General features: G+C 33.3%; 1 pseudogene; it reads right to left on the bottom strand.

The window, feature by feature from the left end:
* Positions 1–66,659: 66,659 nt before the first annotated feature.
* On the bottom strand, positions 66,660–140,713 carry LOC149579913 (DNA replication licensing factor MCM3-like; annotated as a pseudogene).
* Positions 140,714–144,179: the final 3,466 nt, after the last annotated feature.

Here is a 144,179-nt window from a genome sequence, read left to right as displayed (position 1 = left end):
GGTATCTTAAGAATGTTCTTGTCTTTCCATAAATATAATGTTTGTCAAATTCTAAGTTTAGAAAGTAATGATTACTTATTTTCTAATGGAGTTATGTAAAAAGCATTAATTGACACACTAATTGAAAAAAAAAAAAACTATAACTTTCAAATGGTAAAACATTTTTTAAATCCAAAAGATTCATAACATTCTATAATTATTCTACTATAAGAGAAAAAAATAAAATTTAAATTTTGCAAGTTTTCAATTAGTTAAGGTGGTTAGACATGAGAGTTTTTTATTCTCAAAATACTATAGTATAAAATTCATAATTAATTATTTATCTAGAATAAAAATGCCCAAAAATTTGTGTCACATTTGGGCATGAGTCTACTTCTTATATATAGAAACTTATTAAAAAATATTATCATTTGATTTTGATTAAGGTAATCAAACATACAAATACTTCTTATTTTTGTCCTAAAATTTTTGTACTATTGCATTAAAAATATAAAATTTTGACCAATCAAATTCTATTTTATTTTCAGATAAGGCCTGGTAGTTTAGAAACTAAATTAAATTTCTTACATTTTATTTTCTCTCAAATTTTTTATAGAAAGTTCATAAAAAAAAAAAGTTTGCACGTCAAGTTGACATAACCCTAATTTGTTGATTTTTCATTGCCACTTAAGGATGTAGTTTGGTTGACTATGATCTTGCAAATATCCCGTAGTTGATTTTAGCTTCAATAAGGAAGGCTTAACTAGAGAAATGCATTTACAATGTTGTATCTTTGATATTTTGAGTTCTATACCAAATTCAAATTTTCCAAAGTAAATCAATAAATCTCTTAAGGACAATCCTACAAACACCTTGATCATTATACTCTAATAGATGAAACCTAAAAGAGGCTTCTATATTAATTTTCAAAATAGAAGTACAAATGAACCTTTAAAAAATTACATAACCTAATAATAACATATCAAAAATATAGTATATCACTATTATCTATTATGTATGTCACTTGTTATATTATATCATATTCTATCCTAAAGGCCTTGGTACCATTTATTATAGAAAATGAAAGTGTAAGAAAAAGCTTCAAGCCTTTTCATAATTATAACTAACTATACTAATTCAATTTTTCATCAAACATTTACAATAAAAAATTAACTAATGTAATACATTTTTTTTAAATCAATCTAATTTTTCATAGAAGATTCATAATTTGTCCATGCCATCATAGTTTCCACCTCCCAACACATTGGTCACCTCCTATAACTTGGCCTTTTCCTCCTCATTCTTCATTTATATGTAGTCATTATGGTATCTTGAATCGCTCTTACATATTTCATAATCCATAGCATATAGGTTGGCTTTTATGTTAAGCTAGTCTTCTTGCATGTTTATTAGGTCTAATTGTGCAATAAGGTTTGATTCTTCAATTGTTCAGTGATCCTAAATTGGAAACCCCATCTCATTGAATGTCTTGTGCTAATTGCAAATTTCTAATATTGTGCTTCAATGCATATGGTAATAATAATAATAATTTTGGGTTATTCCACTTTGATATCTAAAATGTGTCAATAACATTCCTTGCATGTAAGATCATGTTGTATTTTCATATTCTCACATCTATCTTGGCAATTGATTATTGCTTTATGCAATTTTAGACCAAACATTATATCATCATTTTGTACCCTTCAAAGTCTTCCATTTGTGAAGTAATGAAAGATTTTTCTTTCATATGCCATTTCTAAGCCTTTCTTCCAATTCACACTCTTTGTATTTTCTACTAATGATTTTGAAAAAAAAAACTATTTCATGAGCTTCCTTGATCTAGATTGTAAGATTATTATTTCGCAGTGTTATTGTTGAGTACCTACAATTTAGCAAAAAACCATTGTTTCAGTGCTTCTCAAATTGCTTCCTGTGAAGTAGAATTTTTCTACTCTTTGAGTTGTCAATTTTCTACCTGTGAAGTGGTAAAAAATATATTCATTTATGGGTTCTTGTCAATAATACTTTCAAGATATAAAATTTTCTGCCAAATACATTGAAGTATCTTACATTGAGTTTATAGCCATACCATAGTTCATAGGGAGTTTTGTTTGAGTCTTTCAACTGAACTCTATTCAAAGTATGAACTGTAGTGTTGATAGCTTCCTTCTAGTATTTGATAGCAACATTCTTCTCAATCATTAGTGTTCTTGCACAATCCATGATGGATCTATGTCTTCTTTTAGCTATTCCATTCTACTCAGGAGTACCAGGGGTTGATACTTGTCTTTTGATTCCTCTTTCAATGCAGAAATTGTTGAATTCATTTGAGCTGAATTCACCATCTCTATCTAATCTTAAGAATTTTAATCTTTTTCTAGTTTCTTTTTCTACTCTTTCCAAGTACCATTTGAATTTCTTAAAAGCTTCTAATTTTTCTTTCAGATACATAATAGTCATCATTCTAGAATTGTCATCAACAAAAAGAATGAAAATTTTTCTCCACTATAACTTTCTATTCTAATGGGTCCACATAAATCAGTATGCACAATTTCCAAGACATCGTCTGATTGATAGTTTTTTCTCTTAAAACTAGTCTTTCCCATTTTACCAATTTGGAAATTTTTGCATAATCCAACATCAAGTTTCTTCAAACTAGGGATAACTCTTACTCTTATGAGTTTTCTTATCTTGACCATATTATCAAAGTTTACGTGACATAGTCTTCTGTGCCATAACTAGATTTTTTCTACTTGAGAAATAAAACATGAGCAATCAATAATATCAAGATAAAATAGGTTACCTTTTGTTTGCTTGCCTAATCCAATCATATTTCCTTTATTATCTAGTAGTCTTGCCTTAACATTTATGAACTCTACCTTGAATCCAATATTGTTCAACCATGCCGCACTTAGTAAACTATGTTTTATTCCTTCAACCCAATAGGCATTGTCACATACAAGTTCATTGGTTAATGAGATATAGCCTTTTCATTTTATGCAACAAGGTCCATTGTTTTCAAACCTTACACTACCTCCATCATAGTGTTCAAAATGTTCAAACTTAGTTTTATCTCTAGTCATATGGTGAGAACATTCACTATCTATGATCCAAGTATCATTTTTACTAACACGAGAGACAAGTATCATTTGATCTCCTTCATCATCAAATTCATCTTTTACAAAAATATACACATCTTGACTATTATCAGAATCTTTAGCCATAAAACAAGTTTTCTTACCTTTGTCTTTCTAGGATTTGTGACTTGTGAATTCCTTCTTGCCTTTGTACTTGTGTCTTTTCTTCTCTTCCTTGCTTTCTTTGTTTGGATACCTAGCAGCAATATGACCAATTTCTTCACAAGAAAAATAGATTAGAGGAATTGTATCTTTGTACTTTCCTTTCCTCCTAGAATATTTCTTTGCAAGTAGGGCTTCAACAATTTCAAGATCACTATCAAAAATTTCTTTAGTTTCTTCCTCACTTCCTGATTGATTTTTTTTTTCTTTCCCTTTTCTTTGAGTGAGATTTTAGCTTCAAAAGTAGAGTCAATATTCTTGGAAGCAAGAACATAGTTGTCAAAGTTGTCTAGTTCAAAAGTCGTCAATTTTTCTACTAGGGAATCCAAGCCTATCTTGTTATTTGGATCACATCTCTTTTCTTGAATAGCAGACACTCTGAAAGCATAGATGGGAAGCAAAGTTCTTAGTATTTTTTTTACAACAGTTTCTTCTTTGATTTCTCCTCCAAATGCTCTAATTGCACTGACACTGGCCTTAATTCTTTCCACATATTTTACAATGTTTTCATATTCTCTCATTCTCATTTGATAAAATTTTCCTCCAAGGCTTTCTACTTTGGCTCTTCTTACATTATCATCTCCTCCATAGATTTCTTTCAGTTTGTTCCACATATCAAAGTAGTTTTACAATCTTTAACCTCATCAAATTCAACATAACTAAGAGTAGATGCAATATCAATCATCATGATTTTATGGTTCTTTTTCTCAACAATATCTTCAACTGATAATGTTCCATTGTATTCTTCATCAAGATATTTGCAACTTGAATCACTGATGGTAGCCAGATGAAGCCTCATAAGTCCTTTCCATGTTGTAAATTTGTCTCTGTTCATGTTTAAAATCTCTCTTTTGTAAGACATCCTAATATTTAGCTTAGGCCCTTGAAACCTTCTCTGCAAGCACCAAAAGCTTTGATACCAATTGTAGGAAATATAAGAGGAGTAACTAAGAGGGGAGGGGTGAATCAGTTACTCCTAAAATACATCCTAGATCCCTTGGATGTCAAATAAAATTTAGAATGATAAAACTGATTACTACTGATACTTGATAAGCATATAGAAATTATTGTGACTTGGTAAATGTAGAATGTATTTAACTTATAGATCTTAAGATATTGTGAGTAATTTACTTGCAAGCATGAAATAAATAACATGAACACATATGACACCAAGATTTAATGTGAAAACTCAATTTGAGAAAAAACACCAAATGTAACTAGTTTTTATTTTTCACTCTTATGAAGTAAGCCATATTAGGAGCCAACCCTATTAAAGGTTACAAAACACATTGTTAGGTGTGACCCTGTTAAAGGATTTGATCACTTTGTTAGGGCCTTTTAAGAGGTTTTGAAAAAATTCAATGGAATTGCCACCTTGTTAAAGGATTTATAAATGGTTGTTAAACCAACTCTATTAAGATATTTTAGATCACTGCTACAATGGTTAGAAAGTAACAATGAAATGACCCAATTGTGATGCAACTAAATTGTTGATTACAGAGCTTTGTTCTAGCTTACACTTGATCCTTCTGATTGAATAACACTTTTTTGCTCCACAAGGATATCTGCTTATCCTTTAAGTTCACATCATCTCTTCTTATCTCTTCCAATTCATTCAACTTGCATATTTTGAAATGAAAAATTGACCTTTTACTTATATCTTCTAGATTGTCAAGTTAGCTCAAATATAAATTAGAACAACCAATATTCATTATCTTAGTTGGCTAGAATCAATACGTAAAATAATTAAGCTTTACATGCCAAAATAAGAAAATCCTTTGGTAGTTGACCTACCTCGCTAGAAACTAATTTTGAAGTGATTTCCTGTGTTAACCAATAGGGGCTTGGTTAACACTCTGAACTTACAAAATTCCATTGGTAACCAAGTGAACTTGGTTAATACAAGTTCTAATCAATTTTCCTTTGTTAATCAAGTGAGCTCGATTAACACTCTTTTCTGCATAAATTTATTTGACACTGAAGTGAGCTCAGTAGATATTGCATTATGTACAGAGAAGACTCAAGAATGCTCAATAGACAAGGAAAATTGTCTTCACTAACCAAGTGAGCTTGGCATGCATTGATTGTCAACTGATATGACATGTGTGTAACATCAAAAACAACACACAAATAATCAATTGTATCCAACAATGTCTATCCATAGCAATGTCATGCTCCTGTAAGAAATTAAAATATTTTTTGAAACAATGTTGCACAAATTTGTGAGAGTGAGATCTATCATCACTAATGTAAAGATGGTACTCTCTAATAATATTTCAATTATCTTCTGCACTATTAGGGGCATGTCTATATATTATGTGGACAAAACTAGCGATCTAAATGGAGTTGTAATACTGAGATTGTGTCTCATTTTGAGGCTACAATATGTACTTCTCTACAAAGTCAACAACTAATATAATATTGCCAATGGGAAAAGTCTCCTTACACATTCTAAAGTGTTGATCCAACCACTAAGACCTATGACTATGCCTTGCATACTTGTAGAAATTTTGTTTCTTGAAATTTGAAATAAACTTAGCCACATTGATTTATTTTACAACCAATTCACATCTAGATCCCTCACCTCCACTCTTCAATGTGTATTTTTCCATTTCATATACCATTTTTTAAAACTATTTTCCTCCCAAGATCTTGTTCGCACCCCTCTAGGAAACATGTGTCAAACTTAGGAAAGCCACCACATTTTGAACACTTCTCATTTAAGAAAGCATTTCTATGAAAGATACAACCATCAACTCTAGGACATAAAAATTAATCTAGCAAGTCTCATGATAATTTTGGAAGTCCACTAGCACCACAATTCTCCAATATTTCTTTATTATGAAAAGTAAAATGGATGGAGTGTAATAGTTCATGGTGCATAGCAAATTCCACATGATATTTGAACCAACATTTATTTCAAATTTTAAGTGGCACATAATACAATGGCTTCAAGGACTCAAAAGCTCTTTGTAATATATGCAATCTTGGATTAATCTCTCTAAATTCTTTGAACATCATAGTTTGAGTTACCTCTGAATAATTTTTAGGGTGTGGTGTGCAGTCTCTAATGATAATTCTCAACTTCCACATGTCTTTAGCATTGGGTGATGCTTTTGAGCTAGAGTGCCAAAACTATGTAATGTCTTGCTTCACATCATTGGGTAGCTTCTTAACAAAATGTGGAAGTCTCCCACCAAAATCTCATGTTTCATTTTCAAGAGGATTGTCAATTCTCTCTCACCTACTAAGTGCCCTTTTCAAAGTATTATGATTTAGGTTCAAGTCAATACAAGTTTGTCTCATATATCTACCCTTTCTCAAATTAAGACTTACCAAATAGGTTGTAATAACCCTTCAAGTAACTCTCTTATCCTTCTCATTGCTATTTTTCCAATGCTATTGAGAGCACTGAAAAGATTCTTTACAATAATGGCATTTTTTTTCATTTTTTTACTGACACAAATATTCAATTTGGAAAGCATAGGTCTAATTTTTTGCATCTTTAATAAGTGCATAAAAAGTTGACATTTCTCCACTACTATCTTGTAGTTGTAAAACATCCTATATAGTCTTGAAGCCTATAATCAAATGGTTCTTTATGAATTTTTCCTTCCAAATTAGTGATAATTGTTTCATCAATTTCAATTATCCATTTTGGTGTTCTAGAACCTTCATGTAAATTATAATTGGGAGATATGCAACACATATGCATTTTCATTTTTGACACGGTCAATCATGACATTTATATTATGAACTGGTAAATTTTCATTCTCCAAATTTTCAATCCCAACATTATCATTATCAATTAATACATTTTCATTCCCCAACTGAACATATTCATTTTCTGATTCTATGATTTCACCTCTGATCAATACATCATCAACTTGAATCACATTTAACATACCTTGTCCCTTACACCTATCATTTACCTTTTTCCTTTTCCTATATGTTGCAATGTCTTCATTTGATACCTTCCGTTTGCATTTAGCCTTTCAACAACTACTACTCACAATTCAAATGATAATACTAAACACCTAATAAAATCTTGTAGGAACCTTTCCAATTGTATTGGCCCCAAATAATCCTTTTTCTCCAAACCTGTGAAAATGGCCCCAAAAAAATGTGATTGTTGGGTTTTTAGTGACAGAGAATATTTTGGGAAAAAGTATGCCATTATTTCGAGTACCTGATCCCATATCAAGAATCCAATATTATTAGGTATCTAATTCAACATCGATACTCGGTTAGATATTGGGTACTCAAAATGATCAGCCAAATTTTGGAGGGAAGTCAAAATTTAGCAAGTGTGGCAATCAACAACTAAATTGAATATTATTATATATTAGAATTTATTAGTATATTATTATTATATAATCTAGTAATACATTATTATTATATTAAAATATATAGTCATATATTATTATTATATAATATACTAATGTATTATAATTAAATATAAATAGTCAAATGGGTCAAAAGGGATCATAGGATAACCAATGACCCCTTTCGATGCATTTCATGACAACATATGTCCCTAGGTGTCATAGGACCCCCAGGGACCTATTTCATTCATTAGAATGGGTAAAAAGGTGTCATAGGATAACCTATGACCCCTTTGGATGCATTTCATGATAAACATGTGTCGCTATGGGTCGTAGGATGCCTAGGGACCTATTTCATTCATTGTAATGGGTTGAGAGGGCTCATAGGATCACCTATGACTCTTTTTGATGCATTTCATGACAAAATGTGTTGCTAGGGGTCCTAGGACCCCTAGGGACATATTTCATTCATTGGAATGGGTTGAAACGGGTCATAGGTAGCCCTATGACCCTTGAAAATGCATTTCAAGACACAATGTGTCCCTAGGGGCCCTTGGACCCCTAGGAACCTATTTCATTTATTTGAATGGGTCATAAGGGGTCATAGGATAACCTATGACCCATTTTGATTCATTTCATGACAATATGTCTCCCTAGGGGTCCTAAGACTCCTAAGGACCTATTTTATTCATTTGAATGGGTGAAAAGGGATCATAAGATAACCTATGACCCCTTTTGATGTATTTGATGACAACATGTGTCCCTAAGGGTCCCAAGACCCTTAGGGACCTATTTAATTCATTCCAATGGGTTGAAATGGTTCATAAGATAACCTATGACCCCTTTTGACACATTTCATGACAACATGTGTCCCTAGAGGTTTTGGGACCCCTAAGAATCTATTTCATTCATTCAAAAGGGTCAAAAGGGGTCATAGGATAACCTATGACCCCTTTCGATGTATTTCATGACAACATGTGTCCCTTAGGGTCCTAGGACCCCTAGGGACCTATTTCATTCGTTCGAATGGGTTGAAAAGGGTCATAGGATGACCTATGACCCTTTTTGATGCATTTAATGACAATATGTCTCCCTAGGAGTCATGGGACTCCTAAGGACCTATTTCATTTGTTTGAATGGGTCAAAAGGGCTCATAGGATAACCTATGATCCCTTTTGCCACATTTCATGACAACATGTTACCTTAGGGGTCCTATGACCCCTTAGGACCTATTTCATTCATTCAAATGGCTTAAAAGGAGTCATAGGATAACTTATGACCCCTTTCGATGCATTTCATGAAAACATGTGTCCCTAGGGGTCCTAGGACCCCTAAGGACCTATTTCATTCATTGGAATTGGTCTTTTAACGCATTTCATGACAACATGTATCCCTAGGGGTCCCCCTAGGGACCTATTTCACTCATTGGAATGGGTCAAAAGGGGTCATAGGATAACCTATCACCCCTTGCGATGCATTTCATGACAACATGTGACCCTAAGGGTCTTAGGACCCCTAGGTACCTATTTCATTTGTTCAAATGGGTCAAAATTGGTCATAAGATAACCTATGACCCATTTCGACACATTTTTTATGAAAACATGTGTCCCTACTAGTCTTAGAACCCCTAGGCACCTATTTTGTTCTTTTGAATGGGTTAAATGGTCACAGGATAACCGATGACACCATTGGACCCATACTATTGATTACCCTATGTCCCTAGGTGTCCCAAGACCCCTAGGGACACATGTTACAATGCAGTGGGACCAATAGGATAACCTAGAATCCCATTGGACCCATTGCATTGCAAGATGTCTCCCTAGGGGTCCTATGACCCCTAGCGAGATAGGGTAATTGATGCTATGGGTTGAAGGGGGTTGCAGGCTAGCCCACAATCCCATTGGACCCATAGCATTGATTACCCTAGTCTACGACCCCATTATTATATTATAATAATAATATATGACTATATATTAAATATAATAATTATTATTATATATATTACTATATTATATTTAGTAATAATAATCATATTTTACTATATTATAATAATAATACATTACTATATTATATAATAATATATTACTATATATTAAATATAATGATAATAATAATATTTTACTATATTATAGTTGATAATAATAATTATAATATACAAATATATAGTAATATACAATATTCTGGAACACTTCCCAAATTAATTTCCCTAAAAAATGTGCAATTAGTTTTTAAAATTTATATATTGCCACATAATTTCAAGGACCCGATTAGGCTTGGTATTTAGCAAACCTCATTGGTCAACCTAAAAAATATATTTGAGACATGTTTCACTGACATTTAGACTTCGAGTATGTTGTGATGTGGAGCCTAATCAAGCTCAAAGATTTATTTGATGCCCCTATGGGGATTTGTTGGGACAATGCCCCTAAAGCCAAAAATGACCTTATATTGTAAAAGGTGTCAGCTACTATTTTTCTATTATTCTAGCCCTAATTTTGTAAGCAGAAAAAAGCTAGTATAAAAAGGCTTAGGGTTAGGGATTTTCATAGTGTGTGATGCAAAAATTGGTTATTGTGGTTGTATTGAGTTGTAAGGGATTATAGTTTGTAATCAGGTTCTAATCACTGGATAATAATAATATTGGATTAGTTGTTGGTGGACATAGTCTAGGGATTGGGTGAGCCATGTTAAATCTTGGTATCTTGTGTTTTATTTTATGTGATCTACTATTTTTTGGTATTGGTTATATTTGCATGTAATTGTTATTTCTGTCTATAGTTAATCCTAATAAAGTAGCCATCCAACCATTTTTTTCATCAAAATTTAACAAAAGGAGAAGGGTTTTATGATAACACTCTGAAGATTCCATCAATTTAGTTTTTGTCAAATTTTAAATTTGATAAGTATTTATTAGTTAATTTTTAATGAAGGTGTCTCTAAACTGTTGATTGACATAGTGATTGAAAAATAGCTATAACTTTCAAACGGTATAACATTTTTGAAATCTAAAAGTTGTGTCACATTCTATGCTTTTCCTAGTATAAGAAACAAAAAATATTTTTAAAAAAAATTCAATTTGTTAAGGTGGTCAGACACGAGCGTGTTTTATATTATGAAAAAAGTTAAAGTAGAAAATTCATATTTAATTATTTATTTGGAATAAAAATACCCAAAAATATGCATCATATCTAAGCAAGAGTCTAGTTTTTATATCTATAATTATATTTAAAAATATTATAATTTGATTTTGATTAAGTTGTTCAGACATACAGCTACTTTTTATTTCAGCTTTGAAATTTTGGTAGTATAGCATTAAAATGCTAAATTTTGACAAATTAAATAATTTTTTCACCAAAGAAGGCCTAGTTGTTTAGAAACTAAATTCAATTTCCTATAGATTCTTTTCTTTAAAAAAATTTATATAAATCTCATAACTACTTTAAAATTATTTGTCAAGTGACCATAACCTTGATTTGTTAGTTTTTCACTACCACTTAAGGCTATAGTTTGGTTGACCATGATCCTAAAAATACCCTTTTTCCTTCCTTAGGACTTATCTCAATGCTTCCCACTAGTATTGGGCTTACACCACAACATCTTCTAACATATTCCAAGCTCTAGTTGAAGTATCACAAATGTTCAACCTCTCCAAATCCACTTGCTCTACACTGTGATCCCTAACCAAGTTACTAGGACTTGCCTAGGGCATCATTTAAAAAATAGCTCCTTAGAATTATAGGGTACCATCCTCACTATACAATATGTATATGGAATAATTTTCTAAATGCCAAAAGTCTGTATATAACCTATGGTCCAAAGTGGCCCTATCACCCTATTCTTGCAAACAACTTGATTTAGGAAAACAAGCTAGTGGAAAAAATAATAATTTAACCAAGCATCCAAAACCCTATGAAAAGAAAAATTAAGTTTGTAAAAGATCTCAAATTATCCTACTTTAACACTTCCAATCTAAAAATATCCAAATCTAATCCATGTACATGCCAAAAGAACTCAAAAGCAAAAAAATATTACTAAGAACTTGATGCATAGTCATTACAGTCCAATCACAAACTTCTCCAACCCCTTGAATAGTTTGAAAATGGCCTCATATAGGCTTACCATGCATGATCCTAAATTTTTTAGGCAATTACCTCCTCTTCTTTACAAATTTTCACAAAATGCAAGAAAAGTTGTCAATGTTGTCATTGACAACATTGACAACAATTAAGCAACTTTTGCATTTTGTTAAGTTAGACCATCAAACTTGGTCCAAAGGCCATAAAAAAATTTATAATGTCCAAATAGGAATTAAACCACCCAAAAATGATCTCAAAACCTCTATTTGACCATTCTACCCTTCTAGGCCCAAAAACACCTAGTTTGGCCTAATATGCAACTAAGAGGAACTTTGACCTATTTTGACTTATCAAACCTAACACTTACATTCTTAGGACTACATGAATCCCTTTATTCACCTAGTGGTTTAGCTAGCACTACTACAATCCAAAATACCAAAGGGATCCCTAGGTCTTCCTTAGTCCACCTAAGTGCCCCAACACCATACTCCCCCACAAAGAAAATCTATGTCACTCCTATGGACAATAGGTCTATGCTAATGCCCAAAAATTTGAAGTCTTCTATGAAAATCCATGTGGCTTCTAAGTTCGGTTTGTGTCTCCACTTGATAAGGTGTTCCATGTACACCTTATTCTTAGTGACTTTTTTGACTCTTGAGTCTAACACCTTTTTAGCTTACAACTTGTTGGTGGAAGGGACTACTATAGGTTCCAAGTCATTCTAAAGTCCTTCACTGTTGTGTGCATTAGTAGGCCATGGACCTTTGAACTAAACCAAGTCTTTCACATTAAAAATTGGATATATGCCCAAATCTAATGGTAAGTCAACCTTATATGCATTTGCCCCATATTTTTCTATGATCTTGCAAGGTCCTACTCATTTTATCTACAACTTAGTAGGTACACCTTTCTACAACCTTGTCTTATTTAAGTGCACCATGACATAATATCCAATGGAGAATTGAATCTCCTTTCTCCTTTCATCTAATTTTTATTTTATCCTTTTTGTATTATCTTGGATGGCCTTTCTCACTTGGTCTTGTATTTCTTTCATTGTTTGGGAAAAATCATTAGGACACCCACTCCTATATGCCATGCCTCCAAGACCTCTTGAATCACATACACCTCTAGGATGCATGCCATACACAATTTCAAAGGAGCTTTTACCTATGTTTCTATTCCTACTATCATTATATGCATACTATTCTTCGGAGATAACCATATCTCATGTTTTCCCATACTCCTTAGTTAGGCACCTCAAGAGGTTACCTAGCACCTTGTTAACTAGTTCGGTCTAACAATCTGTTTGGGGATGGTAGGCTGATCTAGATGAAAGATTTGTACCAAGTCTACTCCACAAGGTCTTCCAAAAGTGAATCATGAATTTCACATCCTTGTCTGAAACTATACTCAATGGAAGCCCATGAATCCTCACAACCACTTTGAGGAATAGGTGTGCAATGTGGCTTGCATCATTTGTAGTTTTACATGGAATAAAGTGTCCCATCTCACTGAACCTATCAAAAAATACATAAACACTATCATAGCCCTATTTTTTCTTGGGTAGAGCTATTATAAAATCCATTCTCATACATTCACATGGCCTATTTGGGATTGACAAGGGATGATAAAGACTTTCATTACTCATCCCATCTTTAGCTTTCATACACACCATGTATTCTTCCATATACATGGTCACATCTCTGACTAGTTTAGACTAGTAGTAGAATCTTTTGACTAGTTCTAAGGTCTTCCTTACTCCAAAGTACCCACTTAGACATCCATTTTTCTTCTCATTTATTAGGTTCTCCCTTATTGAACCTCTTGCTACACATAACTGATTACCCTTAAAGAGCAATCCATTTTGCAGTGTAAACTCAAAAAAAAATCTATGAAAATAATTTACAAAGTCAGAACATACCATGTATGCCTCTGTAAAATCTTCATCCTCCTTATAGAGACTCTTGAAGCTCTCTATTCTAATTCCATGTAACTATACCTCTTGAACTATAAACACCCTTCTACTTAATGCATCTGCCACTTTATTCATCTACCCTTTCTTATGCTTTATTATAAAGGTGAAATCTTGCAAGTACTCCATCCACTTCAAATATTTATTACTCAAATTTTCTTGAGTGTTGATGTAGCTTAGGGCCTAATTATTAGTAAATACAACAAACTCCTTGGTCAAGAGATAGTTCCTCCACTTCCTAAAGGACTGAACTAATGTATAGGGTTGAAGGTTATGGGAAGAATAAGCTTCATTGAACTTTTCACTGGATAAGGCTACTAGCCTACCTTCTTGAGTCAACATCCCCCCTATTACTAGGCCACTTGCATCACATTCTAGGGTGAAGAGTTTTTGAAAGATAGGTAGCTGCAAAATAGGTTGGGTGGCTACTTGCTTCTTGGGCATCTCAAATGACTTTTTAGCTTCTAGGGTCCATCTAAACTTGGACTTGACTCCACCCTTTTATGGTATCTAGAAAAGGTGTACATATGCCACTAAAGTTCCTAATGAATTTCCTATAGAATTGAGCTAGACCATGAAAAATTCTTACCTCAGTAGATGTAGTAGGTTGTGGCCAATTGAATATTGTAGCAACCTTCTCTTAATGTGTTTTCAAGGATCCCTTTAACACTAGAAAACACAAGTACACCCATTCTTTCTTGAATAAGTCACACTTCTCAAGATTAATGGCAAGCTTCTCTTCATGTAACCTTTGCAATACTACTTCTACATGCTTGATTTGCCCCTCCTTTGTCTTCTAGATAGACAACCATAGATCTCCCTATGAAGTCTTTAAGAACTTTATTCATTAGCCTCATGAATGAGCTAGGAGCATTTTAAAGACCAAATGGCATCACTAACCATTCATATATCCCATCTATGATCTTAAATGTTGTTTTCAATTCATCTCCCTCCTTAATACTTATCTGGTGGTACCCAATCTTCAAATCTAATCTGGTGAGGTATATAGCCCTTCCAAGACAACCCATGAGATCTTCAATTCTAGTTATGGGAAACCTATACCTAATTGTGATCTTATTTATAGCTCTTGAGTTTATACATAGTCTCCATTTTCCCCCTTTTTGGGATACTAGCACAATAGGGACTACACATGGGATTATGCTCTTCTAAATCAAACCTTGGTCCATTAATTCTTGCACTTGTCTCTCCATTTCCAATTTTTGGTATGGAGTAAGCTTGTATGCTACTTTTTTTGGTAAGGATGCACCAAGAGCAAGGTCTATTTGATGGCTTATGACATAGGGTAGCAGGAGTGCCATCACTCAAAATTTCTTTGTGTTTCTCAAGAAAAACTTGAACTTCTACAAGTAAAGGGTCCTTAACTATCTTGTCTTCTCCCCCTAATTTTAGCACTACTACATAACCTTGGCTCTCTTCATCTTTAAGTTCTTTAACAAATTCCTTCCCACTACAAAAATTTACACTAGGCATCTTAGACTGTGGCTCTTCTCCCTCCAATAAAGGTTGGATTTTAAATTTTCTACCTCCTTTTTTGAATGAGATAGAATTTTCCTTGCCATCATAGATCTACCCAATAGTAGATGTCAAGAATCCATGGGAAAAATATCACACAATAATCTATCCTTATATTTTTTTATGGAGAAGCCCACCCAAGTTAGTTCATTGACCAATATACTATGTCCTTTATTGAGCCAAGTTACTTCGTATGGGTTCACAAGTGGTACTTTAGTTTTTTTAAGATTTGCAAATACCTTCTCTAATTTTATATTATCGGTAGAGCCTAAATCCACAACAACTTTGCAAACTTGGGTTCATTAGGAGTAGGTTGTTTTATTAGCATCCTTCTAAACATAAGGTTCTCATGTTTCTCAGACTCTATTTGATCCACCTCATTTTCCTTTAAACTATCTACTTGTATGTATCCCACTCTCTTGTCAAGATTTAAAGAAGAGGGCTTCTTAGGGCATCTAAATGTTGGATGACCAAGTTGACCACAGTTGTAACACTTCATAATAGAAAAGTATGACTTTCTTCTTCCTAATCCTCTACCTCTATATGTACCTCCTTGGTTGCCTCTCCCTATACTATAACCTCCTTTAGGAGTTCTTTTAGTGGCTTTCTATGTGAGTTTATTGTCTCCTTGGTTCCTCTTCTCATTACCTTTCCCTTGGTAACCTCCTCTCTATCCTCTCTAATTTCTTCCCTTGCCTCTATCTTTGAAATTAGAATCTCCTTTATTCTTATGCTTTTCCTTCACCTTTAGTGATAGTTGATGGTACCTTTAAATGGTGGTAGGTTCCCACAAACTAAGCTCCTCTTAGATATTCAACTTCAAACCTCGTAAATATCTAGCCACCTTTATTGGTTCTTCTTCTTGCTTCTTTGATCTAAGACATGATCTCTAAACCTCCTCTATATAAGAGGCCACATCCAAATCTTTTTGTTTTAGTACTTGTCTTCTTTTGGGAAGTTCTATTTCAAAGTCCTCTGGTAGGAAGTTCCCTTTCAACTTGGTAACCATTGCAATCTAGTTAGCTATAGGATTATTTCCTATGCTCATCCTATCATCTTTTACATACTTCCACCATGTCAAATCTAGGCCTCTGAGTCTTGACTTAGCCACTTTGACCTGATATGCCTTCACACTCAAAATGGTTCTAAATACCATCCAACCAATCCATCACTACATCGATATCCATCTTTCCACTGAATAGTGGGACACCTTCCAAATGTTTCCCTCCTAGGTTTGTTATATCTTTCAAGAATGGATCTTTGTTCAAGACATCGTCTGGTTAAGGGACAACATCTTCTTATGTCACCTCCTTACCCTTATCATTGTCTTCTTCTTCCTTCCTTTTAGCTGCATCAACAACTTCATCCAAAATTTTCTTCACCTTTTCCAAGGATACTTCAAGGATTTTATTTTTCTCTTTTTTCTCATCAACTTCTTTTTCTAGCTTTGCATTAGTCACCATACTAGACTCACCAACTTACTCTCTAGTAGCTACAGGCATACACTTCATTCTCAAGTGTTTCATTTGCTTTGATACCACTCTGATGTGACAACTAGCCTTGCTTCCACCCTAGGTTTCTTTAGGGTCATGTTAGGTCTTACACTAGACCTAGTAGGGTTGCTTACTTCCCCCAATCTCCTTAGAAACATAACATGAGGTCCTAGGCTATTAAACTAGTGCACACCAATTAGTAATCTTTCCAATTCCACCATTCCACACTCAATTCCAAATGAAAAAATGAGACCCCAATGGCTAAATGGTCATATTGGAAGGTACTTTGACTTCTTCCAAGGTCCTTCATCACAATTAGACTTGAAAGCCTAATTGAGTTCCAACTACCAAGCAAAAAATGCACTCAAATGCTTGTAATAGGGCTACATGCAATTAGCCCTCCAAATGTAGTAAAACCAAGAATATCTTGAAAAATCCCTTAACAAGGGGTCAAAAAAACCACTAATCTAGATACCCTTTTCAAAAATATTAAGGATTTTGGTGGTCTATGGCTCCCAACTTGTTTGTATAGTATGTGCATAATTTTAGTGTTCAAATAAGGCTTTTAAGGTTTGGCGGGTAGCCTGATGAAAAGAAGGTTTTTCCATCATTAGGAATTTTCCCAATGCTTCCCACTAGGATTATGGTTACACCACAACATCTTCTAACATATTCCAAGCCCTAGTTGAAGTATCACAAATAGTTTACCTCTCCAAATCCACTTACTCTACATTGTGATCCCTAACCAAGTTACTAGGACTTGCCTAGGGCATCACTTCAAAAATATATCCTTACCATTCTAGGTTCCCATATTCACTATAAAATATGTACATGGATTCATGTTCAAAATCCAAAAATTTCATATAGAGCCTATGGTGGGAAGTGGCCCTATGACCCCATTCTTGCAAACAACCTGATTTAGGATAATAGGCTAGTGGAAAGATAATAATTTAACTAAGAAACCAAAACCTTATGAAAAGAAAAACTAAGTCTATACAAGATGTCAAATCAACCTAATTTAAAACTTCCAATATAAAAAGATCCAAATCTACTCCATGTACATGTCAAAAGAACTCAAAAGAAAAAAAATTGTTATTATGAACTTGTTGCACAGTCCATACACTCCAATCAAAAACTTCTCTAGCCCCTCAAACATGTTGAGAATGACCTCATATAGGCTTACCATGAGCACTCCTAACTATTTCAGATAACTACCTCCTCTTCTTGAAAAATTTCCACAAAATTAAAGAAAAGTTGTCAATGTTGTCATTGACAACAATTGAGCAACTTTTGCATCTTCTTGATTTAGACCCTCAAACTTGGTCCAAAGTCCATAAAAATTTGTATAATATCCAAATAAGACCTAAATCACCCAAATGTGACCTCAAAACTCCTATTTGACCATTCTAATTTCTAGACCCCAAAACACTTAGCTTGGCCTAATATGCAACTAAGAGCAACTTTGACCTATGTGGGCTTATCAGACCTAACATTTACATTCTTGGGACTGCATGAGTCCCTTTATTCACCTAGTAGTGTGGTTAGAACCACCACAAGCCAAAATCCTAAAGGGATCCCTAGGTCTTCCTTAGACCATATAGGTGCTCCTACACCAATGGTTTTTTAGAATTGGGTTACAATTCAAATGATTTAGGTTTTCTTCATGAAAATAGATTGTCAAATGATGATCCATAAAAAAATCCAAAGGAAATGTTGTTGAAAGGAGTTTTTTGAAGTGAAAAATATTAATGAAACCTATCATGGAAGAATCATTATTTTTTCATTAATGTCAAACCTATTACTTGTTGGAGAGACAATTACTTACTTTTCTCTAAATGCTATGAATTGATTGATTGATGAAGAGTATTTGAAAAGAAAGGATAACAAGAGAACCTCAAGAAAGTTTGAGATATATGGTGTGTAAAAGGTGCACTAAGACCAAGAAAGACATAAATAATATAGTGCATTGTTTATCTACTTAATGCTATAATGAAAGGATACTTGAGAAAAGACTAGAAGGAAGCTAAGTAAAAAAATGAGTCTGCCAAGCCTAATCAAGAAAACAATGCAAGCTAAGGCAAGTTAGTGCAGGCCATGTAGAAAATTAGTTGAAGCTAAGTAGTAAGTTAGTATGTGCCAAGCAAGAGAAATCTAGTTGGTTTTGAGTGAAGAAAGTTAGTATGTGCCAAGCACCAGTATGGACTTAGTGGATGTCAAGGAACTCAATGTTGTTCAAGCATTAGAAGACAATGTTTGCCAAGAAAATAGAGTGTTATTTTCGAGTGCCAATAAAATGAGTTAGATATAAGATTTAACAAATCTAAGCTGACAAAGTTGATTTCTTGAATTTTCTGAAGTGTGTGGAAGTTTACTTTGATGAGTTGGTGGCACATAATTTGAGATAAACTATTTTTAGGAAAATTCAAAGAGGATTATAGATGAAGTTTCTAGAAAAGGGATAAAATGAAAAGATGGGCAGATTCATTGAATCTTACCCAAACCTAGAATGTATGATTATGGTTAGGTAGAAAAAGACCTAAATTCTCTATTTATAGAGATAATAGGCTAGAAGCAATATCTTTCATGTGCGAGAACCTAAGAAAGATAAGAAGTCTAGGATGTTGCTTCATATGGTGGCCAAATAGAAGAGTCTATGGTTGGCATACAAAGAAAGAAGGCTTAAGGTGATGAAGGCTTGAAAGTTGAACAAGCTACCAGAGATGAAGAGCATGAATTCCAAGAAGAATGGAGGATTGAATGTGATATTTTTAATATGTAAGTGATTTTTTATTGTTATCAGATCAAGTCATAATGTTACTCTCTAACAATTGTATTAGACTAGATAAATCCTTAGGACTAATGTTGACCTAAAATTCACTAGAAAATCCTTTAATAGGGTGACATTCTAATGGAATGTTCTAAATTCCTCTAACAAGGCTCACTCCCAATAGGGTGATTGAAATATTTTAACCAAGTCACATTTAACAGTGTGCATTATCGCCTTTAATAGGGTTGGCCTCTCATAAAGCTCACTTCAAAAGAAGGAAAATTGGTAGCATGTTACTGGTGGTTTTTCCCAAATTGGGTTTCCACATATAATCCTTGTGTTAAAATGTGTGATTGATTTTGTGGTATTGCAAGTCTACATTTCTACAAGGTTATTTTGACATAGGACAACAATATGCATATGTTTGAGATATTGAATGGTTAGTGTATATGATAAGAATAAGTTGTAGTACTAAAAAAATTTATTTGTAAATTTGAACCTTGGATTACTGATTCCCCCCACCCCCTCAGTTATTCTAAAGTATTCCAACAATTGGGATTAGAGCACCAAGTGCTTGGGAGAAAATTTTAAAGGTGCTTAAAGCTAAAGGTCAAGATGTATTGAAAGGAGGTGTCCAAGTTAAACAAGGAAACCTTTCCTGTATGGAAAATTTTGATGAAGATACATCTAGGAGGTCTTGGAGATTTTAAATAGTCAACTATCACCACTAAGCATGTTGATCCAACTAGAGCCCCATTTGCTAAACAATTGAAATAGAAGAAGGAACACAAATAGGCAATGTTGAAGATTTCATCTACCCTAAGCTACTCAAAGTTTGATGACATCAAAGAATGTGATTCTTCTAAGATTTGGTATGCCCTATGGAAGATGGAGGAGACAAGAATGTGGTAAGAGCTAAAGCTAAAAGCCTAAGAGGAAAATTTGATGAAATGAGAATGCAAGATGGTGAGACTGTAGTCCACTATTGTGCAAGGATCAAAGATATTGTTAATAAAATTTGAGGATCTAATGGAAAGATTAAAGATGGGATTTTGATCAACAAAGAATTGAGAACCCTATTTCCTATCTATGTTATTAGATTCTTTTTTGTATAGGAAAAAGGGGTTCTAGGCTAGCAGATTCTATACGTAACATGCTACCAGCCATCTAGATTCTTGTTTACCTTTAGAATAGTAGGGGGTAGGGGGTCATATAAAATTGTAGGGGGGGCCTTAGGATTCAAGAAGATAGGCAAACTCAACTGTAGGAGGAGGATGTAATGTTGGGTACTAAAATAGATACTCACCCATGACTTCTCTTTGGCTAGTTTGATCATCTAGTATGATTCATCAGTTTTTGGTACTAGTTGCTAAGATCAACATAAAAGATAGGGATTAGCTCCAATGATAAAAAAAATTATTGGGATTTATCAACCAACCTTGATTTCTTTCACACAAAGAAAGGCATGCATATAATAGTAGGCTTCATATAAAATAGGAACAATGTAGAATCACCACATCATTGGCATGTTTTATTGTTCCTCTTTTAGTGTCATTAATAAATATAAAGCCACAGACTCCCCATATAATTTTTTCCACCCCATTTGTGCCCTAATATTCTCTGGGCCCCTAAAATTATATGGGTGGGTTCCATGGTGCATCTATAGAACTATTTTAGGGGGCAAATGTCAATGCCATGGTGGGATTTATGCTATAGAGAAGGGACCACTTGAAACTTTGAGAGCTTGGGGGATTCCCCACAATTTTATAGGGGAAGGTTATGGTGCAAAAGTTTCTATATATTGCCGGTGTAGATGGTGCCATATTGTTTTTGAGAATAAAGGCAAGGGAGGATTATTAATCCATATCAGGCATTCACACAAAGGATTAGAGGATCAATGGCCCCCACTTTAGATTATCATTGGATCAAATCTGAGTGTAATAATCTTGAGACTACCTACAATTCTATAGGGAAAGAAGTCTACATCTTTCATTAGTATTGCAGAGGTATACAGAAACAAATCAAAACTACCTTGTATTGCTCTATATTTCATTGGTGGTAGGCCCCATAGGAGATTGGGGCAATAGGGTGGCCCTCTATTCTATTATTGGTGGGCCTTCTATTCTATTGTTAATATATCCTTAAAATAGTAGGCCACCTATAATTCTATAGGGATTTGGAGATATGGTGATGCAAAGGTATATTATTGCTCTCTTGAATGATAGTGAAGCTTTCCCATGAACACCCACTCCTAGACCATAAAATTCTAGGCTAGGGAAAAATTCTGGGTGGGTCATGTTATAAGTTGTTGAGAATGATGGGGTTCTAGTGAAGATTGATAATTGGGAAAGTTGTCTCACCTGGATAAGCTATACTTTGATTTCCTGGGGGTTGGTGCTCCTTGTTGGGTTTGTGATCTTTGTGATAAGACTTAAATCTCTGGCACTTCAATCCCTACCTCCATTCCCTTATAGATAGTAGGTCTATTGACTAGCTAAATCTCTTATTTGTTGGCTGCTACTAGTGCTTTGGTCTAAAGTGTTAAATTGGATAATAAAAAATGACCCAAGCCAAGGAGGGGAGAGTCTAAAGTAGTTATATCCTACCTAATTCTAGGGCATCATCCTTATAATAGTAGGTCCTACAGGGAAAACTATAGAAGATTGGAGCAAGTCTCTAGTACTGAGTACAAATGTTGCTCCCCACACCCTTATGGTGACACCCCCAGTTCATATTTTTTAATAGATTTTTGCTCCCCACACCCCCCATCCCAAAGTTATGTTGTCCATCTTGGCCCAACTTTCTTTCCTCCTACCACAGTAGGGTGGGGGATACCCTACTATTCTATGGGCCCTTGGTTGCAGAGGGAGCCTATCTAGATAGCTGGACCTATTATTCTATGGGCTCTAGTCAGCCATCTGATCAGTTAAGCCTTCCAATTGTAAACTCATTTGGGTACTATCCCAATGAACGAAAAGGTGTAGGGTCTTTAGGTTTCCTAGTAGGGCTTTCAATATGAAAACTCCCAACCTAGCCATTCCCCTTACTCAGGGGGTGGGGGTAGGGCTTGAACTAACCTACTTTAGCCCATAAATAAAGTAGGGCTCACCAAAATTCCTACTATCTATCAGGCAATCCTACCACCATGTAGGGCCCTTATAGATAGTATCCCCCTACTTGAATTATTCTAGATAGTTCATGTAAGGGTTGGGAATGGGTAGGTTATAGTGCAAGAACTAGGGCATTGGGAATAATAGAATAGTAGGGCCACCACACCGTGTTGCCTACCCCCCCCCCCCCCCCCCCCCACTCGCTCCCCCCAAACAGATTATTGCTATGGGTAGATTTTGAATGTTATGTAGATAATCTTTCTCTAGAGGCCCACACTTTTCTATCCCTATCTAGCCTTCCTATCTGGATCCAGCTCCCTCCTACTATTTTATGGCCTTCTATGGCAATTCTATGTGTAACATTAGCCTCGGTAGTAATCTATCCCTTAAAGGACTAGTTGGTAGACTCGCTACTTTTGAACTTTCAAATTTTGATAATTTTAAATCTAAGAATGTTGAATCTTCTTTCAAAGCTAAGAGGACACTTATAGAGCCTAGTGATAAGAAAAAAGAAAAATAGTCAAACATACTTCTAGTGATAGTGATACATATGATGAAGAGCTCGAATAACTGGAAGCATTGTTGGCTAGGAAATTTCACAGAGGCAAAGGAAAATGCAATGTTAAGTTACCCATCATATGCTTTAATTATCATGAGGTTAGTCATATTGCACCATGATCTCCTGATAAGTCAAATAGCCATAATGAAGACAAATTTAGAGGTAGAAAATATGATAATATCAAAGGCTAAAAGGACAAAGGAAAGAAGGTTTGTTACATTGTTGAAGAAGAATTCAATGATGAATCTGAAGATCAGTGATGATGAAGTTGTCTATGTTGCTATGAAGGATGATTTTGATGAAGATGAGGTAACTACATTGATATCTTATGTGAAAAAAAGTGATAGATGGATCATTGACAATGGATGTTCACATCACATTTCTGGAGACAAAAGTAAGTTCATTACCCTTGAGTATTACAATATAAATAGTGTTATATTTGGAAATGATGCACCCTATATGATTAAAGGAAAAGGATCAATAATATTGAAAAATAAGATCATGTGTGACAATTCTTACTATATAAAAAGACTTAACTATAATCTATTGAGTGTGTCATAGTTGAATAGTTCAGGTTGTAAAGTTGAATTTGATAATAGAAATGCTAAGATCTAGGACAATCATGGAAAAGTAATTGGAAGTGGAGATCAAAATAGAGGTAATCTATTTTATCTTGATATAAATGATGCTACTTGTCTTGTTGTACAATTTGATGATGTGTGGCTATTGTACAAGAGGTCATGTCATGTAAATTTTGACAATTTGGTCAGTATCAATAAGATGATAAGAGTCTGAGGTTTGGTAAAACTAAAGAAACCTAATAATGTGATTTGCAAACAATGTCAGTCAAGAAAGATGACAAATTCTACTTTTAAAATTAAGACTCATGATTCAAAAGAAATTCTAGAATTAGTTCATATTGATTTATGTGGACTAATTGATGTGAAAAGATAGAAAGGTGACGAGTACATTATCCTATTTTTTGATGATTACTAAATAATTATAATAGTAATGTTTTTAAAAGAAAAATTTGATACTTTCCAAAAGTTTAAGTGGTATCTAGAAAGAGTTGAAAAGAAAATTGGTAAAAGATTGAAATGTCTGAGATCTAACAAAGGTGGAGAGTTTACATAAAATGAGCTTTTAAACTTCTACTATGATAGAGGAATAAAGAGTTTACATTTAACAATGTGTATTTTTGAATGGTATACTTGAAGATATAGTTCACATAAAACAACCTAAAGGATTTGTTGATCCAAACAACAAGAACATGGTGTATAGACTACACAAAACTTTATATGGTTAAAAAAAATCTCCTAGATCATTGTATGAAAGGCTTCACAACTACCTTGTGAAGATTGGTTTTGAGAAGACTAATGACAACTAGAATTTATAATTGAAGAACAAATGAAGGAAAGGAATTTTAATAGCTGAAATATTTGTTGATGATATCATATTTGAAGGGAAAATGCATTTTACAAGGCATTTGCAAATGAAATTTGAGATGTCTATGTTTGGAGAGATAAAATTATTTTTTGGACTCCAAGTATATTAGATAAAATATGATGTTGACATGACTCAGTCTAAGTATGTGAAGGAAATATTAAAAAAATTTGGTATGGAGGATTCAAAACTTGTTAGTAATCCTATGATGATAGGACACATACTATCCAAAATTGATGATTCTATTGAAGTAAATCAAACATTGTATAGGTCTATAATTGGAAAATTGCAATATGTAGTTCATAGTAGACCTAGCAAGGTTTTCTATAAATCCTAAGAAGAAACATTTAATGTTTGTTAAAAGGATCATGAGATACTTGAAAGGAACAGAAGACAATGGTCTATCCTACAAGAAAAATGACAACTTTGAATTGAGAGCCTATACAAATGTTGATTGTGTTGGAAACATTGATTACAAAAAGAGTACAAGTGGTGGAACATTTTTCTTAGGAAAAATATTGGTCACCTAGACCAACAAGAAACAAATTTTATATCATAGTCTATTATTGAAACTAAATATGGTGGTTGCTACAGTGAATTGCACAAATGTAGTATGGATCAAGTAGTTACTCAAAGGAATGAAAGAGCAAATTATTGAACTTGTGATACTCTACTATGACAATACAAGTGCTATATAAATATATCTAAGAACCATGTGATGCATACAAAGAGAAAACATATTACAATCAAGTATCATTACTTGAGAGAATTGGTTAAAGACAAACAAGTGATAATAAAATATGTGAATACAAATGAATAGATAGCTGATATATTCACAAAGGCTTTACCTCAGGATTCACATGAATATCTTAGAGGTAAACTAGGGGCGATAGTCCTATCCAAAGCTACTTAAGAATCAAGAGTAGTGCCCTACATCAACTAAGTGGAATGACATATTTTACAAATTGATACAATGGATCTTACTTTAGGATCTGCCTAATGTAAAGAAGGAGCTAAAAATATAAGATTTATAGTCGCATGCAAGGTGAAAAAGGGAGAACCTAAATTGAATATATCTACATGTATAGATGACAAGTCATTGGCATTGTTTTCAAAGAGGGAGATATAAGAGAAAGAAGGATATAAGATAAATAGGGAGAATATAATAGAGTTGTACCTAAAACCTAAAGAATATATTAGTTAAGATATCAGAGAGATTATATCTAAGAAGGAAGGGGGAGAAATCAAAGGAAGAGATCATGCTATATTGTGGAAGGAACACATATTTATAGAGGGAGAGATTTAAATAAAAGGTATAATGTTTCTTTTTGGTATTGTTCATGGTATTGGTTTGCCATCAATGCCAACGAGGGAGATTATTGAAGTGAAGAAGATTGATGAAACCTATCAAGGAACAATCATTATTTTGTAATTTATGTCAAACCTACTACTTTTGGTGAGACAATTGCTTACTTTGGTCTGAATGCTATCAATTTATTGATTGATGGAGAAGATTTGAAAAGAAAGGATAACAATAGAACCTATATAAAGGTTGAGTTATATGGTGTATAAAAGGTGCACTAAGACCAAGCAAGACATTAATGATATAATTTATTTTTCATCTACTTATGGCCATAATGAAAGGATACTTGAGAAAAGACTAGAAGGAGGCTAAGTAAAAATGTTTTAGTCAAGCCTAACTGATCAAATGGTGCAAGCCAAGAAAAGTTAGTGTAGGCTGACCAAAAAAATAGTTGAAGCCATGCAGTAAGTTAGTATGTGCCAAGCAAGAGAAATCTAGTTGGTGTTGACTAAAGAAAATTAGTATGCACTTAGCACTAGTATAGACTTAGTGGATGTTGAGAAACCTGGTGTTTGTGGAGAAAACAAAGTTTTATTTCCAAGTGCTAATAAAATGAGTTAGATCAAACATAACAAATCTAAGCCAACAAAGATGATTTCTTGAATTGTGTGAAGTGTGTGGAATTTTACTATGATGATTTGGTGGCATAGAATTCAAGACAAACCATTTTGAGGTGAATTCAAAGAGAATTGTAGAGGAAGTTTCTAGAAAGGGATGAAATGGAAATATGGGTAGATTCATTGAATCTTACCTAAGCCTAGAATGGAAAATTGTGGTTAAGAGGAAAAAGACCTAAATTCTAAGAGGAAAAAGACCTAAATTCTCTATTTATAGATATAACAAGCTAGAAGCAACAGTTGTCATGTGCGAGAACCTAAGGAAGAAAAGAAGTCTAGGGTGTTGCTTCATATGGTGGTCAAATATAAGACTCTATAGTTGGCATACAAAGAAAGAACACTCAATGTGATGAGATCTTGGAGGGTGAACAAGCTATCAGAGATGAAGAGGATGAATTCCAAGAATAATGAAGGACTAAATGTGAGATTTTTAAGATGCAAGTGAGTTTTTATTGTTATCATATGAATTCCTATTATTACTCTCTAACAATTGTATTGGTCTAGATAAATCCTTTGGACTAAGGATGACCTAACAATCATTAGTAAATCCTCTAATAGGGTGACATTCTAATCGAATGTTCTAAAGTCCTCTAAAAAGTCTTACTCCTAATAGGCTGATTGAAATCCTTTAACTAGGTCACATTGAATAGTGTGCATTGTAACCTTTAACAGGGTTGGCTCCTTACAGATCTCACTTTAGAAGAGTGAAAATTGGTAGCATGTTAATGGTGGTTTTTCCCAAACTAGGTTTCCACGTAAAATCTTTGTGTCAAAATGTATGATTGGTTTTTTGGTATTGCATGTTTACATTCCTACAAATTTATTTTGACATGGGACAACAATATGCATATGTTTAAGATATTGAATTGTCAATGCATGCATCACAATAAGTTGTAGTACTGAAAAGTTTTATTTTTACATTTTCACCTTTGATAAATGATTCACCCCCTCCCCCCCCTCCCCTCTTAGTTATTCTAAAGTATTCCAACAAATGTAAGCACCAAAAGAAATACCAAGAAAAAATGAAAATGAGATTCAAATTCCAAATCACATTGAAAATGAAATGCTAATAGAAAATAACAATTATATGAATGTAGACATAAAAACACCAAGTATTGAACAAACATGTCTGAATGATACTGAAGTGCATGAATATAATTTATATTTTTCTAATGATGTGTTAGATAAACTACATGGATTGATTTCCTAGACACATATTAGGACACATGCTAATAAATTATATATACATTTTTATTATAATAAGAAATATGGGTTACAATGTTAGTTGATGTTGCAACTAATTAAAATGTCTAAAATGTGAAAAGTAATGAAAAGGTTAGGGATGTATGTGAAATCCAAGAATAAAAATGAGATTTTAACACAAATTGTATCTACTTTTACTAGTGCCTTCAATGTTATCAGAAAGAGAAGTTGCTCTAAAGATTAGAATGGAACATGACGAGCAATAACAACAACATCAGTTAACAAATAAAATATTGACAAAAGATCGATTAGTAACATAAGTGGATATCTTAATGTGATTCATAAAACTTTAGAAAGAGTTGTAAAGAGAAGAGTTAGCTTTGAATGTGATTCAACAAATAGTTTGTGGACTTCTAGTGATACACTCCTGAGATCTGATGTGAAACTTAATTACTAGTGAAGTCAAAATTTTGGTTGAAATTCTTTTTACATGATAATACAAGAGTGTTGGATTTTTTATATTATTTTTATTGTCCCTTGAGATCTACATTCACCTACCTGATAGAATGATTAGAAGTATTTAACTCGATAGGTGAGTTCAAATTTTAAAAAGAGAGGGAAAATTTTGTGGAGACAAATAAAAGAGAGTGTCTTCCATTTCAATGTTGTTAGAAGTCAAAAAGAGTAGAAGAAGAAAGTTACAGAGTAGCAACAATAGAGGAATATCAAAGTGTCAAGTAGCACACTAAATTAGTTTCTGTGGTTTGTAAGTGATTTTTTTTCTTATTGAAGTACTGATTTCTCCAAGCTTATTGTAGGCAACATTTTATAGTTGCAAGTTTAATTTCATCATTAGGAGTAGAAGTAAGTTGTTTAAGTTTTCTGGATTTGTAGTTTACATTTTGATTTGTAATGTTTTGATTTAGTTTAATAGAAAGAAGAAAGCAAGAAAGTTTGTTTTTTTTTTTTGTGGTCTTCCCTCTTATCTACTCTAGTATGTATTTTTGGTAGTCGTGCAAAAATGAGTATCAAGTCTTTGTTCTTGTTTTCATGTTTTAATTATGGATAAGCTAGACTATTAATCAATTTTCATCTAGCTCAGTTCCCTTGTAAACTAAGCCTTTCCTCCTAGCTCACTTCTTATCTTCCACCAAGTTGTGTTGACTGAGTTCACTCGATCATTGTGTTACCAAGTTGCCTCATTCGTAACCTGACCAAGTTCTCCAAGCTCACTCATTTTCCTTTGTTAATTTTGTTAGGTTAGCTTAGGATCGACCCAATTGTCATTGTGTGTTGATTGAGTGTTATTTTTCAATGTCAATCAAGCATACTTGGTTTCTATTTTTGTTCAGAATGTTGCCCCTATTGGTTGGTCATCTCCTTGAGTTGAAATTTTTTTTAAAAAGTTTTCACATGGTATTAAAGCTATTAGTTCACACATCCTCGTGAGTTTGGACATTTTTTCTGGGTGTTTGACCTTGTTGTGTAGGAAACATGGTAGAAGATGCATGAAAAACATGGCATTATCCACCATTCTTTAATGGAAAAAATTATGACACTTCAGCAAGGAAAATAAGAACTATTATGGTTGCAAATGACCCATGAGGGTTTGTGGTGAATGGGTTCAATGATGTAACTGACCCAACATAATATACTTGTTGACATTCAAGTCATGTTTTTTATTAGTGACATACAGATATTGACATTGTAAGCTTATACCGAGCATATTGTATAGTTAATAGTGTTAACCAAGTATTTTAGCTACTACCAAGTTATACAGATGCTACTAAGTCCTTCGGAGAGATTTCAATTTGCATTGAGTAGTTACTACTATGGTGATGATCAGTAGTGTAAAATGTACATCTCAGTGTATTCCAAGTTTACTAGTGCAAGACAAGTTGTGTAGTACTTACCAAGTTTGCAATTGATGTGATGGAAGTCTAGTGTTAACAAAGATACTCGGTGTTAACCAAGTGACTCAATTTATACCAAGCTCATAGTGATAGCATTGACTGAGCTATGTAGTGTCAATCAAGTGATTCAGTTTATATGTTGAGTTTCATAGTATTCACCAAGTCACCAATGTAGATTAAGTTTAAGACTACTTGGAAGGGATCAATATGGACTAAGCTTCTATGTCTACCAAGTGCATGATGATTTTGGCCATTGATAGTGGATGCCAAGTATTAGAAACTCACCAAGTCAATCTTCAAAACATGAGTTTCTACACTTTGGTGACTTTATAATATTTGTTTAAACTTGTATTATGGGTGACTTTATAATTGTGTGATTGGATTGGTATATATGTAATGTATAGTATCACATCCAAAGAATTAAATAGAAGTAATGTAATCATCAAAGAAGAGCAAAAGAGAGAATTACAAAGGCTATGAAAATATAAGGAGTAGCAAAGATTTATCAATCACAACAAGGTGATTTGTACACTCAGAGTAATCTCATTCAACAAACCAAGTTGCAGATTAGAATTCAATAACTACTTCATCCTAATAGGTAGATCAATCAAATACTTTAACAAGGTACACCTAATAGCCTTATGTAAATTTTTTTATAGAGTACATACTTCATTTTATGTTTGTAAATCCTTTTTTAAGGTGGACCTAGTAGTCGTTATTGCTCCTAACAAGGCAGATCATCAGAAGTGATCATTATAAGCTTTAGCAGGCCAATTTTATACTATAGTACTAAAGCTTGTGGATATCATCCCCACCCCAATTTTAATTTCTTTTTGGAAGGTTTCTAGGTCACCAAATCTTGTGTGTTATAGTGTTGTGTATGCTTTCATGTTTTCAATTTCTCATGCATGCATTTTGATTAGAATTCACATAAAGGATTAATTGCTAATCAAGGATGAAGTTTTATAAGTTGTTGATTCACCCCTCCACTCTTAGTAACTTAGCCTATCATAATATTTTCAAAAATTGGTATCAAATCTTTGTGGTCCTTAGAGAAAAGTTTAACAACTTGAGAAAAGATCAAAGGCAATGGAGGTATTCAGACTTTACAAGGCTATTGACAATGAGAAGCTAGATTTGGAATTGGCTATTGGACAACTCAAGAAAGAAAAAGAGAAACTCTCTCAATCCCTAAAAAAAAGAAAAGATATTTCAATCCAAATGAATGATCCACTCTATATTGAAGCAAGAATCAAAGACATCCATTCAATAAATTCAAATGAAGTTGATGAAGCAATCAAAGAACTATTGGAAAATAATAGTACTCTTCAAGAAGAAGTGAGAAAACTAAGAAGAGAGCAAGAAATTTAGTCAGTAATATTGTGTGAAGTCATGGAAGAGAAAAAAAAGAGAAGAGAAGAGATAGAAGGAAAGAATAATGAAATTTAGCACCTATCCCTTCAACAAGCAAACATTATTGATTAGCTCACCAATGCAAATGAAGAAATCATGAATCTAAGATTAGATGATGAAAGATTGTAGAATGACCTAAAAACTAAAAGGTAAACCAATGAAAGGATGATGTAATCCCAAGCAGACATGAATCAATTGAATGAGCAAAGTCATTATAAACAAAAAGGAAAAGTAGGAATTGGACAAAAGAAGATGAGTCATCCAAGCAAGGAGCTCAAAGGACTCAAAAACCTACTTGCAATCACTATGGTAAGATAGGTCATACATTAAATAAAAGTTGGAGTAATGGGAGAGAAAAATTCAATGGAAAATGCTACAATTGTAATCAGCATGGTCATAGGGAAAATGAATGCAAAGAAAAACCAAGGTTTGAAGGAAAATGTCACAAATGTAAGAAGCATGGACACAAGTCATCAAAATGCAAAACTAAGATATTGAATCTAGTAGAAAAATTTGTAAAAGCTATATTTAGTTGGGACTATAACACTTGGTGCAGATGTCATTACTGTAGAGAATTTGGACACATTGGAATGAACTATGAAAAACATCACATGAGGAAAAGAGATACTACCCAAAGATGTTTCATCTGTACAGAACTTGGTCACCTTGCCAAGAACTATATGAATACTAGAAGAATTGAAGATGAAAAGAAGACAATAGCTGATAACATCATAAAGTAGATGAAACAACAATGCATTGTAAAGTCTATTGAGAATGCAAGTTCAAGAAATAATGATTGAGTCACTCAAGAATTGAGTGACTCCACTATTTCCACTTGATCTCTCAAAGAAGAACTAGAACTAGGCTACTAAAGAAGACATCTAATATCAATTCTAGTTTATAGGACAAAAGATCCATATCAACATTCAAGATGCAAAGGGATCACCAAGTAAGAGGTACCAGTTACTATCGAGTTACCTTCCTTACTAAATGAGGTTGAGTTGTAGACTCTATCAAACAAGGTTGGTAGCAACTAAAGTTTTGTATGGCTATCGAGTCACAAAAGAATCCATCGAGCATTCAATGCTAGTGAAGTGGATGACAATTTTCAGATTTGATCTAACATTCATACCAGGCATTTATGGAAAGTTTTGATAAAAAGAGTGAAATTGAAGTCATTTCTTACTATGAATTTTTGGGAGCTATTTGTGTAGACAAATTTTTGAACATTCAAGCAATCTGAGCAAATTGTTGAATGATTCTCAAACCCTACCAAGAAAAGATGGTAGCTACTAGCAACAAGGTGAAAAGAGGTTTAGAGATGTTGGTCCGAGGTGTGGAATGGAAGGCACAAGATTTCAAGCTTACTCCTACCATTGCAAAAACCCTAGATCCAAGAGGAGTGAAATCTCAAATCCCTCCAAAGGTACTCTTAATCAATAACATCCATTCTCATTTCAAATTTGTAATTTAGGATATTGGTACTTTGGAAATGGATGAAACCCTAGAGAAAATATGTGCTAATGGTGTATTGAAATTGGAATACCAACATCTAGAAGCTAAAGGTTTAACACATATTCCATATATGCCATGAGATTTTCAAATTAAGTTAATAAGATACATCCTCAATCATGTGCATAACAGTCAATTGTGGTTGAAGCAACCAATTTTGATCATAAAGAAGATGATCCATAGGATCACCAATCTCCCCATGTTGCCAAAAGCCAAAATGACCAAAACCCTAAGTCAAGTTGAACTGGAAAAGAAAACCCTTGCTGAGTGGGATGAAAGGGGAATGAAAATAAGTAGTGTGACCAAAATGAAATTGAAGTTTAGCATTCACATCATCACACACAAGATATACAACTCTAGCATGTTGAACAATGTGTCATGTGAACTATGGACTTGGCTTATAAGGTGGTCAAAAATAACTTGCCACTTAACCTTGCCAAGTTGATGATGAACCAGCTCAATAAAAACATGGAGAGCATCAAGATTTCAAAGAACAATCCATGTAAATTTGGCTCACTCTTCACATGTTTATTTTTCTATGTTTAGAAATTCTTTCCATCAAAAGGTATTGTTGTTTGGAGAAAAGATGTATCGGTCCTTTATCAGATTAATGAGTACATTGCTGAAATGGGAGAGAATTGTAAAAGTATTATGGACAACTATTATGATGCATTTAAGGATAAAATGAATAATAGATTTTGCATTCCAAGAAAATTAGTCAAGGATTATAAATATGATGTTTGCTTCATGGTAGATAGTGACAAGGTGTATATTCAGGAAATTAGGCTAAGAATTGCATGGGTAAAACCTCCAGGATATGAGGTGAATATTGATGAAACAAAAGACATAATTGAGGCATTGATAAATGAACTAGTTGATCCTAAGGCTACTTACTTTAGCACCTGTGATGAGGAAAAGGCCACAATAAAACTAGAAATTAAACTTCCTCAGGTAGTTAACAAGGACAAGAAGAGGATTGCCAAACTGAAAACTAGTTCTACTCTTTTGTTAACTAAAGGAAAAGGTGAGGCTGAACAAGTAGAGGATGAAGAAAAGTTAGAAGAGGAAGAGCCACTGAAGAAGGGTAAGGTAATCATTACCAAGCCTACCAAAACATCCATTGCTATGTTCATAAGGAGATCATCAAGGAAGAAAGTAGATAAAGGAGGAGACATAATTTTCAAGAGGTCTCCACCCACATTTGAGCAAAGAATGAAAGAGTTGGAATCATTTTTGTCATCAAAAAATTCAAGGCACTAAAATATGAGACTAGGACTATTGATGAGAAAAAAAAAGAAGAAGATATATTGATATCCAAGATGGGTAAGTGGAAATACTCACATGACTAGCTTACTCAGCAGATTCCTAATGCTTTAATGGATTAGATTAAGTCAAGATGGGAGCATGCCATGCAAACTACAAAAGATATACATGAGTAGACATTGAGGTAGCTTATGCTGAATTTGAATGACAAGGAGGTGAAAGAATCCTTGAAGAAAAATGAAGAAAAGTTAACTTTAAGATTCAACACTTGTCTTATACTATTGAAAGAAATTGAGTGTGTTGTGAAGAACATTGCAAACATATGGAAGAATGTCTATCTTTGTCACAAATTGAGTGATTTTGTAGTTAGTATAAGTGATAAGGATGATGATGATGATCAAGAGGAGAAATATGAAGAGAAAGATGATGAAGAGGTGACTCATTTTGATAATATAGATCATGAAGAGGAATAGGGGTAGGAAGCTAGCAAGGAAGATGTGGAAGATACTGAGGAGACTGGCCCAATAAAGATTGTTTTAGTGGTCATAGCCTCACTTCCTCATTCTCCCAACAAAACATTGATAACATGTGGCCTAGAGATAGGTTTAATTGGATTTATTGTGACCAGTACTACAAGCACAAGCACTCAATCAATCTTTGCACTAGTTCAACTCAGTACTTCACTAATAGTAGTGCCTAGCACTTCATCTACCAAGTAGCAAGTTCTACCCTCTACATCAATTTTGGCTACATCAGGTGTTCCTACTTCTAGTATTTCAATGAGTTTAGTATCCATTTTTTTAGTGAGTCCTACCATTTCAACAATTTTTTCCATTCCGAGTATGCAAGAAATAAGTACAAGGATAGTTGAGACCAAGCCTCAATCGAGCAAAATTTTTTTGGCTAAAGGCAAAGAAAAGGAGGAGGATATAGATCTTGATGAGGGGATTGTCATTCCAAAATGGGACATCTCAAATCTAAATTTAGATTAAATGCAAATTTTTGAAGATCTACTTCAAAAGAAAGCCGAGCAGCAAAGGCTTAGAGAGGAAAGAAAAAAAGAGTTCAAAATCATTGAGGATGCTAAGAATATTCTAGCAAAGGCTCTAGGCATAGAGGTTGCCACTTCTCAACCAATTTTGTATCAATTGGAAGAGGGAGTCTAGAAATATAATAAATATTTGGATGGACAAGAAAAATTATTGCAAAAAGCTAAGAAAAAGTTTTAGAACTTATTGCTCAACAAATTGCCATTCATAAAGTAGAGCTATCTACTATTTTGGGCTCTCTAGAGACCTCTTGAATTAATCCATCTTTACTTTTTGGTAAAATATGTGATAAATAAATTTTCACATAAGAAATAAGAGATAAAATATCAAAAATTGATGAGGATCTAAAGGAAAGTGCACAACAATTGCAGCTTGACCCAGGTTCTAGCTCTGCTCACTTCAATAAGATCAAATTCCTAACAGATATGTAGGCAAAATTTCTCAAAGAAGAAGCAAGAATTAGATCAACTTTAATAGATATTTAGAATATGATTATCCTAAACATGGAAGCACTATAGAAGAACATTACACATTAAAAAATGCCCATCCATGACAATAAATTCTCCATTGTAGAACACATGATTGAATTGGTAGAAAAAGTGTAGATTGCATTGCACACATGCAAGGTCTTGCAAGAGAATCGGGACAAGACTTTGACGCTTGTTTTGAAGGTACACTTATACTTCTTATCACATTTTTGCATTACTATGAAAATAAATATATAGCATAAATCTTTGGCATTAATGTTAAAAGGGGGGAGAATCTATAAGAAAATATAATGAGGAGAAGATGTGAGAAGATGTGAGAAGATATAAGGAGAAAGGGGGAGAAAATTGAAAGAAAATTGAAAATCGTACAAGAAATGTATATTGTATAGTATACTATAAATTATGTATGGGGGAGCATTACCATGCACAAAAAAATAAATCTCTTACAAAACCAATTTTAAAAAGTCTCAAAAACAGTATGCTCTACTGAGTTGGAGACATAAGGTGATGGATAAAGATGTTTTTGAACATTATTGAATTTAGTTTTGACTAATAAGTGTTTTTTTTAACTAATACCAAAGGGGGAGATTGTTGACAGTCCAGTCATGTTTTTTATTAGTGACATACACATATTTAGATTGTTATCTTATACTAAGCATATTGTATAGTTATCAATGTTAACCAAGCATTTCAATTACTACCAAGTTCTATAGTTGCTACCGAGTCCTTTGAATAGATTTTAGTTTTTACTGAGTAGATACTACTATGGTGATGATCAGTAATGTAAACCATGCATCTCAATGTATGTGAAGTCTACCAGTACAAACCAAGTTGTGTAGTGCTTATTGATTTCATAGTTGATGTGATGTGAGTCTAGTGTTAACCAAGCTACTCAATGTTAACCAAGTAACTTTGTTTATATCGAGCTCATAGTGATAGTATTGACTGAGCTATGTAGTGTGAATCAAGTGATTCAGTTTATATGCTAAGCTTCATAGTATTCACTCAGTCACTAGTGCAAACCAAGTTCAAGAATACGTGGAAGTGATCAGTATGGATTGAGCTTCTACATCTATTGAGTGCATGATGATGCCAAGCATTGACAGTGGATGCTAAGTATCAAAACCTCACCAAGTCAGTCTTCAAAACCTGAATTTCTACACTTTGATTGACTTTGTAATATTTTTGTAAACTTGTATTGTGGCCAACTTTTTAATTGTGTAATTGGATTGGTATATATGTAATGTATTGTATCACATCCAAAGAATCGAAGAGAAGTAATGTAATCATCAGAGAAGAGTAGAAGAGTTAATTACAAAGGCTACAACAATATAAGGAGAAAAAAATATTTATCTATAATAGCAAGGTGATTTGTACACTTAAAGGAATCTCATTCAGCAAACCAAGTTGAAGATCAAATATCAGCTACTGCTTCATCTTAAGAGGTGGATTAGTCAAATCCTTTAACAAGGTAGACCTAATAGTCTTATGTAAATCTCTTTATCAAGTGCATACTTCATTGTATGTTTGTAAGTCCTTTTGCAAGGTGGACCTAGCAGTCCGTATTGCTATGAACAAGGCAAATCATCAGAAGTGATCATTATAATCCTTAGCAAGGTAAATTTATATTGCAATACTAAATCTTGTGGGTATCATCCCCACCCTAGTTTTACTTTCTATTTGGAAGGTTTCTGGGTCACCAAATCTTGTGTTTTAAAGTGTTGTATATGCTTTCATATTTTTAGTTTCTCATACATGTAGTTAGATTAGAATTCACATAAAAGATTAATTTCTAATCAAGGATACAGTTTTATAAGTTATTGATTCACCCCTCCCCTCTTAGTAACTTAGCCTATCATAATATTTTCAGCAATACTACCCTCACTAACCATCAAAAGACTCAACTAAAGGAGTCAAGAAGAAGGGATGCCAAAGCTTTAAGCTTGATTGAGGTAACCATGACATAAACAATTTTTCCTTAGATAGAAATAGTTAACCATTCAAAGGAAGCATGGGATATCCTTCAAATGAATCTCAAAGGGACTGATAAATTCAATGTAGTGAAGCTATAGATGATTTGAAGGGATTTTGATAACCTTCAAATGAAGGATGATGAATCTATTTTAGATTTCAGCTCAAAAACCCCTGGTTTGATAAACTAGTTGAAATCAAATGGAGAAGATTATGAGGAGTAGAGAATAGTGGAGAAGATATTGAAAAATTTTCCTCCAAAGTATGATAACCTTGTGATGACCATTTAAGAGGAAAATGATCTCACTAATTTGACAATAAATGAGTTGATGGGTACTCTTCAAACCCATGACCACTAGATCAATATATCAACAACATCTTCCCAAGAGAAAGCTTTCAAAGCTCAACACAATTCAAGAGGCAAGGGGAGAGGAAGAAATGACTCCATGGGAGGCTTTGGAGGTAGATTTCATGATAAATCTAGACAAAGGAATGTTGGAGGAGAAATCTCAGGGAGAGAAGATAATCAAGAGGGAGCAAGAAGATCTCAAAACAACTCTAGAGGAGGTAAGAGGAACTCTAACTCTAACAAGAGTAATGTAGAATGCTAGTATTAACAAAAATTTTGGCATTATGCAAGTGAATGTTGGAAGAAGCAAGATGATCAATCAAGGCAGAATATAAATGTGGCTGATGTGAATGTGGGTGAACTAAACAATCCCACAATCTTCATCATGTGTACATTGGTGATGAAGGCAACCCTAAGGTATGGTATTTGGACAACATTTGCAACAACCACATGAGTGGTAATGAAAGTATTTTTTTCATTTATTGATAAGAATTTCAAATCATAAATTAGAATGGGCAATAATGGAACTATTCCTATTATGGGCAAAGGATCTATAATGGTTCACACCAAGCAAGGTGAGAAGTGATGCAGAGTGGCATGCAAAAGGTGATGGATTCCCACAAAACTGATTCAAACTCCCAAGGTTCCTATTAGGTTCTAAGACACCTTAAAGGGCAAATACCACAAATATGGAATAGACCCTCAACTATCTCTTTGAACCCCACAAAGTGTTTCAATAGACTCAAAATGACATTTATAAATAGGTTTTACAATCCCAAAACCAAGTTCATGCACAAACCCAAGTTACCCCTCTTGACTAGGCTACTCTCTTCTTCGGATCAGCAGACCCTGTTTTCTTGACTTTTCTTCCAAACTTTACAAAACACCAAGCAAAAAAATATGATTTTTAGATACCCTTTTCAGAGTTTTATAACATATTAAAAAATCAGATATCACTATTTTGGAAAGATTGTACGGAATAGGACAGTTTTGTCTCAAAATTAGGCCTTTTAAGCCACTTTTACAAAGCAAGTACCCTTCAAACTTGTCCCCTGACTCTCAAACTTTCTACAGTATGGTATTTTGATGTCAAACTAAGGATTCTTCAATCTTTCTTCCAAGTTGACCTTTCTAGGCACAATTTCCAACAAACCCTCTCATTAAATGGCATAAAACAAGGGCTTTATGGTTCTCCCACTTCCAATCACTTCTAGAATCTGTTCAAAGATGGAACACCATATTTATGGCATGCCCTAACTCCAGAAAATGTAAAAACCCTACCTCATTAAGGTAGATTATCTGCTGCTATACTTGTCCCTTTGGATTTTCCTCTTTTTTCACACCTTAATTGCTTTGGTGGCCACCAATCACTGGTTAAATGCTCAATAAAAGGTTAGTAATCATAATACATGTTAAATGGATGGTATTCCATGAAGAAACAGTAAACATTTCATGGAAATACCATGATTAATAAAAAAAAACTGTCAAAAATGCCTAAAATATGACTGTTACAGCCAACAGTACGGAATTTTGATGACCAAATCTTCAAATCTGAGTGCAAAACCCTATGAATCACCTCAATACATATCTAAAATGATATTACCATTCATTCCAATATCAAAAAATGCTTACAAAACAAAGGATTCTTCAAATTGCTCTTGAAATGAAGCACTTTTATTGCAAATTCTATAACAGTCTGTACTATCTTAAGGTACAGGCCGTACCAACACATATGTATATGTTCAGGAGATAGTTCTCAACCTCCTTAACTAAATCCAATTTGTTTCACTACCTATCCCTTTATAAAATTCAAATTAGAAGGTTTCCCTCCAAAAAGGCTTTTATGCAAAATTTGAATTTTTTAAAGCATGAAACTATGTCTAAAGGGACTTATTGACTATTTTAACGTATGCAACGACTTGGGGTTGTTATGACATACTACTAGACCCTAACTAATGACTTCTCTACCTTAAAAAACCACTAGATCCCATTCCAAGGATCAATTACAACTCTTCAACATTGGAATCAGCCCATACATCATAGAAAACTATAACCTTTTGTTCTTTCAAAAACCATGATGGGTTGTAAAATAGACCAATTGATATCATGAGATGCTCCAAGACCTCTATATGTCCTTGAATCTCCAATGTGCCCCGGATGAGTGTGGGATGCTCCTGCATCAAATTCACCACCTTGAAAGTTGTTCTTGTCCCAAGAACATTGTTTCACATGGATGGTTTCCTTTACTCCATATTGCTGCATATGCTGCTTAGGAATGAAATCTCCTAGTGTAAAATGCCCTCTCTTCTTATTACCTACATGCAAAACATTCAAACATTTATTAGAAATCTTAATTCCTTCCCTTGCGGCAGTCACCATTACTGTTTCAACTGTGTCTCTATTTGCTTGAACAGTCTTTATTCCAGTCCCCTTGAGACAGTACTCCTGTTGTCTTCCCACATGCTGCTGTACCCTCTTTTCATGGTACCTTTCATGTCCTCTGATAGGACAGTAGACTTCGCCAATCCACATTCCTTCACCACCTTGAAATTCTGCCTTCATCTTTATCACAGAATTCAGTATGTTCTGTCCTTTGTCTGTCATCAGTTGCTGTTGTCTCATCTTCATTCTACCCTCTGCCTGACCAGTATCAAGTTCTCTGATGCTTCCTATAAGAAGAGACTCATGTCCTTTGCAAGGTAATGGTGTCAAATCAATCCTCTTCCCATTACTCCATAGGGTATAAATATTGGTGTAGCAGTCATGTGTAACTCTCCTAGATACTTGCCAAGTTCTACCTAGGATGACATGTGCACAGTTCATATTTACAACATCACATAGTACTTGATCAGTGTACTCACCAATTGAAAAGCTTATCATGGCCTGATGATGCACTATGAAATTTTGATTGTCTTCCACCCATGTAGCATAGTATGGCTTAGGATGGTGTTGAATAGGTAACTTCAATGCATTGACAACATCCCATGAAATTAAATTGCTGCAAGTACCTGAATCTATGACCAATTTATAAACTTAGTCCTGAAAATACTTACTTGTGGTGTCCATTCCTTGCCTCTCCTAATCATGAAGGATTCTCCTGTCTCAGGGTCTGCCTTACCAGTTTTCCTTACTTCCTCTTCTTCTTTATTTTCCTCCTGAATTAGGTGTATCCTCCTCTCCTTTCCCTTTTCAGGGCATTGGTAGGATTGATGCCCCACTCCTCCACATGTGAAGCATGTACCTGTGAACATACCACTTCCTCTTCCTTGTCCACTCCTACTACCTCTCTGATTTTTTCCTCCTCTTGAATCAGAACTTGGACCTTTGTCCTTCTCCTCCCAAACCTGAGTTGGCCTTCCTCCTCTTCCTCTCATGGAAGATCCTCCCCTTGTGTTGTTGTGTCTTTCATTTTTCCTCTTTAACTTTTCCTCTATCCTCAAAGCCATCTGGTAACACTCTTTCACACTTCTAGGATTAGCAGCAACAAACTCATCTTGAATGGCAAATTTCAAACCTCCTAAGTACCTTGCAATTTTAACAACTTCCTCTTCTTCCAAACTTGATCTCATGCTAAGCTTGTAGAACTCATCCGTGTATGCCTTCACATCTAGGTCCTTTTGTTTCAAGCCCTGCATCTTCTTATGCATTTGAACCTCAAAATCTTTAGGAAGGAAATTATTCTTCATTTTTGAAACCATTCTATCCCAGGAAGCAATTTTAGACTTACCTCTTTTTCTCCTTTCAGCCTCCTCATGATCCCACCATAGGAGTGCATGTCCTTTTAATTTGCTCTTTGCCAACTTGACCCTTTGTCCCTTAGGTACATCTTCACTTTCAAAGTAAGCATCCATAGATGCAATCCAGTCTAGGAGTTCCTCCTCCTTCAGACTTCCATCATACATTGGAATGTCCTTCCTTACCTTATGGTTATCCCCTTTCATAGCCTTCAAGATCCTGAGTGTCCTCTGCTCTTCAGGATCAACCTGTTCTTCTTGCTCTTCCTCATTGTTCTCTTCTTCTTCTTCTTCAGTATCTTCATCATCATTTTTTTCCCTTCTCTGATTAGATTCTATTGCCTCTAGCCTTGCCAATAGTGCATTATAGGAGTCTTGCAACTTAGCATTCTTCTCCTTCAACTCTTGAACTTCCTTTACCAAACCTGCATTCTTGGGAGCCATTATGTCAAACAAATCAAATCAAACACAATATACTTCTTTACTCTTCTCTATTCCAAACCTTTTCCTCACCAAGAATTCTTTTGACACCTCAAGTAGACCTTTCAACTTTGGAACACACAAGGAGGAATTAAACACTCCAAGGTTTCAACAATGGAACCAGCATACAAAAGACACCAAAAGACTTCAAAGATAATGAAAACTTCAACTTCCAATTCCCAATGAGATCTTGCTGATGCTCTGATACCACTTGATGCAGAGTGGCATGCAAAAGGTGATGGATTCCCACAAAACTGATTCAAACTCCCAAGGTTCCTATTAGGTTCTAAGACACCTTAAAGGGCAAATACCACAAATATGGAATAGACCCTCAACTATCTCTTTGAACCCCACAAAGTGTTTCAACAGACTCAAAATGACATGTATAAATAGGTTTTACAATCCCAAAACCAAGTTCATGCACAAACCCAAGTTACCCCTCTTGACTAGGCTACTCTCTTCTTCGGATCAGCAGACCCTGTTTTCTTGACTTTTCTTCCAAACTTTACAAAACACCAAGCAAAAAAATATGATTTTTAGATACCCTTTTCAGAGTTTTATAACATATTAAAAAATCAGATATCACTATTTTGGAAAGATTGTACGGAATAGGACAGTTTTGTCTCAAAATTAGGCCTTTTAAGCCACTTTTATAAAGCAAGTACCCTTCAAACTTGTCCCCTGACTCTCAAACTTTCTACAATATGGTATTTTGATGTCAAACTAAGGATTCTTCAATCTTTCTTCCAAGTTGACCTTTCTAGGCACAATTTCCAACAAACCCTCTCATTAAATGGCATAAAACAAGGGCTTTACGGTTCTCCCACTTCCAATCACTTCTAGAATCTGTTCAAAGATGGAACACCATATTTATGGCATGCCCTAACTCCAGTAAATGTAAAAACCCTACCTCATTAAGGTAGATTCTCTGCTGCTATACTTGTCCCTTTGGATTTTCCTCTTTTTTCACACCTTAATTGCTTTGGTGGCCACCAATCACTGGTTAAATGCTCAATACAAGGTTAGTAATCATAATACATGTTAAATGGATGGTATTCCATGAAGAAACAGTAAACATTTCATGGAAATACCATGATTAATCAAAGAAAACTGTCAAAAATGCCTAAAATATGACTGTTACTGCCAACAGTACGGAATTTTGATGACCAAATCTTCAAATCTGAGTGCAAAACCCTGTGAATCACCTCAATACATATCTAAAATGATATTACCATTCATTCCAATATCAAAAAATTCTTGCAAAACAAAGGATTCTTCAAATTGCTCTTGAAATGAAGCACTTTTATTGTAAATTCTATAACAGTCCGTACTATCTTAAGGTACAGGCCGTACCAACACATATATATATATGTTCAGGAGATAGTTCTCAACCTCCTTAACTAACTCCAATTTGTTTCACTACCTATCCCTTTATAAAATTCAAATTAGAAGGTTTCCCTCCAAAAAGGCTTTTATGCAAAATTTGAATTTTTTAAAGCATGAAACTATGTCTAAAGGAACTTATTGACTATTTTAACGTATGCAACGACTTGGGGTTGTTATGACATACTACTAGACCCTAACTAATGACTTCTCTACCTTAAACAACCACTAGATCCCATTCCAAGGATCAATTACAACTCTTCAACATTGGAATCAGCCCATACATCATACAAAACTATAACCTTTTGTTCTTTCAAAAACTATGATGGGTTGTAAAATAGACCAATTGATATCATGAGATGCTCCAAGACCTCTATATGTCCTTGAATCTCCAATGTGCCCCGGATGAGTATGGGATGCTCCTGCATCAAGAAGAGAGAAATCCAAAATGTATATTTTTCCCCAAATATGAAGTACAACCTAATGAGTGTTGGAAATCTCATTCAAAATGGTTACAAGATGCTGAGGTAAAATCCATTTAATATGCCTTCCAAATGACAAAGAACCAAATGGTCCCCTTGAGGATAGAGACTTGTTTCTCTTCTCTTCCCAATGCATGATGAAAGAAAAGGAACTCAAAAGTGAATATTGGGGAGAGACTATAGAAATAATAGTATACTTGATAAATAGGTGTCCTATAATGATAGGATATGATAAGATTCCTCTTGAGACATGGGAAAGACATAGTTGGACTATTGAGCACTTGAGAGTATTTGGGTGTATGGCATATGCACACGTGCCAAAGGAACAAAGGAAAAGTTGGATGATAAAGGTGTGATGTGTATCTTCATAGGTTATACTTTAGAATTAATGGCCTATATATTGCATAATCTAATCACCAAGAAGATCATCATCTCAAGAGATGTGGAGTTTCTTGAAAATCAATCATTGGATGGCTCAGTGGATGAATCTTCAAGAAATTCAAGTAAAGTGACAACTATTGATGAAGAAGATAAAATTGGTGATCAACAAGATGAAGGAGTAGATATAGATAGCTATACATAGAAGAAAAAAGGAAAACAACCTCAAACACTCAAAGAATCAGTACCTAGTAGCTCTGAACAACCCCAAATTGGTGTACAAAATGGTAGTAGCAACAATACTAAAAATTTTACCAAGATGAAATTTATGATGAGAGTGTTAATTTTGCATTATTTTCTCATAGAGATCCAATCTATTTTGAGGAATCTATGAAAGAAAATAAATGGTGTAATTCCATGGATGAGGAAATAGATGCTATAGAGAGAAATGAAACATGGGACTTAACTAATTTTCCTCCCAAGAAACAAGTAATTGAAGTTAAATGGGTCTATAAGACCAAGTGCAATGCTAAAGGAGAAATAGATCAACATAAGGCATGACTAGTGGTCAAGGGGTACAAATAGTAGTATGGTAGAGATTATGATGAGACTTATACCCTAGTTGCAAGAATGGGAACTATGCATGTCACCATAGAAATTGTAGCCCAACACAAAGGGAAGGTATATCAAATGGATGTGTAGTGTGCCTTCTTGAATGGTGTGTTGAAAGAAGAGGTGTATGTGGAGCACCCACCTAGTTATAAAGTTGCAAGTGAGGAACACAAGGTTTAAAGGTTGAAAATGGCTATCTATGGGCTCAGGAAAGCTCCATGGGCATGGTATAGTAGAATTGACTCACACTTTATGAGAAATGGCTTTAGAAAAAGTGATGGTGAGCCCACTCTCTGTTAGGATTTAATAATGAACAGAAATAAAAATTAAATGCAAATATAAAAAATATCAGGAAATAATAGATCACACAGAAAAGAACACAAGATACCAAGATTTAATGTGGTTCACCCAATCCTTGGGCTACATCCACCAAACACCAAGTCCAATATTATTACAATCTAGTGATTACAACCTTATTACAATTTGTAATCTCTTATAGCTCAGTACCACCACAAGAACCAATTTTTGCATCACACAAAATAAAGCAATCCCTAAACCTAAGCCCTTTTATACAAGTATTTTTATGCCACTTTAGGGTTACAACATGTCAGTCATATGTCGACCATACATCTGCCATGGTCCAAAAAAAATTTTAGGCTAATGCCCAAAACCCTAAAGAATTTATGAAGTATGTATAGTACTTCCTTAATTAGTCACCACAAACTAACACTCTCTACATCAAGGCATCAAATGGTAAGGTTTTGAGTTTTTTCTTGTAAGTAGATGACTTAATTTTTACTAGAAATGATATTTTTCTAATTGGTGAATTCAAAGAGGCCATGAAGAGTGAATTTGAGATGATAGACTTAGGTCTCTTGAAGTACTTTCTAGGCATAGAAGTAAAACAAATACATCATGGCATCTTTATCTCTCAAGAAAAAATATGAAAATCAAATCTTAGAGAGATTCAAAATGAAAAATGGTAAGGTATCCCCCACACCAATATTAGTAGGTCTAAAGGTGAGAAAGGAAGGTTGCAATAGAAATATTAATCCAACATTAAACAAAAGCATGGCTAGAATTTTGATGTATTTGGCAACAACTTAGCCTGACATGATGCATGCAGTAAGTTTTATTTCTAAATTCATGAAAAATACTTAGGATTCCCAATTGGCAAGAAAGAAAGAGGATCCTAAGGTATGTGAATGGTAGTAAGGGATTTGGCATTTTGTATATTGTTGATAATGATTTTACACTGATTGGTTACACTAATAGTGATTGGGCTAGAAATTAGATGAAAGGAAGAGCACTTCAAGTTATATGTTTAATATGGCCTTGGGTGCAACTTTATGGGTATCCAAGAAGCAACTAATTGTTTCTCAATCTCTAGCAGAGATTGAATATATAGTAGTGAATGTAGTAGCATGCCAAGCTATTTGTCTAAGAAGAATCTTAGTATGTTTGAATGAAAAACAAGAGGATGAAACCACAACCTTTTGTGACAATATTTCCTCAATTGCATTAACAAATAATCTAGTCTTCCATGGGAGAAGCAAAAAAATTGAGATCAAATATCATTTCATTAAAGAGATAGTGAAAAATGGTGAAATCAAAGTGGAATATTGTAAGTCTAAGCAATAGCTAGTAGACATTTTCACCAAGCCATTAGGCATAGCAAGTTTTGTGCACCTAAGAGGAAGCCTTGGTGTAGTTGATTTGGATTAGTAATGATCCTAGTTTTGTTGGCTTAGGACAAAGGGGGATTTTAATATTATTTTTATTGTCCTTGGAGCCCTACATTCACCTACCTAGTAGAATAGTCAAAAAAAATTAACTCAGTAGGTGAGTTCAAATTTTGAAAAGAGAGGGAAAATTTTGTGGAGACAAATAGCAGGGATTGTCTTCCATTTTAATGTTGTTAGAAGTCAAAGAGAGTACAAGAAGAACATTGTAGTACAGCAACAATAGAGGAATATTAGAGTGTGTAGAAATACCTTGAGTCTCTTTATGTGGTTTGGAAGTGAATGTTTGTCTTGTTGAAGTAGTGATTGCTCTAGGCTTATTGTATCAAACCCTTTATAGCTACAAGTTTAGTTTCATCATCAGGAGTAGTAGTAGATTGTTTAAAGTTTTCTAGGTTTATATTTTAGAGTCTAATTTGTAATGTTTTGATTCAATTTAATAGAAAGGGGAAAGAAAGAAAGCTTCTTCTTTTTTTTGTGGTCTTCCTTCATATCTACTTTGGTGTGTATTATTGCTAGTTTTGCAAAACAAATTTGCAAGTCTTTGTTCTTGTTTCATTTTTTAATGGTGGATAAACCAAACTATTAGTCAATTTTCATCTAGATTGCTCCCCTTTGTAAACCAAGCCTTTCCTCCTAGCTTGGTCATTATCTTCCACTAAGCTATGTTAACCGAGTTCACTTGGTCATTGTGTTAACCAAGTTGTCTCAATCCTTACGTGATTGAGTTCTTTAAGCTCACTTGGTTTCCTTTATTAATCAAGTTAGTTTAGGATAGTGTTGATTGAGTTGTTCTCATATGTTGACTAAGTGTTAGTGTTCAGTGTCTACCAAGCATACTCAATTTTTGTTCTTATTGAGCTTGTTGTCCCTATTGGTCAATCATCTCCCTAAGTTGGAAGATTTTTTTTTAAAATTCTCACAAAGAGTATTTCCTAATTCAAGAGATGTTCCAAATTGAGAGTTGGTTGAAAAATACGTGATCCACATCCTAAATAGTTTTTGGACATGACTCAAACTAAATTTTTCAAAACAAAAAAAAGATGATAAGGGGTAAACTATAATAACAACTAGTCAAAGATCTTTTGAAAAGTGTAAACCATGGTATGTAAGGATTAACAAAGAAAGAATCACATGTTATTGTAAAACTCATGTTCAATTTTGTTACCATTATGATGTATTTTGATCTATGCATAGTATAATGCATAGTAAAGAAATGTTGGAGGAATGTGGTATAAAAATACCACCTCAAATTATAAAGGATTTTATACCAAGTTTTTTTTATAAGCCACCTAATGACCAATATTTTTTTTTCAATGCATGTCTTTCTAGTACATCTGATATGCGTGGCATTCTTTCTTTTTTAAATGAATAATTGCATGAAAATTATTTTACTACTTTTGGACAATAATTAGTTGATGTAAAAATATTCAAAAACTATTGAATATCGATTGAAGGATGGGATGATTGGAGGAAGGTGTGATCTAGTTACAGATAAAGTTAGTTGTCATGCATTTATGGATAATTTTAAGAGTGTGATCATACTAAAATATGTTAAACACTCTCAATATTCTAGATGGCTTGATGGATAATTTCACATATGTAATAATACATTTCCAATTGCTACTATACTTTCAATTGTTGACTTTGTAGAGAACTACACACTTGCACCCCAAGATGGAGTACAACCACACTATTACAACTCAATGCAAGTACCATTTTTTTTTAATGTAGTTTATAGAATAGCACTTGATAGTATAGAGGATTGAAAAATATTAAGAGAGTACCATTTCTATATGAATGATAATAATATTCATTCATCTAAGTTGGTCCAATATTGTTTCAAGGTTTTTTATGACAATTTAAGAGAGAGAGATGGAAAGACAAACTCAAATAACACAACATTGGATTGTTGGAAATATAGAATAAGTATCTAAGAGGGGGAGTGAATTAGTTACCACTAAAATAAATCCCATGTCCCTTAGATGACCAACCTTAAAAACTGATTGTTTTTGTTATTTGGTAAATACACAAAAGATGTTGTAACTTAGTAAATGCAGAGTGTGATTTACTTAAAATATTAATAGTGATTAATTTGGAAAGCATAAGAGAAATAACATGAACACATGAGACACCAAGAGTTAACGTGAAAATCTAATATGGAAAAAAACCACCAATGTAACTAGTTACTATTTTCACTTTTCTGAATTGAGCCCTATTAGGAGCCAACCTAGTTAAAGGTTACAAAACACAATGTTAGGTGTGACCTTGTTAAAGGATTTAATCACCCTATAAGGAGTGGCCTTGCAAGAGGTCTTGAAACAATTCAATGGAACTAGCACCTTGTTAGAGGATTTACAACTGGCTATTAAACCAACTCTGTTAAGAGATTTTAGATCACTGTTACAATGGTTAGAGAGTAACAATGAAATTACCTAATTGTGATGCAACTAAATTGCTAATTATAGATATCTATTCTACTTCATACTTTATCTTTCCTGATTGAATAACACTTTTCTACTCCACAAGGATATCTACTTATCCTTCAAGTTCACTCACAGTCTTTCTTCTCAACACACTTGCACACACACTAAAAATCTCAACTTGACCTTTCATTTATACCATCTAGATTGTCAAGTCAACTCAGATTCAAATTACAATAACCAATAATCATCACCATAGTTCACTAGAAATAATACTAAAAATAATTAAGCTTCTTATGCCAAAATAACAAAATCCTTCATTGGCCGACCCTGCTCAATAAACACTAGTTCTGAGACAATTTCCTATGTTAACCAACAAAAGCTTGGTTAATACTATGAGCTTGCAAAAATCCTTTGGCAACTAAGTGAACTCAGTGAAAACTGACTCTATCCAACTTTCCTTCGCTAACCATGTGAACTCAGTTAACACTGCTTCCTACCTGAATTCCTTTGACACCTGAGTGAGCTCGGTAGACACTATCTTCACAAAGTAAACTTTAGGAATACTTGGTAGACAAGGCAAACTATCTTGCTAATGAAGTGAGCTCTATAAGCATTGACTAACAAATGATATGAAATTTGTATAACATCAAATACAACACACAATTAGACAGTTGTATCCAACAATCTCCCTCTTTGGCATTGATGAAAATACAACATGTCATAGCACAATAAAATTTGAGAAAAAGACTTTCTCTGATAGAAATTTTCTCCCTCTTAGATTTTCACCAAAAAATTCTTCTTTTTCATTCAGTAGTCTCCCTCTATGAAGGAATTACATAACTTCTTTCATACTATACTTCTTTCTCAAAATTTGTAAACAAATTTTAGAAAGATATGACAGTAATCTTCTCCCTCTTTGACAACACATACCAAATTAGTATCAATGTACCTTGAGTACTAATTCATATGCAATATTCTCTTTGACTATGTTGCATCAACTAATTGATCTTCAACTTGGTTCCTATTGATGCATCACTAAAACTTTAATTAGTGAGCTTTAGATATGGGAATGACCCCTAACTTACCTCTTAGATACAGGAATGCATCCTTAGGTAATGGCTTGGTGAATATTTTTATAATCTGTTCTTTTGTATGAACATATTCCAATCTGATTTCTTTATTATGTACCAATTCTTTGACAAAATGATATCTTATAGCAATATGCTTAGTTTTTGAATGCATCACTGGGTTCTTTGATATGTTAATTATGTTGGTTTTATCAAAATACATGACAACTAGTTCTTTGATCTCAACCTTCATGCCTTCCAACAACTGTTTAAACCAAACAATGTTAGAACAATTCACTATTGTTGCAACATATTCTGCTTCTATTGTAAATTGGCATTTGTAGTTTTACTTCTTGCTTGTCCAAGACACACACCTTTTACCAAGAAATAATTCTTCACCACTTATATTCTTTCTATCATCAAGATTTCCTACTTAATCAGCATCAATGAATACATTAGGTCTAAGTTTCCTCCAAGTTTGTACCATAAACCATAGTCTTCAATACCTTTTAGATATCTCAAAATTCTTTTGATTGGTATCATATGATTTTCTTTGGGTTTAGTTGAGAATCTTGCCACTATCCCAACTACTAAAACAATATCAAGCCTTGTATGAACTACATGCTATAATTTTCCAATCATTGATCTATATAAGGTCTGATCTACCTCTTTTGAATCATCATCTTTGGTAAGCTTTATTCTAGTACACATGGGGGTTCCAACTAGTTTAGAATATTCCATTCCAAATTTCTTGAGTATCTCTTTTATATACTTAGATTAGGTAATGTAGATGCCATTCTTACTTTGTTTTATCTGAAGTCCAACAAAGAATTTTATCTCACCAAACATGGGCATTTCAAACTATTTGTTCATTTTTTTTAAAATTTTTTTACATGGATCATCATTCCCTGTAAATAGAGTGTCATCCACAAATATTTCTGCCAATACAATCTTGTTATCTGGTCCTTCCTTGGTATACAAACTATTGTTATCATTAGTTCTCTAAAAACCAATCTGTATAAGGTAGTTGTGCAACCTTTCATACCATGCTCTAGGAGCTTGTTTTAGACCATGTAGTGGTTTGTGTAATTTGTAGACCATGTCCCTTTTGTCTAAATCAACAAAACCTTCTAGTTTCTCAATGTAGACTTCTTCATCAACAACACCATTGAGAAATGTAGATTTAATATCCATCTAGTATACTTTAAATCTTTTGTGAGAAGCATATGCAAGTAGAGCCCTAATATCTTCTAATCTTGCAATAGGAGAAAAAGTCTCACCATAATCAATTCCTTCTTCTTGAGAGTAGCCTTTATACACTAGTCTTTCTTTCTTTTTTTTATTCTTTTCCATCTTCATTTAGCTAATTTCTAAATACCCATTTTGTTCCATTCATATTTTTATCTTTAGGCCTAGGAACAAGGGTCCAAGTTTTGTTCTTCTCTATTTGTTCTATTTCTTCATTCATAGCCTCAATCCAACTTTCATTTTCCAATACATCTTTAGCATTTCTAGGTTCAAAATCAGAAAGTAAACATGTACCTTTTAGCTTACTTTGTTTCATAGTACCTTCTAATTTATCTCCAATAATTTGATCAAGTGCATGATGCCTTCTAACATACTTGGCTAGTACAAGTTCTTTTCCTTTTGAATGAATTGCACTATCTTCACTTTGAATTTCAACTTTTGGATCTGGTTGCTTAGACTTAGTAGGCATTGGCTTGGTAGCTTTAGAATATAACTCATGTCCTTATGACTCAGTTTGAACTTCTTACAACTCAATAATTGAGGAAGACTTAGGAGTTGAAGTTTCCTCATTGATAGATATGTCTAGCAATGTATCAAGTTTGAAGTAAATAAATCTTTTGTAATCTTCTGGTTCCTTTTTGCTTTCATCTTCAGTCCTTTCTACAAACTCATCAATTCTCACATGTGCACTTTCTATGATTTTATGAGTAGACAAATTAAAAGGAATTGGCTTGGTAGCTTTAGAATATAACTCGGGTCCTTATGACTCAATTTGAACTTCTTACAACTCAGTAATTGAGGAAGACTCAGGAGTTGAAGTTTTCTCATTGATAGATATGTTTGGCAATGTATCAAGTTCGAAGTAAACAAATCTTCTGTAATCTTCTAGTTCCTTTTTTCTTTCTTCTTTAGTCCTTTCTACAAACTCATCAATTCTCACACGTGCACTTTCTATGATTTTATGAGTAGAAAAATTCAAACATCTATATGCCTTACTTCTGTAAGAATATCCTAAGAATATACCTTTATCACCTTTCACATAAAAACTTCCTTTTCTAGATTCTTTCAAGATATAAAGTTTACTCCCAAATACTTTTAGGTAACTTACATTAGGTTTATAGCCACACCATAATTCATGGGGAGTTTTATATGATTCCTTCTTCAACTATACATGGTTCAAAGTATGAATTTTAGTTTTGTTGGCTTTCTTCTATTATTTGATAGCAACGATCTTTTCAATCATTAGAGTCCTTGCACAATCCATGATAGATCTATTTCTTCTTTTAGCTATTCCATTATGCTTGGGATTACCAGGGGCTAATACCTATCTTTTAATTCCTCTTTCAATGCAAAAGTTATTGAATTCATTGGAGATGAATTTATCACCTCTATCTAATCTTAAGAATTTCAATCTTTTCCTTGTTTCCTTCTCTATTCTTGCTAGATACCATTTGAATTTCTCAAATGCTTCTAACTTTTCTCTAAGATACATAACAGTCATCATTTTGGAATAGTCATCAACAAAGAGAATAAATAATTTTTCTCAACTATAGCTTTCTATTCCAATGGGTTCACATAGATTAGTATGCACAATTTCTAGGACATCTTCAAACTGATAGTTTTTGCTCTTAAAACTAGTCTTTCCCATTTTGTCAATCTGACAATTTTTGCATAAACCAACATCTAGTATCTTCAAACTAAGAATGCCTCTTACTTTTCTAAATTTTCTTATCTTGACCATATTATCAAAGTTTACATGACATAATATTCTATGCCATAACCAACTTTCTTCCATTTGAGTAACAAAATATGAACAATCACCAAGATCAAGATAAAATAGGTTTCCTCTTGTTTGTTTGCCTGATCCAATCAAATTTCCTTTGTCATCCAGTAGTCTTGCCTTGTCATGCATGAATTCTACCTTGAATCCAATGATGATTAGTTGTGCCACACTTAGAACATTATTTTTTAATCCTTCAAACCAATAGGCATTGTCACATACAAGTTCTTTGGTTAATGAGATTCGACCTTTCCCTTTTATGCAACAAGGTTCATTGTTTCCAAACCTTACACTACCACCATCATAGTCTTCAAAGTGTTCAAATTTTGTTTTGTCTCCAATCATATGATGTAAACATCCATTGTCTATGATCCATGTGTCATTTTTATTGACATGAGAGATAAGTGCCATCTTATCTTCTTCTTCATCAAATTCATCTTTCATAGCAATGTATACTCTTTCATCTTCATTTTTATTAGAATCTTTAGCCATAAAAAAAGTCTTCTTATCTTTTTCCTTGAATGATTTGTGATTTTTGAAATCCTTCTTGCCATTGCACTTGTGACTTTTCTTTTCATCTTTGCTTTCCTTTTTTGGGCACCTAGCAGTAATATGACCAATTTCTTCACATGAAAAATAGATTAGGAAAACTTTACCTTTGTATTTTCCTCTGCCTCTAGAATATTTCCTTGCAAGTAAAGCTTCAAAAACTTCAAGATTGCTATCAAAACTTTCCTTTGATTCATTTTCACTTTCTAACTAAGTGTCATTTATTTTATTGCCTTTATCCTTAAGTGAAAGTTTGGCTTCAAATACAAATTCAATATTCTTGGAAGCTGGAACATAATTGTCATAGTTGTCTAGCTTAAAAGCTATCAATCTTCCTACTAAGGTATCCAAAGTTATCTTGTGATTTGGCCGACACCTCTTTTCTTGAATAGAAGATACTCTAATTGCATAGATAGGAAGCAATGTTCTAAGAACTTTACTTACAACAGTTTCATCCTTGATTTCTCCTCCAAAAACTTTGATTCCACTTGTTGGTGTTTTAAAACTATTGAATCAAAAAAATGCTCAATACCAAAATGATATCACTCACACAATCTAAGGATTAGCCAATTTCTATTACCAATTATATGTGCAAACCATTTGGACACAACTTCAACAAAACCAAGGGTAGTTTTCTACTCTATAGCCTCTGCAAAACTAGGGTGGGTATACCCAAGGATGATTCAAGACTAGGAAACACTGTATGAGAATTGTTTTAGTTTCATTCTAATTCTCATCTCAAATCCTCAAATACATGCATAATTCTTGACAATTTGATAAACACATCCCATATAACAAATTTGGCCAAAATTCTTCTATAGATCTACACGTGTTCTCAACAATAGTGGCTAATTGAAGCTAAAACATTCCATGCAAACAAGTACTAGAAAAATTTGAAGATCTTCAAGAAATAAAAGTAAAATTGATTATAATTCTGCATTTGAAAGCCATTTATGACATATTTCTCTTCCAGCTGAATCAGTTTGACCAGTGCCTAATCCATTAGGGTTCATAGTCTACTACAAATCCATAGATCTAATTGTTTTCCTTACAACAAATATTATCAACAATTCTTATCGAAATTTATCATTCAAAAAATCCTTCCTACTACTATAGCAACCTTATCAAATTCATCAAAGCTTTTACTTAATCCATTGAACTAATAGTAATGTTGAATAGATATACAACCTGATTGGATTGCATTCAATTGCACAAGCCGTTACTCATACAATATCAAGATGACCAAGTAACTAAAAGGAATAAAAATTCAGAAAGAACTGATATGGGGACAACTCATAGTTTGTATTCATTTTCTTTGAAAATTGTATACATTCGCTGTAAACTCACAATGACCTTAGGAAAAACACAAAGATCATTCTATATTAATGTATTCTCAGGAACTAAAAGAGATAATACATCATAAAACTTGCTCCAAACATTGGACCAAAAACAAAGTAAGTATATCACTTAAGCATTAAAAAATTGGACCATTCTCTAGCCCTGGAATCTCACTTATATAGTGTGAGATGCAACAAGCTTCAGGCTAAGAGAAATTGACAGGTGTCCTTTACAAGAGATATTTACATACACCTATCACAAAATGACAAAATGTGAGTAACAAAAAGACTTATACATCAAACATTCCTTTTGTGGGCCCCTTTCTATTACATCCCTTGGAATCGAAAAAGTACAATGATTTGATGCTTCTATCAATCTAATTCGTCAGAATAAGTGACCATGAGGCTTGAAAGTGATGTGTCCTCTTCAGTTACCTACAATTTTACTTTAACTTGGGGATTTTCTCTATCTTCATCATCAACTATTAAAGTAACAGTTACACTTGAATCATCTTCTACCTTGTTATCTTCTAACATATGCACTATAGACATGAATTTATCTTTCCACTCATTATAAGCAGTGTCATTTGGCTAATCAAAATTTAGAACCTCCCTTTGTATAGTTATTATAGAATTTGTAACTACCTCTATATTAGCAAGGTTTTTCCTAACATCTTTATATAAGAACTATACTTTTACCAGCTCCTCATTTTTTGGGCCCATAACAAATGACTAGTTTCATTAATGACTTTATTCATCCTTTCACAAAAGATCTCATCCAACTCTTTCTTCCATTCTTCCTTTTCCTTCACTTTATCAATGGTCTTTAAAGCACAAGTAAAGAAATCAAACCTTTCTGCAATATACTTGGAAAAACAAATAATTAATCTTTTTTTAAAAGAATCTTGTTTGTCATCAAAACTTTGCAATTTATTTAGCAAATCAAAGATTTGTTCTATTTGATGACATGGTAGTTGAATGACAGATATACACATAGTAGTGATATCTTTATTCCTTTCTATCCATTTCTTGAAAAATTGCAAACCTCTCATAGATACTTGGGCGTCTCTTACCCAGTTTTCCCTATCATAGAAACCCTCATCAAAAACTACCCTAGGGTTCTTAGGAATGAGCTCCCTATCTTTAGTTATTTCATTTACTGATAAGAATTTTTTTTTCAAAAAATCATCATGCACAGCCCTCTTTAAATAATCAGTTTTCCCAAAAAATTCCTTCCATGGAGGCATTTTTAAAATTTCACACTCTTACAATAGAAAATTCTAGATTTCTTATGGTCATAGGTTACTTAGCCACTAAATTTTCCCTTCTTTCTCTACAATTTTCTTTGCAAATTCACTGAAACCCTTGAGAAATTCTATGCCCTAGCTCTAGAAATCTTTTCGCTCTTAGAAAATCTGTGATCGTGTGCTTCAATATTGGCAATTTTTCATATTATACTAATGCATTGAGATCACATGAAGGAAACTTTATGTCATATTAATTCCTATAACTATTAGTTTCATGTTATATTTCAAATTTGAATTTGACCCATCAATCTCTCAAAGATTGGATGGCTTTATTTCAAAAATTAAAATGCCTTAAAAATTTCAGAGCCCCCAGCCATGTGACAAAAGGGCACTTGCCCACATTATTTAAAAACCTTGCATCTTCTTATTGTGGGCAAGTGCTCTCCATTGATCTTACTTAGATCGATGGTGAGTCTAAAACTTTTTATTTGACAGCCCACTCAACTAGCTTGACCAATAGAATATCATCTTTTAATCAACGTACTCTAACAAATTTGATTATGGCATTTAGAGTTTCAGCGCCTGTGACATCACCACTTCCAACTTGGCATATTTTTCACCTACCACCAACTTCATCTAACCTTTCAACCATGGCATGAATCAACATTCCTTCTAAGTCTTGGTCCCACTATGCCCACTTGCCTGCATTATTTAAATGTTGAGCAAGTCCATACTATGGCTAAGCGCTAACCCTAGATCTTATTCAAATCTATGGCGATCAATAATCTTCTATGACTGTATACTTAGTCAGCTAGATGGACCAATGACGTGCTTCCTTTGTATTCCAACTCACCTAAAATTTTCCATGGATGACAAGGTGTTATTACCCTCTGAGAAAGGCGGATCCATGATGTCACTTTGTGCCATGCATCATGAAGGGGCTTGCCTGCATTGCTTAAAACTCACACATTTTCATATTGCGGGAAAACGCCAATCCTTGATGCTTGCTAAATCAATGATCACAAAATATGAACTACAAAGTATTAATATAATTAAAAGACCAACCAATGACATCGTAGAAAATTCAAAACATGCACGGGGAACAAAAACAACTCTGCAAAAGCTCTGACTGCTTCTAAAAACTAAGAACTTTTGTGACACACTGAGGTTTGAATGTCAGCAAGGGCTACATGTCATAAAGGCACTTTCCCACATTATTTAAAGACCTTGCATTTCCATATTGCAAGCAAGCCCTAACCCTTGATCTTGAAAGGATCTACAGTACTCCAAAGATATTGCAACTTGGACTTTTTTCAAATAAAAAAAAAGAAATTAAGGCAAACTTTACAAGGTTTATTAAAAAGATGAATAAAGGTATCTTTGCACAGATAAACCTTAGCATAAGAGTGTCCCACCAAAATGTATTTGAAATATTACTTTATAAGGTTTTCAAAGGGTAGAAAAAATAAGACAAGGCATAAGGGTTTCTATGGTGAATTTCTTGCTTAGGGTTTCGACCTAATTTCCAAAATTTTAGGGCACACATTTAGGTTTTTCACTACTAAATATAACAAAACAAGGGTACTAAAAAACCAGGCCAACAGTGGCTCTTTCTGGGGACGATGAATAAGAAAGATTCATATGAGGGCTTAGAATCCTTGGGAGAAGCAGACCACAAGCTTGACCTTAACAACTATGACAACTTAGAGAAAGCAAAAACACAAAATAGAAGAATATACAAGGACTATACAGAAGACACAAAGATTATACAAAATGTACAAGGAAACCTAGACTACTATTCATGGAGAAAATAAGTATTTTTCAAGAAAAATACCTCTTCAAGAACTGTCTATGAATTGGTAGTTCAAGAATGTTGCCTGATAGATCTTTGATAATATAAGAATCTTCTCCCCATGTGTTTTCAATCAGAAAGGGACCTAACCATATGGGATCAAACTTGCCATATTTTCCTTTATTGTCTATCCTAGGATTCCACATAAGGACTAAATCTCCATCTTCAAATTTCTTGTTCACTGTCCTTTTATCATAGAGTGCTTTAACCTGTAGTTGCAACTTTTGGTTTCTGATTGGTGCTTCTTTTCTAGTCTCAGTTAGCCCAACTAGTTCATCTAATCTTTCTTGCATATCATCAATGATATCCTCATCATACATTTGAATGTAGTTATAGAGACCTACTAGGTTGTTCTAAGGCATTCTTGCTTGAATTCCATATACCAAATCAAATGGTGCCACACCAATAGCTTTCTTCATAGCTACCTTATCAACCCATATTGCTAACTGTAACTTGGAATCCTAGGCTTTCTTATTATCATCCAATGTCCTTTTTATTATTTTCAAAAAACTCTTATTTGTAGACTTAGCTTGTCCATTTCCTTGTGGATGATATGGGGAAGATGTTGATCTAGTGATTCCATATTTGTCATAGAATTTCTTGAATTCTTGGGACCTAAAGCACATTGCATTATCTGTTACAATCTTATGAGGACAACCAAATCTGGAAATAATGTTATTGAGCAAAAAAATATTAACAACTTTACTAGTGGCATTTCTTACAGGGATTGCTTCTACCCACTTTGTGAAATAGTTAGTAGCAACTAAAATCTAGGAATAACTAGTGCTAGATTTGGGAGAGATTTCCCCTGTGAAATCTATACCCCATTGTTGAAAAGGTGCTCGAACTTCAACTAGCTTTAATGGAGTATTACCCAAGAATTTCAATTTTCCAACAAATCTTTGGCATGCATCACATTTTCTAATCATGATTTGAGCATCCTTGAAAAGAGAGGGCTACCAAAATCTTGCTCTCATCACCTTATGTGTAGTAGTTTTAGCCATATAGTGTCCTCCACAAACTCTAGCATGCATTTTATTTAAAACTTCTTTTTCCTTTTCTTGATCAATGCATTTTAGTAACACCCCCTCAAAATTTATCCACTATAAACTGCCTTTAGCAATTATGTATCTGATGGCTTTTAATTTAGTACTCCTCTTTTCATGTTCAGTCAAATGGGAAGGAGCTTCCATATGTTGAAGATAATAGATAACATTAGCATACCAGTCACAATGATCCATGTTGCATAAGTCAAATTTGAGGTCATCAACTACCACATTTATCTAATTGGCATCCAAATTAGATTCAACCATGAGTTTAGCCAAACCTTGACCTCTTACCAACTTAGTTATCTATATTTCAATATTAAATTCTTGGATCCTATTGATCCATCTACATCTTCTCCCTAACACTTCTTGCTGAGAAAATATGTCTTTGATAGTAGCACTAGGCACAAATGCAATGAAAATAGCACCTATCAAGTAGCATCTAAAAGCCTTAACAACTTTTACTAAAGCATATGCTTATTTTTCATTTATCTCATATTTCAATTCAGCAGGCTATAGTGACTTACTAAAAAAAGCAATGGGTTGTTCATATCCTTCTTCACTCTTCTGCAACAAGACTGCAGCTACAGTGTGAAAGGATGCAAAAGAAAAAATGTGCATAAGCTTTGTATAGTTTGGGGTTCTGAGGAATGGGGCATTTTTTATGGTAGTCTTAATATCTTGAAATAACTGTGAAGGTTCTCCATTCCAGTCAATAGTAGCACCTTTTTTGAGCATTTTAGAAATAGGTCTACTAATTTCAACAAAGTTTATAACAAATCTTCTCAGAAAATTAACTTTCCCAAAGAAAGACTATATTCCTTTCACATTTTTGGGCTTAGGCACCTTATCAATGGTTGCCACTCTTTCAGGGTCTATCTTCACACCATCTTTAGACATTATATGTCCTATCAATTTGCCTTCTGTCACCCCAAATGTACATTTCTTTGGGTTCAATGATACTCCATATTCCAAAGCTTTGATAAAAAAATTCTCCAAATGCCTACAGTGATCCTCGGCCTTCTTAGAATAGGTTGTAAGATCATCTTGGTATACAACCATAATTTTTTTGATATAATCATGAAATGTCACATCCATAGCTCTTTGGAAAGTAGCTCCTACATTAATCAATCCAAATGGCATCCTTACATATACATAGGTTCCCCATGGGGTTGTGAAGGCTATCTTAAATTGTTCATTTTCCTTTACCAAAACTTGATTGTACCCAAAGAAACCATCCATCATGGACATTAGCTCAGAACCAATTACTTGTTGCAACATGGCTTCCATATTTGGTAATCTATAATTATCCTTCAAGGATGCAATGTTCAAATTCCTGAAATCCACACATAATCTTATGTCTCCATTTTTCTTTCTGATAGGTACCAATTTGAAAACCTAGGTGGAATGTCTAATTGGTTTTATTATCCCCCCATCCCTTAATTTCATCAATTCTTCTTGCATTTTGGGAGCTAGGGTAGGCTTTACTAGTCTTTATTTATGTCTAAAAGGTTTTACATTATCCTTTAGTGGTATGAAAAGTTGGAACAAATCTTCCCTATAAGCCTTAAGGTCATCATATGACCATGCAAAAACACGTCTATACTTCCTAAGAAATTCAATCAATGGTTTTCTAATTTTAGCAGGCAGATTTTGGCCAATATAAAATTTCTTGGGAGCTTCATCGGTACCAAGGTTTATCTCTTCTAATTCTTGAGGTTTAGGGTCCTTAACTCCTGGTTTTACTCTATCCTGATTATCAAAAATACTTTCCAAAACTACTAACCCCTTTGGCACCTTGTTGGTTTTCAACTGCATAATCTCCTGGCCAAAAATAGTTTCCTTACCATCTATAGTTTCAATTAAATCACTCCAATCCATTTCTTGACCATGGTATTTGTCTTCATTTAACAAAAAAATTATAATATATTTGTCATCTTCAAAGACTTGCCAATTTTCAATATTATTAGGTATTGAAGGTCTAATCTGTACCTCAATTTGAGAGATTCCTACAAATGATATCTCCTTAGGTTTGATTGCTACATTTTCTAATAAATTTTCCATTTTATTTTGACTTCTATCTCTTTGTGAGATACCAAATGCATCAAAAAAATCTATCTAATCCCAACCTACATTTCTATATTGTTTCACCCTTTTTTTTTTAGGCATAATTTTTCCTTATCTATGAAATGACTAGTTCAGAATCACCTATAACATGTAGTTTCTTGATTTCGTGATGGGTAGCAACTTTCAATCCTAGCAACATAGCTTCATACTCTGCTATGTTATTTGTGCAAGAGAACTTTAAAGTAAATGAGAATCTAAAAGTATTTTTCTTAGGAGAAACAAAACTACCCCTACCCTTGAACCTTCTTTTGAACTGGCCCTATCAAAAAACATTGTCCATAATATTTTTAAGTCCATACAACACTCAACATCATGTTCAATTATAGTAGGAAACTTCTCAACTTCTTGTATAATCAATTCTTCTTTGAAAGCATTAACATCAGTGTCTACAAAACAAGTTGAGTCTCTGTCAATTTCCTCCCCTAAAAGGTGATTGACCCTTAGCTCTCTATCCACTTTGATAGCCCTATCTCCTATATGAAAAGTTGTATAAGTCAAATCACATTGTAGGATTCCTCCCATAGAAGCACTCCATTTTCTAGAGAGCAACATTCCATAATGTGGAGGAATATCAACTACAAGGACTGACATAGTCAGTTCCACCTTAGGGTAAGCAGCTAGTCTAAATGGTAAAGTAGTGATAGTTCCTATGATCAAAACTTCCCTAACATCCATACCTCTACATATGCCTTGCTTAGTATCTACTTTCAAACCTTATGCTTCCATTATTTTGAAGGGAATGATGGTATTAGAGGCTCCTTAATCTATCATGCAATTTTTAGGGTCTTTCCATTTATGATCAGATTGAGGAAAAATGGTTCAATATCTTCTATATATGCCACTAAGGAATCATCTAAAAACATTTGGGGAATCTGAGATATGATACCACTATCCTCTACTACTAATGGGGTTTGTTGGATAACACTTTGTTCTACAACAATATTGTTGTTTCGTATCCCTCCCAACCATGATAAAGCTTTTCTTTTATGCTCTTCAATTCTAAGAAGTTCAGAAAAAGGTACTTTTATAGTTATCTAAGACAACATGGATATCATATCAAAAAGTTCAACAATAGTGGGTTTTATAAGAATACCTAGAGTTGAAGTCTTTTGAACAACAAACATCATTGTTTGCTTGATAATATTAAGTCCTAATTTCTTTGCTTGCACAACTACTTTTGTTGTTTCATTTGTTTTAAATTGAACCTTCTTTTTTGGTTCCCACTTCTTAGCCTTGTTATCTTTGATCTTAGGCGCACCTATATTGACCTTCTTATCTTCATCATTCATCTTATGGGTAATATCTTTGATGAATACACTGGATGGCTTTCCTACATCATTATTTACTATTTTATTTCTCAAATTATAGTTACTATGAACTTGGGAAATCATTTCTATTGTGATTCTGTCAATCTCCTCTTTGGAGGGCATTCTTAAGCTTATGCGACCTACATCAAAAGATGTAACATATACCTTATCTTCATCATAACCTTCATCATCTAAAAGCACTTGCTAATGAAGTAAATGATAAGCAATTCTCTGACTAGTAATATCATTTTTAGGTTCTTCAAAATCAGAATCTATAAAATCATCACACATACTTACCATATTGCAACATATATCATCATTGCTTTTCTCTTCATTTTCTTCTTCAAGTTGCACACCTTGATCTGGGGCAAATGATTGAGCAAGAACACAACAATCAAAAGAATGAGGTGATTTACATACAATGCACCATGGTGCATCATCATTCATATTTACAGTGTTCCTTTGCAGGGGGTCTGGGGTACCTTTATCCTTCACATTTTGTGTTTGGTTAAGAACTAGCTTACCATCTTTCCACTAGGTAGTGTAAGGGTAATTTTGCATTCTAGGTTGCCTATTGAAACTGTTGTTATTCATAGGGGCCTTTTATCCAACATTAGGCTTATGTGCATTGAAATTAGTTGGGTTCATCTTTTTTAGCAACTCTAACACTTGACCTATTGTAGGTTCTTTAGGTTTCTTTCCTGCAAGAATTTTATCAGCCTCTTTTCTATTATTATTATTTGGATTAAATAGGTTTGGATCATACCTTCTCCCAAGCTTGCCTGATGCCTTCCTATTATTCTCAATATTTACTGCGACCTTATAGGCATCCCTCAAGGTTTTAGGATCTTTATCTCTCAATTGACAAGCCATTTTGCTATCAAATGCATTGAAATATGTTGTAAGACAAACATCCTCATTCAATCTCATGACTTGAAATAGTTTGTACATACCTCTCTAGAATCTTACATTGAAATCAAATGTAGATTCATTAGGGTTTTTCTTGATGCTATTGAACTCATTCAACATGAACCCTGCATTGGTATTATCTCCATACTACTCTTTAAATAATTTCTCCAAGTCACTCCATGAGGTGATACTATCATCAGGCAACCTTCTGAACCAATCCATTGCATCCTCAGTTAGTGAATGCAAAAAAAAATTCATTACCATATCTTCATGTTCAACTTCATAATCATTTAGCATATCTATGAAAATTCTTAAATGTTCTTCACCAGTAACAAAATTATTCCTAGAGAACTTGACAACTTTATCTCTCAAATCAAAAGATATGGGATGTGGGGCACCAAGGATACCTACAAATGATATTTGTCTATACTTTTCCATGTATACAGGTTTTTTCTAAAAATTGGCAACATTTGAGGTACTTGCTACATTGGCTTGGTTAGGAACAACATTTGAAACTTGTTGAGGCTGGATGGAAGGGACTAGGGTGTTAATAGTGGATGATGAGGCAGGGGCAAATTGAGATATTTCTTGATTTGAGATTATTGGACCACTAGCTGGTGTAGGAGCTATAGATGGGATAGAAAAATTTGACCATGAAGCCAATGTAAAATTAGATTTTATGAATTTTCTCCTAGTTTCCATGGCTTGAGCTTCATTCTCTACCTTTTCAAGTTCTTTTACAAGATCTTCCTTCTCCTTTCTAGCTTTTTCTAGATCTAGATCTAATTTTTACATGGGAGGGTTTACAGATTTTCTTGGTAGAACTTGAGGTTCATTTATTTGGATTCCTATGGCTTTGCCTTTCCCTTTATCTGTAGCTTTTACATTAGGTTCTATAGGGTCTACTTGAATAGGTTTATAGGTTTGGACTTGGGTAATAATAGGCTCTTGTCTTCGGCTTAAGAGATTTTCTTGTTCTTGAACCTTAGATCTCAAAGTATCTACATCTCCAAACACATTAGCATGAAGGACTGTAGTCCTCTCTTCTAATTTCTTACTTTTTTCTTTTAAAGTAGCCATCCTTCTTAGCAGAGTATCTCTTTCTACTATAGCATTCAAGGTGGCTTGCTCCCTTTCTTTTTCCAAATGAATACGCTTAGCTTCTTCCTCAGAAACCCATTTCTTTAGAACTCCTATCTCTGATTGCACTTCTTTAGGGTCTATAGAAGTAGCCTCTGAATTAGCAGGATCATCTAGATCTATAAGATTGGGCTCCATGTATGGGGTGACTCTGGGGTTAAAAGGATCATCAAGTGAACACCTAAATCCTAGCCTACAGTACATATCTACTATGAGATCTGGCCTTGGTGAAGCATTTCCTACTAGAGACATATCTTTTTCCTAAAAAAATTTCTCATCTAGTAATGGGGTACTAAAAACTCCTCCTAAGAGTCTTGTAGTTTCTAATTTAGAACTAAGTGAAGAAGATTCTCTCCCTACCACTGGTTGGTATCGAGAATTGACTGAAGCATTACTCCTTGATTTTCAGGTAGGGTTTGGGTATGTCCTTTTCTTATTCAGGTTCTTCCTACCACCTTGGGATAAATCAGTATACATTGGTACATCAGGATTGAATGGCATGTAAGCTCTTGTGTTCTTTCTCTTGTTAACCATATTCACCTTTTGTTAAAACAAGCACTAGCTTCAAAACCTTAACTGAGTCACCACCCTATTCTTGGAAAAATACACAATGACAATTATTCCTGACTCCAAGGAAAAGAACACACAAATAGAAATAGAAATATCTGACACAGATAGACCAATCACTAAGATCATAAGACTACAACTCTTTGCTTGTTAGATAAGACACTTGGATAGGCTAGATACGTTAGTGCATCTCTGTGGTATTTGGGTTTTTCTTCCTTCTTTTTTAAATTCTCAAATTTTGTCACTAAGGCACCCTCTTAAAACCCACGAGCAGTACTAAACACTCTGACACACACACATACATAGCAGGACCAAAGAAAACTGAAGTTCTTTTCACACAAACATTGGATTACTCCCCAGCAGAGTCGCCATTTTGTTGGTGTTTTAAAAGTATTGAATCAAAAAAATGCTCAATACCAAAATGATATCACTCACACAATCTAAGGATTAGCTAATTCCTATTAACAATTATATGTGCCAACCATTTGGACCCAACTTCAACAAAACCAAGGTGGGTATACCCAAGGACGATTCAAGACTGGGAAACACTGTATGAGAATTATTTTAGTTTCATTTTGATTCTCATATCAAATCCTCAAATACGTGCATAATTCTTGATAATTTGATAAACACATCCCATATAACAAATTTGGCCAAAATTCTTCTATAGATCTGCACATGTTCTTAGCAATAGTGGCTAACTAAAGCTAAAACATTCAATGCAAACAAGTACTGGCCAACTTTGAAGATCTTCAGGAAATAAAAGTAAAATTGATTATAATTCTGCATTTGAAAACCATTTATGACATATTTCTCTTCTAGCTGAATCAATTTGGCCAGTGCCTAATCCATTAGGGTTCAGAGTCTACTACAAATCCATAGATCTAATTTGTTGCCTTACAAAAAATATTATCAACAATTCTTATCAGAATTCATCATTCAAAAAATCCTTCCTACTATTGTAGCAACCTTATCAAATTCATCAAAGCTTTTACTTAATCCATTGAACTAATAGCAGTGGTGAATAGATATACAACCTAACTGGATTGCATTCAATTGCACAAGCCTTTACTCATACAATATCAAGATGACCAAGTAACTAAAAGGAGACAAAATTCAGAAAGAACTGATATGGGGACAGCTCATAGTTTGTATTCATTTTCTTTGAAAATTGTATACATTTGCAGTAAACTCAGAATGACCTTAGGAAAAACATAGAGATCATTCTATATTAATGTATTCTCAGGAACTAATAGAGATAATACATCATAAAACTTACTCCAAACATTGGACCGAAAAGAAAGTAAGTATATCACTTAAGCATTAGAAAATTGGACCATTCTCTAGCCCTGAAATCTCACTTATATAGTGTGAGATGCAACAAGCTTTAGGCTAAGAGAAATTGACAAGTGTCCTTTACAAGAGATATTTACATACAAAATGACAAAATGTGAGTAAAAGAAAGACTTATACATCAAACGTTCCTTTTGTGGGCCCCTTTCTATTACATCCCTTCGAATCGGCAAAGTACAATGATTTGATGCTTTTATCAATCTAATTCCTCAGAATAAGTGACCATGAGGCGTGAAAGTGATGTGTCCTCTTCAATTACCTGCAAGTTTACTTTAACTTGGGGATTTTCTCTATCTTCATCATCAACTATTAAAGTAACAGTTACACTTGCATCATCTTCTGCCTCGTCATCTTCGAACATCTCCTCTATAGACATGAAGTTATCATTCCACTCATTATAAGCAGTGTCATCTAGCCAATCAAAATTTAGAACCTCCCTTTGTACAGTTATTATAGAATTTGCAATTGCCTCTATATCAGCAAGGTTTTTCCTGACATCTTTATAAAATAACTGTACTTTTACCAGCTCCTCATTTGTTTGGGCCATAACAAATGACCAGTTTCATTAATGACTTTATTCATCCTTTCACAAAAAATCTCATCCAACTCTTTCTTCCATTCTCCCTTTTCCTTCACTTTATCAATGGTCCTTAAAGCAAAAGGAAATAAATCAAACTTCTCTGCAATATACTTGGAAAAACAAATAATTAATCTTTTTTGAAAAGAATCTTGTTTTTCATCAAAACCTTGCAATTTATTTAGCAAATCAAAGATTTGTTCTATTTGATGACATGGTAGTTGAATGACAGATATATACATAGTAGTGATATCTTTATTCCTTTCTATCTATTTCTTGAACAATTACAAACCTCCCATAGATACTTGGGTGTCTCTTACCTAGTTTTCCCTATCATAGAAACCCTCATCAATAACTACCCTAGGGTTATTAGGAATGAGCTCCCTACCTTTAGTTATTTCATTTATTGATAAGGGAAATTGTTCCAAGAAATCATCACACACAGCCCTCTTTAAATAATCAGTTTGCCTAGAAAATTCCTTTCATGGAGGCATTTTTAAAATTCCACACTCTTAAAATAGCAAATTCTAGATTTCTTATGGTCACAGGTTACTTACCTGCTAAATTTTCCCTTCTTTCTCTACAATTTTCTTTGCAAATTCATCAAAACCCTTGAGAAATTCTATGCCCTAGCTCTGGAAATCCTTTCGCTCTGAGAAAATCTATGATTGAGTGCTTCAATAATGGCAATTTTTCATATTATACCAGTGCATTGAGGTTGCACGAAGGAAACTTTGAGTCATATTAATTCTTGTAATTGTTAGTTTCGTGTTATATTTCAAATTGGAATTTGACTCGTCGATCTCTCAAAGATCAGATGGCTTTATTTCAAAAAGTAAAATGCCTTAAAAAATTTTGAACCCCTAGCCACGTGTCAAAAGAGCACTTGCCTGCATTATTTAAAAACCTTGCATCTTCTTATTGCAGACAAACACTCTCCATCAATCTTACTTGGATTGACAGCAAGTCTAAAAAAATTTATTTGATGGCCCACTCAACTAGCTTGACCAATAGAATATCATCTTTTAATCAACGTGCTCTAACAAATTTGATTATGACATTTAGAGTTTCAGCACCTATGACATCATCGCTTCGAACTTGGCATACTTGTCACCTACCACCAATGAGCTCACTTTACTTCATCTAACCTTTCCAACATGGCATGACTTAGCATTCCTTCTAAGCCTTGGTCCACTGTGCCCACTTGCCCACATTATTTAAATGTCAAACAAGTCCATACTACGAGTAAGCACTAACCCTGGATCTCATTCAAATCTATGACGATCAATAATCTTTTGTGACTGTATACTTAGTCAGCTAGACAGACTAATGAGGTGCTACCTTTGTATTCTAACTCACCTAAAAAATTTCCACAGATGAAAAGGTTTTATTACCCTCTAATAAAGGTGGCCTCATGATGTCACTTTGTGCCATGCATCATGAATGGGCTTACCCACATTGCTTAAAACTTGTGCATTTTCATGTTGTGGGCAAGCGCTAGCCCTTGATGTTTGCTAAATCAATGATCACAAAATATGAACTGCAAAGTATTAATATCATTAAAAGACCAACCAATGACATCACAGGAAATTCAAAACATGCACGGAGAACACAAACAACTTTGCAAAAGGTCTGACTGCTTCTGACAACTAAGAACTTTTGTGGCGTACTAAGGTTTGAACATCAATATTGGCTACATATTGTAAAGGCACTTGCCTGCATTATTTAAAGACTTTGCATTTCCATATTGCGAGCAAGCCCTAACCCTCAATCTTGAAAGGATCTACGATGCTCCAAAGATATCACAACTTGGACTTTTTTCAAATAAAAAAAACAATTAAGGAAAATTTTACAAGGTTTATTAAAAAGATGAATAAAGGTATCCTTTCATGGATAAACGTTAGCATAAGAGTGTCCCATGTCATGCCCAAATTTTCAGGGCAAATCACAACTATTTTTTTAAAAATATTATTATTAGGGTTAATCTTTACTAACTTTATCCAATTCAATGACTTTTGACTAGGTCTTCCAAATTACTGATGATTACTTATACCTCTAAGTTATATTTTTAAAAACAAAAATTATTCTATACATGTCACTCTCAAATGACCCTAATAATATATTTAACACATACTTATTTTTCCTCGAATGACACACATGTTAAATCACTCTTCGACATGTCCCACTTTAACATCATATTTATTTTTATAATAACACTGTTATTATTATGTTGTGATTCTATTTTTATTTGTTTATCCTATCTAAATTACTTGTATTATTTGATAATACTATCATATAATCCTATATATTATTATTATTACTATTTTTTTTATGAGGTACTTGTTTACGCTTCATTCTCATGTGGAATGATCCTTCTAGGGCCTATTATCAAATTTTTCATTTAATAACATAACTATAAAGAGTTCATTCTAATTGTCTACAAGTTCCATCTTTCTACTAAGCTAGCTACCATATTAATTATTATTAGTCTTCCCACAAATTTATCTTTACTAACTTAATGATAATCCTAACACATGGCATCAATCAAAAACTACCTCTAACTTTCTTTGACATCAAGAACACACTTAATAAAACAACACACCCTTATGCTTTTATTCACTACATTGTTAACACTGAGTCATCCTTTAGGAAGACATGGAGCTTTTATATCATTCACCCAATAAATTCCACTTCCATGATATTAGTTTCTCATCTCACTACATCTTAGACATATAAGTACTATAATGTTTATCATTCTACATTTTTTCTAACATAGGCTAAACTTAATTGAAAACTAAATTTGACAGATGCCATTCATCAATAATAATACTACACTTAAAATTTAAATTTGAAAATTGATATATACCATTGAATAATATATATTTAAATATTAATTGTAACCAAGTCTTATGAATATTAATTGATACTAACACTTTATGTAAACTTTATTTTAAAATTAATTTCAACTCAATACCAACAATCTAATGTAACATCCCTATTTCTCTTCTCTAATAAATCTATAAGGAAAAATAAAAATCCTAATTAATAAATCTTTAATATCCTCAAAAATCTTGTATTATCTAATCATATTAACTTCCTAATACTTAAATCTTGCTAACCCCTTTAAGTCAAGTAAGATCTTAGGATAATACCCTTAATTAAGCATTCAAGAGTGAAGGTAAGAATAGATTCCATGTATTTCTAGTTTTCATAAAAAAAATTAAAAAATCAAGATTAATGAACAATACAATGGGGTAAAAGGGAGTCACTAAAGTCAGTTTTATAGTTATGAATAAATGAATAAATATAATATCAAGAAATTATATGTCCCACACTTTCTCTAACCTAATCCACGCCTACCCTATTTTACTCCATCCAAGATGGGTGACAAGGGCCCCACCCATCCCTTGGACACCTAGAAGATCATCATGACAAGTGGCTAGCATGGTTTCCAATGTTAGGTGGTCAGGCATTTTAACTCAAACTTAAACTTTTTCCCCAAACTTTGTCTCCTTCCTAGGCATGGGGTAGTTGGGAGTTGTACATGTCATAACCCATTCACAATGCACATCTTCTAACAAGGAAGTAGGTGCCTAAGACAAGGCATGAGCAGCAATAAAGAGGATGTGTATTTCCATTTTCCAAGGTAAAGGTCGATTGGTGAAAAAGGTATGTTTTCCCAAAGTTTAAAAAGATTCACCCCTTCCTTGCTAATAATGTGGTTCCCAAGAGGAGATAGAGTCTGACATTGGTTAGAGCAACACCATCTTTTGCAATCAAAAGGTAGCCAAGGAGAGTTGACACCTTGTGGGACCATGTCCCATCTTCAAATTTGCATTAATTATTTTGTTTGACTTGGTTCAATTTCTTTTTGAGGTGGGCATCATGTATGGAGTTTCTTTATTTATTTATGTGATAAGATTTCTTTTAGCATTTATTTTATTTTTATATGTGTATCATACCTTGATTTGAATAAGATTGTATGTCACTTTCAAAATATTGAGACTTAGAGGTAAACTTAGGGAACCTAGTGTTAACCAACTCATATTATAACCCCTAAGTCTTTTAGGTTCCTAGCTAGGGTACCAAGCATATTCTCTTATTAATATTTTATTGATCTATAATCTTGGGGAAGGGGTTGTTTCCTTCCTCATACATTTTCTAGAGAGTTGGATGGTACCTTCAACAAGTTTATTATTATAGACTTATGCATTCATGTCAACCATTTGATTTTCTATCCCTAAAGTTCAAGGTATTCTTTATATGTTATTTCCCGTATCTTGGGAGTGATTAAACATATCATGTATAGCCTAAATGAATTCATTTAACTTTTGAACATTTACTCATTACAATATGTATGTATTTTACAATAGAACGTGTATAAAACTAACTGGTTAAGCTTACTTATGGATGATGAAGTTTGGAACCATTTATTAAGAACTAATATTGAAATTTTAGGCAAGATTTAGTTCAAACATGCATATACAACTATTGTACATTAAGACTGAAATGATAATAACATTCCATGAACCTAATCTTTTAGCATTACAATTCTTCCATGATAATTGAATCCATTCTTGCAATCTACATAGAAATGTAGGAGCACAATGACTTGAGAACCAAGATAGTTTATCCTCCTACACAAAATACAAGCTTCCTCCAATAATTCCTAAGATTCACAAAAGGTGGTGAAATCACTATAACAAGATTACACAAATGGAAAGACCTTTTTACCATACACAAATGTTTTCTCAATCCCTCTAGTGTCAATTGGATATGAACAACACAGTGCTCTTTAATCACAAATAGAAACACATATCAAGATGGAGTTTGTATATCCATTATCAATCCAATTACAACAATATTCCCTCCTCTTATGCAATGAAATCCTCATGACTTCCAAGTATCCAAGACATTAAATAACCTGCAAATTCAAAGAAAATAAAGAACCATGGAGGCTCACCTCCCAACCTAGGCCTCAAGGAGGCCACCCCCACGCCAAGGGAAACAAGGCTCAAACAAGATACATTCAAACCAAATCACAATAACAAGAATCAGCATGAATAGAATAGTTTAACAACACATCTACAATCCCCAACCAAGGCTTGCACAATGATTCACAGTTAGAATCATAAACATTGGGTAAAGGTGGGCTCTTCAAGGAGGAGAATGTCATATCCTTGTGAAACAAAAAATCTTGCAATTGCAATATTTCAATAATGCTTCCAAGAAACATGCCACAACAAGGCTATCAATAGCACATGCCTCAACAAGGCTATCAATAACACATACCTCAACAAGGCATATGGCTTCAATGGAGCTCATTCTCCATGAAAACTATCCCCTCTCCAAGAGAAGGATTTCTCAACTCCAATGAAAAGCCCAACTAACCCCTTCACCCCAAGGCTTCTCTTCCCTCCCAAGGGTGAGTGAAGCCTTCACACCCAACACAACATAAAATCCACCACAACAAATTCAAGAAACAAAAGAAAATGCAAGTAAGTCCAACATGCTCATTTACATACACAACAACTACTACATACCAAATGCAAACACGTACATCTTACAAGAACATTCTTTCAAGTTTCATGAGATGAGAGAGAACATGACATGAAGAACTAACCTCATTCCAAGCTATGGTTATGAAAAATGATGATGGAGAGCTTCCCTTCTTTTCTTCCAAGTTTCTTCCTTCAAACCCTTAGTGTCTCTACAATTAGAGAGTGGGTGAAAAACCACTAAGTTTGGAACAAGCTCCCTAAAGAGACCTCCACTTCCATCCCCACCTACTCCTCTTACACCTTTGTACCTTTCTACCAATAGGAACTTAATTAAGGTGGTGGGGTGAGGAAAGAAGTCATGTAACACTTAAATTTTAAAATTGGCACGAAAATGACTAGTTTAGAGGGTCTCCTAAGTCCCCTAGGCTAACTTATGGTGATATTTAGATCCCCAACCTATACTACTACCATGTGAGTGACTTATTTTCACAAATATAGCACTTGGGAACCACTTTTAGGCTCTCTAAGGTTCCTACCAAATTTAATTTGAATTTCATCATGAAGGTGACTCATCCAAACACTCTCCAAGGTGGGTTAACTTAATTTCATAATGGGATTAAGTTTGGGCTAAGTGACATCATGCCTAAATCCCTATATGACATGTCATTTACACATAGACAACACAAGTGTCAAATGACACACACACACTTTAAAACACTTTACACACCACGATGGCATGTCTCTAATTAATCATGATCTTTAAACTTTTAACACCCATGCACAATCACATTATGAAATAAAACACAATACAACAAGGTTTTGAATCTTCTAAAGATTCACCTTGACTTTACTGTGTTCACATAGGTTGAACCTTATTTCCCCAAATAATTTCCATGGTTCAATTTTCCTACACACTCAACTTAAACGTCAGTAATCCAATGGAATAATATAGAAATAGATGCAAATAAATGCAGAATAATCCAATATCACATAACTCACATTAACATGTACAATTAACTTTCATCTAATCATTTCCATTTAATTTTCAAAATATTAAAATATCAAATATGTGTATCAATAGTTATCTTTCTTAACATAACCAATTATCATCCTAAATATTATCACAACTCTTTCCACCATAACAATGAAACTCTAAGGTCCTCTTTACTAAATCATGAAAACATATCAACTAGATCTTAGCATATATGTCCTAAGGGAAAATCACTAATATGCAGACTTGTTATCTAGTATCCTTCCAATCAAGTTATACATAGCAATGTTCCTAACAATATCCCTTTTTCACATTATGAGGAGTTTGTGAGTAAGTCTCTAGGTTAATTCCTTAGACTATTAGAATCTTTCCATAATTATGTCATCATACTTTAAAACCAATTTTTGAATGTAATCATGTCTTTTTGTCATTTTAAGCTACATTCATTGTTGTCCTCACTAAAGTAAATGTTAATTTATCTTTCCTTTTTACCTGGTAGATCATACCTTGAATCTCGTGACTAGGTTCTCAACTTGAACACATTGACTCTCATTTTTAAGTGGTCTTATCTTATTGACCTAATGTTTGGATAGGGTATCAACTTTTTAATAATCAAAATCTACATCAGTCTCTAACAGGATCTCATAAATCATTGTTAATAATGAACATGTTTATCATGACCTAATTAACTCCTAATCATACGCAGTCCTTACAATTTATAATAGAGTATGAATGTGGGCCTTACATCCCACCAAAATGTATTTGAAATATTACTTTATAAGGTTTTCAAAGGCTAGGGAAAAATAAGACAAGGCATAAGGGTTTCTATGGTGAATTTCTTGCCTAGGATTTCAACCTAATTTCCAAAATTTTAGGGCACAGATTTAGGGTTTTTCACTACTAAATATAACAAAACAAGGGTTCTGAAAAACTAGGCCAACTCCACTGACACTAGCTTTGATTCTTTCCACATACTTGGCAACATTTTCATCTTCTCTCATTTTCATTTGATCAAACTCTCCTCTAAGGCTTTCTAGTTGACTCTCCTTACATTGTCATCACCACCATAGATTTCTTTTAGCTTGTTCCACATATCAAAATCATTTTTTTAGTCTTTGATCTCATCAAATTCATCATAGCTAAGAGCAGATGCAATATCAATCATCATGGTGTTATGTTTCTTTTTCTCAGCAATATCACCAATAGATAATATACTAGTAGGAGTTATGTATTCTTCATCAAGGTATTTCAAGCCCAAATCACTAATGGAAGCTAGATGAAGTCTCATGACTCCCTACCATGCTGAAAAGTTGTCTCTGTTAAGCTTTGGAATCTCTCTCTTATAAGACATCCTAATCTTTAGCATAGGTCCTTGAAACCTTCCGTGCAAGCACCAAAAGATCTAATACCAATTGTTAGAAATATAGGAGTAAATGAGAGGGTGGGTGAATCAATTACCACTAGAATAAATCCCAGATCCCTTAGATGTCAACAATAAAAACTAATTGCTATTGTTATTCGGTAAACACATAGAAGATGTTGTAACTCAGTAAATGCAGAGTGTGATTTACTTAAAATATTAACAATGATTAATTTGCAAGCATAAGAGAAATAATATGAATACATGAGACACTAGGATCTAACATGGAAACCCAATATGGGAAAAATAATCAATGTAACTAATTATTTTCACTCTTCTGAAGTGAGCCCTATTAGGAGCCAACCTAGTCAAAGGTTACAAAATACACTATTAGGTGTGACCTTGTTAGAGGATTTAATCACCCTATAAGGAGTGGCCTTGCAAGAGGTCTTAAAAAAATTCAATGGAATTGTCACCTTATTAGAGGATCTACAACTGGCTGTTAAGCCAACTCTATTAAGAGATTTTAGATCACCACTACAATGGTTAGAGAGTAACAATGAAATGACCTGATTTTGATGCAACTAAATTTTTTATTACAAATCTCTATAAAATTTTATACTTGATCCTTCTTGATCAAATAACACTTTTCTACTCCACAAGGATATCTGCTTATCCTTCAAGCTCGCTCGCACTCTTTCTTCACAACACACTTGCACACACACTAAAAATCTCAACTTGACCTTTCATTTATACCATCTGGATTGTCAAGTTAGCTCAAATTCAAATTACAATAACCAATAATCATCACCATAGTTGGCTAGAAACAATACTGAAAATAATTAAACTTCTTATGCCAAAACAACAAAATCCTTCATTGGCCAACCCTACAGAGTAAACACTAGTTCTGAGACAATTTCCTATGTTAACCAACAAAAGCTTAGTTAACACTGTAAACTTGCAAAAATCCTTTGGAAATTGAAGGAACTCAATGAACATTGACACTATCCAACTTTCTTTCACTAACCATGTGAACTCAGTTAACACTGTTTCCTGCCTAAATTCCTTCAATGCCCGAGTGAGCTCAGAAGACATTGTCTTTGCAGAGTAATATTTAGGAATGCTTGGTAGACAAGGAAAACTATCTTTTTGACCAAGTGAGTTCAGTAAGAATTTACTAACAACTTATAACATTTTTGTAACATAAAAAAAAAAACACAATTAGATAATTGTATCGAACATGGATATGGTCAGATAATTCTATAGGACAATTCAAGAATGCTAGAATGTTCTATTGATTGAGTAGGAAAAATAGGCAAAATAATATCCAACATATGTGGAGATTTTTTAGGATGGACATGGTAAAGGAGAAGATGACGATGTTGGTGCATGTGTGAAGAGAGCCCTTTGCAAAGAGCAATTAAAATTTGAGGAAAAATAAAAATTCAAAAACACATATGAGATTGTGGAATGGTGTAACAAATATTTATTCACAGGATCAGAACTCTACAATAAGACATTTCTTCTACCTATTTAAAGAGAAGAATATCCTTTCAAGATATGATTGTGAGATAATTAGTGGTTTAGCTAAATTGTATTCATTTAGGAGTTCAGATTCAAAAACTTGGACTATATGGACTAGGGAGCTTGCTTCTTTGTGTTAGCTTTGTCTTGGAAGTGAATTGGAAGAATGTGAGAATACAGAATGGGTTGAAGATTGGGAACAAAAATCATTAACACATATTTTCAAGATGATATAGTAAATGAAGGCCCAAATATTACATTTGCATTAGAAAATTATGGTTGTACTTCAGACCTCATACAACCTAGTATAAACAATTTAATTAATTTTTTTTGTGATCATACTTTAATTTATATTATTTATTTATGTACATGTCATTAATATATTATTTACTTCTGTACACATGTGATTAAATTACATATGTACTTTATCTTATCTTGTAGGGCATATTTATTTTATTATTGCACCTAATGATAACAATGAACATATTGAGTATTGGCTAACTAGATGTGTAGAACCTAAGAAAAAATTTATATGTCATCAAGTAGATGATGATGGTTTGAGTATCCAATTGGGTCTGTCATTGTAGTTGGCACCTCGCTATGTACATCTCTAAAAAGAAGAAATAGTTTACCATCATTTGAAGACTACCAATCAGAAAAGAATATTTTACACTACTCTTATTTGGTTGTGGTAACCACTATAAAATTAGAAAGATACACAGGGAGACCCTCCAATCAGGTATTATGGAAAATTTCAATAACAAGGCAATCATAGATGCATTGCAAAACAAAGAGGATGTAGATGGTATGGTAGGATGACTAAAAAATACACACATGTAAGTTTTGTATTTATTGTTCTCTTTATTTGTGTGTGTGTGTGTGTGTGTGTGTGAGTGTGTGTGTGTGTGTGTGTGTGTGTGTGTGTGTGTGTGTGTGTGTGTGTGTGTGTGTGTAAAATTTAAATGTATGTATGCATTGTCAATAGAAAATTAGAGAACTTATATATACCTCTTATTCAAGTCTCAAGTACAAATTATTCAAATTTAAATGTTTAAGGTGGATATAACATCAACATCTTGTGCAATTACACATAGTGAGTACATACACTAAACATATTTGCATAATACATATAGGTCTTATTAATTTATGCATTTATTAACATTTTAAATTGTGTATTTTCTTTTAATTTTATTTTGCAGGACCTCATTTGAAGAAATGTGTTCAACCAACATTTTATTTTGAAATCAAAACATGTTGTAAAAATTTAAAAACAAGAGTTCACTTCTATTTATGTCCTTCACATTGTGTTACATTTATATGACTTAACTTATTTTAAATATATGACTTTACTTTTATTTTTTAATATATGAGTTCAGTTGTGTAAAATATAGGAGTTCAGTTCTATTAGAAAGTTAACGGTGTGCACTTAATATTAAATTCTTTGTCAATTCAAGTAATGAACTCCTATATTTTTCCATTACTTTTACATTCGAACATGTTTAAAATATTGTTCCTATATTTAATAAAAATTATTAAAATTATTGTTAATGTACCATATACTAAGAAAATGTATCGTAATGAATAAAATATGTCACAATAAAAAAATGGTTCATACTTACAATATGATAATATAAGAGTCTATATTGGATACACTAGCATGATAAGAAGTCATAAAAATATATAACATGGTCTAACATGTGATAACATTATCTATGAAGTCAAAAAAAATATAATACAGATAACTATCCTAATACAAGGTGTATCATAATAAAAAAATATGTTTCATAAAAACACAATCTAAATTTTCCAAAAGACCTAATCTATCTAATCTAAAGTTCTCTTTACTCCATGCAAAGAGGACTCAGATGGATCATCCTATATCACATGATGGGCCTCATCAAGTGGGATATCCTTTGTCACATCTTGTGGGGTATTGTGTGTCACATCCTATGTGGCATCTTAAGAAGATAATATGTACATGCTTAATTGAAATGGGTTTCAAAATCTAGCTTGCAAATAAATTAAACTTTTAGTACTTATTTAAAATAATACCATGTAAGATAGGTGTCCCTCTATAATAGAAGGAGGTGCACTATCATAGTTACCAAATGTGGCAATGGTGAGGTCCTGTAATAGAATACATAAATTTTAAATTTGATAAACATCATAATGAACTATGTATAAATAATAATATTGACTTGAAAGGATGATGTTTTTACCCTCATCTGGCTTAGTCTTATACTCCCACCAACACTCATGGCAACATAATCCTAAAATCTTTGATACATAAACCTTGAGTCAAAATTATATATACATGAATTAAAAAGTATGTAAATTAAAAAGTACATAATTTACATGACATTTTTTTGAAATAAAAACATATATATCATACCTAAGTACTAGTTAGTGTCACAGATGTGTCTAGAGATATGTTGCCATGATGATCATGTACTCTAGTGGCCTACACTTACAAATCACAATGATGGATCAGAGTTGTAGACATGACTTAGTAAGCATACATATGTAATAAAACAATATTGAAAAAGTACATACATTACATACTTGAGGCTAAGCCTCTCTACTAGAAGCATTGACATGTCTGAAACAGTCAAAATATGAAGGTGTTGAAAATAGACTAGATACTAAGGCCTACATGGAAAAGTCTGATCCATCTCCTATTTGTAAAACCAACATACATTATTATACATGAATCAAAGTTGAAGATAATTTAATAACAATGTGTACATAAAAATAGTAAAAATTATTTTCCTTAAAAGTCCATACCTTAGGTATTTGAGGTTGTGCCTCAATGGTGGATGGATCAAGACCTGTACAAGCATCTAATTATGTAACGGATGACAATCCCTACAAAATTAGATAAAAATAATATATGACCACATATTATTAAATTCAAGTTCCAATGTACATTATTTAAAGTGTAATTCAAAGTACATACCATATGAGGGATACCAACGTCTAAAAGTTTCAAAAAAAGACTATACTATCTCCTAGGAAGAATATTATCATCCATCCTGTATTAATTAAAAATCAACATAATTAATATGGTTAATAAATTATTTTGGGATAATTTAGAATAACTAAGAGGGGGTTTAATTAGTTATCAAAGGTCCAAATGTACAAGTAAAACTTTTTAGTACTCAGAAAACATATAGGCATGCATTGATTAGATCATCCAATATGTCAAACCTTTGTATATTATTGTCCTAGATCAAATGAACTTTGCATAAATGTAAACATGAAACATCACAAATTCAATCACACAATTTGACACAAGGATTTAACATGGAAACCTAATTTGGGAAAAACCACTAGTAACATGCTACCAATTTTCATTCTTCTAAAGTGAGCTATGTGAAGAGCCAAACCTATTAAAGGTTACAATGCACACTATTAAATGTGACCTTGTTTAAAATATTTCAATCACCCTATTAAAAGTGATCCTTGTTAGAGGACTTTAGAAAATTCCATTAGAATGTCACCCAGTTCAAAGATTTACTCATGACTATTAGGTTAACCTTAATCCAAATGATTTATCCAGATTGATACAATTGCTAGAAAGTAATAGTAGGACTTCATCTAATAACAAGACAACCCACTTAAAAATTACAGATCTCTCATTCAGCTCTTGAGTCTTCTTGGAATTCATTCCCCTTTTTCTTTTATTTCTTGTTCACCCTTCAAAAATTCACCTCCTTAAGTCTTCATTCTTATTATGCTAATAGTAGGTTCCTTCCTTTTGCCACTAGATGAATCAATACCTCTAGATTTCTTCTATCTTTCTCATACACATTTTCTTTTGACCTATATCTCCTCAAATAGAAAATTTTGATCTTTTTTCACTCAACCACAATTTTCCATCTTAGGTTTAGGTTAGATTCATCAAATCCTCCCTTCTTTCCATTATGTTCCCTCTAGAAACTTCTCTTGCAATCCTCTTCAATTTTTTCTTCAAACTATTTATCTTGAATTATGTGCCACCATCTTATCAAGCTTATCTTCAACACACTTCACATTATTTAGTAAATCAACTTTTTAAGCTAAAATTCATCAAATCTTTATTAAATTCTCTATACTATCACATAGCAATAACATGTTGTTTAGTCTATAATAACTTACTTCTAATGCTTGGTCAACACTAGGTTGTTTGGCATGAACTAAGTCTTTGCTTAATATTTCCACCTTGTGATGCTCGGCATATACTAGATTTTGCTCGGCTCAGTCATAACCATCTTTCTTCTTGACCTAAACTAAGTGCTTGGCTTGCATTATTTTCTCGGTCAGGCTTGGTAGACACATTCTTTTTGCTTAGTCTTCTTCTTGTCTTTGCTTCAATATCCTTTCATTGTGGCCTTAGGTATATAAACAATACACTATATCATCAAATTATTATTTGGTCTTAGTTCTCCTTTTATACACCATATAACTCAAATTTTGTCTAGGTACTCTTTTTATCCTTCTTTTCAAATCCTCTTCATCAATCAATCAAATGATAGCATTCAAACCAAAGTAGCAATTTCCTTACTAGCAAGTAGCAAGTTTGACATCAATGACAAACAAATGATTGTGCAATGATAGGCTTCTATACTTCAACAATCTTCCTTTTCAAAAAATTATGCATATATGTAGAAAGTAAATAATAATGTACTTTACAATTTTTTTCTTGTTGCTCCTAACTATCTTCCTCCCTATAAAGAAGGTCAAGAAATGATGACACATTAATATCATCACTAGCACCACCATTAGTAGTGTACACCTCATCATCAAAATCACCACCCTCGGCATCATGTTCATCTTGTACTACATTGAAATCACTTTGGGGGATCTGCATATACCTCCACAACTAGTACAAATGTGTCCAATGGGATGGATGTTGCTCACCTGCATCCATTGGTCTACTAAATTGCCCAAAAGGGCACTCAATGAAGAAAGAGCAGATGACATTGCTCGATGATGGAGAGGCACTAGAACAACTAGTATAGGAAGATGAACAAGAGTTTTAGGACATCCGTGATTCCTCGTATTATCACTAAGCTTTGCCCCAAGCCTATCCTAAATCATCCTTCCACTGACCCCCTAAAATGATTTAATATCAAAGTAACTGGGTTTCAAACCGAATTCAAACTCAGCCCATAATTTCTTAAGAAAATACATGGGCATCTCATGATTAGTGTGTGGTAGATGGTCAAATACCATCCACCACCACTCCCAAAATTTCTCTAATATGTGGGATGTGTGCACTATTTAATAGATATCTGAGGATTGTTCTCACTTATCTCATCACCTTTCTTTCTATTTCCAAAATATATTCTAAATGTCCTTTAGGTATTTTGAGTTGATGGACCTTCTTTAAGATAGGTCATCAAAATAGAAGTCACATATGTTTTTTCGCCATGTTTTGAAGCTATCTATGTCAGATTTTAAGTGCACTATAGACTATACAATTCCTTGCATGATATCTGCAAGGCAAGGTAGGTGAGAAGGGATAGGTCTTGCACCTAATAATTTGTATATCTCACATGAGGTTGTGAAGCATGTGCATCCTACTCTCGCGTAGCTCCTCTAGGGTAGGTGGTCATGGAGGTGGGGGTGGAGATGGAGGGGATAGGGGTGTGGGTGCGGGTGGGTCCATGAAATATAAACTAAATATATGTATACAACATAAAAATTCACAAAATTACCATTTAATTAAACTAAATTTAAAATATCAATATAATTATATCTTTAAAACCATATATTTACATCTAATACATCTTTAACTACTTGAATATATCAAAAAGAGAAGGAGAGAGATACAATTTACATAATGGATTGTTATTAAGGTTGTGGCTTACATTACTATGATTGTGTTTATACTTAAAATTATTGTTTCACAAAGGATTATGGTTAGCGTATGGATTAGGATTCAAATTATATTTAGATTAGGGTCAAGATTAGGCTAAGGATTAGAAGTGTTTTTCAAAAATGTTTTGGAATAATATATCTAAATTATGATACTTGAGTTAGGTAGGAGATTATGGTTTAGGAATATAGGGTTAGGTTTTAGATTGAGGTATAAAAAATAAATTTTAGTGGTTAAGGTTAAAGGATTAGGCTTATGGTTGAGTTTTAAGTAGTATAGTCAATTTTATGATTAAGCCTAGACTTTGGGTTCTAAAATGTTCAAGTTTATATATTACATTTTAATGTTTATGTGTTCGTATAATTTATGTATTTATATTATGTTTATGATTTGAGTTAGTAGTATAGTTAGTGTTATGATTGTGCTTAGACTTTAGGGTTCTAAAGTGTTAACATTTACAAAAATAGGTTTTATTAGATTGAGCATTAATATATGTTGGTTAAGATTTAGATTTAACATTTTTTATTAAATTTTTCCATTTAGAATTAAGGTTAGAATAAATAGCATTTAAGATTTAATGGTTAGGCTTAAATCTTGAATTTTTGCATTAATTATAATTTTGTTTAGAATAAGGTTTGAAACCTGACTTATTATAGTTATGCATATAATTTTTAAGGTTAGTTTTGGTATTAGGTTAAGGGTTTAGGATTATGCATTAGGGTAGACTCATATAGTTCAATGGTCTTACATTGAAGCGCAATTTATTGTTATATAGTTCAATAAGTGAATTATAGTTATGATTCAAGATTATGGTTATCTAGTTTGGTTATTAAATTGAAGGGTTAATTTATACCTATGATTTTCAGTATAGCTATATTAAGGATTAAATTTACATAATAGATTATTATTAAGGTTATGGCTTACATTAACTTACGATTGTGCAATACAATTAAAATTATTGTTACACAAAGGACTAGGGTTAGGGTATGGATTAGGATTCAAATTATATTTAGATTAGGGTCAAGGCTATGCTAAGGATTAGAAGTTTTTTTAAAAAGGTTAGTGTTAGGATTGTGCATGGACTCTCCAAAAGTGTTCTAAAGTGTTAATATTTACAAAATTATGTTTTACTAGATTGAGCATTAATATATGTTGGCTAAGATTTATGTTACAATTAACTACAAACAGGATTACCAGTAACATTCAAATATAAACAATATCAGGAAATAATAAATTGCACAGAAAGAACACAAGACATGAAGATTTAATGTGGTTCACCCAAACCCTAGGCTATATCCACCAAATAGCAAGTCCACTATTATTACGATCAAGTGATTACAACCTGATTACAATCGATAATCCCTTATAGCTCAATACCACCATGAGAAGCAATTTTTGCATCACATGTGATCAAAATCCCTAACCCTGAGCTCTTTTATACAAGTATCTTTACCACTTTAGGGTTATAATTAATTAATACATGTCGGCCCAAAATCCTAATAAAGTAGGGCACAAAAATTTTAGAATTATGAAGTATGTACAATGCTTCCATAATTAGTCACCACAAACTACAAATTTTGGATTTAACATTTTTTATTAAAAAATTTTCATTTAGAACTATGGTTACAATTTAGCATTTGGGATTTAAGGGTTAGGCTAAAATCTTCAATTTTTATACTAATTATAATTTTGTTATGAATAAGGTTTGAAAATTAACTTATATTATCTAGTTATGCATATAACATTTAGGGTTAGTTTTGGGATTAGCTTAAGGGTTTGGGATTATGCATTAGTCAAGGTTTAGTTAGAGTGTACATATTACAATTATGGTTATTGTGGCTCTAGTTCTAGGATTGGATTATGGTTAGGGTTAAAACTAGAATAGACTTATGTAGTTCAAATGTTCTTATGGTTGAAGCATAATTTTTCGTAGACCTAAGGATGGAATAGGGCTACATACAAGTAAAGAGAAATATTTTAGTTAGAGTTAGGGTCAAGAAGTGAATTATAGTTATGATTCAAGATTATGGTTATCTAGTTTGGTTATTAAATTAAAGGGTTAATTTATAGTTTCTGGCTGAGGCCATGTTGTTTTTTCCAGCTTTGCCTGTCTGAACTCATTCATGGGGTGATCTTGTATCCCCCAGCCCCTTTTTTGTGAATTGTAATCTTAGTAAATTTTATTAATTGAAAAGGACTATTCATCAAAAAGGGGGTTAATTTATACCTATGATTTGCATTATAGCTTAATTAAGGATAGAAACTTCATGCTAATGATAAATAATATTCATTATGATTAAACAAACACTGAATCATAAACATATATAACTGTACAACGTAGTTTTAAGTAAATTATATCCCTTAACTTTGGTTAGTGTTTAATATGTACATCATAAAATTATTTTAAAATTACTATTTAGTTAAAATAAATCTAAATAGATCAATATGATTGCATCTATAAAACCATATATTTACATTTAATGCATCTTTAACTACTTGAATATATCAAAAAGAGGAGGATAGAGGTTAAATTTAAAAAATAGATTATTATTAAGGTTATGGCTTACATTAACTTATGATTGTGCAACACAGTTAAAATTATTGTTACACAAAGGACTAGTGTTAGGGTATGGATTAGGATTCAAATTATATTTAGATTAGGTTCAAGATTAGGATAAGGATTAGAAGTGTTTTTAAAAAAGGTTTTTGAATTTAATATATATCTAAATTATGATAAGAGTTAGGTAGGAGATTATGGCTTAGGAATATAAGGTTAGGTTTTAGGTTTAGGTATAAAAGAAGCATTTTAGGGGTTAAGGTAAGAGGATTAGGATTACATGGTTAAGTTTTAGAAATAAATTTTTAGGGTATGAACATAACACTTGGTTAGGTTTACTGTTAGGGTATGGATATGGGCTAACATCATGGTTTGTACATTTACATTTAGAATTTAGTGTCTATATGGTAGGGATAGGAATATAAGGTTTGAAACTTAACTTATTATCTAGCTAGGCATTTAAGGTTTAGAGTTAGTTTTAGGATTGAAGTAAGGGTTTTAGATTATGCATTAGGTAGGGTTAAGTTAGGATGTACATATTAAGGTCAATGTTCCTATGGCTCTAGTTAAGATTGGATTATAGTTAGCATTCTAATTAGGATAGAGTTATATGAATAAGTTAATATATTAGAGTTAGGAAAATATTTCATAACCATATATTTAAGTGTTAAGTGTAGGTTCAAGTATAGGATTTATAAAAATCATTACCATAAAGTTTGGTTAATATTTAATATGTACAACAAAAATAATTTACAATTACTATTTAATTGAAATAAATCTAAAACATTCATGTAAATACATGTTTAAATAATCTAAACATCTAATGCATCTAGAATCATCCATCACTTTAACTTTAATTATGTGTCATATAAATTAAATACATCCAAACATCTAAAATACTAATTTTTAAATGAACATCTACAAAAATAAAATTTTAATGAATATTTAACTATCAAGAAAGGGAGGTGAGAAAACATAATCTAAATATAATTTGAATAATAATCCATACAAAATAATAATTGATAATGTAAATGTAGAATTTTACATATATAAAACTATTAATCATGAATAAAAAAGCAATAAATTGACAAAACTATAAAGCAAAAAACTAAAAATAATAAAATTAAATAATATTAAACAAATTTAAATACCTGGAAGAGTGAAAATCAGCTGTGGGGTCAGTACAAAGCTCAAATTGGGCTCTCATACGTTAGAATTCTTTTAGAATAACTAAGAGGGTGGGGGTGAATCAGTTATTCAAGGTCCAATAATGTCCAATACAAATTTTTCTTTCTAGCCTTTTTACTTTCTTGTCAAATTCTTAATGGCATATAATTGAAATTATCATGCATGATATTAAACATTAAACAATCATGAAAAGTAAACATGCATCACCACATAACACAAATGATTTTGGTGACCCAGAAACCCTCTAGGAATAAGGTAAAACTAGGGTGGGGATCATATCCACAAAATTACTACACAATAGATTTCAACCACTTCTGATGGTTTTCCTTATTAAAGGCCTACCCTATTAAAGGCTTTACACACTGTCAGATGTGACCCTATTAAAGAATTTTTACACCCTGTTAGGAGTGTGCCCTATTAGAAGACTTATGAACATTCAACTTAGAATGCCACCCTATTAAGGGATTTACATAGAGCTGTTAAGCCCACCCAAGTCCATAGGATTTTCAATCGCCTTCTCAAAAGGATCTCTTATCCCTCACCTAAAGATCTCCTATCCTTCTCTTGAGGGCCTCTTATCCTTCTCTTGGGGACCTTCTATCCTTTTCCTAAGGCTTATCCACCTAGCTATTAAGCTAACCTAGCAATGTAGGATTTCAATGTCTAATAAAATGGTAAAAAAGTATTAGAAAGGTTTTGACCTGATAAAGATTGCAACTCTAACATTGCAAATTTCATATCACTTCTTCAATTCTTTTCTTTGCTTGGCTTTTCTTCCTTGTAGTGCTGACAGCTTGTCCACCCTTCAAGATCTATCTCCTTAAGTTCTTCCACTCATTGTGCCAATGCACTCTATGGTCACTTGATCAACTCAGATTCTTGATGCTCTATGCTTACTCCTCACTGTGTTCTCTTCTTTTGACACTTCACACTATCCTTCTCTTGGCTTCTTTGCATGACCACACTTGTGAGCAACTCACTCTCTCACTATTTTGATCTTTGACCTATAACTCCTTATAAAGAAGTTTTGTTCTTCATTTCCTACTCAAATCTTCCTGCTCATCAATTTGATTTGATCCGAGAGAATGATATTGTTTTCCCTCCAAATTGTTTCTTCCAAAAACTTCATGATAAGTCCATCAGTATTCACCTTGAATTGGTTTGCATGGTTTACATAAAATTTGGTGACATCTACTCATCATCCTTATCATCCAACTAATTCACAAAATTCAATGTAACAAACTTATCGTTACTAATCTAGAAAATCTTTTTGTCTTATCAATAATGCAACAACTTGGTATCATTATTTTATTGATGCTCAGCACCTTCTGCATTACTCGGCTTCTACTACATTTACGAATCCTTAGCACCTTCTATGTTACTTAGTTTCTACTACATTTACTGATGCTCAGCACCTTCTATGTTACTCTACTTCTACTACATTTACTGATGCTCGGCATCTTCTGTGTTACTTAGCACCTAAAGGATTGCTTGGCACCTTCTGTGTTACTCGACACCTAAAGGATTGCTCGGCTCACACTAGAGTTGAACTTGCTCAGCTTTAACTAGCTAGCTTGGCACTCACAAATGACTTAGTTAAATCTTCCATCTTTGATGTGTCTTAGTGTGTCCATTCCCTATGTCTTAGAGTATGTCATCAATACACTATTTCATCAATGGCTTAGCTGATCCTTATACATCAATACATTATTTCATCAATGTCTTAGCTAATCCTTATACTTCATTACAACATTATAATTTCAACCTTTCTCTAGGTGCTCTAGTTGCATCTTATTGAGTGCCACCTCCTTGTCAATCAACCAATTGATAGTATTTGGATCACTTAAGCAATTGTCATTCCTAAAAGTAGCAAGTTTGACATCAATGACAAAAAAATGATTGAAAAAATTATTTACTAGTTCCATCAATCTTCATTCATGATCTTTTCAATCATTTCCAAAAATCTCCCTCTTTGACATTGATGGCAAACCAAACTGATCAATTGATTGAGCTGATCATCTTAGTTACCACCAAAGTTATATACCAAACAAAAAACTTATTGTCATTACATGTTCATTTCATATCTTCCTTTTTGTGTCATGTCTCCCTCTTTTGCTCATACAAACTAAATCCTTTGTTATGCTTCTTCCTCTTGACTGTTGCATCCTTATCTGTATTCTTGATCCTTCATAGCTGCTTGCTAATCAATTTCTTATCTCTTCTGAATCTCCCTCTTTTATCTCTCTCTTTTTTATTTTGTTCTACTACTAATCTCATACATCTCCTACTTACTATTTATTCATCAGTTTCTCATAAATCTCCCTCTTTGAAATAAATGCCAAAGGTGTAGCATCTTCAACATGCTTGGTGTAAGCTTTGTATCTTATGTATTTTTCCTCTGTCACCATGCTTGTGATTGATCTAAAAATTTTGTTCTTGTTGTCATCCTCTGCATCATTCTTTTGATATTTCAATGATCTACTCCTGTTGATGCAGGGAAGCTTCTTTGTTGCTTTAGACTGCTTGAGTTAGGGGCTTTACACCCAACTTGCCTCTAAGATATTCATAAGTATCCTTGGGCAACAGTTTGGTGAAGATATCTGCAATTTGTTTCTTTGTGTGAATGTACTCCATCTTCACTTGTTTGTCTTCCACCAATTCTCTAACATAGTGATACTTGATTGCAATATGCTTGGTTTGTGCATGCATTAATAGATTCTTGGATATGTTTATAGCATGTGTATTATCACAATACAGTATCACAGGTTTGGTTACCTCTTCTTTCATCCTTTCAATAGATGTTCGAGCCACACAATGTTTGTGCAATTGATTGTTACTGCCACATATTCTGCTTCTATAGTGGACTAAGATGTGCATGTTTGTTTCTTGCTAGTCCAATTAACTATCCTTTTACCTAAGAATAATACTCCTCCACTTGTGCTTTTCCTTTCATCAATGATTCCTCCCCAATCTGTATCTGTGTATGCATTGAGCTCAAATTTCTCATTCTTTTTGTAGTATAGACCAAAATCATCAGTTCCTTTGAGCTACCTCATTATCCTTTTTTCTACCATGAGATGATTTTCTCTAGGATTAGTAGAGAATCTAGCCACTATTCCAACTTCTAATGCTATGTTTGGTCTGTTATGTACAACATATTGTAATTTTTCAATCATGGATCTATACATTGTTTAATTGACTTCAGCTGATTCATCATTTTTTGATAGCTTATGTCCTATTGCCATTGGTGTGCTGATAGGTTTGGAGTCTTCCAATCCAAACATCTTGAGTATCTCTTTGATGTACTTTGATTGTGTGACAAATATACCATATTTTAGTTGATGTACTTGCAATCCAACAAAGAACTTGATTTTTCCAAACATAGACATCTCAAACTTATGTTTCATTTTGTCAGCAAAACTTTTACAAAGTGCTTTATTTCCTCCAAAAATTATGTCATCCACAAAGATTTTAGATACAAAGACATACTTACCTTCTTCTGATTTGATGTACAAGTTACTATTATCATCAGTTCTTTCAAACCCTATTTTCACTAGATACTTGTGAAGTCTCTCATACCAAGCTCTAGGGGCCTTCTTTAATCCATATAGAGCCTTATACAATTTGTATAGCTTTCTTTTTTTATTTTCATCAACAAATCCTTTTGGTTGCTCTATGTAGACTTCCTCTTCAAGTATACCATTTAGAAATGTGGACTTAACATCCATTTGATAGACTTTAAATTTTTTGAAAGCTACATATGCCAGTAAGGTCCTTACTCCTTCCATTCTGAAAACTAGAGCAAAAGTTTCTCCATAGTCTAGTCCTTCTTCTTGTCCATACCCTTTACAGACTAGTCTTGCCTTGTTCCTTGTGATTTCCCCATTCTCATCTAACTTGTTTCTAAACACCCACTTGGTTCCAATTACATTCTTAATAGCTAGTCTTCAAACTAAGGTCCATGTCTTGTTCTTTTAAATTTGTTCTATTTCTTCTTTCATAGCATTGTACTAGTCATCATCTTTTATGGTTTCACTTACTATTTTTGGTTCTATTTGGCTGAGCATACATATCACACTTTTGAGTCTATTCTTTTTCATTGGTCTTGCCTCTTTGTTTCCAATAATTTGATCTGCAAGATGATGTCTTCTTACATACTTTGCCAATACTGGTTCTTTCCTTGTTTGCATGTTGTCTCTTTCAAAATCTGAATCTTTATGTGTATTTTCATCAGATATTTCTTCATTTCTTTCATGTTGATAGTTCTCAGAATTTGAATGAACATTCTCTATATTCTGCAGCTCGGCATTCATTGTCTGTGACTTGGCAGGTACTGGATTTTGTTGTTGATTGTCATTCTGAGTTGCAACTTCACCATTATTAGTTATACCTTCATAAAAGTATACAAAGGTCTTGTATTCTTTTGCTTTCTTGGTATTCTCAACACTTTTAACTTCTACAAGCTCATCAAATTTCACATGTGTGCTTTCTACTACTTTTTTAGTATTAACATTCAAGCACTTATAAGCTTTTCTTCTAGTAGAATAACCAAGAAATGTGCCTTCCTCACTCTTTGCATCAAACTTTCCATTTCTAGACCCTTTATATATAGAGCATTTGCATCCAAATATTTTGAAATCTTTTACATTAGGAGAACGCCCATACCATAATTCAAAAGGTGTTACATTTGTACCTTTCTTGACTTGAACTTTGTTGAGTGTGTAGACTGTAGTACTTATAGCTTCTCTCTAGTATTTGAGTGCAACATTTTTCTCTATCATTAAGGTCCTAACACAGTCAATGACTAATCTATTCTTTCTTTCTGCTATACCATTCTAAGGTGGAGTCCTAGGTGCTGATGTCTACCTTTCGATTCCTCTTTCATTGTAGAATTTTTCAAATTCTCTTGATGTGAATTCACCTCCTCTATCAGATCTAAGACATTTTAGGCTCTTTCTAGTCTCTTTCTCAACTCTAGCCAAGTACCATTTGAACATTTGGAACACATCCAATTTTTGTTTCAGGAACATGACTGTCGTAATCCTTGAATAGTCATCCACAAATAGCGTCATGTATCTATCACCTTTGTAGCTTTGTACTTCAATAGGACCACACAAGTCAATAAGAACTAGCTCTAATACTTCATTAGAAGTATAAGCCTTTCTTTTGAAAGTTGACTTGGTCATCTTCCCTAGTTGGCATTGTTTGCACATGGTGTTATCAGGCTTCTTCAACTTTGGTAGACCTCTAACTTTATTCATTTTTTTATGCTTATTAAATTGTCAAAATTTACATGACATATCCTCTTGTGCCATAGCCATACATCATCAGTTTGAACAATGAGACAAGAAGCATCTTCCATGTCTAGGTAGAACAAATTACTCCTAGTCTGATCACCTTTTCCTATTAGACTTCCATGAGAATCATAGATCTTAGTAACTCCATTTTCAAATTCAACCTTGCATCCTATGTTTCCTAACTGTGAGACACTTAACAAGTTATAATTCAGGCCTTCAACATAGTATGCATTATCACATGATATCTTTTCAGTAAGCTTGATACTACCTTTCCCTTTGATCTAACATGGTGCATTGTTACCAAATCTAACACTATTTCCTTCATATTGAATAAAGATAATGAACTTACTTTTATCTCCAGTCATGTGATAAGAGCATCCACTGTCTATGATCCATTTTTTATTCTTGTTCATGTAGGTTACCAGGGTAGTTGCTTCATCTTCATTTGATTCATCTTTCATAGCCACATAAACTACTTCATCATCATTCTCATCAGATGCTTCTTCAAAAATGTAACATATTTTGGCTTTACCTCTGTAGTCCTTGTTGTCCTCTTTCTTGTTCTTGAGGTTTCCTCCACCTTGTAATTTTTCTTTTCTGTGCATCTGGTTGCAATGTGACCAACTTCATTACAATTGAAAGAAATGATTGGTAGCTTACCTTTGAATTTTCCTCTTCCTCTATGAAATCTTCTTGCTAGCAATGCCTCCAATTGGTCTACATTATCTTCATCAATGCTACCGTCACTAGATACATACTTTCCTTTTCCACTCTTTTTCTTTGTTTGCACCTCCTCGTTGTCTTTTATTAGCATCTTGGCTTTGAAAGCAGATTCAAAGTTTTCTGGCTTGTAGTTGTCAAAGTTGGATAGCTCAAAGGCAGTGAGTCTTCCAATTATTCTTTCAAATAATAATGTGTTGCTCAGTACAAACCTTAGCTCTTAGATGACTGATACTCTTATAGCATAGATAGAAAGCAAAGTTCTCAAGTATTCTCTACATACTATTTCTTTTGATAACTATCCTTCTAGGCTTCTTATGGAACTTACCACTTCTTTCATCCTTGCACCGTAATGAGCAGCATTCTCTCCTTCTTCCATTTTCATGTCATCAAACTTTCTGCTTAGGCTCTCTCTTTTGGCTCTCTTGACATTATCATCTCCTCCATAGATGCTTGATAATGTTTTCCACATTTGATGTGCAGTACCACATTCTTTGATGTCATCATACTTGGCATAGTTTAGTGCTGAAGCAATCTCTAACATCGCTTCATTGTGCTCCTTCTTCTTGTTAAAGTCATCTACAATGATGGGTCCTGCAGGGTCTACATGATCAGCTATGATTGAGGTTTGTGCATAGTCACCTATAGATCCAAGGTGCAACTTCATCAGACTTTTCCATGCAACAAAGTTGTCTTTTTTTAGCTTGGGAACTTCTTTCTTGGACATCTTGATCTTCCTGCTACTAGTACCTTGAAACAAATTAGTAGTGTGCTCTGATACCAATTGTTAGAATTTTTTTAGAATAACTAAGAGTGGGGGCGGGCGGGGGGGGGGGGGGTTGGGGTGAATTAGTTATTAAAGGTCCAATAATGTCCAATACAAATTTTTCTTTCTAGCCTTTTCACTTTCTTGTCAAATCCTTAATGGCATATAATTGAAATTATCATGCCTATTATTAAACATTAAAAAATCATGAAAAGTAAACATGCATCACCACATAACACAAAGGATTTTGGTGACCCAAAAACCCTCTAGGAATAAGAAGTTAAAATAGGGGTGGGGATGATACCCACAAAATTACTATGCAATAGATTTCAACCACTTCTGATGGTTTGCCCTATTAAAGGCCTGCCCTGTTAAAGGCTTTACACACTATTAGATGTGACCCTGTTAAAGGATTTCTACACCCTATTAGGAGTGTACCCTGTTAGAAGACTTATGAACATTCAACTTAGAATGCCACCCTATTAAGGGATTTACATAGAGCTATTAGGCCCACCCAAGCCCATGGGATTTTCAATTGCCTTCTCAAAAGGATCTCTTATCCCTCACCTAAGGATCTCCTATCCTTCTCCTGAGGATCTCTTATCCTTCTCTTGGAGACCTTCTATCCTTTTCCTGAGGCTTATCCACCTAGATGTTAAGCTAACCTAGCAATGTATGAATTGAATATCTAATACAATGGTAAGAAAGTATTAGAAAGGTTTTGACCTGATAAAGATTGCAACTTTAACATTGCAGATTTCAGATCACTTCTTTAGTTCTTTTCTTTGCTTGGCTTTTCTTCCTTGCAGTGTTGTCAGCTTGTCGACCCTTCAAGATCTGTCTCCTTGAGTTCTTCCACTCATTGTACCAATGCACTCTATGGTCACTTGATCAACTCAGTCTTGATGCTCTGTGCTTACTCCTCACTGTGTCCTCTTCTTTTGACACTTCACACTATCCTTCTCTTAGATTCTTTGCATGACCACACTTGTGACCAACTCACTCTCTCACTATTTTGATCTCTAACCTATAACTCCTTATAAAGAATTTTTGTTCTTCATTTCCCACTCAAATCTTTCTGCTCATCAATTTGATTTGATCTGAGAGAATGATATTGTTTTCCCTCCAAATTGTTTCTTCCAAAAACTTCATGATAAGTCCATTAGTATTCGCCTTGAATTGGTTTGCATGGTTTACATAAAATTCTGTGACATCTACTCATCATCCTTATCATCCAAATAATTCACAAAATTCAATGTAACAAACTTATTGTTATTGATCTAGCGAATCTTTTTGTCTTATCAATAATGCAGCAACTTGCCATCATTGGTTTACTAATGCTCGACACCTTTTGTGTTACTTGTCTTCTACTACATTTACCGATGCTTGGCACCTTTTGTATTACTCAGCTTCTACTACATTTATTGATGCTTGGCACCCTCTGTGTTACTCAGCTTCTACTGCATTTACTGATGCTTGGCATCTTCTATGTTACTTAGCACCTGAAGGATTGCTCAACACCTTCTGTGTTACTCGACACCTGAAGGATTGCTCGGCTCAAACTGAAGTTGAACTTGCTTGGCTTTAACTAGCTAGCTTGGTACTCACAAATGATTTAGTTAAATCTTGCATCTTTGATGTGTCTTAGTGTGTCCATTCCCTGTGTCTTAGAGTATGTCATCAATACACTATTTCATCAATGGTTTAGCTGATCCTTATACTTCATTACAACATTATAACTTCAACCTTTCTCTAGGTACTCTAGTTACATCTTATTGATTGCCTCCTCCTTGTCAATCAACCAATTGATAGTATTTGGATCACTTAAGAAATTGTCATTCTTGCAAGTAGCAAGTTTGACATCAGTGACAAAATAGTGATTGAAAACATTCTTTACCAGTTTCACCATTCTTCATTCATGATCTTTTCAATCATTTCCAACATCATCTCCAAATAGTGATCAGTAGTGAATATGACAAAAAAACCCTAAAGAATGGGTTTTATGTTTTTACAAATCAAGCACCCAATTTTAAAAATATGGTTTGGGTGCCCAATCCATATTTAAAAATTGGGTGCCTAGTTTTTTAATATGGATTGGGCACCTAGTTCATAAAAATTAGGTGCACATTTCTAAAGAAGTCTCATTTCATGCACCTACCTTAGAGATAAACTTGTTTTATTGTATCTTGGTCTAATTTATCTTAATGGTAAATGCATCAGAATGGGAGTTAATATCATATATAATAATTACATGGTTAAATTAGTTCACTTTCATTTTTTCTATGTTAGATTGAAGTTGATTTAGATTATAAATAAGACTAAGGAATTAATGGTACATAAATGCAAGAATAGAAATGAGATTAATTTTATGTGGCATTAGATTTTATACTTTCTATTTTAGAAAATGTAACATAGTTTCCCTATTGAAAGCATAGATATTTTTAAGTTTATGCAAGCATAATTTAGTTTTTTTTATGAAAATGTAAAGTAGTTTGAAATGTCCCTTTTCTGATTTTTATGTGACATTTCAAGCCTCTAATCAGATCTTTAAGATCAAACAACCAATCTTTCAAAGATCCACCAATTTCTCAATAAACTCCAAATCGGGTATGCCGGAAATAGTGCCAAAAACTTCATAGCTTCACATATTATTAGTAAATCTAAAAGTGAAAATTTTAACAAAAATTTGAGCAGCATAATAGCCTATAAAATGACATTTCCAGATCTGTATAACATGCACACAATAGCTCCCAAATGGAGGACAAAAACAATGCTCATTGGGCTCCCGAAAATAGCACAAAATAGCCTGAAATCACCACAAAAACTTAATAATATATCACAGAAGTATAATCATATCCAAATACATATTTTCAACTCTATTTTAACATCTAAAATTCTGAAATACAGCAGCAACCCAAACTGATATGAAATACTCAACCAGAAACAACAAACTCTTACAAAAAATACACCCGAAAATCCACAAATCTGCACTGTTCAGCACAAAGGCAAACTTTGTATGAGCATGCATATGGAATGGCTTCAAACTCCCATCCTTAGCCTTCCTAGAAACCTGCAAACTTCTGTTCTTGGGTCTCCTTCTCCACAGTTTTGGTAGCCTCTGAAGAATAAAAAAAAAAAGAGCAAAAATCAAGTTTTGGAATGAGCCCAGAATGCCTCCAAATCCCTTAAAACAGGGCATAACCCTAACTCACATCCAAGAGGGGTTAATAAAACATATTTTAATATTTATTAGTCCATTAGCTTCCAAATATTATCTCCTTTTTTCGAAACTTCACCTTTTTGGGCCTGCCTACCTTAGAAAAGATTATTATTTTTAATTATTTGAAAAGGGACATGACAAGTCCTCCCCTCCCAAATATTTCATGTCCTCAAGAAATGGCTAAAAAATAAACCAATCAAGCCATCTGGATCCCAAATGTAGTCATGAACTATACTACTATCAATTAACACAGGCTCCTGCAATATCCTCTGCAATATAACCAAGAGGAATCCATAACCAAACTGACAATTATAGCTCAACCAAACTCCAAAATCACCACTACCACAGTTTGAAAACCATGAGACACAAACTCTTAGAACATCAGAATCCAAGTAAAGTGGACAAATCAAACTGTCAACATAGTAAATACCATCAACACATCCCACTGGCCTATACGAAATGTACAATCTGACTCTGCAACAATGGTGAATGCTCCCGAATGAAACGATACCAAGTATGGAGAATCCACACACTATACAACTCCTGCAGTCAACACAACTCTGCAAATCACCAGCCACTGTCTCATAACCATAACTCCCATGCACTGCTGATGGTGACAAGACATTACAAGATAAATAGCAAAAAATGGAACCCAAACCTAATTTTCCATGAACAAGTGACACAGCCCACTATGACTAACCACTAGCTAAGTCAAAAGATGTCATAGCCAAAGGAGTAGAATCAATAACAACAACTGCTGAAGTAGCACTCCCAAAATCCTACTCTAAGTTATGTATTATCAAGCTATCAACTGCAGAACCTATCGCCATGTCATGCCCATCACAACTCTCATCCCGAGGCGTCAAACCATCCCATAACTAATGACAAGCAATATGAACCAAAGTACATCTCTTTATCATCATTTCATCAACATGGTAATCAAAGGTAAATTGATGAGCATACCTCACAGTGTAGTGCCGATGGAATGCGCCAATCTCATTCGGTGGCTCAGACTGCAATCCAGATGAAACTAACTGCAATCGATCACTAACCAAGTTGGAATTGACTACTACCTCTGAAGACATTGCCAAGGGAGTAATATTACTAGCAAGAACCATGCCAACTACCATCTCACCAATATCACACGTGATCTTTGATACAACACCTCTAGTCTCTGTACCATTAGTACTAGAGGCCACCACCATGTCAGGCATACCACAACAATCTGTTGTAGCACCCAACTCAATTGAACCTAACTTTAGTGGGAATGAATTTGATATGCCAATGTTAGCATCAAGGATGGATGCATCCCCATCTCCACTGTCTCTGACAATCTTGACCATGGAAATCCTCAGATCACTAGACACTACAGCTTGTGACTATACAAAATTTGATAAAGATTGCAGTCACTCCAACTCCATGGTCACCTTAGTCAAATGAAACTGTGACTCCTTGAAAGCCAACTGTGTACTCTTAAGAATCTCAGAAGTCACCACGAGTTGCTGAGTAAGATCACTCACCTCATCTTCCTTGGCCAATAATGCATCATATGATGTACTCCCCCACTTTGTAAGATAATCTTTGTCGGCTACCAACTGCATATAATTATGTCTCAAAATCTAAATAGCCTCCCATAAAGAGTGGATCTCTGTCAAGGAAAGATAACTACCTTCCTACTCATCACTAGTAGGAGAACCCCATCCATAAACTGCTAACAACTAACAAGCAGCATCGAAATGCTGGCAAGTCATAGCAATGTCTCAGTCACTAACTCTCAACTAATTAGACACATGATGGCACTGGCTTGATTATCTTCTACAAACCTCCTCTAATGCACTGTCTAAAGGAGTATCCTCAAAGTTACTAGTCTCTAAAGTATTACCATCCATATCCTGTGAATCAAATCTAAAGCTCATATCAACATATGGAGTATCAAAAACTGTAGCACTGCTATCCAACTCCTCTATACCCAAGGAAATGAAGTCTTCAAAACTGCCCACTACATACTCTTGGATGTCATCAATGCCAATATGATCTTGGGACTCATCTATACACACTACAAAATATGAAAGATCATCAACACATTCTAGCAAGTATGGTCGACTAGATATATGAACAAAGCCCAACATCAGTGTATAAAAACTAATGCCAACATCGGACAAGCTGCTGGCACAAGAAAAGAAAACACCATGCAATCTGCTAATCAAATCCATGATAGCACCCAAACAAACACTGCTACCAAAAAGTATTAAAGATCTCTAGTCAACTGAATCCCAAATGCCAATATAACAATCTTGAGTCCATATCTGCAAACTAGAATCAACTGGTAACTCAAGAAAACTCCTCACCTGAGTAATATGACCAATACCAACTAACTCCACATACCTATCATGATGAGATAATGAAGTCACAATACTATCTTTGTTCACTTTCAGCTGGCTAGACAAATCATGTGAAGTACTACCAGCCTCAACCTCATGTGATGAAGCATCTAACTGTGTCTGGTACTCTTTCTGCTCATCTCTTCCAGGTATCTCACCATCATGCACAACAACATCCTCATAATCATCATCTAAACCCACTATGTTGTAGTCACTGCCTGTTGTAACTATACCATCCTCAATACCTGTGACATCACCCTTTGATGACCTATATACCATTGTCTCAATTTGAGTATCAAGTTGACCATTACTATCAATCTGCATAATATCCTTTCTCACTACCTCCTATGGCAGAGTAGAATTTGAGACGTCTACCTGGCTATAAGCTAGTTTCTCAAACTCCTCATGCAAGTTCTTGGGAATTGTATCATCTGTCCTGTGAGAAAATCTTCCAAATAGAAATCCAATCAACTTATCCACCTTAGTTGGGTCATACAGCATTTCATTCATCATACGGTGGTGCTTAACCAACTGTTCAGACATGTCATGGCTTATTTTCCTAAGTTTATCTTGAATGTCTAAATAACCATCCTTTCAACTGTTCTGACTCTAGATATCAATTGTCCAAGATCGTGTCCTCTGAGACTCTATACTATACATGTCCATTCTAGATAAAGTAGAGTGTAACCCCAATATGTTATAACTTCTTCAAACACCAAGAATCTTTATACTTTTGTTGTTTGACATTTCGTCAAACACTTTGCAAGCAAGGGGTCATATGACTAATATAATTTTTCAGATTGCTGCAAGGACTCTTGTTTCGATTTGCATCAAAGAGAATGCTTACAAAAAGACTCCAGATTGTCTAAAAAATAACTTAACATGAATGTGCAACTAATTTGGCAATATTCATTACAAATATGAGACTTAAACTACTTGCAATATGTAGCTACAACAACTAGTAATTATGACAAATACCTTGGATGTCTTGCAAGAATTTCTTTGCCATCTCATCTGGATAAGCCATACTTTTTCCTTCATTGGATTTTTGACTTTTACTTTCAACTGGAGATTTGATCAAAATTTCTTTATTCTTTTCTTGCTGCAAATATCTTTTTCCTCTTTCACTTAGTTTCATGCGACCATAAATTTTGACATGCAACTGATTAGAAGCAATATGCAACCATAAATTATGACATGCAAGATCTGGGTAGTTGTCAAAACTGACATGCAAACTTCTACAAACCCTCAGGCTAGCAATATCATAGCTCTGATACCACTGAAATGTCCCTTTTCTAATTTTTATGTGATATTTCAAGCCTCTAATAAGATCTTTAAGATCAAATAACCAATCTTTCAAAGATCCACCAATTTCTCAATAAACTCCAAATCAGGTATGCCAGAAATAGTGCCAAAAACTTCACAGCTTCACATATTATTAGTAAATCTAAAAGTGGATATTTTTATAGAAATTTGAGCAGCATAACAGCCTATAAAATTACATTTCCAGATCTATATAACATGCACACAATAGCTCTCAAATGGAGGACAAAAACAATGCTCATCGGGCTCTCAAAAATAGCACAAAATAGCCCGGAATCACCACAAAAACTTAATAATCTATCACAGAAGTATAATCATATCCAAATAAATATTTTCAGCTCTATTTTAACATCTAAAATTCTAAAATACAGAAGAAACCCAAACTTATATGAAATACTCAACCGGAAACAACAAACTCTTACAAAAAAATACACCCGAAAACTCACAAATCTGCACTATTCAGCACAAAGGAAAACTCTGTATGAGCATGCACATGGAATGGTTTCAAACTCCCATCCTTAGCCTTCCCGAAAACTTGCAAACTCCCATTCTTGGGTCTCCTTCTCCACAGGTTTGGTAGCCTCTGAAGAATAACAAAGAAATGAGCAAAAATCAAGTTCTGGAATGAGCCAGAATGCCTCCAAACCCCTTAAAAGAGGGCATAACCCTAACTCACGTCCAAGAGGGGTTAATAAAACATATTTTAATATTTATTAGTCCATTAACTTCCAAATATTATCTCCTTTTTTTGAAACTTCACCTTTTTGGGCCTGCCTGCCTTAGAAAAGATTATTATTTTTAATTATTTGAAAAGGGACATGACATAGTTCATTTTCAGCACTAAATTTTTTAGTGTTTTTTAGAATCTTCCATGGAAGTTAAACCAATTTATTTCAATGTGTTGATGTACTCATTCGTTTTCAAGACTATAGGTTTCCTATATTCACTATCCTAGATTAGTGTTAATTATTTAGGATCCTCATAGCTCCTAGTAGAGCCAATTTTGTAAGTCAATCACTATCCATGGTGTAAAACCCTCAAATCCTATGAAATTATTCACAATCCTTACAAGAAACAACCTTGGATACCACCCTAGTCAGTAAATTGATTAAACTAAATGATGCAAGTTTTGACAAAAACAGCCTTGCATATCACTTTAGAAGGAAACAACAATCAACTAAAACCTTGATATTGGTGACACTCATAAGCTTTGTGTCCTTCTCTATACTATAAACATGTCCCATAAATCCTCATCTTCCTAGTTATTTCTCACTTCCTCTTCCTCTCTAATATCTATAATCTTAGTCATAAGTATTATCATAATTATCTCCCCTCTGATTCTAACTACTATTAGGTTGACTTTCTTCTTATGATCTTTATTTTGGCCTACCCTATGATTTTAACCTATACTTTTTGTCCAAAAAATAAACCTTGTAATCAATAGGAATGAATTGTTTGTTCACTTTTTTCACCATGCAAGCCCATCTTGTTATATTCTACTTATGTTATTTATCTCTCTCAAAGTAAACCTCCTTTTACATATTTTTAACATGACCTTTCAGCTTTTCCTTTGCAAATTTGACCCTTTTAGGGTCTTCTACTTCTTCACACTCAAAATAATTTTCCATATGACAAATCCAACCTATCAACTCTTCTAGATGGAAAATGTAGAAACTTAAATTTTTGGTCTTGTTCCAATCTAGGAAATGACTTTTAAAAACCTAGCTTCATAATGATCTCTATTTGTTTCTTGATCTTCTCCAAGTTTTCCTCCTTCATCAAATTCATCCTTACTTTCATATCTTTCCCTAATAGTGATTAATCTACATAGGTCCTCTTGTAGTAGTGATTTTACCTATCTTTGGATGGATCTAAAACCATCTCTTAACACAACAATTATTCTTCCACTACAGTTCCTTTGTGGATGTATTTTTATGAATTTAGATCACTTAGTCCAAAAAATAAAATTATGGTATGAAATATCCCATATTTAGTGACTTTTCTATACACTCAATAACTTCATCTCTAATACCATTTTATGAAGGGTACTATCCTTACAAAAATACACACAACATAATAGACAAGTTTACATCAATTATAATAATTGAACATTTACAAGAACAAAAATACCTTTTAAAAAAAAATTATCTTTAATTAATTGACATTATAATATTAGGAAAATAGCATGCAATAGCCACATAGGTTTTTTCATTATAATTACTTGCAAGTGAGAGCTTCCATGTGCACCATCCAAACTCCTTTAGTAATCCCTTTTTGTTCTTTTTATCTTCTGAAATTTAACTTCACTATTAAACTTTGGAAATTGTCATCCCATTTTTTAGGGTGGCCTACTTTACATTTTTTCTCTTACATGGAATATGTTGTGAATATGCCTCCAAATGGTTTTTTCTACTCATTCGAGTGTTTTAAGAGATCTTATATTTCCTCCTAAAGTAATGGAACTTTTAGAGGTCACATGTCCTATTAATCATATATCTAATTAGCTAGTATAACCACTTTTCAAAAACCTCTCACATAGCTATAAAAATGCAAAAGAGAAACTCCATCCCAAGGAATATGTTACCCCCTTTTGGAGCTTGTAAGACCTTAAAAATTGAGGTCAAGCTCATTGGTACCACCCAAAGAAAATGAAATTTTTAATATATTCAAAACTAGACTTTATCTTTGCATGAAACTTCATTAATTTTTTGATATACTCAAAATGAATATCCACTAAAGTAGCTAGAACATAATTTATTCAAATGAAAACTTGTTGAAAATAGTAACCCTTCCTAGAAACCCTTGTTGAAAAATAGAAAATATTTTTAGGTGATGCAAGATTACTTTTACAACTTGGATGCTCTTTCATCAAGGCACTAAGTAATGAAGTAGGAGTGTGAATAAAAGTTTTAGTTCTTGTACTAGAATAAGAGACCCCAATATGTTAAACATAAACTTTCCTTGGTTTAAAATTATCATGTTTAAGATGAGATATATTATGCAATAAGTAAACACAATTCTCATCATTGTGGATCAACTTCATCATTCCTACTACTAAGGGGATGTCTCTCCTATTATAATGATCTTGACCTAAAAATTTCTCAAAAAATAAAAATCACAATAAAGTTATTGTACTTGTATAGCTCTGAAGGTTGCATCTTCATCATGAGAAGATTGAGAATAAGGTTTTTTCAACAATAATGGGGATGTCATTAGTAGGCATGGTATCATCAACATTCCAAGGTAATATAGGGGAATCAAGATCAAATAGACCCATAAGTACATGAATTCTTCTCACTAGAATGATATGTGCATGAATCAAGGTTACAAAACTTATACACAAGGTAATGAAAAAATGAAATATCAAAATAATCCAAGTGCAAGTATTCACAAAGTTTATGCAACATGAATATAGTTAGGAAGCATAAGAAGCATAATTAAATGAATAACATATTTAACTCTCAAATAAAAAATGGAATGAAGATGTCATGTTTGAAAAAAATCTATATAAAAGAATTGGTTTGTTGGTGATAATATTGGGATCTAGTGTGGTTCCCTAAAATGAAATCAAAATGACCTTATTTGGATTAGAAGGCTCAAATGAGCTACTAGGTTCCAATAGGCTTAGCTTCTAAGTGGGTGTAGTAATATTTTAATTTAACCAAGGTTTCTAATATAAATTTTTGGACTGAATAATTCAAGATTAAAGGCTAGAAATGAAGAAATATGAATTTTAATATATACAGACTAACAAACTAGCTATGTACTAGAAATAAATCCTAGAGACTATAAATAACATTTGAATTTAATTTGAATAATTTATGGAGGGACTAGATCAATTATATTAGCCTATTCCTTGGCCTAGGTTAACTAAGTTAACCTATTCCTTCAACTAAGTCAACCAGGTTAACCTAATCCTGGAACTAGGTTAAATAAGTCATACTATTTCTAGAACTAGGTTGACTAGGTTGGCTTGTTCCCTATACTTATGACCATTTTTATTTTCATATTATAGGCAAGGTGATGATCTTCCTGTTGAGATGTGATTGAAAAGATCATTGAAATTAATTATTGAAAGAGGGAGATTATTGAAGAAGACTATGTGTTTCAATCATTATTTTGTCACTGATGTCAAACCTGCTATTTTTTGGTAAGACAATTGCTTATAAAATTCAAGTACTATCACTTAGTTGATTAATGAAGAAGATTTGATCAATAAGAGGTAACAAAAGCACCTAGAAGAAAGGTTGAGTTATGATTATGTTATGAAGTACAAGGATTAGTTAAGACAGTGATGACATGATGAATTAATAATCTACTTAAGGTTACAAAATATTGGCTACACTAAGAAAGTTTAGAAGAATAAGTTACACAAAGTTTGTCTACCAAGCTTGACTGAGTGGATAGCAGGTGCCAAGAAAAGTTAGTACAAGCCAAACAAAAAGTTAGTTGGAGCCAAGTAAAAGAAAATTCTAGTGGATGCCGAGCAAGAGAGTTGATGCCAAGTAAAATTTAGTTGATGTCAAGCACAAGTAAACTTTAGTTGATATAAACCATTTTTAGGTGAATTCAAAGAGGATTCCATGAGGAGTTTCTACAAGAAAGATGTAATATGGGGTAGATACATTGTATCCTACCTAATCTACCAAAACCCTAAAATGGACAATGGAAAATGGAAAAGTATCTTAATTTCCTATTTATAGGAATGTCTTATCATGAAGCAAAGAGAGCAGAGAGTTGGATGTGAGAACCTAAGGGAGAAAAGGTTTTGCTTCATTAAGTGACCCAAAAGGAGACTGCATTGGCATACTAAGCAAGAAGGCTTAAGAAGATGAGTGCTTAAAGGGTGAACAAGCTATCAAAACTGTAAAGTGCAAAGGCCAAGTAGAATGGAGGACTAAACAAAGATATGTAATCTACAAGAAAAGTTGTAAGTTGTATTAGATCAAAGCTCTACTATTACTCTCTAACAATTGTATCAGTCTAAGGTAAATTGTTTGGATTAAGGTTGACCTAACATTCATTTGTAAATCCTTTAGTAGGATTTCATTCCAAGTGAATGGCCTAAAGTCCTCTAACAAGGCTCACTTCAAACAAGGTGATTGAAATCCCTTAACCGAGTCACATTTAACAGTGTGTGTTGTAACCTTTAACAAGGTTGGGATTTCACAGGGCATCACTTCAGAAGTGTGAAAAGGAGTAGCATGTTACTAGTGGTTTTTCTCAAATTGGGTTTTCACTTTGAACCATTGTGTCAAGTGCGTTGATGAGTCTGTTATGTTTCATTCTTTACATTTCTGCAAGTTGATTTGATAGTAACCTACAAGTTTTAGGTAATTTCATATTCATATGGATGCATGCATGAGTATGAATGTTTTATGGGTTCACTAAGTTGGGAAAAAATTTATTTATACATTTGAACCTTGGATAACTGATTCACCCCCCCCACCCCACCACCAACCCCTCCCCACCCCACACCCCCCCACCCCAAGTTATTCTAAAGAATTCCAATAATTCCAAGATCTAACCTTATTTCTAAATCCACTCATTTTTATTCATAGAAAGGAGAGTAAATTTTTCTTAGAAAACGTCTTTCCTCAATCAAATCTTAATTGAGGAATCAAAATTTAAATTTAATTGAAATATGCATAAAGGAAATATTATTATGTAAAGTAGATGCTAGATCCACAATTTAGATGCTTATAACTTAACAAATATACTTGTTGTTTGTAATGCCTACTTGTAGTTGACTTTTCATGTTGCATTGTTGGATTCTTTTAGGCCAAATTTATGATTATGTTTTATGATTAGTGGTACTTGGTTTTTGGATTTGATTAGATTTATTTCATATTCAATTGATATATGTGTTGGGTTACTTAGTTATTTCATGTGTTCATGATTATTTTGATGATGATGCATGTATGTTCATATAGTGATTTTAGTTATTTCATGATGTTAGTTAGAGGAATGATTTATATTTATTTCTATGGATACATACCCCATACTTGCATGTGTATGGTGTACTTGTATGTTTTTCTTTATGTGTGACATTTCTGATGTGGTTGAGGGAGGGAGTCATGGTCACCTACTAGTTAGGATCTGCATGATGCACCACTCCCCACCAGTTCCTATTTAGTTTACTTTATATGTGTATGTACATGCTTGGATGTTATGCAAATTATAAAATACTAAGCTTCAACTTTCCTAAATTGTCAGGATGAGCATGCCCTATCGTAATATCTCAATAGTAAAAGAGGGGAGTTAATTCTTCAGTGCAAATCCTAACCTAAGCCAATTATCCTAGAAAGTAGGACAAGTATCTGAGTTGTTTACCTCTCTAAATTTGTCAAGTGATGCGAATTTGTGATTTTGACCTAAGAGTTTGATTTAGTATTATGTACCTTTTTATGGGTTTTCATAGTTCGTCTTGTGAGTTTATTGTGATTTTCAGTTATAATCAAATCAAAATTAAAAGATAATCTAATGAAAATTTTATAAAGAAAATTCAATATTTAATTAATTGAGAAGATTAATTACATAAAAGAATGAAATTTAAAGATTTATTTAAAGTTCTAAATTTGACATAATCATATTCATTTAATTTAATAATAATAATATATATAGGAGTTTCATTTTTATAATAAACTCTAAATAATATTATTAGTTAAATTAATAAATATCTTATTTAAGGACATCTTATGATTTAAAGAATTAATTTAATAAAGTTTATTTTAATTAAAATGCAAAAGGTTGCACATGAAATTAAAATATAATAATATAATTAAGAAAAAGGTTTCATGTTATTGGAAAACTGAAACCCTATTTGGAGAAAGATCTTTATTAAGAAATTAGAACTTATTTCTCCACACACAAGTTTGAAGGAGACAATTTTTTAGAAGAGGATTTTGAAAGAAAAAAAGGGAATTACTTGTGAGTTATGTGCATTCAATTGCTTAGCTTTAGATCTAGGTAGGATCTTGTGGGCTTTGCATAGTAGTTTTCATTCTTTGAATTCTCTATCTTCTCTATGTTTGTTGTGGATCTATATTTAGAATTTCAATTGGGTTGAAACTCTTGTTTGTGTAATTATTGTTTTTTGTTTAAAAATCGATAGTGAACAAAATTAAGATTGGAAAACTTGTTTGATGAATTTGGGGATTCAAGATTTGATTGTTTGGATTCAAGATGGGGGTTTGAGAAAGAATACCAGAGATTAAATTATTAAATTTGATTGTTTCTATTTCGTTTCCCTATTTAATCTGTTATGCAAATTTATTATATATATAATTACCATAGTAATTTAAAAATACTGTGATAATTATATTACCATATTAAAAATGGGAATTGCAGATATTTGGGTTTGATTGTTTTGATTTAAAAAAAACAACAAAAAATTATTTATTTATAAAAAAAAGTGGGTGGGGCCACCAACCCCCCTGCCCACCTGTAGCTACCTTAGTATTGTTGCACAATAGTTGTTGTTGTCATAGTAGTAGGTACTGTCATAAGGTAGTATGTTGCTTCTATTATAACAACAACACTACTGCGACAACATGTCCTCAATCAGTAGGGCCTAAAAATCTATTTTTAATGTGTTTTTTAAAATTTTATTTTATTAAATTTTATTTTATTAAATTTTAATTTAATAAAAAAATTAATATAGTTTTTGTTTAATAAAAATTGAAACTAATTAAATTAAAATATTTTGTTATATTAAATAGTATATATTATATTATTAATAATACTAATTATAATTATTAATAAAGTAATATTATATAGTAATAGTTAATAGTTATATTTTAATAAATTACTATTATTGTTATTTAATTTTAATATTATGTATTTTAAGATATGTTTTGGTTATTAAATTACTAGTTTTGGAAATAGTTTTCTATTTTAAACCATAGGTTATAATTGGATTTTTTATTGTTAAATATAATATTGATTTAATTAAATGGTCATTATTAACTTTTAGGGATACATTTTTAAATGAAGTACTTAAACTCAAATCCTGTTGTTTGTAAATAAAAATCATGTGTTTTCAAAACCAAACAAAATCTATGAAATGAGACTCCTATGTTGTATGTTTTCTTTTGTGTTGGGTTTTGGGTTTGACTTAGTGCCTTGACCATTCAGGATGTTTACCAGAGGCTTGGGAGTTTTTGTTCTGTGATGATGTTATGTATATGATCTTTTATAATTGATCATGGTGATGTGTCACATATTTTCTATGATAAGTTTAATCAAATGTTTGTAGTGCTTTCCAGTTTCTTATGTAGAACTGAGGTGAATCGTGTGACTTTTCTAGTGTAACCTTTGAGTCTTCAATCAATTATCTACTAATTATTTCTAGTTTCTTGTATAGGAGTAAAGCAACTATTGTGTTTTATCTCTTAATTTCTAGTTGCTTGCATAGGATTGAGGTGATTTGTGATTAGTCTTTAGGTTCTTTCCAATAGCTTGTAATACACTTAGGTGAATACTATGTTTTATCTATACGTGTCTTCCATTTACTTGTAAATACTGAGGTGAAAATTGTGATTTTATAAGAGGTACTTTTTATGATCCTAGGGTAGGTAATATGTGTGTATGTTGGTAAGTGGCTTGCAATGGAGGCCAAAGCCCTAAGTGGTTGTCTGGGTAAATCATTGTAAATTATTTTAATAAGTGATAATATCTCATTAAATGGGAATAAATGAATTGGTAAGAGTCATTTTTTTTCCTCACCCATGCCTTGAGTACTAGTATAGACTAGGATGGGAGTATATGGGATTCTTGGTTGTGACCCTGCTTTTATAGCATGGGAATATATAGGATGCTCAGTAATCTGTGTGTACATTAGGTAGTGGCTTGCAATGGAGGCCAAAGCCCTGAGTGGCTATCTGGGTAAATCATTGTAAATTATTTTAATAAATGATAATATCTCATTAAATGGGAATAAATGAATTGGTAAGAGTTAGTGTTTTTCCTCACCCATGCCTTGAGTACTAGTACGAACTAGGATGGGAGTATATAGGATGCTTGGTTGTGACCTTGCTTTGTTAATATACCTTGTTTGTGCAAAAGGATATTAATGTTGCATAGAAATACTAAGGATCTGGAGTCCATTGAGGTTGTCAAGGTAATCTTAGAGTTGGCTCATACAATGACACTTGCCCACTTACATAGTACATTTCCTATGTATCTATGTTGCCTATTGGTTTAGATGTTACTTGTGTCTTGGTACCTTTGAGATAGATTGCTATTAGGATTTCCTTGACCTAGATGTTGGTTATGACTTTTGGGATTGATATTTGTATGGGACTTGAGACTATCTCCTCAGCATGGTGGGAGTGGGCCATTTAGGTTCCATGAGGTTGAGTGGTAGTGTTTTTTACTTGTACCATTGAGATCCAATAGTTGGATGTCATTGTTGGATGCACTTGTGCAGTTGTTCTTTTCTCTTTGATCTTGTATTTCTGATGTATGGTTATATTCTATTATATTGTATTTGATTATCAGAGATCTTATTAGATGATGTATTTTATCGATGATGTATATTCTTTGAGCTTTTCATACCTTGTGACTTGTACAATGGATGGTTATGCATTCTGGTTATGCCAAGTGGTATCTTATGTAATTTTATATTATTTAATTGGAACCATACTTGTGATTATTCCATGATGTGAATTTTGGTTATGTGTGAAATTTAATATTAATAAACTTATTTATATATATGATTCTACATCACGTGACCCTTAAGAGATGTAATTTGTTTATGATGGTTGTATGTATGTGAGTTATTGCTTCTGTTATATTATCTCTTGTTGTTTATTATCTTTCAAAAAAAATGTTTAACAAACTTAGTGAAACTTTTAATTTATTTTGGGTTCCCTAGCGAGGTGTTACATTGTTCCTATTTCAATGAAGATGCTTAAATTTTTGTTTAATGTATTTGTTGGATCTTGGAATAAAGAGAAGAATTAGGGGTACCTTTCAAAAATGCATAGATCTACAAATACTTCTCAAATCTCTAATGTCTCTATTCTTGACCACTCTTTCCTTGAGAAGGAGAATCAATTCATGTTGATATTCACTTATTCAAAAGTAGGACATCCTTTTTTAATCAAGGTATACCCTACTATGGCTTCATGAAGAAGACAAGCTTGTTAGAAATATAAGTCCACCAAGATAACTGAGAGTGGGGGGGCTAGGTGAATCAGCTATCCAATTATTAAAGCATTTATTAACCTTAATAATCCTTAACCATGTGAGAAATGTAATCAGCAACCATAAGAAAATATACATACACAATAAAACATGATATATTAACTAGAGAAACCCTTGACCAGAGGGAAAACCTTGGTGGGAATGGTCCCCACAAAATGATGTACTAGTATAAAAGTTCCTTGTAAGAGGATAGACCCTATAAGGAGTCTATGAAATACATTCACTATATATCAGTCCCTATTAGGTGATTCCAACCTTGTTAGGAGTTTTGTAAGGAAAAAGGACCCACTATCAAAATAGTTTCAAGGGTAAGACCATTGAAACCACTGTCTAACTAATCTCTATATTAATCTTTGTAGAATAATAGAATTGAACCATACTTGTACTTTCCTCTTTTTCTATCCTATTAATTGGACTAATCTTCTATCTCAATTAGATCAATGACTTTGCATCCAATAATCCCTTGGATTTCTTGCTCACATTTACCAAATACTCATTCTCTTATTTGCTTGATCTACATTCATAATCTATAATCCACACTATTTATCAAACAAGGAAAATGTTCTTCCTTTATACTGTGTCCTAAAAATACTTACTTGAGTTAGCTATGTGCATTTCCCAATTAATTAAATAGGACCTAAATAACATAAATACTTAATTAGCCCAGATAGCTATCAATAACCAACAATTATTTCACACGTGCAATCTGGATCTTACACAATTAACCATGTTACTAGGAAACTATCTTCTTCCTGTACCTAACTATGCATATCATGATCCTATCCTTGTTAAAAGATATAACATGATAATTGCAAATTTCCTCTTACATTCTTTTTTCTAGAATAGTCTTCACCAAACATCACATAATTAAAGTCTCTCTTCATATTTTTTCTTGCACACTTAATTGTGTACTCAAGCCTCATAGTAGAACATTTCTATAACCACATAGTAGAACATTTATGTAACCACACAATTCTCCAATTGATACCAAATATCTATGTTGGCTCAAACTTAGTCTATCTCATTACCAATCTTCATAGAGTTAATACTATGTTGACATCAATGACAAACATAGTCATGAATGCAATATACAATTCATCTAACTACCTTAGATACTCCCAAAATAATATCATAAACATTCACTGCTAACAAACTCCCCCTTTGACATTGATGGAAACGTAGATGAAAAACATCTAAGTCCATAAATACCAAGCTAGTCACTAATGGTTTAATCCTCTTCATCAATCAAATTTTAAACTCACTAGAACAACTATATATTTGTACTTATTTTCCCCTCTAGCATTAATAGCTCTTCATGTTGTGTATCTCCCCCATAGAGATATTCTTTCTTGTATACATGAATCTTTCTAAATCTCCCTAATAGAGGTATGCTCATCTCTCCCCTATTATAAGTGTTATCTTTAATCTTGCACTCATCTCCCCCATACTATCAAAAGATGTTCTTCATGTGCATCTCTCCCCATTGACATAAATGATAAAGGTATCATTATGTCAATCTGTAACTCAATCTATCCAATTAGATCAAATGTCCAAAGATACTATTTTACTATCTACCAAGAGTCCTTACTAACTCTATTCAACCACAAATACTCCCCCATATAGGAGGGATTTGCATTTAGTAAAATAGTGCTTTGTACCACTGGATTGATGCACTCTTTGCATCATCAATGCAAAGGTAGGCAGTAGCATAAACCCAAGCATACCATGCAAACACTCAAATGTGTTTGGATAAAAGTACAAAGTTGTGTCACCTTTTAGGCTGACTTATCAGAACAACTAAATTTGAGTATTTCTATCTATAAATCTATTTTTTTTAAACATATGATCTAGATAAATTTATTCTAGCTAAGTTATATATAGTCTCACACTTTTCCAGTTGGAAATGTCTATTAAATGTATGTTTTATACTAGTTTGTATCCAATTACTAAATAAATAAAATTATTTTAGAAAAGTGGCATTTCAATAACTCTTACTATTTTATATGGATTTTTTTAATAATATGTAAACACCATTTTATAGAGCACAGAGTCAAAAATATTCTCATATAGAGTTTATAGTGTTTTAATTAGATATAGTATATTGTAATTAAAATATTCTACAACCGCATATTTTAACACTTAAAATGTTGTTGGTTTTGAGAAATTAAAAAAAATAGATCATATCAAAAAAATCTAAAAATTATATAACACTCTAGAGGAGAGATTCCTCTTTTAGAATGTATATTTTTTCTCCTGATTAGAATAGATTTCTTTTGAAAAATGTGGTGGGAGATGAAAACTATCGATTTGAGGTGAGTTGAGATTTCAATCCTTATAAAAGAGAAAATATAGGTCTAAAGCTGATTTTTATTTTTGATTGTTATAAATATATATGCTATCTATAACATAGTCTATGATCAAAAGGAAATAAGGGTAAGTGGCAATGTGAAAAACATGTAGTTTTGAAATGCTTAAAAGAATTTCAAAATGCACTTTTACTTTTTTCCCACCCATCCTGGTACCAAACCAAAAATGTAATACTTTACCTAATTAGGTATCCGATTTGGGAATGGGTATCCAATTTATGTTCTCAAATTATGGAGCCAAATTCAAATGTAAAGGGAGTGGGGACCAATTTTTAAGTTGTATCAAGTCCTAGTATAATATAGTTATAGCATAATTGGGGGGGGGGGCAATTATTATATATATTTAATAATATTTATTATATAGTATTAAATAATTATTATTATTTATTATATAATTATTTATATATAGTTATTACTTATTATATATAAAAATATTATTTATTATATAATTATTTTATATATAGTTATTACTTATTATATATTATTATATAATTATATATCATATATATTATTATTATATATTATATATATTACTAACCTAAGTTAATAAACTATATGATGATGTATGTTCCTAGGGGTCTCCCTAGGGACATACATGTCTTCCAATCATCCAAATGGGTCATGGGATAACCTAATTATATATCATATATATTAAATTATTATATATTATATATATATTAGTAACCTTTAGTTAATGAACAATATGATGATATATGTTCCCACGGGTCTCACTAGGGACATAAATGTATTCCAATGAGTCCAAATGGGTCATGGGATACCCTATGACCCATTTTGACGCATTATATGACAATATATCTTCCTAAGGGTCAAACAATGCTTAGGGACATATATCTTGTGTTTTAATGGGTAGAAAGGGGTTATGGAGTATCCTATGACCTGTTTCGACCTAATACATGATAACATATGTTTCTTGGGGTTCTAGGGTCCTTACAGACATATATGTTGTGTTCCAATGGGTTGAAAGGGTTCATAGAGTATCCTATGACCCTTTCAAGCCATTACATGACAATATACATTCCTAGGGGTCATATAACCCCTAGGAACATATGTTGTCATGTAATGGGCCGAAAGGGGTCATAGGACATCTAATAACCCCTTTTGACCCATTGGAACACAAAATGTATGGTGCTGGGGTATTAGGACCCCTAAGAATATATGTTATGATGTAATGGGTAAACATTTGACCCATTCTAGCACAACACACATGATGATAAGGGTTTTAGGACCCCTAGCAACAAATGTTCCTATGTAATGTGTCAAAAGGGGTCATAGAATACCCTATGAACACTTTTTGCCCATTGGAATATAAGAGGTATGTCCCTCAGGGTCATAGGATACCCTATTACCCCTTTCTATCCATTGAAACACAACATATATGTCCCCAAGGGCCTTGGGATCTATAAAGACATAACTTGTCATGTATTTGATTGAAATAGATCATAGGTTATCCTATGACCCCTTTCAACCCATTTCAACACAACATGCTTGTCCCTAGAGGTCTTAGGACCCACAAGAACATATTTTTTCATGCAAAGGGTTGATATGGGTCATAGGATATCATTTAACCCAATTTAATTCATTGGAACACATGTATGTCCCTAAGGGTTATACAAACCCTATGAACATATTTTTTCATGTAATAGGTTGAAATGTGTCAACGCATGACCTATGACCACTATTTACCCATTATAACACATCATTTATGTCCCTAGGAGTCCTAGGTCCCCTAGAAACATAAATCATGTGTTTGAATGGGCCGAAAGGGATCATAGGGTTCCCTATGACCCCTTTTGACCCACTAAATGATATCATATGTTGATAGGGGTCCTATAACCCCTAGAAAAATATATCATGTGTTCAAATGAGTGAAAAAAGGTCATAGAGTACCCCATGATCCCTTTCAATACATTATATCACAATATATGTTATTAGGGGTCCTAAAAACCCTAGGGACATAAATCATGTGTTTAAAAAAGTTAAAAGTGATCATAGGATAACCTATGACCTATTTTGACCCATTATATAATAACATGTCTTAAGGGGTCCTAGGACCCCTAGGGACACATTATAATCATTTATATGGGTCAAAAGGGGTCATCAGATAACCTATGATCTCTTTCAACACTTTTCATTACAACATGTCTCTAGGGGTCCTAGGACCCCTAGGGACATATTATAATCATTTATATGGGTTGAAAGGGGATATAGGATAACCTATGACCCCTTTTGACATATTTCATTACAAGATATGTCTCTAGGGGTCATAGGACCCCTAAGGACATATTATAATCATTTATATCATTTAAAAGGAGTCATTGTATAACCTATGACCCCTTTCACCATATTTTATTACAACATATGTCTTTAGGGGTCCCAAGACCCCTAGGGACATATTATAATCATTTATATACATCAAAAAGGTTCAAAGATTAACCTATGATCCCTTTCTACACATTTTATTACAGCATATATATTTAGGGCTTTTAGGACCCCTAAGGACATTATAATCATTTATAAAAGTCAAAAGGGGTCATAGGATAACTATGACCCCTTTCAAAATAATTCATGACAACATATGTCTCTAGGGGTCCCAAGAACCTAAGAACACAATACAATCATTTATATGGGTCAAAAGGGGTCATAAGATAACCTATGACCTCTTTTGACACATCTCATGACAACATATGTCTCTAAGGGTCTAAGGACACCTAGGGACATATTAGAATCATTTATATGGGTCAAAAGGGATCATAGGATAACCTATGACCCATTTTGACACATTCATTACAACATATGTCTCTAGTGGTCCAAAGAACCCTACAAACCCCCTAGAAACATATTATGATCATTTGTAAAGTCAAAAGGGGTCATAAGATAACCTATGACTCCTTTCAGTACATTTCACAACAACATATGTCTCTAGGGGTCCCAAGACCCCTAGGGACATAATATAATCATTTATATGGTTCAATAGGGGTCATAGGATAACCTATGACCTCTTTTGCCAAATTTCATGACAACATATGTCTCTACGGGTCCCAAGACCTCTAAAGACATATAAGAATTATTTATATGGGTTGAAAGGGGTCATAAGATAACCTATGACCCCTTTCGACATATTTCATTACAACATATGTCTCTAGGGGTCATAGGACTCCTAGGGACATATTATAATCAAAAGTGGTCATAAGACATCCTATGGCCTATTTTAAACTATATAAATGATTATAATATGTCCCTAGGGGTCCTACAACCCCTAGAGACATATGTTGTAATATGGATTAAAATAGGTCATAGGATGTCCTATGACCACTTTTGATTATAATGTCCTTAGGAGTCCTACGACCCCTTTCGACATATTTCATTACAACATATGTCTCTAGGGGTCATAGGACCCCTGGGAAAAAATTATAATCATTTATATGGATTGGAATGGGTCATAAGATGTCCTATGTCCCCTTTTGACACATTTTATTACAACATATGTCTCTAGGGATCCTAGGACCCTAGGGACACATTATAATTGTTTATATGGGTTGAAAGGGGTCATAAGATAACTTACAACCCCTTTCGACACATTTCATCGCAACATATGTCTCTAGGGGTCATAGGAACCCTAGAGACATGTTATAACCAATTATATGAGTTAAAAGGAGTCATAGGATAACCTTATGATCACTTTCAACATGTTTCATGACACATATGTCCCTAGGCGACCCAAGTCCCCTGGGGACATATTATAATCATATATATGGGTTGAGAGGGGTAGTGGAATAACCTATGACCCATTTTGACACATTTTATAACAAAATATGTCTCTAGGGATTACAGGTTCCCTAGGAACATATTAGAATTGTTTATATGGGTCAAAAGGGTTCATAAGATAACCTATGACCCCATTCAACATATTTTATTATAACATGTCTCTAGGGTTCATAAGACCCCTAAGGACATATTATAAGCATTTCTATGGTTTGAAAGGGGTCATAGTATAACCTATGGCCCCTTTCGACACATTTCATTATAGCATATGTCTCTAGAGGTCCTAAGATCCCTAGGGACATATTATAATTGTTTATATGGTTCAAAAGGAGTCATAGGACAACCTTATGACCCCTTTTGACATTTTCCATCACAACATGTCCCTAGGTGTCCTAGGACTCCTAGGAACATATTATAATAATTTATATGATTCAAAAGGGGTCATGGCAGAACCTATGACCCCTTTCGACATATTTTATTACAACATATGTCTTTAGGAGAACAAAACCCCTAGTGACATATTATAATCATTTATATGGGTAAAAAAGGGTCATAAAAAAATCTATGACCCCTTTTGACACATTTCATTTTAAAATATGTCTCTAAGGGTCCTAAGAACCCTAAGGACATATTATAATCATTTATATGGGTCAAAACAGAACACATTTCATGTAAACATATGTCTCTAGGGATCCCAAGATCTTAGCAACATATTATAATCATTTATATAGGTTGAAAGGGATCATAGGATGACCTATGACATCTTTTGACACATCTAATGACAACATATGTCTCTAGGGGTCCTAGGACCACTAAGAACATATTAGAATCATTTATATGAGTCAAAATGGGTGATAGGATAACCTATGACCCCTTTCAACACATTTCATGACAACATATGTCTCTAGGTGTTAGGGACATATTAGAATCATTTGTATGGGTCAAAAGGGGTCATAGGATAACATATGACCCCTTTCGACATATTTTATTACAACATGTCTCTAAGGGTCATATGACCCCTAGGGATATATTATAATCATTTATATGAGTTAAAAGGCATCATAGGATAACCTATGACTACTTTTGACACATTTCATTACAACATATGTCTCCAAGGGTCGTAGGACCCCTAGGGACATATTATCATCATTTATATGGGTCAAAATGGACCATAAGATGTCCTATGACCCCTTTTGACATATTTCATAACAACATATGTCTCTATAGGTCTTAGAACCCCTAGGGACATATTATAATCATTTATATGAGTGAAAAGGGGTCATAGGATAACCTATGACCCCTTTTAACAAATTTCATGACAACATATGTCTTTAGGGGTCCCAAGACCCCCAAAAACTTATAAGAATTATTTATATAGGTTGAAAGGGTTCATAGGATAATATATGACCCCTTTCAACATATTTCATTACACCATATGTCTCTAGTAGTAATCAGACCCATAGGGACATATAATAATCATTTATATGTGTCAAAATGGACCATAGGATGTCTTATAACCCCTTTTCACACATTTTTTATTACAACATATATCTCTATGGGTCCTAAGACACCTAAGGACGTATTATAATTGTTTATATGGATTGAAAGTGATCATAGGATAACTTATTACCCTTTTCAACACATTTCATTATAACATATGTCTCTAGGGGTCCCAAGACCCGTAAGGACATATTATAGTTGGTTATATGGGTTGAAAGGGTTCATAAGATAACCTATGATCCCTTTCGATAGATTTCATTACAGAATATGTCTCTAGGGGTTGTCTGACCCCTATGGACATATTATAATCATTTCTATGGCTCGAAATGGGCCATAAGATGTCCTATGACCCCTTTTGACATGTCTTATTACAACATATGTCTCCAGGGGTCTTAGGACCTGTAGGGACATATTATAATTGTTTGTAAGGGTTGAAATGTGTCATAGGATAACTTATGAGCCCTTTCAACACATTTCATTTCAACATATGTCACTAGGGTTCCTAGGACCCCCAGGGACATATTATAATCATTTATATTGGTTAAAAGGGGTCATATGCTGACACATTTCATGACAACATATGTCTTTATGGGTCCCAAGACCCCTAGGGACATATTAGAATCATTTATATGGGTTGAAAGGGGTCATAGGATAACCTATGACCCCTTTCAACATATTTCATTACAACATATGTCTTTAGGGGACATAGGACCCCTAAGGACATATTATAATCATTTCCATGGTTTGAATGGGGTCATAGTATAACCTATGACCCCTTTCAACACATATCATTACAACATATGTCTCTAGGGGTCCCAGGACCCCTAGGGACATATTACAACAATTTATATGGGTCGAAAGGGGTCATAGGATAACCTATGACCCTTTTTAATATATTTCATGACAACATAAGTTTGTAGGTGTCTGAGGACCCTAAGAACATATTATAATTTTTTATATGGGTTGATCGACATATTTCTATTAGAAATGCTTTAGAATATCTGAGAGAGGGGTGAATTAGTTATTCAAGGTCCAACATGTCAAATTCAAACTTTTCACCAAGTAAAGTGTGCCCATTTAACTATTTATTCATCCAAGCTTAATCTTTCTTATTCGACAAGTTGTTGTAAATCAACATGCAAGCATAACACATAGAAAGATCAACACATAACACAGTGATTTATGTGGAAATCCAATTTTTGAAAAACCACCAATAACATGCTACTTCATTCTCACTCTTCTAAAGTGATGCCCTCTAAAAGGCCTACCCTATTAAAGGCTACAACACACTATTAAATGTGACCTGGTTAAAAGTTTTAACCACCTTGTTAGAAGTGGGCCTGGTTAGAGGACTTTAGGACATTCGCTTGGAATGACACCCTATTAAAGGATTTACAAATGGTTATTAAACCAACCTAACTCTATAGAATTTTCTTCTAACATAACTGCTACAATTTCTAAAGAGTAACAATAAGGAGTTTAGACCTAATTACATAATACAACTCAACTTGTAGATCTTAGATCACTTCTTAGCTCATATCTTTTCTTGGATTTCAATCTCTACAACTCTAACTACTTGCCCTCCTTTCAGGCTTAGTCTCCTTGAGTCTCCATGCTCATTGTACCAGTGCAATCATCTCTCTCTAACCACTTGTTGAAGTAGAGTCTTTGTGCTCTATTCTTCCTTCTCTTAGATGTCTACTCCCTGACAACCCTTTTAACCAGTTCACAATTTGGCACTCTAGTAGCTCTTGCTTTTTGGCCTATGACTCCTTAAATAGAAGTCTTGGAGTTTCTTTTTTCACTTGATTCTTCCCTCCTTTAATTTTAATTCATATGAATTAGGTAGGATTCATTTTATCTAACTCATATTTTGTTTCTTCTACAAACATCATAAGAATCCTCTTGAATTCTCTCAAAAATGGTTTACATAGAATTCTATACCATTAGCTCATCATCCTTATCCTCCAACTGGTTCACAAAATTCAAGGTAACAACTTTGTTGGCTCAAATTTAGCAAATCTTTGACTTTTAAAATAATGAAGAAACTCGACACTATTTAAATTCTAATGCTCAACACACGCTGTGTTACTCCACACCAACTATGTTTTTACTGATGCTCAGCACCTAAAGTTCACTCAACACCTGCTAAGATTTTCTGATGCTCAGCACCTGTTACTTTTCTCAACACTTGAACTTCACTTAGCACACACTAGATTTTCTATCTACTTGGCTCCTACTAAAAATTTGCTTGGCTTCAACTAGCTTGCTCGGCACCCACTAATAAACTTAGCTTAAGCTTTGCAATCAACCTTGTTCTAACTTATACTTTTAGTGTTTCTTAGTGTGGCCAACCTTTATATCTTCAAGTATGTTACCAATACATCATTTAACCATTGTCTTAGCTGATCCTTGCACTTCATTACAATATCATAACTCAACCTTTCTCTTAGGTGCTCTTGTTACATCTTGTTGACCAAATTCTCTTCATCAATTAACTAAGTGATAGTACTTGGATCTTGTAAGCAATTTTTATTCTTACAAATAGTACATTTGACATCAATGACAAAACAATGATTGAAAACATTTTTTTAACAACAATCTCCCTCTTTGATCTTCAACACTGATCTTTTCAATCAGATTTCCAACAATCTCCCTCTTAGGCATTGATGGCAAACCAAACTGATCAACCATCATACTAAACTATTTAACCAAGTGCTAACTAGGTTAGAACAATAAGTCAAATCCCAAAAAGTAATTTTGTTACCATCAGTTTTCACATCTTCCTCTTTATGATAACTTCTCCCTCTTAGCTGCTATATCCTTTTTCTTTCCTTTCTTCCTTCCTACATTTTCTCCCTTTGTATGCATTGCTCATCTTCTGCTATTCTCTATTCTAATCAGCTTCTTCATCTTCTCCCTCAACTGTTGATCATTTCTGTCTACGTTTTCTCATACTGTTGATTAAATGATGTCGATTAGTTTCTTACTACTTCTCCCTCTTTGAAAACAATGCCAAAGACATATTATTCCAGCATCTTATCATGCAAGCATAGTATTTGCAAGTTCTTTTAATTTTCTCCCTCTGTCACCTTGCTTGTGATTAATTTGGGACTTCATCACTTTAATTACTTTAGGCATGAGCCCTAAAGTAAATATCCTCTACATCAATGTGTAATATTTCAACAATCAGCTCATTTGATGCAGGGCAGTCTTTCTTTTTCTTCAAGTAGCCTTGGCTAGGGGTATGACCCCTAACTTACCACTAAGATAATCAAAAGCATCTTTAGGTAGTTCTTTTGTGAAGATGTCAGTAATCTATTCTTTTGAGCTAACATACTCTATCTGCACTTGTTTGTCTTCCACCAATTCTCTTACATAGTGATACTTAATTTCAATGTGCTTGGTTTTGGCATGGATTACAGGGTTTTTTGATATGTTTATAGCATTTGTATTATCACAACAAAGTATCATAGGCTCATTTACCTCTTCCTTCACACCTTGCAGCAAATGTTTGATCCATACAATATTGGTGCAATTGATGGTAGCTGTAACATATTCAGCTTCTGTAGTGGATTGTGAGGTACAACTTTGCTTTTTGCTAGTCCATGTAATCAATCTTTTTCCCAAGAAAAGTGCTCCTCCTCTGGTGGTTTTTCTATCATCAATATTACCTCCCCAATCTAAATCAATGTAGGCTCTTAGCTCAAAATTTTCACTCCTCTTGTAGTACAAACCAATGTCATCAATTCCTTTTAGGTACCTCAGTATTCTCTTTACTACCATCAGGTGATTTTCTCTTAGATCTGCAAAAAATATTGCCACTATTCCAATAGCTAATGCAATGTCTGGTCTACTATGGACAACATATTGCAACTTTCCAATCATTGATCTATACAATTGTTTGATTCACTTCAGCTGATTCATCATTCTTGGATAACTTGTGTTATGTTACCATTGGTGTGTTGACTAGTTTTGAATCTTCTAATCCAAATGTCTTGAGTATCTCTTTGATCTATTTTGATTGGGTCACAAATATGTCATTTTTAAATTAATATATTTGTAATCCAACAAAGAATTTGATTTCTCTAAACATTGACATTTCAAACTCATGCTTCATTTGATTAGCAAAATCTTTGCATAGAACATCTTTTCCTCCAAATATTATATCATCAACAAAGATTTCAAATATCAAAGTGTTTTTACCTTTTTTAGCCTTGATGTACAATTTTTTGTTGTCATATGTTCTCTCAAATCCTATCTTCATAAGATATTTTTCTAGTCTCTCATACCATGCTCTAGGTGCTTGCTTCAAACCATAAAGTGCTTTATGCAGTTTGCAGACCATATCCTTGTTGTTGCCATCAAAAAATCCCTTAGGTTGTTCTATGTATACTTTCTCTTCTAGTATACCATTTAGAAAAGTAAACTTCACATCCATTTGCTAGACTTTGAAACCTTTGTATGCAGCATATGCAAGTAGTGTTCTTACTCCTTCCATTCTTGCAATAAGGGAAAATGTTTCTCCATAATCTAGTCCTTCTTCTTGTGCACAGTGTTTATAAACTAGTCTGACTTTGTTTCTAGTTATCTCACCATTCTCATCAAGTTTGTTCCTAAATACCCATTTGGTACCAATTACATTCTTATCAGGTGGTCTAGGAAGTAGGGTCTAGGTTTTATTTTTCTTAATTGGATCTATCTCCTCTTCCATAGCATTATACCAGTCATCATCTTGTAGTGCATCTTTTACTATTTTGGGCTTAACCTTGCTTAGCAGACATGATTCATTTTTTAGTCTATTCCTTGTCATTGTTCTGGCATCCTTGTCACCAATTATTTGATCTACAAGGTGATTTTTTCTTACATACATGGCCAACCTTGATTTTGCTCTTCTTTCCATGTTTGACCCTTCAACTTCAAAGTCATTCTATTCTTCTTCATCTGGTACTTCATCATTTCTTTCATGTGTACTAATTTTAGAGTCAGAATGTCCATTTCCTTCATTCTGTAACTTAGCTTCTAAATGTAGCTCAGCATTCACTGGCTGTGACTTGGCTAATACTAAAATTTGTTGTTGATTCCTAACTTGATTGTTAGCATTGTCTTCAACAATCATTCCTTCATAGAAGTATACAAAGGATCTATAATCTTCTAATTTCTTGGACTCATCAACTTGGACTTCTTCATGCTCATCAAAATTTACATTTGCACTCTCTGTAATCTTGTTAGTGTTAGTATTCAAACACTTATATACTTTTTCTTCTAGTAGAGTATCCAAAGAATATCTTTTCATCACTTTTTGCATCAAACTTGCCATTTCTAGTATCTTTAAGAATATAGCATTTACAAACATATACTTTGAAATGTTTTACATTATATGAGTGACCATACCATAATTCAAAAGGTGTTGCATTTGTACCTTTCTTGACTTGGACTCTATTTAGGGTGTAAACAATAGTCTTTACAGCTTCTCTCTAGTACTTTAGAGAAACATTTTTTTCCATCATTAAGGTTCTAGCACAGTCTATCACTAATTTATTTCTTCTTTTAGAAATGCCATTCTGAGGTGGAGTTCTTGTTGCTAATTTTTTCCTTTTGATACCTTTGTCATTGCAGAATATTTCAAATTCTTTTGATATAAACTCACCTCCTCTATCTAATCTTAGGCATTTCAGACTCTTTCCTGCTTCCTTCCCAACTCTGGCCAAATACCAATTAAACATTTGAAATGCATTAGATATTTGTTTCAAAAACATAGTAGTCATCATCCTAGAATAGTCATCTACAAATAGGATTATGTATCTATCTCCTAGGTAGCTTTGCACTTCTATTGGACCACATAAGTCTATATGGACTAACTCTAGTACTTCTTTGGAAGTGTATGTTTTTCTTTTGAAACTAGACTTAGTCATCTTCCCTAGTTGACATTGTTTGCACATTGTATTTTCAAGTTTCTTCAATTTAGGCAAGCCTCTGACTTTTTTTTTTTGTAGATGCTAATCAGATTGTCAAAGTTAACATGACACAATCTTTTATGCCATAACCACACATCATCAAGTCTAACAACAAGAAAAGTTACATCTTCCATATCTAAATAGAAAAAGTTACTCCTAGTTTGTTCACCTTTTCCTATCCGATTTCCATCAATGTCATAGATCTTGGCAATTTTGTTTCCAAATTCTACTTTGCAACTTACATTTCCTAACTATGATACACTCAATAGATTGTAGTTCAGTCCCTCAACATAGTATGCATTATCAAATGAAATTTTCTCTATAAGTTTAATTGAGTCTTTTCCTTTGATTTGACATGGAGTATCATTACCAAATCTAACATTATTTCCATCATATTGAGTAAAGGTAATAAACTTACTTTTATCTCCTATCATGTGATGTGAGCATCCACTTGCCATTCTTGTTCAAATAGGTTACCAATGTTGTTGCTTCATCTTCACCTAATTCATCCTTCATGGCCACATAGACTACTTCATCATCATTTTCATCAGAATCTTCTTCAACAATATAGCATCTCTTACCTTTGTCTTTGTAATCTCTGCTATCATCTTCTCTCTTGTTCTTGTACTTGTTTCCTTCTTTGTAGATCTTCTTTTGTATACACCTTGCAGCAATTTGACCTACTTCATTACAATTGAAACATATGATAGGGAGCTTACCTTTGAATTTACCTTTGCCTCTGTGGAATCTTCTAGCTAGTAGTGTTTTTAGTTGTTCCACATCTTCTTCATTTGTGCTGCTATTACTAGATGCATGTTTTCCTTTTCTTCTCTTCTTTTTTGATATCACCTCCTCAATGTCTTTCAATGTTATCTTGGTCTTGAAAGAAGATTCAAAGTTCTCAAGTCTGTAGTTATCAAAATTTGATATTTCAAATGCAGTAAGTCTTCCCACAATTCCTTCAAAGGTTAGTGTGTTTTCTTATACACACCTTAGCTCTTGGATGGCTCAAACTCTAATAGCATAGATAGGGAGTAGGGTTCTCAAGTATTTTCTATTGACAGTCTCTTTTTTCAATTGACCACCTATACCTCTTATTGCACTTACCACGTCTTTCATTCTAGCAACATATTGAGCAACATTTTCACCTTCCTTCATTTTCATGTCATCAAATTTTTCTCTAAGGCTCTCTCTCTTTGCTCTTTGAACATTTTGATCTCCTCCATAGATATCTAACAAGGCTTTCCACATCTTGAATGCAGTGTCACATCTTTTGATGTCATCAAATTCAGCATAGCTAAGTGCAAACACAATCTCCAACATTGCTTGATTGTGCTCCTTCTTTATTTCTCAAATCATCTACGATAAGAGGTCTAGCTGGGTCTACATGTTCTATTCCAATTGAGGTTTGTGCATAGTCACCTATTGATCCAAGGTGCAATTTCATCATACTCTACCATGCAACAAAGTTATCTCTGTTGAGCTTGAGAACTTCTCTCTTGGACATCTTGATTTTCCTTCTTCTCGTACCTTAAAACTAAATCAGCATATAGCTCTGATATCAATTGCTAGAAATGCTCTAGAATAACTAAGTACAGGGGAGAATTAGTTATTCAAGGTCCAACATTTCCAATTCAAAGTTTTCAACAAGTAAAGTGTGCCCATTTAACTATTCATTCATCCAAGCTTAAGCTTTCTTATTTAGCAGGTTACTGTAAATCGACATGCAAGCATAACACATAAAAAGATCAACATATAACATAGTGATTTATGTGAAAACCAAATTTGAAAAAAACCACCAATAACATGCTACTCCATTCTCACTCTTCTGAAGTGATGCTTTATGAAAGGCCTACCCTATTTAAGGCTACAACACACTATTAAATGTGACCTGGTTAAAGGATTTAACCACCCTGTTAGAAGTGTGCCTAGTTAGAGGACTTTAGAACATTCACTTGGAATGACACCCTATTAAAGGATTTAAAAATGGCTATTAAATCAACCTAAGTCCATAGGATTTTCTTCTACCCTAACTTCTACAATTGCTAGAGAGTAACAATAAGGGGTTTAGACTTGATTAAAGAATACAACACAATTTACAGATCTTAGATCACTTTTTAGCTCATATCATTGCTTGGCTTTCAATCTCTACAACTCTGACTACTTGCCCTCATTTCAAGCTTAGTCTCCTTGAGTCTCCATGCTTGTTGTACCAGTGCAATCATCTCTCTCTGACCACTTGTTGAAGTAGAGTCTCTGCGCTCTGTTCTTCCTTCTCCTAGATGTCTTCTCCTTGACACCCTTCTAACCACTTCGCAATTTGGCACTCCAATAGCTCTTGCTTCTTGACCTTTGACTCTTTAAATAGAAGTCTTGGATTTTTTTCTCCTACTTGATTCTTTCCTCCTTTAATTTCAATTTGTATGGATTAGGTGGGATTCATTGTATCTAACCCATATTTTATTTCTTCTACAAACATAATGAAAAATCTTCTAGAATTTTATCAAAAGTGATTTATATAGAATTATGTGCCACCAGCTCATCATCCTTATCCTCCAACTAGTTCAAAAAATTCAAGGTAACAACTTTTTTGGCTCAAATTTAGAAAATCTTCAACTTTTAAAATAATGCAGCAGTTCGACACTATTAAAATTTTGATGCTCGTCACACACTATGTTACTCGGCACCAACTATGTTTTGACTGATGCTCGGCACTTGAAGTTCACTTAGCACTTGCTAAGATTTTTTGATGCTCGACACCTATTACTTTTATCAATTGTTGAACTTCACTCAGTACACACTAGATTTTCTATCTGTTCGGCTCCTACTAAAAATTTGCTCGGCACCCACTAATGAAATTAGCTTAAGCTTTGCAGTCAACCTTGTTCTAACTAATACATCTAATGTTTCTTAGTGTGGCCAACCTCTATAATTTTAAGTATGTTACCAATACATCATTTAACCATTGTCTTATCTAATCTTTGCACTTCATTACAATATCATAACTCAACCTTTCTCTTAGGTGCTCTTGTTACATCTTGTTGATTGAATTGTCTTCATCAATCAACTAAGTGATAGCACTTGGATCTTGTAAGCAATTGGCATTCCTAAAAATAGTAGGTTTGACATCAATGACAAAACAATGATTGAAAACATTCCTTTAACAACAATCTCCCTCTTTGATCTTCAACAATGATCTTTTCAATTAGATTTTTTATAATGTCATTATGTCTATAGGGGTCATAAGACTCCTAGGGATATATTATAATCATTTATATGAGTTGAAATATGCCATAGGATGTCCTATTACCCCTTTCAACACATTTAATTACAACATATGTATCTAGGGGTCTTAGGACCCCTAGGGACATTATAATTGTTTATATGGGTCAAAAGGGGTCATAGGATAACTTATGACTCCTTTCAACACATTTCTTTCCAACATATGTCTCTAGGAGTCTTAGGACCCCTAGGTACATATTATAATTATTTATATGGGTCAAAATGAGTCATAGGATAATCTTATGACCCCTTTCGACATCTTTTATTACAACATATATTTTAAGGGAAGTAGAAACATATTATAATCATTTATATGGATTGAAAAGGGTCACGGGATAACCTATGACCCCTTTTGACACATTTCATTACAACATATGTTTGTAGGGGTCCCAAGACCCCTAGGGACATATTATAATCATTTATATGGGTTGAAAGGGGTCATAGGAAAACCTATGACCCCTTTCAACACATTTCATTACAACATATGTCTGTAGGGATCTCAAGACCCTGGGAACATATTATAATCATTTATATGGGTCGAAAGGGGTCATAGGATAACGTATGACCTCCTTCAACATATCTCATGACAACATATGTATCTAGGGATTCTAGGACCCCTAGGGACATATTATAATAATTTATATAAGTTGAAAGGGGTCATAAGTTTACTTATGACCCCTTTCAATGCATTTTATTATAACATATGTCTCTAGGGGTATTTGTTTATATGGATTGAAAGGGGTCATACGATAACTTATGAACCCTTTCAATACATTTCATTACAACATATGTTTCTAAGGGTCCCAAGACTCCTAGGGACATATTATAATTTTTATATGAGACTAAAGAGGTCATAAGATAAGCTATAACCCCTTCCAACACATTTCATTATAACATATGTCTCTAGAGGTCCTAGGACCTCGAGGGACATATTCTAATCATTTATATGGGTTGAAAGGGGTCACGAGATAACCTTTAATCTCTTTTGACATATTTCATTATAACATATGTTTCTAGGGGTCCTAGGACTACTAAGGATATATTATAATCATTTATATAAGGCAAAAGTGGTTGTAGGATAACCTATGACCCCTTTCAAAATATTTCATGACAACATATGTCTCTAGGTGTCCTATGACTTGTAGGGACATAATATAATCATTTATATGGGTCCAAATGGGTAGGACCACATATGTTCGTAGGGGTTTTAGGACCCCTAGGGACATACATTATGTGTTTGAATGGGTTGAATGCCATTATAACATTCCCTATGACCCCTTCTAACTTATTAAATAAAAAAATACATTCCTAGGGGTCTTAAGAATATATATTATGTGTATGAATGAGTCGAAAGGGGTAATAGAGTATCTTATGACCCTTAAGCACCCTTAATGTCATCAAATGGGTCAAAAAGGGTCATATGATATTCTAAGGCCATTTTGAGGCATTAGATCACATCATTTATGTGTTTAGGGGTCGTAGGAACCATAAGCACACATATTGTGATTGAATGGGATAAAGAGTGACAAAAGGTACCCTATGACCCCTTTTAATCATTTGGAACCATTAGATGTATGGTTAAGAGACCTAAAACCTTTAAAAAACATATTAAGTATCCTAGAAAGGGGCCATACTATTATAAAATAATTTCAAAAAATTAAAATTAAAAAAAATATTTAAAAAATTTAAATGGGTATCAGATTTGAGAACAGGTATCTAATTTGGGAATGGATACTCAATTTGGGAACAAAAACCTGATTCGAGAACAGGTACTCGATTAGGCTTGGTTTTGGTTTGGATGCCAACCCTCTATGGTCAATGCCAAAAACATTCCAAAAATGTGTTATTGATGTGTTTTTATGTATTTTTTACTTCAATGATGTAGTTGACAACTTTTTTTTCATCCAAATTTGATGAAACTAAAAGAGTTTCTTAAGAATGTTCTCAGTTTTCCATCGATATAATGTTTGTCAAATTAGGAGTTAAGTAAGTAATTATTACTTATTTTCTAATAGAGTTAGCTACAAAGTGTTGATTGACATACTAATTAAAATTAGCTATAACTTTCAAACTGTATAAGATTTTTGAAATCCAAAAGATGCGTCACATTCTATGCTTCAAATAGTATAAGAAAAATTAAATAAAAATTTAAGTTTGAATTTTTTTGAACTAGTTAAGGTGGTCAAACACTAGATTTTTTAAATTCTAAAAATAGTATAGTAGAAAATTCATAATTAATTATTTATTTGGAATAAAAATTACCAAAAATATGTGTCACATCTGGGCATGAGTTTACTTTATATATATATATATATAATTATATTTAAAAATATTATCATTTGATTTTGATTAAGGTGGTCAGACATACACCTACTTTTTGTTTTCAACTTGAAATTTTTGTAGTACTACATTGAAATCCAAACTTTTGACCAATCAAATAATTTTTTCTCTAGATAAGGCCTAGTAGTTTAGAAACTAGATTCAATTTCCTATAGATTATTCTCTTACAACTTTTTGATATAAAGCCTAGAATCACATTAAAATTATGTGTCAAGCTGACATAACCCTGATTTGTTGGTTTTTCACTACCACTTAAGGCCATAGTTTGGTTGACCATGATCCTGCACATACCCGTAAGTTTATTTTCATATAGTTTTGTGGTGGGAACTAGACCCCTAAATTTCAGCATTTTTCAACACCTAAAAGATTGTCTATAAAAATTAGAAAAATATATCAATTGTTATTCCAAATAATTATTAAAAATTACAATCCTAAACTTCATCCATTTCTACACATTTCATTAGTTTACTTCATTACCAAATTCAAAATAATAATACCAATTTTATGTCATTGAAGGTGAACAGTTATACTTTTGTTAGCCTTTTCCTTTACAAAAGGGTGACACAAATTTGTGCTTTTACCCATCCTTAGGTAAAGGCTTAGTGAAAATATCTGCAATCTTCTCCTTTGTGCTAACATACTCCAATCTAATTTATTTTTTGCAACATTTTCTCTCAATACATGATATTTAATAGATATGTGCTTAGTCTTAGAGTGTAATACTAGATTCTTGGACATGCTCATTGTGCTTATGTTGTCACAATATATAACAATAGGTTTTGAAAACTTAATCATGATATCCTTCAACATTTGTTTCATTTAAATTACCTAATTATAGTTATTTGTTGATGCAACATACTCTACTTTTATTGTACTTTGTGAGATACAATTTTGTTTCTTACTTAATGAAGAAACCAATCATCCTCCTAGGAAAAATTCTCCACCAATAGTACTTTTTCTATCATCCATACTGCCTACCTAGTCCACATTAGTAAATGCATACAAGGTAAAGTCACTTGATCTGTCATACCATAGGCCAAAATCAAATGTTCCCTTCAAATATCTAAAAATTCTTTTGACTATTGCATAATGTGCCTCTCTAGAATATTCTTGAAATATTACAACTATTCCAACTACATTTTCTATATCTAGCCTTGTGTGAGTTAGATATTGCAATCCACCAATCATAGATATGTACTTCTTCTTCTTATCCATGGTAGGTGTTTCATCTTTTCTAAATAACCTATCACTAGTTATCATAGAAGTACCAATAGGTTTACAACTCTCCAATCCAAATCTTTTCAATAAGTCTTTCAAATACTTAGTTTGAGAAATGAATATACCTTCATTGTTCTACACAATCTAAAAACGCAAGAAAAATTCATCTCACCAATCATGCTCATCTCAAATTCATTCTTCATTTCATCAACAAACTTATCACTTGCTTCAACTTCACCTTGAAATATTATATCATGAATAAATATTACAATGATCAATAATCCTTCTTTTATTTCTTTCAATAAAGATTACTATCTACATTACCTTTGATAAATCCCAGTTGTGCTAGAAATACTTTTTGACTCTTGCATACCAAGTTCTAGGTGCTTGCTTTAATCCGTACAATGCCTTCTTCAATTTTCATACCATATCCTTTTCTTATCACAAAGGAAAACCTTTAGGTTGTTCAATCTACACTTCCCCTTCTAATTTTCCATTTAGAAATGTTAATTTCACATCCATCTGATAGACTTTAAATTTCTTGTTTTCTACATAAGCCAAGAACATTCTTACTACTTCAATTCTAGAAATAGGGTTAAATATTTTTTCATAGTCTATTCCTTCTTTTTGTGAATATCCTTTGCATACAAGTCTTGCTTTGTTTCATACTACTTCTCCTTGCTTGTTCATCTTGTTCATCTTGTTCCTGAATTCCCATTTAGTTCCAATCACATTTTTGTCTTTCTGTCTTGGAAGAAATTCCCATGTTTCATTCTTTATAATCTAGTCCAATCATTCTTTCATTTCTTGAATCCAATGCTCATCTTTGCATACCTCTTATGTATTGTTTGTTTCAACTTGAGAAAATAGACATAATTCACATAATTCTTCATTTACCTAATTTCTTGTCTTAGTTCCTATCTTTCTTCTCCCAATGATCTATTTAGGAGGGAAATTCTTTGATATACTTCTGCTAGGAGTTGACAACTCAACTCTTTCTCTACTCTAGGATTAAATCTTTGTTCTTCAACCAGATTTCCATTATGCAAGTTATTGTTAGTCTTAATGACAACTTCATTAATTCCATGATTAGTTCTATGATTTGTTTCCTCATCAGAATCAGAATCAAGTATCCTTTCCCGAATTCCAAACTTTTCATCCACTCTAAAATTTCTGCTTTCAACAATATTCTTAGTTCTATGATTTTAACATCTTTGAGATTTTCTTTTTTAATGAATAGCCAAGGAAAATACCTTCATCACTTCTTGTATCAAACTTACCAATATCATCATCTCTCTTTATATAACATTTAATTCCAAAAATTCTAAAATATGTAATAGATGGTGCATGTTCAAACCATAACTCATATGGTGTCTTATTTGTACCTTTTTTTATCTGCACTCTATTCATGGTGTATAATGATGTATTCATTGCTTCTCTCCAAAATTTCTTTGATAAATTATTCTCAAGCATCATTTCTCATGTATCTTCAAGTACTGATTTGTTTCTTCTCTTTGATATTCCATTTTTTTCAAATGTTTTAGGTGTTGTAAGTTGTCTCTTAATACCATGATCATCAAAATAGTTGTGAAAATCATTTGATGTAAGCTCTCCACCTCTATTAGATCTTAAACATTTTATCTTTAAACTAGATTCATTCTCAATTCTATTCTTGAATACTTTAAACTTCTCAAATGCCTCAAACTTTTCTCTAAGAAATGCTACCCACAATGTCCTAGTAAAATCATCAAAAAGAATCATAAAGTACCTTGCACCATAGAATCCTCTTGTCTTCGTAGGACCACTCATATCTATATGAACAATCTCAAACTTTTTTTTAGTAGAGAACTTCTTGCTTGGATAGGAAATCTTTTTCTACTTAGTCATCACATATTCCTTACAAACTAGTACTCATTATCTTACCGTCTTTGTCTCTAATAGTGCATGTCTTCTTAGTAAATTGTAATAGGTATCCTTTATCCACCAACTTTCCAACACTCAAAATGTTATGTTTCAAACCATCAACAAAGTAAGCATCATCAAGGCTAGTTTTACCATCAAGAGTAATAGATCTTATTCCCTTAATGTGGTAAGATACATTGTTTCCAACTCTTACTATTCCTCCATCATAGTTGTTAAACTTAACAAACTTCTTCATATCACCTATCATAATGCGAACAACCACTGTCTCTAATCCAATCTTCTTCTTTTTCAACTTTTGATACTAAATTCATATCTTCTTTTCCAAGAATTTCTTCCTTGATAGCAACAAATCCTAGTTCATCATCACTTTTACTCTTTTCTTCAGATTCATCTTCTTCATCATTTGCATACAAATAGTTTCTAGGCTTCCTAGACTAAAATTTCTCCTAAAAATATTGGCTCTCTTAGAAAATTTAGATGCAAAATGGCCATATCCTTTCCAAGTCCAACATTTAAATATTCTCTCAACATCAGGTTCCCTTTTAATGAGTAGTGCAATAGCTTCATCAATCTTTTTTTCTTCTTTTGAATTGCTTCTCCTACTACTTGTGAAGTTTCCACCAATTCTTACACTTCTAGATAGATTCGGCCTCATGCTTAATGCATTGAAAGTTATCTCAATTTTAGGTAGATCTCCAGTTTTTTTCAAACTTACTTTTGTTGATTCTAGTCTTCCAAGTAATGTTTCTTTAGGAAAAAATTTGCTACAAGGTATCACTTGTTCAATCATCATTTCTACCTACTTGAATTGTGGTGTCAAAGTTTTCAAGATCTTCCACATGATCTCATCTTCATCTTTTGTACCTCCATAGGATTTAATTCCTACAATAATTTTTGAACTCTACCAATGTATGTTATAATCGATTCATCTTCCATCATTTTGGCTTCTTGAAATAAACATATCCAATTCTGCAATCTAATCCTTTTAGCATGCTTATCACCTTCATAAAAATATTCTAAAGCTTCCCAAACTTTATTGGTTGTGATCAAAGATTTTACCTTATTATAATCATTCTCTAGAAGGACTGTCAAAATTGCTTCTTTTTCTCTCAAGTCACATGTAAACACTTCTCTTTCTTCTTTAATGCATTTCTAAAAATCTTCTTCTTTAACTATTGTCTTTGTTGTCTTTGGGATTAGCCAATATCTTGGACCCATACACAACAGATGTGTCTTTATCTTTTGTTTTTAGTTGTCATAGTTAATCCTATCAAATCTTGGACTTTCCTATATGTAGTCCATCTTAGATCTCCTTAAGTTGTTAAGTATTTCTTTCAAGGACATGATGCTCTGATACCAATTGTTAGATATATAATTCCACCAAGATAACTAAGAGTAAGTGGGTGAATCAGTTGTCCAATTATTAAAACATTTATCAAACTTAATAATCTTTAACCATGTAAGCAATGTAATTAGCATCCATAAGAAAATACACATGCACAATAACACCAAATATTTTAACTAGGGAAACCATTGATTAGAGGGAAAACCCCAGTGGGGATGGTACCCAAAAAATGATGTACTAATATAAAAGTTCCTTGTAAGAGGATAGAACTTGAACTTACACTAGTACATTTGAGGTCATTTTTTGACCACTATTAGTTGAAATTTTGACCCAATTTTCAACCAAATTTTGACCAAATTCGACCAACCCATTGGTCAAAATTTTGACCAATACGTTGGTCAAAAACCTTCCAAAGCCATGGTGCAAGTTCTACTAGGAATTGGTCAAAATTTTAACCAATGAAGGTAGAAAATTTTGACCAATGAAGCTAGAAAATACCCAGGCATTGGTAAAAATTTCAACCAATGAAGGTAGAAAATTTCGACCAATGAAGGTAAAAAACCCCTAGGTGTTGGTAGAAATTTTGACCAATGAAGGTAGAAATTTCTACCAACACCTGGGTGTAAATTTTTTTTAGGCATTCTATAAAACAATTCACATGCCTTGCATATGATATGACATTTTGCATGCATCCTACACTCTCTCATCTGGATGATGATGGATTACAGAGAGTGATCTGAAACCATGATGCTAAAAAACACACAGAATCAAATCCAAAATGAACTTGCATTACAAATGGATTGTGGAAATCTGATATTGTAAATTTTGCATGCATGTCTACTAGGAAAATCACAACTTAAACATATATGTTTAAGTTGTGATTTTTCTGTTTAAGTTGTGATTTTCCTAGTAGACATGCATGCAAAATTAACAATATTAGATTACCATAATCTATTTGTAATGCAAGTTTATTTTGGATTTGATTGTGTGTGTTTTTTAGCATCATAGTTTCATATCACTCTCCGTAATCCATCATCAGCCAGATGAGAGAGTGCAGGATGCATGAAAATGTCATATCATGTGCAAGGCATGTGAACTATTTTATAGAATGCCTAAAAAACATCGACAGTAACTAATCAAACTATCTTAAACATCGATAGTAACTAATATGCTTCTTCATTAATATTCTTGACACAATAAGAAAACTCAGCAACTATGCATAACAAGTTATATGCTAAAAGGAAATCATTTAGGAGATACAAAATATGGGAGAGTGGGATAATCCCTATTTGACACTTGTTCCAGAGTATGAAGTTGCATAGATTGAAGTATTTGGGAAAATGTTTTTTCAGAACCACATTTATAGAGGCTAGAAATTAATTCATTGGAGTCCCTCATCTAGCACGGCTTTGGCTAAGGCTTAGTTGGAGTATCTAGAGGGACAAATATCAAGAAGTGTTGTGGGTGGAGATTACATAATGACAGAATCTAGAACAGGGTTGGTTCATACTACTCTAGGCCATAGCCAAGAAGATTTTTTGACTGGTATGAAATATAAACTTCTAGTGTTGTCCCCTGTAGATGATAATGGTAAGTTTACAGAAGAAACTGAGCAATTTGTTGGTTTGGATGTCTTGGGTGAAGGAAATGTGGCAATTTTCAAGAGCTTAGATGAACTCAAGACTAATTCCAATCAAAGATAATTAGTGTTCTTTTCAAGTTTGAGCATGTAATCATGGGAGATGAAGGAAGATTATTTCTAATTGTCTAGCTAGGGATGGTGAAGATTGATTAGTATAATCAACAATTTAAGACTTAAGTGAAGTAGCATACTATTGACCAACAATTCTATAAAGGGTGGTCGTAGACTCTTAGCCAAAAATCCTATCAGGGATGACAACTCATAACTTGTAGTCCTGTAAAAAATCCTAATGAATTATAATCATTTTTTTTCCAGTAAATATAGTGATTAAAAAAGGCATTACAAATAACTACATCCAATCAAAAAAGTCATTGAACTGTGAGTAGGGAGCCTTTCACAATTTCATTAGAAGCTAGATGCAAATAATTAGAGGAAAGAGCATTCTTGTAGATGTCACACGCTTTCAACAGAAACCAACTTCAACTTGAATCACATATATTTAGAATTTAACATGATAGAGGCATCCTATTATAAATTTAGCAACTAGGGGCTTTAGCTTAGCATTTGCTTTTGTTCAAACAAGGTGCACAACTTGATCCACCATCATCAATTTGTTACCATCTTGTAGTCTCTGTCACAACATAAAGCAAAACTCAGCTTTGTTTAAGTATTAATAAATTCAATATAGCCAATAAATAGACATAAATACAACTTAATATGACAAATACCTGCAATAGAAAAGTTATCTCTACTAAACTATAAGGATCATGAGTGTTCCCTTTGTTTATAACCCTTGCAACTTCATCCACAGTTATGGTCTTCTTGTGGTTCACCATCATATATTGACTGAATGCACACAAAGGTCACCCCGGAATAACTTTATTTCAAGAGATGCCTTGGTTCAAATAATGACAAAAATAGGTAGCTTAAAAGCAGAGTAACTACTTAAAGCTATATGCATACATCTTTAAAATATAGAGAGATAGCCACATGATTAAAGTTAAAAAGAAGATGAACATGGATCCAAGTGATCTTTTCAAAGGCCTTAGAAGGCTAAAAGACATTTTTGGTTATTGTAGTGTAAAAGCCAGGATTTATAATTAAAGGGTTTCTCACTTGATTTCTCAACTTCATCTTTACATGAGCAGTTGAAAGACGAATTATAGTCTCCAGTGTACATGTAGTAACTAGTAATATGCCTCCTCTAGACTACAGCCCAAACATTAAAAAGATTAAATCAAGAGTGTACAAAAAAGAACAAATTGTTCTAAAAGTACTAACTAACATTAGGAATAAAACTAAACATTTCAAAATGACTAGCCACACCTATTGCAAACCTTAGCTTCTGTACCCGCATTACACAGTTCAGCATATGTAGTTGCAATATGTTCTAATGCCTATAAATTATCATCATTAGCAGACAACTGTGAACATGACTTTTTACTTCCATGTGGGTTTGGCAAACAAAGAAACATAAGAACATTAAACAATTTATACAAAAGCAATGTAAAAAAATTAAAACCTTAGAAAAATCACCTCATCTATCAGCATAGGTTGATGCCTACTCTTAGCATAATGAATGTATTTCTTCAAGAATTTTACAGTTAGCATTTCATTTTTGAAATGCTTGGTTTTTTTCTCACCATGCAGCAGATGATTATATTTCACAAAAATGGATGGAAAAGTCTCTACTTCATCTTCTTCCATGTTTCTTGAATTTACGTTAACAATCACCATTCTTATAGAATATTTTGGTCAATCATATCAACTATCAAACATGAAGACATATTCTAATTATATTCAAACCAACACTAGAAGACCCTTGTCTTATAGTTGATATTGCCAAGGGAGCAATATTCATGATGGCTCTCAAGAGTTGGGATTTCACAACAGAAGGATCACCAACCATCATCATGTTTATATCCCTGCAATGAAATTGACAAAAATGTATGAGCACAAAAAACATTAGAAAGAGAAGTATATAGAAAGTATGAAATTAAGAGTATGACATTTCACACCTATAATTAGATTTTCAAGATGGAACAACTAATATCACAAAGATCCACCAAATTTCTCAAGAAACCACAAATTGGGTATGCCAGAAATAGTGCCAAAAGCTTCACAACTTCACAAATTATTAATAAATCTGAAAATGGACATTTTTACAGAAATTTCAGTAGCATAACAGCCTAAAAATTGACATTTCCAGATCCATATAGCCTTTACACAACAGTTCACAAATGTAGGACAAAAACTATGCTCATTGGGCTCCCGAAATTAACACAAAAATGCTCGGAAACACGACAAAAACACTAATAATCTATCTCAGAAGTTTAATCACATCCCAATACATATATTCAGCTCTATTTTAACACCTTAAAGTCTAAAATACAGCAGCAACCCAAACTGATATGAAATACTCAGCTGAAAACACCAAACTCATACAAAAAACACACCCGAAATCCACAAATCTGCACTGTTCAGCACAAAGGAAAACTCTGTATGAGCATGCACATGGAATGGCTTCAAACTCCTGTCCTTAGCCTTCCTGGAAACCTGAAAACTCCCGTTCTTGGGTCTCCCTGAAAACCTGCAAACTCTCGTTCTTGGGTTTCCTTCTCCACAGGTTTGGCAGCCTCTGAAGAATAACAAAGAATGAGCAAAAATCAAGTTCTAGAATCAGCCCAAAATGCCTCCAAACCCATTAAAAGAGGGCATAACCATAACTCACGTCCAAGAGAGGTTAATGAAACATATTTTAATAATAATTTTCATTTATTAGTCCAACGGTTTCCAAAGATTAACCCCCTTTTTTTGAAACTTCGCTTTCTTGGGCCTGCCTGCCTTAGCAAAGATCATTATTTTTTTTAATTATTTGAAAAGGGGACATGACAACCTCATGTATAGACACATGGTCTTGATCACTCATCTTGTCAAATTCATCAATGTAAACAACGCCATGGTCTGCTAAAACCATTGCTCCAACTTTCAACCTACGTTCACCTAAATTAATTTAAACTAATTAGCCAAGAACAAACAAATATTTTCATAGAACCATATAGTCTTTGACCAATGAAATAATGTCAAATTGGTCATCATCAAAGCATATGGCCATGACAAACTAGGTCTCTTAACAGTAGCAAATGTATAGATAATAGTCAAGCACATACATAAAATCTCTAAAAACTAATTACCCATCTCTTGGTCAGAGGTGGCTGCAGCTATCAAACCAACACTAGAAGACCCTTGTCTTATAGTTGATATTGCCAAGGGAGAAATATTCATGATGGCTCTCAAGAGTTGGGATTTGGAAACAAAAGGATCACCAACCATCATCATGTTTATATCCCTGCAATGAAATTGACAAAAATGTATGAGCACAAAAACCATTAGAAAGAGAAGTATATAGAAAGTATGAAATTAAGAGTTTTACCCTCTCAAATGAGTTCCATTCTTTAGATTCTTCTCAACACCGCCTAGTAGCTGCAATACAATAGCTTTCTTTATCCAATTATGCCCATAGATTGAAGGTGCAAGTGACTCTGCCAGCAAACTAAATGTATCCTACTTATTTCCTATTTTCTTGATTTTTTTTATGTCATCACTTGTAAAAATAGGGGTATTTATCTCTTTATTGAGCTGAAACACATTATTGACAATAATAACAATCCTGCATTGAATGGAACGCTAAATATGTCAAACATGCCTGAATTGGAAAAAGGTTCCAAACTAAAAATGGGCTACCATGAATGAATTGTGCCACTTGTGATTGATTATTCAAAAGGCAAGGTACCTGAAGACACCATTGACACTGCTTTTGCTTTTGCCAAGAATTTCCTTATAAATTCCCACCACTGTTAAATGATCTCCAGGCTTGCAAGTGTTAATAGATCATCCTCTACAATAATATCTATTGATCTAGGTATCTAACTAGGAGCAGAGTTCTCAAGTACTTCTTGCATAGATATTGTCTGATGGTTTCTATACTTGCACAGACCAAACTCGGTAACTAAGAGATTCCCTTGATCATTCTGTCATAACATTAGCACTTGCATTAATCCCTTAAAATTGTATGGCATCAATAGTTGCTACAACAAATATTACCCTATGAAAAACCAATAGAAATATTATGGCAAAAATGTATGGAATACTTACTTGTGTAGGATAAATAGACCCTATGGGTAGACCCTATAGGTAGGCCACTCATTGATGTTATATTTTGATATTCATGAGCTTGAAATTATCTAGTGATAGGGAAATAATGGACACTTTTAACAACCTTCGGCCTTAGTAAAGAACCTATTGGTCATAAATAGGCAACTTCTATCACATAAATGCCCTGGAAGAAGTGATCTTAGTCACAAAATTAAATAGGTATAAAACCTACAATCCTAAGACAACAACATAGCTAAAAAGTTGGCCTTGACAATTAAACCAAATGAAAACATATCAAAAATCTAGTTATGTTGTTATGTTAAGAAATTAGTTAATCATACATTGTAGAATCCCTGGGGTGAGGTAAAACAATTTAAGACACCAAATCTTGTGCGAGGAAATTATCACACAACTTGATAGTATTTAGAATTTTTCTTCATCTAGTCACAAATTCAACAACATAAAATAGACAAAAGAAAAAGATGGAATGCAATGTTTTAAACATCCTTCTCATAACCTAGTATCTAGAACTCCAATCTTCTAACACAATTACAAGTGAACTCTATTTGTTGTTCTAACACCTTTTTTTACTATTCACTCAAAATTATCAATTCTTTACATAACAATGTATATAATCATAGCCAACAAATAAGGCTAATAAAGGGCATTTGAGTTCATCAATCTATCAAGCATTTTCAAACTAATTTAAACAAGGGGATCATGCCTGCAGAAATATATACATACATTTAGTGGCAATACCCTCAATGCTAACCATGGTGCCAAGAAATGGAGAAAGGAGCTCCCAAGGAGTAAGCTTTTGAAAGCTAAAATGGCCTTCAAAACTAACTTGAATTTGTTGGGCTTCCTACAGATACTTGGGATCCACATTTTTTTTCACCTCCCCTAGTGCATCAGATGAGGGTTGAATGTACTCGTTGGGACTCCTCATCACCCTATGAGCTAAATCATGGCTAAAATTCTTTAGATCAGCCATGTCTATAAGCAAGCGATGGTGACCCTGAGTGATCATGCCTCTGATCTTGTCCATGTACACACCTTTGCCCACCTAAAAAATGTTGCCACAAACATGTTAAAAGGCTATGTCATGCATTAATGGCTTCTACCATAGTACATTTGACTGGTAAATCTTTTAAAAGGCTGATGAGATGAAATGAGAGGAGAGCAAAGAAGAAATTTACATCTTGGTCTAGAAAGTCCATGAAAGTGTGCTTGTGCACCAAACAGGCTTCCTCATTGATATCCATCATTGGCAATGTAGCTTCCTACAGTGGGAAAATGAGGTGCTACAAACTATCAATCCAAACCCCACTTACAAACACCAAAATAGTACTAAACTGAAACAATATATACAAGATTAGTATTATAGTTTTTCTACTACTTTAAAATTTTGATTGCAATATATAAAAGATTAATATTGTAGTTGTTCTACTCTTTTTGTATTTTGACTCCCTTATGTCTTCTGCAACTTGTTCTACTCATTGTAAAACAACAAATATATCTGTAGCTCTCTTGACAATCTATTGTCTTCTCATCTTATTCTCTTTGCATTTTTTCAATTAGAAATAATAGAGAAAATGTTATAACTAATAATTACATAAGCTTGTTGTATGCCCAAATTAAATGTAGCTTTTGAAGTCATTGATTAAAAATTATTTACATGTAGCCTTTCGCAGGGATTAGAATTGCATTCCATTTGCTCAAGTAATGAACATCTATATCTTTCAATGCCCAAAAGGAAAAGCTCAGTACAAGTCTTGCATGAAATTTGATAGAATAAGTAGAGCTAGCCATCATACTTCTGAGAACAAAATTTTGACGCTTGATAGGCTACTCCCTCTAATGTTGAAGAATTTGGTGAGCGGGACTATTATGTAATTTCCAAAGAAAAAGAAACACAAATAACATTTATATTTAAAATGACCTATGTCAATTTAGCCCCGAAAGACCTAGCTTTCTGGCCATTAAAATAGTTCTTGGGGTCTTCTCAAACTGTATTTGTATATGAGAAAATGTTAGTATGCTAATAGAAACAAAATTTAAATAAAGCTTCTACAAACTAAACAAAATTCATAAACTTCAAGATAGATTAAGATGAGCTCTTAATTGAGAATATGAGCCATTAATGGGCTCTCTCAATAAGAAGCTCTCTTGTTGAGTAGCTTTGTCTAAATAGATAGGATGTATGCTCAAGCTTTATGCTTCAAAAAGGGCTTCAATGGATGATTGTGGATTGTTGGTGTGGATAGATGGCTTTAGTATGGATTTGGCTCTCAAAATAGCATTATAACTTTACTTCATGGATTGTGTTAAAATGACTTGGGAGAGGATTCCTTAAATAGGCAAAGGGCTTGAGGGATCAAGGGCTAGGATGCAAGGATGTGAAAAAGCTTATGGAGGGCTCAGATTGCATGAGAGGAGAGCACATGGATTGTGCTTCCTTATAGCCAATCAAGGAGTGACACATGTCACATGGTGAGAGGATGGAGGAAAGGGAAAGGATGAGTCAACAAAGGAGGCTCAAGAGATAAAATCTTCATAAAGACCCTCATAATGACTTGTAAGAGCAATAAAAGGGCTTGTAAGAGTCATTTATGACCTAGTGGACTTCATAAAGTTTTATGGTTGAGATATTTTGAGGGTGATGAGAGCAATTTCGACTTGGGCTTGATTAGGAAAGTTCTAAGCTTGCTTAGGCTTGTGCAAATGATTAGAGGATGGATTAGGATGGTTTAGGATTAGCTTAGGGATAGGCAAGTGGATGGCATTTAATGAGGGTGGGTGAAGGAAGAGATATTTGTTAACTTTGGTTTGGGTTAGTAAGTTTTAACCCATGTTTAGGGAATGTGACAAGGTTAGGAGGGGATTAGGATTAGGTTTAAAGACATCTTCTAGAAGAGTCTAGATTTTGGATGAGGATAAAGACTTTCTAGAATAGTCTAGAATTTCCTAAGATGAGGATGAAGACTTTCTAGAAGAGTCTAGAACTTCTTAGGATGAGGATAAATTAGATTTTTAGGAAATAAATAAAGTTTTATTTATTTCAAGGGTTTGGGTTGAGGAGATATTTATTAAAACTTTTTTAATAAACATGAGGATTAATATTTAATCTTAATTAAATATTTTGAGTTGGGATTAGGGGTAGGAAATGATGGGATTAGCCTTTAATCAAAATTAAAGAAGGATTAGAAAATTTTGGAAGAGGTTATTGGTCATAAGGAAATTGGCCAAGTTTTGGGAAAAAAATAAATTTTTTATTTATTTTAGGATTTTTGGTCAATTTATTAATTAAATAATTAATAAATAAGGAAATAATGTTTAAATAAGATTTAAACATTTTTGGGAGGGATTCCTTAATTAAATATTTTTAATTAAGATAAAGGGATTTAATGGCATGAAAATTAATTAATTAATTAATTAATAAATGATGATGTCATCAGGACTTTTTCAGAAAATAAAAATACTTTATTTTCTAAAGGTTTTTTAGGTGTCTACAGTATTTACTATGATAAGAGGATTCAATTGTGCTATTTTTTATTCCATTGCAAAGGTATAGTGGAATTGGTATTTGCATTTTTGGAAATATATTTAATATCTTCCATTACTATTTCTACTATGATCAAAAAGACAATGAGTACTAGGAATTATTAGCATTTTACATCTGTACACTAGGTATTATTGTCACTATGGTTTGGCATTAGTTGTCTTGACATAGTATGAGTAACTTTCCAATTATAGCCGCACCTATCCTTATTTAGACAATTCTCCCATTAAGAAAAGATGTCGATCTTCCTTGTCTTTTGGTGTAGAAATCCCTGCACTTTTAGGTGGCAATTCTATTCCTTCTGGGTGCTGCTATTTTCAAACTTCATCACACCTCAGCAGGTAGATGTTCTTGGAAAACATGAGAGTAGATGGAGGCTTTACTAGGCTATGAATAATAGTGTCTAGATTGGGCTTTAAATCTGTTGTTGGTTGTGATAGCTAGTAGTTATTGGGGGGCTAGCAAGGTTGCTATTTGGTCCTACAATTTATAATCACTGGGCACCTGAATACCCCTATGATTTCTTGTATTTTGCACACATACTGGGACATGAGGATTAGGAAACATACCTTCAATTGTCTATTGCCCAGGTCTTTAGCCCTAGAATGCCATTAGTTTGGCATTCAAGTGTATGTCTCTACTGCAAGTCAACCATCTAAACTAGAGTTACAAGTTCTATTACTAATACTTGTGTATTTCACCAATTGCAATAATAATAATTTGTTAGTTCAGTGGCTAGCTGGAAACGTTAAATTCAGAATTTCATTTCTAGTTCCCCTTTTGAATGTATTTATTTTTCTGAAAACACAAGAGTAAAGTTTCAATTATAAGTTCTGATGATAGACATGATCAGCTATGAATTCGCTTGCAAAGTCTTTGACAAAATGTCAAACAAATGAATTGTAAAGGAATTGGTGCTTGTCAAGGTTATAACCGGTTGGAGTTTTTACAACAATATTACTTGAACTATTAAATCTACATTTGACATCATTCCATCACATTCCACACTTCTAGACTCAATTTAATTACTAACTCATAAACAAAATGATTGTCTTGGATCTCAATATAAAAAATTGTCAAATTTCAATAGAAATGGATAACTCCAAGTTATGCTTGTTTCTTAGAATTTCAAAAGTAATCATAGAGTTCTATATTAAAATTTAGATAAA

The sequence above is a fragment of the Cupressus sempervirens genome, chromosome 1 (assembly GCF_028749045.1).
Source record: "Cupressus sempervirens isolate cs-2001-9-10 chromosome 1, ASM2874904v1, whole genome shotgun sequence".
NCBI classification, from domain to species: domain Eukaryota; kingdom Viridiplantae; phylum Streptophyta; class Pinopsida; order Cupressales; family Cupressaceae; genus Cupressus; species Cupressus sempervirens.
Note: the sequence above shows the minus strand (reverse complement) of the source record. Positions and strands in the feature narration are given on the sequence as shown.